This window comes from Xenopus tropicalis, chromosome 6, assembly GCF_000004195.4.
Source record: "Xenopus tropicalis strain Nigerian chromosome 6, UCB_Xtro_10.0, whole genome shotgun sequence".
Taxonomy (NCBI): domain Eukaryota; kingdom Metazoa; phylum Chordata; class Amphibia; order Anura; family Pipidae; genus Xenopus; species Xenopus tropicalis.
In genome coordinates, this window is record NC_030682.2 from 123,502,315 (window position 1) to 123,645,796 (window position 143,482).

The following is a 143,482-nucleotide window of genomic DNA, read 5'->3' on the forward strand; positions in this document are numbered from 1 at the left end:
AAAATATAGATTTTGCTAAATGCCAGAGAAACTGCTTTAAAATGCGATAGAAAAATTGTACTTATTGGGGCTGTTTAGGCCTCTGTAGGAAACCAGTTATCCAGAAAGTTCCGAATTACGGAAAGGCCATCTCCCATAGACTCCATTATAAGCAAACAATTCTAATTTCTAAAAATGGTTTCCTTTTTTCCAGTAATAATAAAACAGCATCTTGTATTTGATCCCAACTAAGATATAGTTAATCCTTATTGGAGGCAAAACAAGCCTATTGGGTTTTTTCAATATTTAAATGATTTTTAACAGACTTAAGTTATGGAGATCTAAATTACCAAAAAAGATCCCTTATCCGGAAAACCCCAGGTCCCGAGCATTCTGGATAATAGGTCCCATACCTGCACTTGAAATGCCAGGGCCTATTTTGACTTTCAGTCCAGAACTTAGTATCAAATTGAACAAAGGTTCTAATGAACACAGAGATAATCCAGGGTAGGTTGGACAGGAGGAAATTGTAGTTATACAGGTATGGGATCCCTTATCCGGAAACCCGATATCCAGAAAGCTCCGAATTACGGAAAGCCTGTCTCCCATAGACTCCATTATAACCAAATAATTCAGATTTTAAAAATTGATTTCCTTTTTCTCTGTAAAAATAAAACAGTGCTTTGTATTTGATCCCAACTAAGATATAATTAATCCTTACTGGATGCAAAATAATCTTATTGAGTTTAATTAATGTTTTATTGATTTTTTAATAGACTTAAGGTATGAAGATCCAAATTACGGAAAGACCCCTTATCCAGAATACCCTTGGTCCCGGGCATTCTGGATAATGGGTCCTATACCTGTATAACAAAAAGTCCTGTATATAAAGCTAGCTAGGGATGCTGGGAGTTGTGGTTCAGTAGCTAGATAGGCACTAGGGAGCTGACAAATGAGGTTAGTTGCTGGCCTGTGCAGTTGACCCTCCTCCCCAGCTCCCACCGCCGTTTCCCTGGGTGACAGTGCGTGTATGTTTAGGAGGTGCCGTTTCCCACAGCTCTGATCTAATTCAGCTGTAACTCAATCTCCGTGTGAGCAGCACAGCAGCCCGCACTCTCCCAGCCGCCGCCAGTCTCCTCTGTCCCCGGCTGTGTGCGATCCACATTCACACTGTCACTCTGACAGGCTCCCCTCACACAACCTCTCTGGATACATTTACAGCGTCAATCGCCCAGTCGTTGGGGGGCTGTCTGCAGGAATAACACTCATGTGACCTTGCCCACCCTCCCTTCCCTTCTCCCCCCCACTGCCTCCCCACTGCCTGCACACAGTATCCTGTACCTGCTGCTCAGCCCCTGCACAGGGACCCTTGGCTGATGGGATCTCTGAGGGGAAGGCAGCCAGGCTGTAAGAACAGATGCAGTTGCGATCAGACCCTGTTTTCTGAGATTTATTGCTCAAACATTTTCCATAAAAAGATTACAAAGATTTGAGCTTCCTAAGGCCTGCAGCCATTGTGCAGTGCATTGTTGTTGCCCTGATATTTAGGGGAAAGGATATTCTCATGATATTCCCTTTTAAGAAACCGTAACACCAAAAAATGAAATTGTATCAAATTATATATTGTGTACAAATGCCCTGCACTGGTAAAAGTTGTGTGTTTGCTTCAGAAACTCCTACTATAGTTTATATAGGCAAAGCCGCTGTGTAGCCATAGGGCAGCTATTCAAACTGAAAGAAGAAGAAAAGCTACAGGTTACAGAGCAGATGATATTGTATCATCCTTGAGTACTTCACCCTTAGGGATTGGTCCTCTCCATGCCCATGTGCCCAGAGACAGCATGTGCGGGCGGACCCACCTTCGCCGAAGCTAGGGCGGGGACCACCAAGTCAGGGCCTAGGGCCTAGCCACGAGGACTAGGACATCTATCCCGGGTGCTCAAATCCAACACAAAAAGAGTGTGGAAGTGTGCGGGTGCAATGCCATTAGTCGCCTTATTCAGGCCCCAGCCGGTGCAGTTTCAAAAATTAAAAATGTAGAGCATGATTAGGCATAATAAGCATGTGCAAAGCCCCCGACAAAAAGGTCGGCAGCCCTTCCCAAAAGGGAGCACAGCTTCTCCGCTTTCATCATGCCCCCCCCCGCTTCGTCACAAGTAGCAATTATCTGATCTGAAACTGATAAGAACAGATACTACACTTGATCTTAGCCAAAAGGCCGAGAAGCGATCAGGTTACAGAGCAGGTTACAGACAAACTGTAGATTCCCATTGTATTCTACCTGTTATCTGCTATGTACCCTGTGCCTTTTCTCCTTTTTCACCAGCTGTGGCACACGGGGAGATTAGTCGCCTGCAACAAATCTCCCTTGTTGCGGGTGACTAATCTCCCCGATATGCCTCTCGAGGCAACCTGGCGATTTCGGCAAATTGCTGCGTATGCCATCCCACCAGCATTTACATTCTCGACGGTGGGATGGCATTTCGGGGAGATTTGTCGTGCGCCGATTAATCTCCCTGTGTGCCACAGCCCTTAGGCTGAGGGCTTTGTGCAGAAATCTGTGAGTAGAATCATGAAAGTAAAAGGCTGGTAAATAACATGGCACAGACCAAGTACTAATAGTAGAAAAAAACTGGTGGCCAATTTGTGTCAAATAAGAGACTGAACATTTTGGGAATTGTAGTTTAGAAACAGGTTGGTAAATAAAATGTTACAGACTAAGGACTAATAACAGTAAAAAATACTATTGTCCAATTTGTGTAAGAGATTGAGCATCATGGGAATTGTTTAGAGACAGATGCAGTGTATTCAGGCATTCTCTGATTGATCTGTGCTAACCACTACAGGGGGGAAAGACTACAGGATGAGGGGTTGATCATATATCCACATATTGATAAATTCCACATTTTTCATTATGAATAATGGCATCACAATAACGAACTATATTCTGAAAGCATATTTTCTGAGGTTATTAGCAGCAGCACAGCGCTTCTTATTAAACTTAGCTAGCAATATTCAGGATGCTCAAACTGTATTGGTGTGGCACCTATAGGGTTAATGTCCCTAGAGACCCATTAGCAGTAATGCATTTTGTATTAGCCCTCAGACTGCTCCCATGGCAACAGCCCCATTGTGACAGTTCTTAGTGCTTTGCATCCTGCTGAACTCCAGATTTGTCTGTAATGGATAAAGTCCCAGTCACTCAGTCTTTTTTGATGTCTCACATTTAGCTGATGGCAAAAATAATTTTACAGACAATGCAAGATGGTTTGGAAGGGGGTTTCTTATGTAAAACACTGTTTCATTTAAATAAAGGGGTTTTTTTAGAAATATATATTTTTCAATTAAGGTGTGCCATTGGTTATGCCATAATGAAATATTGCCATTTTTTAAATACATCCCTCTGGCCACTGTGCTCAGACACAGACCATGAGCAGGCATACTGGCTAGGTTACAACAGCTAATAAATGGACAGAGCTGTATCATTTATTTCCACATTGCTTCCTGTTACACTAAGAACCTGCATTATTTCCTGTCAGGTGATCCTTGAGTGGCACAATGAGCATCAGAAGATGTAAAAGGCAATACTTAATGATATGTCACACAGAGGTGTGAGGTGTAAAGTTCTGGTGTGACTCAAAATGACACCGCTTTTAACTTTGTAACGGATTGTGCCTGCTAATTATAGAAAAGTGATTGATGGAGGTGTATGGAGAACAACACACAGTTCAGATCAGTACAGTACACAAAAATAATTATGGGTCCATTTAGTAAGGCCCAATATGGTCCCCCCAACATCTATCCTGTAATGCTGATAATCATACAGTTATATTTGCAAGAACTTATTAAAGGACAAGGAAAGGCTAAGTCACTTGGGGGTGCCAAAATGTTAAGCACCCCCAAGTGACTTTAATCGCTCACCAGCCCGGGGTACCTGTAGCGGAGCGCTTCCGGCTTCGTTTTGCAAGAACTACACGACAGGCGCATGCGCAGTAGAGTGAAAAGCCGGCTTCTCTGTTAAAGTTCGGCTTTTCACCCTACTGCGCATGCGCGCACAAGCGAAGACGGAAGGAGGAAGCGCTCGCTACAGATACCCCGGGCTGGTGCTGTTCTCTCCTAACAGGGGCACCAGCCCTTGGTAAAAGGTAGGTGATTTAAGTCACTTGGTGGTGCCTAACATTTTGGCACCCCCAAGTGACTTTGCCTTTCCCTTTCTCTTTTAAGCAGTGATTACAGCTGGAAAAGTGATAATCCAGTAGAGGTCCAAAATCATTTTGTCCTTTCCAATTTATAAAAACACAGAGAAATAAACTGATCTAGGCAGGCAAAACATTTTTTAAGTAATCAGAATTAAAGTCATTAGGTTTATCAAAAATAGGCCCCTCAATATCATGGCAGTCCTGTCATCTGTCTCAATCTGAGTAAAGCAAAAGTCTGCTAGATCTGATGGGCAAGGGTTAGTGCAGTGACAGCTCTATTAATTCCTGCTGGTGGCAGTGTATAATTGTGCTGCTTGCCTGAGGCAACAGCCTGGCCGGGATGTCTTTAGCAGGCACCCGGCCCTATGAGATAGCAAGCACAATGGCAATGTTGCAGGGTAAAGCTGTGATTATAGGGAACCTGCTGTTCACTCTTCAGCCTTCAGGCATTTCTGTGCTCCATTTCCATCCATAAATTCCCTAATTTCACATATTTGCAGGCGAACAACAGATCTCCAATGTCCTGCCCTAGACAACATGCTTTTTGGTGTTTTTTTTAGGTAAGATACCATTCTAAACTATAAGAAATGTAATATTAGGTACCTCTACACAGAAACAAATCTAGCCTTGTATTGCCATGCACAGAACAATAAAGCTGCTTACTTGGCCCCTCCATACCAAGTCTGCATCTTATTGGCCCCTGTATAGGGCCATCCCAATGGCCTGCCTGAAAATTGCCCAGTTACAATGACGCATATTAAGGCTCAGATTAAATGGGCAGATATGTTTCAGATACTTATCATTTTAATTTATGTAGAAAAAAGAATACTGGAGTATTGCAGAATAACAGAGCTTTCAGAGACTGCTAACAAAGGCAGATAACCTGGGCCCTGCACAAGCAGGGTGAGTCAAAGTAGCAGTTGCAGCTAGGATCAGTGGGGGCTAGTAGGGCAAGATGACAGCAGAGTCAATTTACACCATTGTTGCCCAACCTGCTGTCTACCTGCTGTCATAAGAGTAGACTTAGGATGGGTGCAATGGGTGCCACCAGCACAGGGCAGACAAGCAATAGCATGAGTATGGGATTATTAGCATGAGTATTGGAGTAACATAAGTATGGGATGATTACATAGTTACATAGTTACATAGTTACATAGGGTTGAAAAAAGACCATTGTCCATCAAGTTCAACCCATCCGAGTAAACCCAGCACACAACCTATACTAACCAATCTATACACTCACATACATAAACTATATATATACAACCAGTAATACTAACTGTAGATATTAGTATCACAATAGCCTTGGATATTCTGCTTGTTCAAAAACTCATCCAGGCCCCTCTTAAAGGCATTAACAGAGTCTGCCATTACCACATCACTAGGAAGGGCATTCCACAGCCTCACTGCCCTCACCGTGAAAAACCACCTACGCTGCTTCAAATGGAAGCTCTGTTCCTCTAATCTATAGGGGTGACCTCTGGTGCGCTGATTGTTTTTATGGGAAAAAAGAACATCCCCCAACTGCCTATAATCCCCTCTAATGTACTTGTACAGAGTAATCATGTCCCCTCGCAAGCGCCTCTTTTCCAGAGAAAACAACCCCAACCTCGACAGTCTAACCTCATAGCTTAAATCTTCCATCCCCTTTACCAGTTTAGTTGCACGTCTCTGCACTCTCTCCAGCTCATTAATATCCTTCTTAAGGACTGGAGCCCAAAACTGCACTGCATACTCAAGGTGAGGCCTTACCAGGGACCTATAAAGCGGCAAAAATATGTCCTCATCCCTTGAGTCAATGCCCTTTTTTATACAAGACAGCACTTTATTTGCTGTAGTAGCCACAGAATGACACTGCCTGGAATTAGACAACTTGTGATCTACAAAAACCCCTAGATCCTTCTCCATTAAGGATGCCCCCAACACACTACCATTCAGTAGATAGTTTGCGTTTATATTATTCCTACCAAAGTGCATAACTTTGCACTTGTCAACATTGAACCTCATTTTCCAGTTTGCTGCCCAGTTTTCCAATTTTGTCAAATCGCTCTGCAAAGCGGCAGCATCCTGCATGGAACCTATAGTTTTGCACAATTTAGTGTCATCAGCAAAAATAGAAACAGTACTCTCTATGCCCACCTCCAGGTCATTAATAAACAAGTTAAAAAGCAAAGGACCAAGGACTGACCCCTGCGGTACTCCACTAACCACACTGGCCCAATTAGAAAATGTTCCATTTACCACCACTCTTTGTACTCTATCCTTCAGCCAGTTTTCTATCCAATTACAAATATTATGTTCTAGGCCAATATTCCTCAATTTGATCATTAACCTTCTGTGAGGTACTGTATCAAACGCTTTAGCAAAATCTAAGTAGATGACATCAACTGCCATTCCAGCATCAAGGTTCCTGCTCACCTCCTCATAAAAGGCAACTAAATTAGTCTGGCAAGATCTGTTACGCATAAAACCATGCTGGCACAAACTAATTGAGTATTGGAGTAACATGAGTATGGGATGATTAGCATGAGTATGGGATGATTAGCATGAGTATGGGAGTAACATGAGTATGGGATGATTAGCATGAGTATTGAAGTAACATGAGTATGGGATGATTAGCATGAGTATTGGAGTAACATGAGTACGGGATGATTAGCATGAGTATTGGAGTAACATGAGTACGGGATGATTAGCATGAGTATTGGAATAACATGAGTACGGGATGATTAGCATGAGTATTGGAGTAACATGAGTACGGGATGATTAGCATGAGTATTGGAGTAACATGAGTACGGGATGATTAGCATGAGTATTGGAGTAACATGAGTACGGGATGATTAGCATGAGTATTGGAGTAACATGAGTACGGGATGATTAGCATGAGTATTGGAGTAACATGAGTACGGGATGATTAGCATGAGTATTGGAGTAACATGAGTATGGGATGATTAGCATGAGTATTGGAGTAACATGAGTATGGGATGATTAGCATGAGTATTAGAGTAACATGAGTATGGGATGATTAGCATGAGTATTGGAGTAACATGAGTATGGGATGATTAGCATGAGTATTGGAGTAACATGAGTACGGGATGATTAGCATGAGTATTAGAGTAACATGAGTATGGGAGCATACAGAGCATAGAGGCCCTGCAGTACTAGGTGTAGGGAACTGCTTAGTGCAGTAACATGTACATTTCTCTAGGTTCACTGAATATCAGTGCTCAGAAAACCATTACAGCCTGCTCATTTATTTATTACATTTTATTTTAAATGCTTGTCTTTATTATAATTCCTGTCATGGGATGCTGGCAGCTGTAATTAAACAACAGTGGGCGTTTCGGGCTGGACATCCCCGGTTTCAATTGATGAATATGCTCTACTTTAAATAAAACAAAGGTACAGTAATCCAGCAATCCCTTCCTGGAGAAAGCTTGGCCCACAGCAATTACGTGGTGCTCGTTATACCTGAGTCAGTGGCAGCACAAAGGGACTATGTTCAGGGCTGCCAAGAGCTCTGTTCAGTCTAAGGACTGTCAGTCTGGCAGCCTGTTCTGAGATTTCATCCTCCCTTCCCCAGTTAGCCAACAAAGTCTCAGTGACAGCAGAACAAAGGAGCTTATGCCCTAAAGTCCATTAGCGCTCGGTGGCACTCGCGAAAGGGAACTCCTCCTGACTTGAATGGAAGTTAATGTGCATTTATCTTTCTTAACACAAAACGATCTTTGCACATAAACCCACAAAGCCCATGAAAGCAGAGACCACAATACAGTGGGCAGAAGTCCTGCTGCCATAGAGATATTAAAGTAATGACACTCAATAGTGAAATTACATCCTTATAAAACAGTTACTGAATTTACCCAGGGAAATGTGCAAGGTGGGTAAGGACCCATACACATGCACCTATATCACCCACACCTTCATTTTAGTACCTGCTGGTCCCCCAAAACCCACATTTTCCAACCCATTGACGACATTACCACAGGTAACTGTTTCATCAGATATTAGGCAGGATATTTAATGGCTTCATAGTGAGTGTAAATGCCCACATATAAATAGTGTATATTTTCCCTGGAGTCTGTTGGGGTGCAGCTGAGCTCTATGCCACTTTCTTTACGCATTACATTGTATCCCTATCTGTTTCTCAAGGAATTAACATAAATATTTGTCTGCTAATCAAGCTTTTCTTCATTCCCAGGCAGAACAGTTATTTCTTAGCTGAGACTGCAAAATGAAACACAATTAACTTAGTGTGTTCTCAGCCTTGGTGCAGGGGTGGAGTTAGAAGTGAGGGGGGCAATAGTAGTACATGAAGTATGCAGCCGTAACCTGAAATATGGTTGCTACCCTGTATCATTCAATCCGCTGCCTTTGCCAACATGGACTGGAATGTGTCACCATCAATAATGTCATTTTTTAAAAATGAATATCCATATTACACTGTGTAATAATATTTACTAAGTGGATAGGGGGCCTCAGTGCTGTATCTTCCAGGAAGAATATAGTGTAAAAGCACTGCATGAAACATAAAGGGGTTAAAATGTCAGCTGACCCTGGAAATTCCCATACAGGGGCCACAATTCCCAGTGCAGTCTTTCTCAGCCAATGGAAAACGCCTGTTCTAGCTCTATAGAAATGTAACACTAAACTGGATGACCCAGTCTTAGATTTCTATTGAAAATGTCACTTGCTTCCTTTCTTCCCCACAAAGCTGGTGCGGCGCAGGAAGCAGGGAGACACAAAAACAACGGCACAAAACGTGCAACTTTCTGCCAATTCCTTTTTCAAAATTTATAGGCTGCCACTACTTTATCACTGTGAGCTGTCCCCTTGTTTTCTCCTTTTACAGGCGTTTTTCCCAGTGGACAGTCCATGCCAGCTGTCTAGGCAGCAGGAACGTCCTTTTTTTCCCAAGCCTCGACCTGTGGGAAAATCTTCATTGGCCAGTAATTGATTCCACCCTGCCAGCTCCATTACTTTAGGTTACAGTCAAACTGCCAGCGGCCTGGAGACAGACAGCCACAGCCCTCCCTTACTGAACACTATTAAAGGGCACAGTTACTGGCAGCGCTGTAATACACTGTCCCCCTGGTTGATGTGTCAGCCCACCCTGCAATTAGCACTAATCTGAAAATTGCTCTGTGCTTTCAGGCCTATGCACCTGACAATTAATTGTTTGTGCCCCACTGAAATGTCTTGAATATGGAAAGGTTACTTATGACATGTTATGCTTTTCATAGGGTGTGAGTGGGCAGAAATCAGGTCCAAAATACAGATATTGTTAAGCAAAATGCACCTTTATCCAAAGGCACAAAATGTATTGCTTTTTTATTGCAGTTTAGTCAGTATGATTTAATTCCTTGAACTAAATCTATATCAATATGTGACACAAATACTATAGACATTGCATCTGTAGGGTCCCAGTAATATAGAGGACCCAGTGGTGTCCTTGAGTGAGGCTTATTTATCAGAATTCAGAATTGAGGGGAAAAATGCAATCACAAAAAAATACTACTTATCTATTGCTGGGCTGTGACTGTTTCCCAAGAAACTACAAGCTCCATGGATTATTTTTGGACCACAACCCAGCCTGTCTTGCTATGCAGTGGGGCTAAAGCTGTCCATACACTAAGAGATCCACTCATTTGGGGAGGTCACCAAATAAGCGGATCTTTCCCCAATATGCTCACCATGAGGCAATATTGGATTGACCTGATTGTTTAGCTCTTGGGTCAAACCATTGGATCCACTGACTGGATACAGGCCACCGGAGCAAGATCTGTATCAACAAGCTGATGCACTCCTCGCCAGATGGGATTTTTATGGGTAGGCCCGTTGAAAGTCCATTTATACCGGCAAGTATTAGTGCCAATTAGACCTTGTGTTTGATAGTATTGCTAGGAAGAATATTATTTCCCAAATAGATGATAAAACAGAAATCCTTTTACAATAAAACAAAAAGATAATTTAGTGGTTTCAGAAATGGGAAGGGTATGAGGTATAGGAAACCTACACAAACAATTGCAACACATGATCACATTACCTGCAACATTGATCCCTATAAAAAATGTTGGTAGTTTGTGCAGCATTTTCTCCAGTACTATGAGCCACTGATGTATTAACAGATGTTATTGGAGAATAATTGTATATACAGTATTTACTTGTTGGCTTGTTCCCAAATTCTTGAAAATATGTGTACCACAAATGTTTCTCCAGGCTGCTCCTGTAAAATAAGCACAAGGCAGCTATTGGGAGCAAAATATAATTATTGTTGTGCCAATTTCATCCACTGCTTACATACCAGTGCAACGGCCTGTGGCAATCAATACACTTGTAACTCCTTGTACTTTTATGCATTTAAATACAAATTATACATAGCATTTATGCCTATAGTTTTCTGTGGAATATTTTCAATTAGTGCAGTCGCTGATGTGTTTTTAATGAAATCCCTCAAAAGCCTGAGCCCATCTCCCCCGCACTGACCCTTTTAAACTTTGTTACTGACGGGGCAGAGTAGCCCCTTCCTTTTTCACTAGGGACGAAGATAATAAGGGGATATTATTAACCATACTCTCGCCAAATGGGGGTTTTCTTTAACAGAAACACTTGAAAGGAAGTTAAAAGCAAATTAAAGGGCAAGTTGTCTGATCTCTGGCTACTTCATCTGAAAGTTGAGCTCCCTCTTGACCTGTCCCCTTGCTTGCAAATTGATTTAGGGTCAGTTAAAATGTCTAAAAAGGACAGGCTGGGATTTTATCAGGAAAAGAGAAAGGATGAATAGAAACATGCATTTGAATGTGTTTTTGGCAAACTACTTAACTGCCATGCCCAATTTAATCTTCAGTCTCTTTGCTAGAATACGGCTTGATTATTTAAAAAAAAAAAAAACAAACTGGACCAAAGCTTTCCATAATCTTTTATAGTATTCTGACACTTTTAAACAGCTTTAATACAATTTAACATACTTAGTGCTATCAGCCATGGCCTGAAACTCAAATTAGGCCCAATCTATTTGATATGCTGTATATGAATATTGTTGGCATCCATGCCATTCATACCAAGGGAGGTGTATACCCCCTGAACATTGTATTTATCTGGTATGGCACAATTAGGCTAGCATAACAGTGAATCTTGTTGCGAGCTGGGCACCCATGCCCAAGCTGGTGTCTTCTAGTTTTTCCTAAATGTAAAGGATGAGCTATAGCTTCATAGATGTATAAAATGTGTGGACTCGCTAGTAGAATCATTGGCTTTGGGTGCAAGTTTCGAACCTACAGCCAGAGTGAGTGGGTTAAACCACATCAACAAAAATGTAGCACGAAATGCATCAGGCTTTTTATGGACATGTAATACTTAATAAACTTATACTTTTTATTTAATTAAACAATTAAATGCTCAAATTTTTGAGTGGCTGCTCATTTTTGCTGATTTTTCCACCTGCCCTGAGCTTTTTGCCTTAGAGTTTAGTCGTGTCCTTGTTGAAACTTCACCAGTGTAGTCTTTTCCTCCATAGTTTTGTGGGTTCTCTGTTGGTACTGAACTGGGCCACAAAATGGAATAGGTGAAGACCAGTAGTAGGGTTTCACTAGGCTTAGTCAGTAGCCCAGTACTGGGTTCCAAGCAGTGCTGACGTTACATACACATGGATATTATTCAGCTAACAAACTTATAACCCCCATTAGTTTCTCATAACCTACAGCAGATCCCTGTGGTCTGGATATGCACAAACTTTGCATGTGCACTGACATTTCCAACTTCATCTTCGGGAACTTCCGATTTTGGGTTCAATATTTTGCCAAATCCATACCCAAGGATTCTGGGATTTGGCATCCCTAGCACAAACCTTCTTTTTAGCTCCATACTGTCCTTTGTATAAATTGGTGGCCGTAACTGTATATACCAATTGTAAAGAGATACTTTTGTCAGCAAATACATTTTTGCTATTCCCAAATGTGAAATATTGCATAAAATAGTGTCATTTGGGGGAAATGAAAGTTTCACATTACTGTTGAAATTGGAACTTTTAATGCTTATATAAAAAGTTTAGTTCCTGATACTCATGTGACTGTATATCCTTTCTGTCAAATAGCAGAAACCCTGTCTCCCTTTAAGGGTACGACCAGTCTCAGACTGGCAATTGGTAGATTCTGGAAAATTCCAAAGGGGCTCTGTAAAATGCCATAGACAGACACTATTTATTGGCCCTGTGTGGGTCTTTATGGTGCTCTGGGCACTTAAATTGTCAGGGCCTATGTCAACCTGGGCCAGCAGGCCACTTTGAGAAAACTCAGTGGGCCACAGCCCTCATGGGTCCACGACCAGTGACTTCCCAGGAGCTGCACCCCCACCAATGGTTTTGAAACAATAGTTATCAGGAGGAGGTAGATGGAACATGAAAGGGGGGGGGGGGGGAGTTTGCAAGGACGTGGGGGATGTACACAATAGTATAGGGATGGTGGGCCCTTGAGGTGAACACCCCAGTCTGACACTAGATATGACACACAGATTGGAATGGCACATGAGTTGTGTTGACCACCACAGTACTCTCAGGAAGCCCTGCAGCAATAAAAAGTCAGTGGGGGACAGGCAAGGGTCCTGCAGGGGCTAAAATCAGGGGGCACAGATTGCTGTGAAATGGGTGTGGTGTATCACAAAGGAAACAGCATTTGGGCAGATCAGAAGCAGGTTTTGGTTTGGTGGGTTGGTGTGTGTGTATAGTGTCAAACCACCTTTCACAGCAACCTTGATAAAGATTAATTAAACACCTTATCCACAACTATCTCCCTGAGAATTGTAGTGAGGCTAACCCAGAAATCATTTTCTTTATACAATGTATATTTGTCTCTTTATATGTCATTATAGCTCTAATGAGGAAAGGCAATGATAGCCACTGGTGAATGGTGAATACTAAATAAATACTAAATGAAAAGCTCTGCTTTGTAGATGAGTGAATCTTTCTCTAAACACAACACAGGGTGCAATTGATCTTGACAAGAGAGCTCCGCACAGTACAGGCCTGACTGCATCTTCCCAAAGGCTTTGTATTCACCTGCGCGTTTGATGCCATTTATGCGTTTCCTAAGAATCTCATCTTTCACATGACACCAAGTATGAAAAGTGCAAGTGCCCATCCAAGTTTCAGCAACTTGGTGATTCCGCCATGGTATGTGGCCATTCAACACAGAGCAGATCGAGTTCCCACAAGCTGACAAGATGTCCGAGTTTCCTGTAAATATGATCATCTGAGAAACTAGGCCCTGCATTCAGCCAGGCGCTATTGTTCCCCAAAGAGAACGTTTAAAGAAGAACTAAGCCATAAATATTTTTTTACATTGTTATTATTTATATACTACGGGTATATCAGCCTCAGTACTAATTCCCAAGCATGTTCCATACAGTGAGACGCAGTGGGAACTGTCAATAAAAGCACATTAGATACAGTGAGAAGCAGTAGGTACTGGCACCCCAAGCACTGCCTGACCCTCTGCCCCTGCAAAAAGCAAGGTAAGTGAGGCTGTAGGTCTAGAGCTCTGTGTAACCTGTAGGAGGGAAAGATATGCAGTGACTGCATTGGGAATGTTTAAACATTTAAATATCTCTCACTGCATGGATACCTTTTCTGTTGGTTAGACAGCAATAATATTTTATTATATGTTATAATATAAGCAATATGTTATAACGAGACAGTTGTACAGTCTCTCCAATCCCACTCCATCAGCGTTAAAGGTCCATAATTATATAGTAACATAGTAATTTAGGTTGATAAAAGACACATGACCAACCTTTTGGTCTAAATAAAACTGCCTAACTGCTAGTTGCTCCAGAGGAAGGAAAAAAAAACCATCTGAAGCCTCTCCAATTTGCCTCAGAGGGGAGAAAATCCCTCCTGACTGATAGAAATCGGACCAATCCCTGGATCAGCTTTGTGCTAAGAGCTTTAACCCTGTGTTTTCTCCCTTGCTGAAAAGCCATCCAGCCCTTATCTATCTAATATCTATCTAATAGCAAATATATATGTATGGCTTACCTTATTATCCAATGGCCTCTTCTCCACTCTGTTCTTCTTGTCTGTTTTTCTACTTTTGCTCTTTGCTTCTGTTTTGCACTTCAGTTTAAAGGCTGCTTTTCCTTTTGTTATGTTTTTGCCACCTTACCTCCTAGACTCCTTAACCACCAGGCTGTGTGTTATTGACTTCTCTTTTGTATTTCAAGCAGGTGAAATGTAAATCTTTAAATTCTTTAACTTGAATAAAAACCCTTATTGTAGAGCATGTACATGCACAGATCAGAGCCCCCGAGCCCTGTGTTTGCGCAAGGAACCCCCTGTTCTTCTGTGTTCAGTGCAGCAATCTCTCAGCCCCAGTACAGTTAGATTGGCACATGCACATTTTGTATCAAACATGAAGGGAAGTGACACAAAGATTAGAGAAAATGGCAGCCATCTTCCCCCCATATGAAAATACTCATGACATCAGCTATAAGCTATTGACACCATAGCACCATGGCCCCCCTGGGGGGTGCATCTGGGGGGCCCATGGCCCCCTGGACGCCCCTGGTTCCAACATGTATGACAGGAACAACATTTTCTGCAGGACTAGTAACTCATAGCAACCAATCAGATGTTTGCTATTAAACAGCAGAAGTAGAAATGCTACTACTGTTTGGTTTCTATGGGTTACTAGACCTGAAGGAAATCTTGCACCTATTATTACGCCTTCCTTTATAGTTTTCACATTCTGCTTTGTTGTCCTCTCACTATCTTTCCCTTCTTGAGCTATGGTGTCAATAGCTTATATGCATCAGTTCTTAAGGTGGCCAAACACCTGGCCTGGACAGGCCTGCTCATTGGGCTCATGGGCATATCGGGGAAAGAGCCACTTGTTTGTCAAACTCACCAAAGGGGGGATCTTTATGTGTATTTCCACCTTTAAAGGGGTCCTCCTAAATGAATAATGTAATTCTAAGCAACTTTCCATTATGTATGAATTAAAGATTTTCAATTGTTTTTAAAGCATTTTGTAAGAGTAGTTGCAGTATTTGTCTATTTTTTTTCTGTTCTCAGTTCTGTCTCTGCCCTCCTCCTGGTCTGTTAAGTTGGCCATACACTGGCCAACCAAGTACCCTCTATGTAGGGTACAGAACATATGAGGGGGGACACATGTTATGGTTGCCTTGCTATTGTTCTGATTCTTTGTACAGATTGCTCCTTTAATGATTTATCTGTTGATGCCCCTGCAAACCTACCAAACCATAGTACATGGATATTGGTTGGTCTTTAATCAGCTAGCTATATATAGTCCCAGGAGTCAGCACTGCAGCAAATGCAAACATCCTTACAAATAATAATAGCATTTGCTTTTACAACTAAGTCTTACTATGTTTAACAAATGTATAGTGGAAAGTTGCTTAGAATTACATTTTCATTTAGCAGAAAACAGTTTTTGGCCATTCTGAATTCATTTTGTACATGTCTTTACAGTGTTCAGGATTTACATTTTATGCCATAGAGGCCATTTGGTGATCACTGGCTTTAAAAGTTCTCCTTATTTATATAAAATGTATGGATATAAAGGTTTTGTAAGGTCTCAGTTATGAGGAAAGGCTCAATTTGAGAATGTTTACACTGAAGAAGAGGCATTTAAGAGGAGATACAGTCAACTCTGATGCTTTATTTACCAGTAGATCCTGCCAGCAGGCATGAGGGAATCCCTTCTGATTAGTAGAAAGGAGGTTTCATCTCAATATTAAAAAAAAAAGTTTTTACAGTGAGAGCTGTGGACTTGTTTCCTGAAGTGATTGTACTGGCAGATACACTGGAGAAGCTAAATCCACCCCATCCTAGAAAGGATCTTTTTATACAAAGTTGATGCAGGGACTGTTCCGCTGCCATTTTGGGAGTTAGGAAAAAAACAATTCCACCTCTGAGGCAAATTGGAAAGTCAGGCTGATTTCATTTAGACCAAGAAGGTTGAACACAAGGGATGTTTCTCTTTTTCAACCTAAATGACAATATTAAATAATTGAATATCACCAGCTATAACACGTGCCAGAACATTAGTACACAATTTAATTTTAAAGAATCAGATTTTTTTTTACAGTGCCATCCGCCTTCTGACTTTTTTCCCAGCCCTGACTTTATAATAAGTGTGGGAAGAGGCCTGAAGACGTAACCATTGCACTTCAGAGCTGTTGTGCTGCTCCGCACCATATGGAGGCTGCCCAGCCGATCAGCTGCCTATTCATCCCTAACATAGGAGGAGGGCCCTGGGAGCTGGAGCAGGGGAGGCCTGGGAAGGGAAGCACAACAGCCTCCTCACAGCCATGTAATTGCTCCTAGTCTGCCCGTCTGCACCAGCACTGTGAGCACAGACCAGCAATTACCAATAATGTGATGTGGCATCTGAATGTTGGTTCCTAAGGAGCCTTCCACTTCCACCATTTGCCCACAATAAATTATTGAAAGGCTGTCAGATGTTCAGATGAGAGCTGGTAATAACGTGGTTTAACGCTCGCCACATGTCTCATTTCATATGTGTTTACCAGGACCCGCTCTCCTGCCAGCCTATTCACATCTGTGCAGCAACAGTGCCGGACTAACAGCTAATAGGTTTGCAATGAGCACATTAGCTGGATTAAAGGCCATTGCAAGGTGATCATTAAACTGCATGCAAGGAAAGCAGAAAAAAGAACAAAGCCACACTGTGCTTCAGTGACATGTAATAGCAGGTTCCCTTCAATAATTGTACTGAATAAAGGGCAAGCAGCCTTTCCCTTGGAGCATAAATGCCAGGAAAGCACTCTACGGGGCTCCGGCTGTCACTCACAGGCTCCAGTGTTCCTCTGTTAACTAATATTCACAATATACAAATAATCAGTGATGGCAGAAAGTGGCATCTGTATGGCTGAGGATGCTGGGATTTGTAGTGTACAGATTATTTCCCTTATGTTTTTTTGTAGCTATTACACTTACATCTTTCCATCGTTACCTATAATTTTCCTAGTTAAGTGCTGCCATTCGAGCAGCCCTTGGATCTGATGTGCCTCCCCCATGGGATTATTATAACTCCCAACCTGCCTAAAGGATCGAGTGATCTCTTTGTCTGATATTATCATTTTGCTATAATCCTGCCTCCAATAAGGTATATCCAGGGCCACCCTTCGCGAATACCACTGGGAATGCAGGGACCTTTGGGCTCCCATCTTCAGAAACCATGAATGTCATGCAGAACAGAAGATTAAAGAATTCATAAGCAACATGAAATATTGTTACTATATAACATAATATATACTTTATCCCTATTCTCCTGACATGGTCACTGTGCGTAAGCACCATAGTGAGTATATGACTGATCAGAGGAATTCCCCATTCCACAAGTATAGGATCTCTTATCTGGAAACCTATCATCCAGAAAACTCTGAATTACTGGGAGGCCATGTCCCACAGAGCTAATTTTAAGCAAATAATTCTATAATAATAAAACAATACCTTGTACTTGATGGTAACTAAGCTTCATGAATCTGTATTGGTGTCAAACAATCCTATTGGGTTTATTTAATGTTTAATTGATATTTAGTAGACTTAAGGTATGGAGATCCAAATTAAGGAATGACCCCTTATCTGAAAATAAAACCCAGGTCCCAAGCATTCCAGATCCTATACCTGTATTGCCTCTTCCTTAAATCGGAGTAATAATAGCAGGGATCCCCAACCTTTACTTGTGAGCCACACTCAGATGTAAAAAGTGTTGGTGAGCCAAGAATGAATTAGATTATTTGGGGATGCCAAATAAGGACTGTGATTGGCTATTTGGTAAGCCCATGTGGCCTGCTGGCCTGCAGGAGGCTCTGCTTGGAGTAAAATGGTGTCTCTGTGCTTCCAAAACTTGTCTCAAGCCAGAAATTTAAAAATGGGCACCTACTTTGAGGCCACTGGGAGCAACATCAAAGGGGGTGGTGAGTGTAGATATTAGAATTATATCCCTGGAGGATTATAGGAGTATAACTACAACAGTGAGCAACAGGAATAACAGTATAATAATTGTTAAAAAAAAGGGCAGATTTATTCAAATTCAAGATAAAGATTTTGCTGTGATTCAGGAAAATTGAAGGGAAAAATATAATTACAATTTTACTTTTCAAGACTTTGCTTGAAAAGTTGTGTAAAAAAATGTGAATGAGGTTTTGGTCACAACTTTTTCAGATTCATCAACTAACAATCACTAAAAAAAGCCCAAGATGCAGCAGAAGTCAATGGGAGGTGTATTACCAGATTCATGCAAGTTGTTATACTAATACAAGGTGCAATGCAAGGCATCCAAATACTATTCACAATGGCACCTGGCCATTTGTATCACTGTAACATATAACAGATATTTATGACCCAAAATTTGATCTGCTTTTCACGCAAGTCCTAAAACTATGTAAGAACCCATAAAAACATAATGCTTGTTCATTTAATTATTATCAGAATTACATATTTGTGTGGGTGAACTGTTTACAGCAGGGCTGGAACTAGGGGCAGGCAGAAGAGGCCCCTGCCTAGGGCACAATGATGGGGGGCACTATTTGTCATTGCACGGCAGCCAGACATCACTGAGCATGTGTGAGCTTCTTCATGTGCGCAGTGGGATGGTACAGGGGCAAGGTGGCTGCCAGGTTGCCTACAGCGTCCGATTAGCTTGGCCTGCCTATGGTTTCAGTATCTAATAAACTGAAATAGCTGTAACTAGATGTTTCCAGTAACTGTTAATCAGTCCTACACGTCGGTTTGGAGAAATTGTAGCCCAGTCCTCCATACAGAACAGCTTCAACTCAGGGATGTTGGTGGGCTTCCTGGCATCACTATAGGTCAGGACTTTGACTCCGCCTTTAAAAACATTGACCTTCTTTTGCTTTAACCATTATTTCGTAGATCAACTTGTAACTTGTGTTTTTAGAGTTATTGTCTGCCTAATCAACTTTCTCTTGAGTTTCAGTTCACGGATGAATACCCTAAAATTTCTCTGCAGAATTTGCAGATACAATTTAAAATTTATAATGCCATCAATTTTGGCAAGCCATCCTGGTCCAGAGGTCCAGTATAGGTCAGGGCTGGTATAAAATCATACTATCTTGTCCTAAACAGATGTATATTATAGTGCAGAATAATGATAGGCTATTTTAAGCCCAGCTTATTACTTAATACTCAGTTGTAGGTTAGAGATAGGGTATCCACTAGATTGTAGAGTGCCCTGTATTATTTAAAGCTGTGTTTAAAAGTAACGCAGATAGTAGGGCTGTTGTGCTAGTTTCCATTTGTACAAAGAAAGGCTATTTAATAGCAGGTGTTCTCATAGTGTAATTTCCGTAGTGTATGAGATCTCACAGACTCTTTCTAAAGACCAGGTGTTCCTATTGTTCCTCAACCAAATGTGTCAGGTAGAGGCTAGCAAAACTGGCTTCCCTCCGACCTCACCCTGATTGAACCAAATTCAGCTGGGGACACTGACTCTCTAGCAACCCAACTCCCATTCCTTTAGCAAAGCTCAGCGTTAAGTCATTATACAGCACCTAAAGCTTCCCCACTGTTGTACTACACCGAAATGGGGCATGATGACCTAGCAAGCCAACACAGAGACAGCATGAAAACCACAAGAGGCCAATGTCAAGCTTTGGCCAATCATTTGTCAAGTCTTTGGCATCAAAAAAATATTTTGCAAATACAAAGCTTAACTAGCATTTCTAAAGTCCTAATTTGTACCAAAAACTGGTACAGGCTGGGATCAAGACATTGGCTTAATTATGTATACAGCAGCCCCCGCAGTCACAGGAGGCAGGCACCACAGGGGCCCAGACCATTGGGTTTGCTTACCATAGTCTAGCTTCCCTGGCCCCTCTCCTACTTTTAAATATAGTGGCGCGAGAGGGCCAGGGAGGGCAAAGGAGGAGGGACTTGTCACACCGGGCCCCTCAGAGGATTTTTCTGCAGGGGGGGCCAGAGCAACCAAGCCACTGAATCAAGAGGAAGAGAAATGGAAGTGAAGTGAGATTACTCTGCTTTTCTTTCACTACACTTAAGTACCTGGGGGATATGTTTCAGAGAGAAATAAGGAGCCTTAGCAAATAATACATATATTCCTGCTTCTGAGGAAATATTCCAATATGGGAAAAAAAGAACAAAACCTACAAGAACTCAAACTAAACTGTGGGGCTGGTCCTAAAAAAATAGGGCAATAATCCACTTTGAAGGTCATTTAGCGTGAGATAGTGAATCCTTGTTTAAAGGGGCCCTGACCAAAGTATGGACCTTTAGGGAAGCTTAAAATGAAAAAGTTTAACAACTACTAAGGTAACTGAATACTAAAGAGGCCATTTAACCACCAGCCCTTTAAAAAGAGATATGGTATCTGGAAAGTGCCAAATTATGGAAAAGCAAAGATCTGATTGGTTGCTATGGGCAACATCACCTATGCTGTTTGTCTCCAATGTTAATAAATACACCCAGTAATGTATGAAGATCCAAATTATGGAAAGACTCCCAGTCTGTCAAACCTCAGGTCCCGATAACAGGTCCCAGTCCTGTTCTTTGTTCATTTCAGTTTTTCCCTTGTGTTTGGAAGTTAATGGGTAAAGCAAGTGTTAAAAAGAAAGCAACGTCTATTCATTGGTTTTAGTGATGAAAAGAGGCTAAAGCAGCTAATAGACAACAGCAAACAAACAAAAAACATTTGTATTTTCCCATACCACAAAAAAAAGGCTTGGGTAAAATTGTCTCTGCTCTCAATGCATGGAAACCACAAGCAATCAAGTGAGGCCAAATGTAGACCTGCAAGAGGCAAAATTTGGCTAAACTGAACAAAGGGGGCGGGGCTAGTGGCATGAGGGGTGTGGCAGTTATGCTGGGGGTGGGCATGATGTCAGGGGCGGGCACTATCATGGAGTTCTTGTGTTACTTAGATGCAATTGCATGTATTTCTGTTCAGTTTTCTCAGTGTTTTAAACAGACAAAGAGTTGAACTGGACAGCCCTTTGAAAAACTGGGATGTCTGATTCAAAACCAGATGGGTGTTAACCCTAACTCTACCTATATCTGGCTAAGCAGAGTAAGTCCAATCCTGTAATGAAGTAAGTATGGAATCTATCATACAGAAAGCGCAGAACTACAGCAGTACTAATTTAGCACAATGCTACATTTGTGATAAATTTGTTTTTTCTTTCTGTAATAATAAGAAATTAAGGGGCATATTTATTATAGTGCGCAAGCCAACATCTCCGGTGATGTTGCCCAGAGCAACCAATCAGCAGTTAAATTTGAGGTCACCTACAAGTTAGAAAACAAAAGCAAAGATCTGATTGGTTGCCATGGACAACATTACCGGTGATGTTGGCTTACACACCATAACAAGTTGCCCATGAGACTCAAAAAAATGTAACAGCAGTCGACTGTCCTCAGCCTGTCACATTGCCCCTCCAAGGAGCATATTTATCAGCCAGTGAATGTAGAGCTCACCACAGGGAAATGTTCCAGCTCTATAGGAATTTACCAGCATATTTATCAAAGGATGAAAAAGACGTCAGACTCTGTATAACTGAAAAGAGAGCTGGGGAGATCCCCTCTGGTGAACCACAATGAGCCGTTTTCACTCTGATAAATCTACCCCTGAGTGTCCATTAAGGTCAGTAATTGATGGATCATGGGTGGCTTTAGTTTGGATTTGTACAAATGCCTTATGGGAGTTTACCTCAAGCTTACATATTACAAAAGTGTGACCAGTGGGCTAGTAATTGGGGCCTCCTAGTGTAAGGGCCCTGCTAAATTAATAGAATGGGTTTCAATGACTAGTGATGGTGGCCCTGAGTGTAACTGATCCAGCAGTACAAGTGTCCCATACAGAAGAGTTGGTCCATGAGTACATTTCCAGGACCATTCCCAGAATGCCAGTTTTATGGGATTTGTGGATATTGGGCAATTATAGAAAAGATTTTCCTTTCTCTCGCTCCCCCTTCGTGCACTATAACAATGCAAGGCAGCACAGAACGGTTATTCAGAACATGTTAACAGACCAGGGTTCAAGAGGAATCTTAGGGCAAAGAGAATAAAAAAGAGCACCTGCAATTTCAGGTATCCCAAGGTCAACCAACAAATCATTTGGGCTAGGGCCACACATGGTGCATTTCCCACAGTTCTGAAAGGAAGAGGGACATTGCCTGCAAGGAGTCCCGGCATTAAAGTGGCACCTGTCACTATTTCTCATGAACGGAACTTACTGGAGGAGCCTCGGAGGCGCTGCTGAGATATGTACATATATATATCTATATGAAATAGGAGTCTTCAGCTGTCATTGGGGACTGGGAGATGTAGTGTAACAGATGGAAGGCTACAGGTTGGACATCCCCAGTATAAGTCTATGCAAGGTTACAATTGTTCAGCATTTAAGTGTGTAGCTCCACAGATCTCCCAGTCCAGTGACCGTGGGCACCAACCAAAATCAGTCAAAACTAAAAATAACAAACGCTTTCTTTAGTTCCCTGTTGTTTTTTCTTCTTCATTCCATTGTTCCAGCAACCTAGAAAATTTGTGGTTTAAAAATATTTAAGTACATTTAGTGAAATAATTATATTTTGCTTATTTATAAAACTGCAGAATTTATTTCAAGCCATACTGGCACCAAACGCATATTCGGTGAGACCCCCTAGATGCAGCCCCTATTCCCTATTCAGTGGTTAGTGTACATGCAAAGATTGTACTTCACATTTGTAGGTATAGGATCTGTTATCCAGAGAGCTCCAAATTCCAGGATGGCCATCTCCCATATCCTCCATTTTAATCAAATAATTCACATTTTTAAAATTGATTCTCTTTTTCTCTCTAATAATTAAGTTATAACCAAGGTATACGGTAATTAATCCTTATTGCAGGCAAAACAATCCTTTTGTGATTATTTAATGTTTAAATCATTTTTAAATTTAAGACTTATGGTATGGAGATCCAAATTATGGAAATATCCCATATCTGGAAATTCCTAGGTCCCAAGCATTCTGAATAACAGGTCCCATAAGTGTACAATATTTGCAAATGCTCTGATCACGTAGGAGAAAGAATAACCCCCAGCTCTGATGCCATATTTAGTTGCACAAGTCTGGGAGGGGATTTAAAAAAGGTTTTGTTTTTTCTTTTTAATTTATTATATATAGGCACCCGAGGGCCTCCCCCCCCACTACACCTAATCCCGTCCTGCTTTCAATCCCCCCTAGAACAACCCGATCACTCATAAGTCCTGTTACAGGCCCCCAGCTCTCATTACCCATTAAACAAGTAGGAGCACAGCTTACTGCGCAAAAAATATATGGAAGCTGCCATATCGGTTTCAGAAAATGCTTTCCCATACAAACCGCAGCACCCTCAGTTATCTAAAAGACTGTCTGTATAAAACCTCAGCCAAAGCAAACAATATGGCTGCTCTGTCACAGATGTATTGATACCAAGATCCAGAGTACAAAATAAGAAGGTATATAATGGAAAACAGAATAAAAACTTTGCTTATTAATAATGTTTTCCTTTAGATGATCAGCCTTAGTAAAACCATAGAGATTTAGCAGCTTGTAGTTGTATTAGACCAGGGGCATGGTCGCTTTATTAGTAAAAGGCAAGTCTAATTTGCCCAATTAAGCCAGATGACAGGCCATATGACATGTGCCTAAAAGGGAACTCTCTGCTTCGCATTTTATCAACATTTCTCATGGCTAGCGCGGCCTTTCTATAACTAACAGCTGAGCAGTGCACTTTCCCATGCCGTCAGGGGTGAGGAGGTTAGAGCTTAAGTATTGTGCCAGTTGGTTTTCACACAAGATTCTTGCACACTGCAGCTCAGCCGAAAGAATTCAGCTTGTTCAAAAAGGGCCCCCCTCCTCTGCTCCCACCACCTCTTTAATAAATTCAACACCCACCACTTCAGTAGGCATCTCAGTTTAACCCGACACTGATCTGTACAAGTTGCAACACTAATTGGACTAGGGGGACATTTTTTTCCCCCCTCTATTTTCTAAAGCCACCAAGTCGGGGAATGGAACTTCAGCTTCTGTACCGATTACTCAAATCTCTGCTGCTGCCGCCGCCGCCGCCCAAGGTCTGGAGGGCAAGGAGGAGCAATGGCAAACACAACCTGCTTTTTGGCCCCCTTTTGTGCCAGAGGGAAGAGAAGCGGTTAAAGTGAAGCACCTATTTGTTTTGCCGGCACTCATGAGCAGAGACTATAGGCAGCAATCACTGTGGGTAACCAGAGCATGCCGTTATATACGAGATACTATTTAGGCAGCTAACTGCTTTCTAAGCACAGCCCTGATCACTGGGCTAGCAAAGGATCACACTAAACATATGGCATTTGAATGCATTGTTAATTGGTTTTAGCTTTTTAGGTCAAATAAGTGAATTAGGCTCATTTATTAATATACATTACTCAACAATTCACTATTCAACCAATGGCAGCACAGGATTTCTAAAAATGAAATTGTTCTTCAGTTGTGTTATCAGGTGCTTTGCTATTGGCGGATTGTTGGCAGGCAGTAAGTATTGCTGTGTCAGATGGCAATCCCTCCTGCCTGTCAAATATGAGCACATACACGCAATACAGCGACAATGCCCTTTACTCACAGTAAAACTATTTTTTGTTCTGGGTATGGGCCACAAACTATGCCTTTCTTGAATATCTGATCAGTGTTTATTTAGATAGACTAGATAGATAGATTCAGACTAGACAGACTGGGAAATCCCATCAGCTGATGCCCACTTTGGGCCATGGATGTGGTCCACCACTAGTGGGTCCACATAAGCCCCTAGGGTCGCTAGAGTTAGACTGAGAGTGACCATATCATTCAAAGATTCAATTGTTTGTGGACCCTCTTGTATATGACCAGCTTTATAAACTCTTAGGCCAGGGTCACATGAAGCTGATCATCCTCTTTCCTCCTAATGCGCTTTGTATTCAGGTTGCTCATCCGCTGTGTGCGTCCCTGGACTATAGCCTTCTTAGTAAGTGGACATGATACAGTATAATAAGTAATCTATCAATGGTAGAATTGGGTTAGCATTGCAACTTCATAGCACTGGGGTCCTAGATTTGATTACTGCCAAGGCACTACCTGAATGGAGTGTGCTTGTTTCCCGTGTGGGTTTCCTCCAGAAACAAACATACAATATACAAACATACAAGCAGGTTAACTGACCCAAGTGTGTGTTTATATAAAAGGGACCACAGTAAGCTCAGCTGGGGCACAGTCTCATGTAATTGATGTATAATCGCTGCAAACTGCTGAGGCCTATGTCTGTGCTATATAAAGATATTATTAATAATATGCAAAGGCAGATAACATCAGCCATTTCTTTTCCTCAAACCCCAATGCTGATAACTTACATTTGTTGTGTTTTCATTGCCCTGAACACACGAGGAGCCTGCAAATAATCAGTTGCCCAAGGCAGTTTGCCCTTCAATGGGTTGTAACATTTAACTGCACTTATTAAATATTGCCTTGAATGCAATCCACCTGGAAATCCCAAATTACCCTCTCTATTGATCTCTGTCTGGGTCATTCTCTAAACAGACAGTTCTTCCTCCAGTAGCAAAGTTCCAGATGTTACAGGCCCTGTGTCCTACATATTCTCCCTGCCAGGGTAATGTACAGGTATGTGCGGGCCATATCCTATGCTTAGAAACAGTGTAATAGCAGGCAAGTTTATACCCCGATCAGTAGCTCATGGACAGGATCGGACTGGTAATTGGGATATTCTGGCAAATGCTGAAGGGGCTACAGGAAGATGTCACAGACTGGAATTTTATATTGGGCCGGCAAGGGTCCTCAATGTTTTTAAAGTATCAATGCCTATCAATAAGCCATACAGGGTTGGGAACAGTTATCCAGAATTTAAACATTATTTAAACCCAATAGGATTGTTTTGCCTCCAATAAGGATTAATTATATCTTAGTTGGGATCAAGTACAGGTACTGTTTTATTATTACAGAGAAAAGGGAATCATTTAACCATTAAATAAACCCAATAGGGCTGTTCTGCCCCCAATAAGGGGTAATTATATCTTAGTTGGGATCAAGTACAGGTACTGTTTTATTATTACAGAGAAAAGGGAATCATTTAACCATTAAATAAACCCAATAGGGCTGTTCTGCCCCCAATAAGGGGTAATTATATCTTAGTTGGGATCAAGTACAGGTACTGTTTTATTATTACAGAGAAAAGGGAATCATTTAACCATTAAATAAACCCAACAGGGCTGTTCTGCCCCCAATAAGGGGTAATTATATCTTAGTTGGGATCAAGTACAAGGTACTGTTTTATTATTACAGAGAAAAAAGAAATTATTTTTAAAAATCAGAATTATTTTATTATAATGGAGTTTGTTGGAAATGTCCTTTCCATAATTCAGAACTTTCTGGATAACAGGTTTCCAGATAATGGATCATATACCTGTATATATAATATACTTATACATAATAAGTAGTACACATTTAAAATACAGTACATATAAAGCAGAACTCCACCAAAATAATAAAAATAATTCTGCATTAAAGAAAATGTAAATCTAAGGAATATCCATACATTATAAATGGTTTTAAAGTTACTGCAAATATTATTGCAGTAAAGGTCGGTTCTCCTGCAGTCAAGACACCACTTGCCCCATGTCTATTAATTACAAAACCTGCAAGATATTCTGGGAACTGGTGAAGAACTGACTACTGCTACCCTGTATCAAGAGTCAGGGGAAGCAGTGCAAGTAACAGAAAGGGACAGACAGATAATGCTTTTAATAGCCACTGGTTTGTTTTAATGAATATTATATATATATATATATATATATTAATGTGGAAACCTAATTAGAACTCAGTTGCATTGATTATGCTAAATGTCATTTGTGTCATTATTTGGGTTGAATTCCCTTTTAAAATAAATAATTGCAGGATCTTACATGAGCAAAGAGAACACGGAAGCAACATTTTTGTCTTTTTTTTAATGTGTCAGTCACTGAGATAAGAGAGGAACAAAGGAAAGTAAGAAAATAGGGAGTGCAGGTCTTAACCTTGCGGATAATGAATTCCAGATCATATTCTGCCCCTGCAAATTGGAGAAGCCCTGGAGCTGTTATAGCAGACAATGAGATTGTTCCATAAGCGTCCAATCAGCTGCATGTTTTGATGAACTCTTGTGCCACGAGAATAACCTTTCCTGAAATGCGTTATTAACCCATCAGTGGCTGCAGGAGTTTATAAGGGATTTGCCAACAGCACCCAAGTACCATCACTTGGTCTCCCGACTTTCCAGCAGACCCAGCAGGACTGCGTCGGCCTCCAGCAAGGTGGTGTCAGTCGTTGCTCCCAAAAACCTTGAAGTGAGCTCCAGATCAACCAGTCTCAGCCGAACTCTCATTCCCTTTTGATATTTCCTGAAAAAAAAAAAAAAAACAGACCAACACGGCAATTTATTGTCAGAGCCACAGACAATGGGAACATCTAGCACTTCTGTCATAACCAGTAACTGTCAGAAAGAAGCCCAGATCATTCCAGCCTGCTTATATACAACAGCACGCAGTGTATTTTAGTATAAACAGCAGCTACTGATATGGAGGTGTTGCTTGAAATGGTAGATTCCCAGTGTGGAACATTAGGTCGCCATTAGGTTGCACTCCCAAGCAGCTGCACTCCGCACTACATAGAACAATATGTGACTGTAATGGCCTAAAAAATTAGGGGGTTCTTTAAGGCGAGGGCAGTGAGGTTGGGGAATGCCCTGCTGGGTGATATGGTGATGGCAGATTCTATTCATGGCTTAGGACAGGCTTGGTTGACTTCTTGGACAAACATAATATCTAGGGCTACAGTAATCCCAAGATTTACAGTTTGTTTTGTCTGTGTATATATAAGTGATGGGCAGCCCAAAACCCACAGGACCTATTCCTCGGGCTGACCAACTGCCCCCTGAAGTCTGTCACGGGTGGATGGCGAGCCATATTCACAGCCTGCCCAGCTCCTTCCTCAAGTTCTGCACCTTTTTCAGCAGGATTCACATTCGGCTGAATTCAAGTTTCTGGCCAAACCGAATCCTTAAAATCAAATGACTTTTGGTTACATGCACACGCATGTAAAAAAAATATTTAAGTGTGTGCTTCTATTTAACCCTTCCATAGCCTAATTTTCATATTCATATTAGGATTTGGCTTTGGCTTGGTATTCAAACAAATCTTTCACAAAGGATTCAGGGTTTGACCGAACCAAAAAATACTGGATTCAGTGCATCCCTAGTATCCCAGCCTGGTGTAGATCATAATATGCACATTTGTGCTGAAGCAGGTTTTATCTGTTTGGTGACAAGTTGATAGGATACCGTACCTCCCTCCCTTCTGTTTAATCAGAATTTGGCTATATTAGTCACATAGTATTTTGTTAACAAATAAATACATGAGACCTTGAGTTAAACCTATCCTTCTTCCCCTATGCAGACAATGCGGCACTGTGTGTGCCAAATGCACAGATTCCATTTACTGTGACTGCTGTATATGATACATTTTCCATCATCTGAAAACCCATACATTCCCAGTATCCAGCTCCATAGGCACACTCTCAGCCCCTGTTCTCACCAATTTCTTTTCAGGCCTTCCTTTCCTCTCCTCCCCTCCTGAACAGCCTTATGCACCCCTTCCCTTCCCAGTTTCTACCCTTGAAACTTTCCCACAAATCCCCTTTTAGTACTGCAGCCTATTTACTGTTTTCCCAGCATCCCAAGGGGCTGCAGTCCTTGCATTCCACTTATACAGGGAGGGGATGGTACCAAAGTTAACTGTATAGTCAGCAGGAAATTTTTATATAAAGGTCCAATGGGAAGATTGGATATGGTTACATATCTAATGTGCTCAATGGCTTGCAGAATAATAGCAATGGTGATGGTTCTCTATGCTTCCCTAATGAATATGTTGCTGTTATTTAGAGAGAAGACTCTCTAAAAATACATAAGAAATGAAAAATTAGAAATGGATATTGCCATTCCCCCTGGTCGCCAAGCGAGTGGATCTTCTCCCGATATCCCCACCTATGGCCTAACGGCGGCAATGGCAGTCGGTTCGGGGACCACCTCAACGAGCCAATGCGGTCCCCAAACCAACTGAATCTTTTAACCTGCCCGATCGATATTTGCCCAATTTCAGGCCAGATATCGGTCGGGTATAGCTGTCGTTTCTGCCCCTACACAGGCCAATAAGATTCCAAATCAGTCCAAGGGACCAATACCGGCAGCTACAATCAGTGTATGGACACCTTAAGTCACAGTTTTTAGGCAAAGCTGTTGTGCAATGTAGTTCTGTAGCATTAAATAATGAACATATGGCTATTCTGCAGCCCAACACAACCCATGAGCACATGTGTTAATTTCCCCACATCTCTCCCCCCCCCCAAGAAGGTGCATTTTAACTGTGGCTGATCAAAGCCCTTTGATCCACAAGCAGGGAATCACACGCAATAGGGTGCGCATTAAAGGATTATTCAACACCCTGGAGTTCTACAGCACTTATATGGTTTATCTCAAGGAAAACATGCATTTAGATTAAATAAATATTTATATATTGTCACCTTTTAATCTTTTTTTTTCAGTGATACATAGGGTTCAGGTGTTTATGCACTAAAATTCAAGTTTATGGAGTTCTCCACTGGACAATGTCCCTTAATCTACATAGCAGGGAGAAACACGAGAGGAAAAACAACAGTGTTATGCTGAACTGTTGTACATTTAATAATGTTGATTTAGGAACTGTACAATGTATTTTTATTGCAGATGTAGCATAATGTAATAACTGTAATTGCATTTTTCCCCAATTATCTATTAGCCAAGAACAGGCTTTACTAACCCTTCCCCTGTATAGTGCCTTTATACTCTACAGCAGGGATCCCCAACCTCTCTTACTCGTGAGCCACAGTCAAATATAGAAAGACTTGGCAGCCTCTGTGCACACTAGCAGCTTACAGGAGGCTTTATTTGGTATTACATCTTTTTTTATTCAACCAAGTCAGGAACTCAAAAATAACTACCTGGTTTGGGGGCACTGAGAGCAACACCCAAGGGGTTGGTGAGCAACATGTTACCCCTGAGCCACTGGTTGGGGATCACTAATTGCCAGAACTTCTTCTGAGGCTTATTATTGGGTTTCAGATCCACTTGGCTGCCCTTACTGGAATAATGACTTTGGTTAAACAGCCAACATAGAAAGAACATATAACAATACTGGTGCCATCAAGTGTGAGATTTGTGTAGGTGAAAGAGTGGTGATTTAGTCAAGAACTGAGTATAGAGTGAAAGAGTTAGGACAGATCATCCCAAGGAATAAGGGATTTTAGAGACGTTTAACAAGGAAGCTGGGTGATCCAAGTGGAAATGCCAATAAGAAACTAAGAGGATTCACTTGAAGCAAGGTTAGGAAAGAAGAGCTACATTGGTGGGATCCATGGTGGGATCCAAAGCCAAGTGAAATAATCATACGCCTAATAGAAGAATAAATTAGGCAATCTTCCTTTCTTTTGTCCAATTACAGACTTTTCAACCGGCCATACACATCCTGATTTGTTTCATATGATTTTTGGTATGTGTATGGTGGCCCGATGAACCCAAATGATATCCATGTACTAGGCATATGAGTCAGTTTATTGACCAGGCAGCTCCTCTTTACTTTCTGTTGTTCTGATCACTCAGGCTGTCAGCCCCAATGGATGGAACAATAAAGACAGCCATCAGTTGTATGGTGTATGGCAAGATAAACCTTATATTGCATTTTTCCATCCCATCGGCGGGTAACATTTAATGTATGAGGCAGACAACACATGACTAAAACGGTGAATAGTTTCCAGTTATCTTTTCAGTGAGCAAAGCTGGGTACACAGAGCTCAGCCTATTATATAACATAAGAATATACACTTTGCAAACACTATAATAAGCACATAATCCACCTCACTGCTTTGCTCATTGACAAGACAGTAAGCCAACACCTCGAGAAGAAAAGTGGTTTAGATTTCTTTACTTATGGTGGAAAGAATTCACTCATTAGTGAGTCAGAGGGTAATTTCATTAAAGGCCCAGTCTGCCTTTTCTATCCCTATAACACGCATGTCATTTAATCGTACAAATACAAAGGACACCTTCTTTGATGGTCTTTGAAATAGTAATTTTAACAAATACCGTTTATGAACTAAACCCTAATGTACTTAACCATAAAGTTATCCTTTAGGCTAAGGTGCTGTCTGCCTGAAACGCTGAACCCACATTTGATCTCTAAGCTCAAAGCACATAAGGCCCAGCCCACTGATGTCCCCCGTTGATAACTGGGAACATCTAACCAAATTTCCTGTTTTTATAGATTATTTATCTGCCTGTAAATTACAAGAGATCAAACAGTGGCTACTGCCCTATTTATTCAGGGGCCCAAATTTTTACCAGTTGGCTGCTGTAGGATCCAACTATCCCTGGGGTGCTTTTCTGCCTCCTTGCCCCACTTGCTGCTAATGGCCCAAGGGAGTAGTTGCATTAGGACTGGTCACTCAGTCTAAAGCCACAAGGGAATCTACGGCCGGTGAGGGAGCTCAGGGGGGTTTAGCCAGGCTAATTAGTTCAGGCAGTTACAACCCTGACCTGTCTCTGCCCTGAGCAGAATTAGTAATGTATAACTTATGAAGGATTTTATCTCTGCAAACCAATTTGGATCTAAATTAGTAAGTTTTATTTGTAATAATTTTGAAATGAAAAGAAATATTACTTGATTTGCACTATAATACATTCACTTACGCAGACGCAGTGAGAAAATTGCATGGATTTTCCAAGAATTCTGGCATCAGAGAAGACACAAACGGGTGACTCTTTGCTTTTTTGCAAATCAGACACTATTGCAGCAAATAGTTTCTAAGTCTGTCTGGGATTTCTGGTGTTCACTGGTGTGCGGAGTGAGAGTAACGTGTGTACCCTACCCTTTCAGCGCAAGGGAGCTGTGGGAACCTTGGAGCTACCACCATGTCAGAAAGTGGCGATAGCTACAGAGTTCCCCTGCGTCAGTAGGCACAGCTGCATCCAATTCGGAACAGAAGGCAGGAAGGACCAAGTGCATCTATACAAGGGTGCAAGTAGCACATTCTGACTCAAGTACCTTTAATGAAAGTGGTTTTAAGTTCAACCGACTGTGGGGAAAAGTGCAAGTTGCTCACTGCGCTAGCAGATGTACTATTATATTCACAAGATAATATTAATGGCATTAATTGGACAATAATTTAGGGAACAATGTATCACAACTGGCTTGTTGCTAATACTGCTGATTACAGTTCTTATTGAGCATTTAGGTAACAATATCTCTATCCCTGAAGTGTATTAGTGTCACAAGAAGCGGGTTCAAACGAGCCACATGGTATCAGCTGCAGGTTTCAGGAGTCAGAAATGCAAGGTGATCGCTGTAGGTAGAATTCTCTCCACTATCCTATAGAAACATTAATAGAGTAAGCAGGTCCTGTCCCATCACTGTGTAGGCCCTGGTGATTATTATTTACCTGCGCCTGCCCCCAGGGAAACCTGCTCCTAATGAGAAGAACAGGCTGTGAAGCCATGATACCGGCATCACGAGATCTATCTGCCGCTTCAGGTATTTTAATCACATCTAATCTAGTGTATTAAAGGGATTGTTCGGCAGCCTCGGCTGCACCTGTGTATAAAGGGATCCTCCAAACCTTCAGCATAAAAGGGGACTGACATGCCTGTCAGGCAACGTGGGGCATAAGTGCTGCGCATTATGACTGATATCCCCCGGAGGGCAAGCATTTGTGGCTAGAAGATCAATTGGCAAAGGCCGTGCAGAGCGGAAACATGCACGCTGCTCTCACAGGCTCCCATCAGGCAGAGTTCAGAAGGGAGTGTAAATGATAGGTTGCTTTAGGCAGGGTAATCACACATAAATCCATGATTATACTCCGGCACCAGAGCAATAATCCCTAAAACAACTCAGCCTGGCCTATATTTAAAGGTGGAAACTTTAAAGATGGAGATGCTTTTCTTAATAACCCTATGGTGCCCGACAAGGGATAAATGTTGTTCCAATGGTAGAACACTGGGAGCACAAAACCCCCTATAATAAATATCAGAAAACACAAAAAAGGGTTTTAGTAAAACAGAACCACCATAAAATGCTGTCACTTTGGTTTTCTCAGATACATTCTACAAAGGTGAGATTTGGTTGTTTGGAACTAAAAGAGAATAAGTAAATGGAAGAACGTACAGCAGCTACGGTTCTATTATTTTTTGGGTAAGGGGAATTTTATAATGCAAAAACACTGTAAGTTCTGTGTTCCCACATACTTTACACCAAAATAAATAGGTTACAATGTCCCTTTCATGGGCGTCCGCAGAAAATTTTCCAAGGGGGGGCAAGTAAGCTAGCATCATCCTGCAACAGATAAATATATATATATATTTTTTTTTTTTGCAGGATGATACTAGGGGAGGCTAAATATGGCCCATACACAGACTGACCTACAGCTAATGTGACACTTAGTGGATTCGCTGCTGACGTAAAAAGTTAACCTCCCAACTACCTCTTGCCGTTCCCACTGACTTCCAGGGATACTGTACAAAAGTGCGGGTGGGGGTGCTTTTTTTTTTTACCCTAAAATGTTTAGTATTAGTAGTAAAAGTATTCATATGCGCACTTCTGTTAGGGGATCTGCAAACATTTGTGTTTGTGATCAGTTAGCTTAAAGGGGTAGTTCGCATTCGAATTCACTTTTATTTTTAATGGTTTTTCAGTTATTTAGCTTTTTGTTCAGCAGCTCTCCATTTGGTATTTCAGCAGCTATCTGGTTGCTAGGGTCTTATTTACCCTAGCAACCAGGTAGTGATTTAAACAAGAGATGGGAATATGAATAGTTAAGGGGCCTATGTGGAAAAATAAGTAATACAAAATTATAATAATAATAAAATTGTAGCCTCACAGAGCAATATTTTTTGGCCCCCATTTAAAATCTGTATAGAGGCAGAAGAGAAAGGCAAATTATTCAAAAAAATTAATTAGGAAGACCAATTGCAAAGTTGCTAGGAATAGGCCATTTTATAACATACTAAAGGTTAACTTAAAAGTGAACCACCCCTTTAGATGTGTTTATGTTAGTTTTATAGCAAGAAAGGCAGTGGGTACTGACTCCCCATTATATACAGTGAGACGCAGTCTGTATTTACAAACCCAGCACATTATATACAGTGAGAAGCAGTGGGTACAGATGGCAGATATTCAGGCCCTGGCACTATAACACTGGCACTGATACACAACATTGGCCCCACTGTAACTTACTATAAATGAACAAAACAATGACAAAAAAAAAAAAAAATAGTAAGTGCAAAAAACAACAACACATATATAAACACACAATGAGCTTTTTCAGAGGGAAAGAGTTAACTTACCCTCCATGTGTTAGGGTAGGGGATAGATTATATATTATTATAGATGTCAGGTCAGGCAAAAAACAATTTAATGTCAGCTAGTGATTCTTTAGAACTGTATAGTGCCTGGGTATAGTGCCTGGGTATAGTGCCTGGGTATAGTGCCTGGGTATAGTGCCTGGGTATAGTGCCTGGGTATAGTGCCTGGGTATAGTGCCTGGGTATAGTACCTGGGTATAGTGCCTGGGTATAGTACCTGGGTATAGTGCCTGGGTATAGTGCCTGTGTATAGTACCTGGGTATAGTGCCTGGGTATAGTGCCTGGGTATAGTGCCTGTGTATAGTACCTGGGTATAGTGCCTGGGTATAGTGCCTGGGTATAGTGCCTGGGTATAGTGCCTGGGTATAGTGCCTGTGTATAGTACCTGTGTATAGTGCCTGGGTATAGTGCCTGGGTATAGTGCCTGGGTATAGTGCCTGGGTATAGTGCCTGGGTATAGTGCCTGGGTATAGTGCCTGTGTATAGTACCTGGGTATAGTGCCTGGGTATAGTGCCTGGGTATAGTACCTGTGGGATGAAAACTGCAGCAAAAGTTGAGAGTTGGTTCTTAGGTAAAGTTACAGGGGCAGATTCTTCTTTTCAGTTTTTATTTCTGTTTCCAGTTTGCAAAATCTCCCGATCCCTGTGTGCATGTGTGCTCTGATTGGTCAATTTTACTGTCTGTCAAGGAAGCTGTGCTCTGATTGGAGAATCCACAAGAAGAAAGATCCAATCGGAGCACAGCAAAAACGGGCTTGAGGGGACTGCAGAAACGGAGTAAGGTTTTTGTTTTTTTTTGCTACTTTTCCAGGGGGGGGCAAGTGCCCCCTCTTGCCCCCTTCTGTGGACGCCCATGGTCCCTTTAAGGGAAATCATAGCACATTAAATAGGGAATGTGGACTAGAATATGAAATCAGCTACGGGGATTATGCGCTAAAATGACATACTGCGTCCACTTCATATTGTGCGTCTCATTCATAGAGATGGGTCAATTATTAATTATGGGGCAATAACATGGAGTCTGGCATGTACTGCTAGGCTTCCGTCTGACTCCATGTTATTGCCCCATAATTAATGTAGCACTATACACGGGATGCCTCTATATAGTGCTACAAGTCAGCAATAGGGGAGAGAAAGGAGCAGACATTCTAATAAGGTTATGGAGGGATGATATAGATACGCACTTAGAGAAAAGAAATACGTCACAAGACTATTTGTTTTACTGCAAAATCCATAGATTTATTTTACGATACAGATTGTCACTCATAAGGAGATGCAAATTTACATGTTAAGTGGCGCCACTATTTCCAAAGAAAGCATTTCTATTAGCAGAATGGCAGCCACAATACAAGATAAAATTACAGTTTCCAGTAAAAGTTCCTCTAAGCCTTGCCAGTAAATACACATAGATCATATGTACAGCGCTGCGGAATATGATGGAGCTTTATCAATTGTCATAAAAATAATAATAGATCTAAATGGAAATCTAAATCGCTGGCATGCTGGTACTCAAGAACAGTATGACACCATTAACCCTTTCTGTCCCAGTGGATTTCTGCAGAAAGGGGAAAATACAGGAATTGGGAAACGAAAAATCTATGGCGTGGGAACTTTTAAATAAGGTCATGCATGGACCTTGCAGGTGAAAATGTGCAATTTTCTTAAATGTGTGTGATATTTAGGGTTCGAATACGGTTTGGCCAGGCATTTGGATTCAGCTGAATCCTGCTGAAAAAAGCTTGCATTCAAAAAAGAATTGATTATATATAAATATGTATTTACTTGAAGGGTTGCTTATTGGAGGATAAGGAAAGACTGACAATACTAAGAGCTGCTGCCATGTATAAGTAGTAGCAGGCCTCTCACATCTCACTAGGCAGTCCCATGGAGCCTCAAAGCTTGAGAAGTCCAGTTTCAATTTCCCTAGTTTAGATAGCTGACTATAAAAACTTGCTGGGACTACGTTACTTGTCACTATGGTAATTGCTATCTGATAGCCACAAAAATATACAAACTGACACTTATTTAGGATTGGATATATTACGGTACTTGTTTCTTCACAAGTTATAAGGAAAGTATACTGCAGTAGTCTTGTTTGGTATATTGATAACACCAGCAAAGGTACAGACCGAGACTTAAAACAGGTCCTGTCCTTTCAAGTACACAGAGGCCCAAACAGCCTCTCTACAGGCCCAATAAATAGTGACTGCCTATGGCATCTTACAGCAGCCCCCATGTTCTGTAACCCCATAGAGCCTTTACAGTGCACCATGCCCTCCGATGTACCTACAGAAATTTGGGGCATAGTTTTTTGCTATTGCAAAAAAAGATAGATATTGCGAAAAAAGATAGATCCTAAAAAGGTTTCCCTGTTATAGGGAGTCCCATTCAGTGCCCCAATCAGTAAGTTGGCCTCAGTGGCAGCAGACCAAGCCCCTGGATTGGTTAGCCACATCTATTTTCTTGTTAGAGACTGTAAAGTAACGTCTTTACACATTAGAAGCAAAAAACAATCACATTGGACCTTAGCGCTTAGTGTCACTAATGCAATAATGGATTTTAATTTAGGTTTGTTAAGTTTTACTTATGTTGTATTTACAGTGAAGCTGTTGCCCATCAGCAGCGCAGTCACAGACTGAGCAATTTTACTTCTGTATAATGTGCAACAACAAATCATATAGACCTTGGCATGGCATGTATCTAAACGGCCACAATAAGGCTGGTTGAAGTAGCCACGGTGGCCAATTAAAAACCCACAGCAAAGAGCAGTCATTGTATGGCTGTATATGGATCTCTTATTCTCAGCATCTCCCAAGGTGGCTCCAGACTTTCCCACAGTATCGTATTGCGGCTACACACACACGCACGCAGCCAGCCAGCCTAGGTGATAATTCACTCCAACTTAAACCACTTTTGCTTTTTTTCAAACAAACTTCTCCAAACAAGGTATTATCTGCATTTGAAATAGTGGCTGAAATTCTACCGCCTCTCCTGAGAAAAAGACAGGGAGGTTTATTGTGTGGCACAAAGGCTTCTTGAGATGTATTGACAGTGCAAGCAATCTACGGTCCTCTTGAGGGTGGAAGGGAATTGTTTGCAGAGTTTTCTCACAGAAAAATAAAACGGGGGGAATGTGTCGCACAGGAACTTCAGCCTGGCGACACTCACAGGCCATCAAAACAGTCAGGCATCTCACAATAAACACCGGCTATAGATTTGAGCAGACGAGAACTCTATAGTGAAAAATAAGCTGGCGCTGAAGCCCAATAAAAAGTACCTTCTCGTATGGTAATTAATATCAGTGACCCATGGTGCAACGCTGAAGAAAATACCGTATGATGTCAACACGGTGTAAACAGATGGATAAGAACACTTGCAAAATATAAGAGGCATTTTATTAGGGGATACGTTACTATTCTGGCATGCTTTGTAACCACATCCCTTTAGCTTATAACAAACAGCACAAATGATGGCTTCTATAGCTAAATAACACATGGCCAAGAGTATAATGCGCCTCATATAAACTGGCAGGAAACAACATTCACATAATACAGCAGTATTCCCACAAACTAGGTATACATTGCTGTGAAGAGGTCTTTGACCAAAATGTCTACACATTCTGGCAACCAAATTGGCACATACGCGTCTTGATCCAGTTGCCAGGCAGTCCTAAAACCTTCACATCAAACAGAGAAGCCCATGTCTGACTGTCCAAAATACTGGCATACATCAGCCGAATGGATTTACCAACATGTTTGATTGGAATCAGCACAATTTAGCTCTGAACACATGGTCCGATTTTGGCCAGTTTGGACAGGAGTTTTATAACTAACATTTCTTAAAAGACATCATCACTACAAAACCAAATGATGGTGGCCAAATGATTAAAGGCCAGTAGGAACACTAATCTAAGGGATTCAGGCTTTATCTGCCCCAGCCCATGTGATGGGGCGCCGGTTCAGCAGCGTTATGGCACTGGGAGGGTTAATGCTGGATTAAAGGGGTAGTTCACCTTTAAACTAACTTTTAGTATGATGAGACAATCTGCAATTCGTCTTCATTTATTATTTTTAATGATTAATCAGTTATTTAGCTTTTTGTTCAGCAGCTCTAAAGTTTGGTATTTCAGCAGCTAACGTTGCTAGGGTCTTTCTTACCCTAGTAACCAGGCAGTGGTTAGAATGAGAGATAGGGATATGAATAGGAGAGGGCCTGCACAAAAAGGTAAATAAAAAAAGTAACAATAACAATTAAATTGTAGCCACATAGAGCAATAGATTTTTGGCTGTCGGGGCCAGTGACCCCCAGTTGAAACCTGGAAAAAGGCAGAAGAGGAAGGCAAATAATTCAAAAACTGCTAGGAACAGGGCATTCTATAGCACACTAAATGTTAACTTAAAGGTGAACCACCCTTTAAAGGAAGTGAATTCAGTATTCGGTTCTCCTGAATCTCAATCCTGCAAACATTCACACACAGGCAGCCTCTGGTTCAGGGCTCAGGAACACAAACTGTACACATACTGAGGGAAGCACACTGCATAACATAGAGCAGTGCTGTCCAACTGGCGGCCTGTGAACCCCCCTTGTGTGGCCCCCCATCTGTCTGGCTGCCGTGACTGCTTACCTTTGTGTAAACTTTAAATGGTGTCAGTACTGAGATTAACTGGCCCCTGTATTGTTTACACCGCAGATTCTGGCTGTAAACCCCCTGTATTGTTAACACCTGTAAATTCCTGCATTGTTCACACCTACAATCCCCTGTAAACTCCCCAATTGTTCCCCTGTTCACACCTCAGACTGTAGGAGCAGTGCTGGTATTATGTCACTGTATTTACTGCAGTACAAACTTTTTATCTTGGAGCAGTCATTATCACTTACTTACACAGACATGGTAAGTTTCCCTCTCTTCTTCCTTCTGCATATTCTGCCTGTCCTACCTTGCCTGCGTGTGCCATACTCTGCCTGCCCTATGCTGCCTGTGTGTGCATACTCTGCCTGCCCTATGCTGCCTGTGTGTGCCATACTCTGCCTGCCCTATGCTGCCTGCGTGTGCCATACTCTGCCTGCCCTATGCTGCCTGCGTGTGCCATACTCTGCCTGCCCTATGCTGCCTGCGTGTGCCATACTCTGCCTGCCCTATGCTGCCTGCGTGTGCCATACTCTGCCTGCCCTATGCTGCCTGCGTGTGCCATACTCTGCCTGCCCTATGCTGCCTGCATGTGCCATACTCTGCCTGCCCGACCCTGCCTGTGTGTGCCATACTCTGCCTGCCCTATGTTGCCTGTGGACAGTTAACCTGGCAGGGTTTTGTTCTGGGAACTTGTTAGCATTTGGAAATAGTTGTTAGGGGTCCCTAAGGTGTGTAATTATGTGCTGGGGGTTCCTCTGCTATCCACAGTGGAGGAGACAACATATGGATTTAAGGGTGTGGCTTAATTTGACATAATGAACTTTTTTCACATATGAAGGGTGATATGCCTGCAGTGAGTACCAATTATTTGGGTTTTTTTGGTGTGCTACCACCATTAATGTCGGTATGGTCCTAAAAGCTCCTGTGATAACATGGGAGTGGTTTGAAGTGGATGTGGTTTAAAAAGGGGGAGTGGTCAAAACAAGCTTGGCCATAAAACTTCCTGCCCTAGATGCAACAGAAGTTAGACACCACTTACATAGGGTGTTGTCTAATGCAGTGATCCCGAACCAGTGGCTCAGGGGCAACATGTTGCTCCCCAACCCCTTGGCTGTTGCTCCCAGTGCCCCCAAACCAGGTAGTTATTTTTGAATTCCTGATTTGGTGGTAAGTTTTGATTGAATAAAAACAAGATTTACTACCAAATAAAGCCCCCTGTAAGCTGATAGTGTGCATAGAGGCTGCCTAATAGCCAATCACAGCCCTTATTTGGCTCCTCCATGAACTTTTAAGATGCTTGTGTTGCTCTCCAAGTCTTTTTACATTTCACTCTGCTCCATTAGTAAGAAAGGTTGGGGACTCCTGGTCTAATGGGGTTTTAAGGTGAACCCCCCCCCCCCCCACAAAGTTGTACTAAGTGATTATTATTTAGTCAGATTGAATATCATGATTCAGAACTAAAAGTCTCATTAGCTGATGACTTATGACCTCCACTGAAGTGCCCAATGCTTGTTCGGCTGACCATGGCAGCGGCGCACCTCTCACACTGACCAGTCATAAGTGTCTACAGCCATGATCCCAAACAAGTGGTTCAGGAGCAACATGTTGCTTCCATTGGTCAGGTACTTTTTTTTTTTTTTTTTTTTTTTAATTCCTTCCTCTGAGGCAATTTTTAGAGGCATAAAACCAGGAGTACTGACAAACAGAACCTTCTATAGGCTGTTAGTCAACATAGGGGCTACCAATAGCCAATCATAGTCTTTATTTGGCACCCCAGGGACTTTTTTTAAGCTTGAGTCACCCCCCAACTCTTTACATTTAATTGTGGCTCACAAGTAAAAAAAGTTTGCGGACCCCTGGTCTACAGCCTGACCATTTGCATACCCGCAATAGCACAGGAATAACGCTGTGTATGACCAATTTAAGCCCATTTGATTGATGGCAGAACCAGTATTGCAAAATGTGCTTACTCTGAACCAACTGATATTTACTTGATCGTTCCACTATGTACAAGAGCTGGGTCAATATTACTGATGGGATAGTTTATGTATTATTTAAGAAAATAAAAGCTGCTGGCAACTCCTTTAGAAAAGCCAGGGCAAAGCTAATGAAGAGATTGAATTATCTGTAAAAGGTAAGGCAGATCCTGCTTTCCCAGGGAAGATCATTTGCAACATGACAAGCGAGAGCACTCAGGATGTTTAACAAGACAGCTCAAAGCAGTTAAGCCTCGGTGGATATGATACGTGCGCTCTCTCTTTGGGGGATGAATCCTAAGGATCACCACAGAGCAGAGCTGGACAGTAAGGCTTGGCGTGCACATAATAATACATATAATATCGCTCCTACACCACAAGCCAGGGCTGATACTTTAGCAGTCACGACAATTTGCACGTTACCATTAATAACTCCTGCCTTTAGCTTGCATGCATTTGCTTCTGCTCGGCAATTTACCCGTAAGTGTCTTACTAAAAATAAAGCTATTTTCCCCTCATTTAAGTGTGAGAAACTAGAAACCTTTTTTGATATGTAATCGCTTGTCTCAAAAATTATGACAGAAAAAAAAATGTTAAAGAGAAACACCACCTAAATACATCTTTCGCATGATGAAAGAAAGTGTAATTCTAAGTCACTTTCCTAGGCACATATTTATCAGATAGTATGGTTTTTACAGTATTTATAAACGCAAACGATACTGCAAGCCTTATCTGTCTGGTTTTTAAGCCGGCCGCTTAACAGACCTGGAGGAGAACTGACCTGCTACATTTTTTTTTTTATCAGAAACAGGATAAGCAAATACTGCTTTCAACTACAAATAGTTTTAAAATCACATAAAAGTTTTCATTATGTGTATTGTAAAATTGCTTAGAAAGACATTTCCTTTTATTGTGCAAAAAACTCTTAAAAAACACCTTTTAGAACCACCCCTCCCCCCAAATCTTGGAGAAGATGATCTGTTGCCCACACATACAGTATTAGTCAGCCCCCACTGGGCCCTCTTTAACGTTGGGAACCCTGAGCCTCTGGTGTCCCTGTTATTGTTCCACTGAGAAGAAATGTATGGCCAACTCATGCCTGACTTCAGACTTGCACCATGTGACCACATCCAAATCAAACACAGGTCTTTACTCTGAACAGATCTGCCCAATGATTAAAGAGTTCCCCATAGAGTACAAAGAACATCCACATGTGACATGTTTGCATTTGGCTATCCTGGGTGTCCATGGTGTACGTCAAGTTGCACCTACCTTAGCTGCATCCATAGGTTGTATTCATGAGTTATGCCTTCCACTTTACAGGTTTGACACAGATCTAACAAAGAACATTATCCCCTCATATTTCCAAGCATAGCCCAGTGTGAAATGCTTCTACCCCCACCCCAGTTATCTACAGCAATGTTACACCCTCAGTTTATGCTGAGAGCCACCCCATTTCCCTGCTAATCATGTGTATGTACTAAAGTACTGCTAGGTTATTTTCTGTTCAGTAATTATGTCCCCCACAAATATAATATATAACTATAAATAATATATATCTTTAATATGACAGTGACAGGTAATTTAGAAGTTTGTAGACATATGAATCCTTGCACTGAAGGGCTCACTGTTTCTTTTCCCTGGGAACGGAGAAATAACGTGATCTGCTGGATGAAACAAACAGGTGATGGGGATCAATGAGGCTTAACAGCCTGACTCATTAAAGTGGTTGTCGTTCCCCTCCCAACCATACAATTCTAATACTGATACTTGCCCCTCCTCTGGGGTTTCCCCACTCCTCAGCTACACGAGATTCCAAAACTATTTGATCCTTAATGGTAATCCTTAAATACCTGTAAAACATCACGCCAACCCTTATTTATTTTTGTATTATGAAACATCCCCAAGGGCCATGTCACACGGCAGTTATTTGCCTTTGTGTAAGGTCCGGTGTTTGTTGCTGCATCTTGCTTTTGTATAAATGGAGTTAAAATGCCTTTTCTATGCTTATGGTCACAGGCTTACTGCACAGAGATCCCCTACGTACAACTTACCTCTTTTTAATGATACATAGTAGTAGTTTTGGCTCAAAGACAAGAACCATTCATGCAGTCCTCATCCAGAGGGTCTCAGTAGGCCCCAAAGGATGATTAATTGCTGGCTCGTGGCCACATTGCCTATCTACTGGATCTAGCGGTTGAGTAACCTTCCTGCAGAAAATCCAGAATAACTGGAACAGTAGCTGATGCCTGAATTTAGACCAGATTCTCCGATATATGCGGTATCTGCAATAGAGTGTTAAAACAGTAGGAGATACTCCCAAAAGAGACATCCCGATTTCAGTTTTTGGGCATGTAGCTGGGTGGACCTTGAATTAGATCCTTCCACTGCGGCAATGGCCAGGGGGAGTCTTTCGAGACATGATCGGAGAACCATGACCTGCATGCCCATGCTGGAGTAATAAATATTAGGGTGCAATTGTGCTGTCTGAGTTTCCTTAAGATTACTCTTGCTATCATAAGAATAGGAGGAAACACATACACCAGTGAAAAGGGCCGGTAAAAACATTTTCCTAGCACTTGTGTTAAAATCTCTTTATATGGGTTGGATTTGGTTAATGTATAAGTCAGCCCATTCTTTCCTGAACAGCAACTCTTAATGGATAGGTAAGCCTTTTCTCATAAAAGCCCTATGCAGCCCCCAGAAAAAAAATATACCTTTCTCCCTTTATTGAGTCTCATACAAATTCTGTTTCATGAGCAGCTCAACTTCAGCTCTTTCAGCTATTTCCTAGTCTAGTATGACGCTCCATCCCCTTTTCTTTGCTGGACTCTTCTTCTCTCTCCGATTGTGCAGACGGACAAAAAAGTATCTACTGCCATGTTTGCTGCCTCTGCTCCAATAGGAATCAGACAACTCTTTGGCCATCTTCACAGTAAGGGAGAGAAGCAGAGCTCAGCAAAGACAAGGGGGCAGAGCTTCACGCTGGCTAGGAAGTAGCTGAGAGGGCTGAAATTGAGCTGCTTGTGATAAAGAATTTCCATCCTGAATATTTTCTTGCTGATTAAATATTTGAGGAATCTTAAATTTATAATATTCCTGAATTTCCCTCCTGGCTTTGAAACAAGGAAAACTGAAGAATAAACTCAGCGCGTTGGGGTGGTCATAAAAAGAACTTTATGATATACCAACTTTGACAGTCTGCAGTACCCACTGGCTTGTAGTAACTGCTTCCCCGGCAGAATATAAATGCTTAAGCCTGTCCCATACAAAGTTTCCATCATGCTGAAAATGAAGGACAACCTCTGCCTCTTGTCTGTTTACGGTTAGCTCTTTGATTTTTGTCTTGTATTGCCTTATATTGGGCGGAGCTCTGTATAAACAAAACAGTTATTTTTTAGGGTAATGAGGATTTGTCGCTACCGTGGGCAACAAAATGTGCCTAGTCTCCTTCCCACCGGCAGTAATGTGAATCACCGGTGGGAAAACATACTCGTCACAACCTCAAGTTTCTTTTTAGATAAACTAGAAAAGAGTTTGCTTTATGTTTTGATAGGTCCAGAATCCACTTTTCCCCAACCACAGATTTAAGCATGAGCCCCAGAACAGAATAAAATCGGTTCCTCTGTATAAGATTACCTTCTTCTAAGGAAATATATTCTCCAATAAGGCTTTTACACACAGATTCAGGAGTTTGGCTATATAAAGACAGATATAGCAGGGTAAGAAGGCCTGATCCAGTATGTATAGACAAATATAGCATGGTAAGAAGGCCTGATCCAGTATGTATAGACAAATATAGCAGGGTAAGGAGGCCTGATCCAGGAAGTATAAACAGATATATCAGGGTAAGAAGGCCTGATCCAGTATGTATAGACAGATATATCAGGGTAAGAAGGCCTGATCCAGTATGTATAGACAGATATATCAGGGTAAGAAGGCCTGATCCAGTATGTATAGACAGATATAGCAGGGTAAGAAGGCCTGATCCAGTATGTATAGACAGATATAGCAGGGCAAGAAGGCCTGATCCAGGAAGTATAGACAGATATAGCAGGGTAAGAAGGCCTGATCCAGTATGTATAGACAGATATAGCAGGGCAAGAAGGCCTGATCCAGTAATATAGACAAATAGGGTAAAGCCTGATCCAGTATGTATAGACAGATATAGCAGGGCAAGAAGGCCTGATCCGGTATGTATAGACAGATATAGCAGGGCAAGAAGGCCTGATCCAGTATGTATAGACAGATATAGCAGGGTAAGAAGGCCTGATCCAGGAAGTATAGACAAATATAGCAGGGTAAGAAGGCCTGATCCAGGAAGTATAGACAGATATATCAGGGTAAGTAGATTAAATTTTCTCTTTACGTGAGATACAGATCTTGTCAGAATGATCAGCAGGCCTATAAGTGAATCACATGCAGCATCTTTTTAATTTTTAGTATACTTGGCTAGAGCTTCCTTAATTTTAGGGTTTTCCTTGTACTTAACAAGCACAGGATCTGACATGGCTAGTAGTCATGTTTAGCATAACTATGCAGAGTAGCACAGTGGGGCTCAGCAGAAGGCAGGGGCTTAAGAAAAAGAACAATGCACGGCGAGTGTTCAGGAGGCAACATGAGAGGTAGCGTGCTGAGCTATCTACAATGCCTCACTAAAAGTATCAGGACCTGGAGGTTCCACCCCCACAGGTTGCGCTGAGTCCACGAGTACATGGCACATGTACGCACTTCTGCCTGCAAAAATGGGTGGTAGGAACAATCAGAAAATCAGGGAAAGGCAGGGGAACATTGCAGTTGGCAGTGCAAAGCTCCAGCAGCTCCTTACAGAAGTATACAACTCCAATTCAGGGACACGGTCACAAACCCTAAACAGCACAGGAAGGGTTAATACCTCCCCAGGAAGCAGAATCCAGAGAATAGCTCCTGTGGGCAAGTAACAATTGTAACTGAAGTAACTATTGACATAGTGTTACTGCAAGTAGGAAAGACTGATCTATAGAAGCAATAAGTGCGCAATATATGGGGGTGGGTTGATTTTTATTAGACAACAGGGTTTTCCTACCTAAAGGAATGGACCAATCTCATTCATAAGTGCTGCCTATAGGGACGTGAGGAAAATAAAGAATTTTTGAATCTGCACTTTAATTGTAAGGTTACAATACACTGTAATCAACAAAGTAAACTTTCCTTAAAGTGCTTTCATCCCAAGCAGAAATATGTTGAAGACTTCTCATTTTCTGTTCCTTACAGCAATGAACCAGTACAGGGAACACAGTCCTAGCAACACAAACGAGATGTGGGCCTGGAAGACATAGAGCGACAGCGGGGCAGTAACCAATTCTCTGCATTCTCACTCAAGCCTTCCAATCCACATCAAAGCAGTGCGAGCAAAGTTAGCCAGGGCTGTTTGTTAATGGCGCCAAAAAAAGCTTAGGGAAGTCAGGACCAAACAAAACACTTACAATTGCTGCCTTTGATCCTATTCTGCTGCCCTGTTTACGCCATACTTACTTTCTTATCCCACTAGAGATTCACTTAAGGATTGCATGTGACTTGGAGGCGGTGGACAGATTTTATTCTAAAAATGGCAGTGTCAGGAATGATCGACACGCACAGTTTTTAGGGTGTAATAGGGGTGCGAAAAAAATGTGCGTTGCTATATAAATAACAGGAAATAAATCAAATGATACATAAATAAGTGCTGTTGGAGGCATTGTTCTAACCTTACCTTGTAGCAAACCTTCCCAGATATCAGTGGTATCTCCCCAAACAAACAGTTTCCCTGCTCTATCCGTAGCACTGCTGGGTGCAGCCATTGCTAGTGAGCCTTCCCAGAATGTTAGCAAGAGTTACCAAAACGAATACTGTATATACTCGAGTATAAGCCTAGTTTTTCAGCACCCAAAATTTGCTGAAAAGTCACCGTCGGCTTATACTCGAGTCAGGTGCCATGGGTCCCTCTAGACTAGCACCCTCTGTCCTTTGTTTGCAAATTAGGCCACCCGCAACCAGACCCTCCAGTGTCCTGGCCCACTCCCAGTCGCAATACTTATTCCCCCTTACGTGTCCTCCAGGACTGGGTCTGCAGCCAGTTTGCCAATGTGCAATGAGCATGGGGTAGTACTCATATTGTTTTTGTTGACCCTCTTTCTTCTCCACTTACAGAGCTAGTTTACGTTTTTTCTTTTAAATAAATATTTAAAAACATATACCCCACTGATGCCTTAATTTATGTAATTTACTGGTTTTTATTTTGAATATTAAAACTTAGCAGTAGCTGCTGCATTTCCCACCCTAGGTTTATACTCGAGTTAATAAGTTTTTCCAGTTTTCTTAGGTAAAATTAGGTACCTCGGCTTATATTCGGATCGGCTTATACTCAAGTATATACAGTAGTTCCCGGGTTCTTTTTCTGGATCTTGGTGATATTTCTTTGTGCAGCTATACCATTTGGATCCCTCCAAGGATGGCAGCCCTCAGATCACTATATTTCATGGGCCCTACCATGTGGCTTTGGCCTAATGAAAGCTACAGTGGGTTTTCAATCTCCTTATTATCTATGATGTTTAAAGTGATTATACAAAGTTATTTCTTTGTCTAATTGCACAAAGGGAACATCCATAACCCTTATACTTATTGTTCCACCCCTTGCATGAATTCATCCTGTGTAACAGGCAATGAATGGAATAAAAAGTGCATTCTACAATAAGAACTTCCTCTCGTTTTTCCTATTTCTATTGTATTTTCCAAGTGCCCACAGTAGCCAGAAGTCATAAGCAGCAAGAGAATAATGTTAGGAAAGCAGGCAAGATAAATATATCCTTCAAGAGCAACATGCCATATAATTAATGATGCAGAAGTTGTTTGTACTCCCAGCTAGACCAATATAAACATATGTGAGAACACAGGATAGCCTACACCAGGGATGCCTAACCCTCTGTCCCCTTCGGCTGTTGGCAGGATGCTGAAAGAGATTGTTTAACAACAACTGAAGGCTGCAGCTAGTCTTTGGCCTACACGCTTCTTATTTAGTTATTTATTGAGGCACCAACCCACAGATGAAGCAGGCATAACTGAAACATCTGCCACATGGTGTTGACCACATGGATCATTTAAAGGGGAACTCCGGGTTCCGAACCAAAATTTGTTAAAGAGCTTCACACAACACAGAAACCACTAATATACCTATCACTGTAATCTGTTCCCTCAAAAAGTATGAATAAATACCATTTTTATATGCTGAAATCCAGCTGCAAAACAGTTCTCTTTCTGCATCATTTGAAGTCCTGGCAGGGGAGGAGGGACTAAAACATTACATAGTTACATAGTTTTTTACATAGTTACATAGGGTTGAAAAAAGACCATTGTCCATCAAGTTCAACCCATCCGAGTAAACCCAGCACACAACCTATACTAACCAATCTATACACTCACATACATAAACTATATATATATACAACCAGTAATACTAACTGTAGATATTAGTATCACAATAGCCTTGGATATTATCCTTGTTCAAGAACTCATCCAGGCCCCTCTTATAGGCATTAACAGAGTCTGCCATTACCACATCACTAGGAAGGGCATTCCCCAACCTCACTGCCCTCACCGTGAAAAACCACCTACGCTGCTTCAAATGGAAGCTCTGTTCCTCTAATCTATAGGGGTGACCTCTGGTGCGCTGATTGTTTTTATGGGAAAAAAGAACATCCCCCAACTGCCTATAATCCCCTCTAATGTACTTGTACAGAGTAATCATGTCCCCTCGCAAGCGCCTCTTTTCCAGAGAAAACAACCCCAACCTCGACAGTCTAACCTAATGTTACAAATTGTAACAACTTCTCCACAGCTTACAGACAGCATGCAGGAACTATATAACCCGCATTGCATTGCACTGCAATGTAGCTTTCCTTATTGACATCATGTGCAGGGGATTGTGGGACTTGGAGGATGCAGACTGAAGGCAGGCTGATGACAGTCAGCTACAGTTACATTTTTTTTCTCAAAGTTGTCAGCCATATCAGCAGGAGAACAGGGGCCCAGGCTTATTTAACTGTTCCAAACCATATTATTACATTAAAAATGAATGAAAACCCTGCATATTTTTAAATTGACATATTTTGCAAAGTTGCTTGAGATTATGTTTATATTTCAAAAAGCTTATTACATTGTGTTTGGGTTAAGTTCCCCTTTAATCCTGCTCTGTTTGCTGCAATGGGGTTCAGTGTGCAGCAATATATGAGCTCAGATATATATTATATGAGAAGATTGGATAATCCTACCCTATTAGATGTGAGTCTGATAGATACAGAAAAGATTGTGGGAAAGGCGGAAGCTGTTCCATAGGATTACTGCATACTGATATTCGTCAATAGGTCATGTAGAGGGACCCAGCTCCAGGGAATTCAGCTGACTCCATTTAATCTACTGGTGGGAAAATGCTCCTGGCACAGTAACAGAGTCTCGGGAAGCCTGGCACACCAAGATCACAGGCAGATATAATATCCCTAGTGGTACCAGGAAAGTTATTACTGCTGTGTGCACCTAAATGCTGGAAAAGCCTCAGTCTTTTAGACACAATGTAACAGTAACTACACCAGGCTCCACCATATAAAAAACAAAGTAATTTTTTTAGAGCGACTTCTCCTGGAACTTATTTCAGTTGGTGTAAAATAAAACACAACTCGATAAATTTGGCATTTACTTTACACAGCTGTTTACATCTTTTTTACAGGGAATTTTGTTTTATACAGCATAACACCAGCCTATTACCATAATAAATGCTATAACATGCTTTCCTTGAACACAATGGTTTCTAATCTGCCCAAACAGTCATCCTAGGCTGAGCTTAGAGCTGGATAGAAAAAAACAGGACAAACCCAAGCCAGACCTAACCCACAGTTAGCTTCCATTTGCCTGGAACCTGACACATACCTCTCAATGGCATGACAAAGGGCAGGTCTAGTGCACAAATGTTGAAGGCTAAGGGTTAAGATCAGTGGCATATACTCTCTGGGCCTAGGCCCACTCTAAAGTTGGCCATACACATTCAGATTTTAGTCATCTTACAGCAAATGCTTGAATATGAATTGTACGTTTTAATGCAACAATCTAAAACTAACATTTAGATTTAAATTGTACGTTTAAACAATGTTCTGGCCATTAATTGACAGAGAACAATCCTACGAAAATGATGTCTTGGAAATGGTAGTGATGTATGGAAACTTCATCCCGGTAATGATGATGTTGCTTAAATGTATAGGTATTTTCTAACCTGTCCAATCAACTAAACAACTAATGGCCACGGTCCAAAAATTGTAGGGATGATAATTTGGAGCCCACACACTTTCTCTGATATGATTATATCAGCGTGTCATAGTCAACATTCACTCGCAACCAGACCTCCAAAGTTGCAGACACTGTGGGCTGTAGGTCATTTAAATCACATTAAATCACAAAGAGCAGGGCATTAGGAGACAAGGGAGAACACATACTGTCAGCCAGGGATTTACTAGAAGAACCAGAAGTTTAAAGGACAAGGAAACCCTTTTTTTGACTGCTGTCTAAATAGTGCTTCCTTAATGTACTTTTCACTTACATCAGTGCTAACCACCTCCTTGTTTTTTCTCCTTCAACATTATTTCCTCATCGGGACATGCTGCATTGATATGGCAACCAGGCACAGTCTTTGCAATTATCTGAATTGCATTCGGAGGTTGATACGAACATATAAAAACTCCCTCTAGCCGCTGAGTTCTGCCTTGGTCTCGCTTCAGAGCTTTATGGGCAATTGCAGTTGAACTAGTTGGCTTTGTTTTTTAAAACAAGCTTCTTCTGTACAAAAATGGATGGACTTTTCATGTGAGACAAAATGATATTTGGCCTTTACTTGTCCTTTAAGGTGAATTCTGGTATAAACAGTGTGTACAGAGTGATGCACAGAGTTATATAATTAGTTTTCAACAAATTTACAAAAAGTTACCACCGGTCCCACAAGGTGTTTGAAGCAATGTAAATAGGTATAAAAGTACAATAGCTATGCTTTCCCAGAATTATTGGTACCACAAGAATACAAGGAATGTTTCTCTGGAGACCCCCCCAATTGTTCTGGGAATCATTTTTGCGACCCAACAGTTGGTTTAGCATTAGTTATGTACATGTGTTATTGCAGTTACCTATTGTAGGAATACATGTCGCTGTATAAATGGAGATCAGCATAGAGGAGCATTTCTGGGTTGCAGAGGTTAAGAATCCGTGGCCCAAGCAATAACATTCCACGTGCCTGAAATACAATGTAAGTAGCAGCCTCCAGCGTTTCCTTCATGGACAATGCAAATCAGTGAGACAGGCTATCAATTTCTTCTAGAGAACGTTTTATTTTCTCCAGAGCCTTCTTATATTACCAATAACAATGGCCTAACTGTTCATTCAGCCCCACGCTAGCCAGGTGCAAACCCTTCTTGATCCAGAAAAAAGTGTAATGCCTCTTTAAGAAGGTGCAGTAAGAATGTAAATGTCCCACCAGCTATAGAACCTAATCAATCCATCCACTGGATGAGTAAGTAGCGACTACAAGAGCACAATGATGCATTAATGGTCTCTCCAAGGGACAGGCAAACACTGTGGCTTGTTTACTACTATGCCAAGTGCACAAACTGGCATGAAACCCAGCCTTTGGTACCAACACCCATGGTTTCCCACAGATCCATGCCTTTTTGCACATAATATGATGTAGTTTTCCATATTCCAACCAAGTGCATTGACATGAACCAGGTTTCCCTGGGCAGTTGAGCAAAGCCACCAGGTTTTGGCTGCGTGCCATGCTGGTGTTATAAACAGGATATAAACCCAAATATACAATTTTGATAAATGAAAATGAAACATACTTGCACAAGTGAATTTTTTTAAGCTTCAGGACAAGGAAAGTGAAAATCTCTTGGGGGGGGCTGGATATTTGTCAGGCACCACCCAGTGATAATAATGCGGACCTTGTCCCCCAGGCCCATACTCCATATTGAAGAAATATTCTGCCTGGGGAATTCTCCTAACAGCTCTGTACAGCCATCCTTGGGCACTTCCCAATGGCCCGTTTAGCTGTCCAGGACTGTGCTCAGACGCAGTAAAGCGGTCAAAAGCTGCTTCCAAAGGTTACTCCACTGACCACCAATAAATTAAAAAATCTTCCACTGCCCCCCAATGAGCTGACTGACTTATTAGCATTTTGATTCTTCATTGTAACTATTTATATGAACTGCTTATTATCGAGTAACATCAGCTGTTTATATTGGAAGCTATTTTACTAAAATATATCTCCAACATCAACATGAAGCAGTGGAATAATTGGTTATTGGGCTCTACAGTAACATTATTGGGCCCCTACGCAATCTATGTAACTTATGCAAAGTTATTTTAAAGAAATTTATGTTACTAACATATAAACTTCACTGACCCCCCAATTAAAATACTGACTTATTAGTATAATAATGAATTATACTTTATGTGGTACCAGTGACTATTTTTAGGCCCTGCAGCAAGATCACTGGGCCCCTAAACTTACACAGTTTACATAATTTATGCAAAAGCTTACATATCTTCTATATCAAGCAATGACTGAGCAGGAGTAGGAAGGCGTGTAGGGGTAAAACCTAGGGCAAATTCCACTAACCCCCCAAAAAATGACCGTTACTTAGCACGAGTTTAACTGCTCATTATGTACTAAAATCAACTGTTTATATTTCACACACAAGGCCAAAATTTTGGTACTACATGCATTTTTGTTCATGGGGGACCCAATGGCGGCCTAATAAGAGTAAATGCATTTGCAACTGAAAAGCAGTATTTCAGAGCTGGAAGTTCTACCAAGATGAAAGCTGGTTGCACTAATACCAATATACATCCTAGTGTGCCCAGCAGTTGGCTTTAGCCAACCTTAAATGAGGAATTTGTAAAACATGCAAATGCAACGGCATAGAGATTGCCCCCTGGTCCCAACACGCTGGCTCTGTTAGCATTGCTCACAAGTGCTGAGGCTGAAGTCACCGGGTGCAGCTGTCAGTATGGAGAAAGCAGGCTCCCCGTACTAATCCTGGCCTGACCTTACACCCGAGCCTGAGAACTTGATGGGAAGGTGCTCTCACAATTTTAGACAGCACATGGCAGCTGCTTCAGCTTAACAGGCCGCTGTCACATTGTTTAGGGCTTCTCTTTATTGATATTGCGGTTATTTCATTCATGCCAACTGCATACTGCATGCAAACTGCTACATGCTGACAACACGAGCAACAAGTTGATGGACCTGTAAGCAGAGCAGCCCCAAAGCCGTTCTGTATGGAACTTCTCAGCTCTCTTGGATACTGCAGGGACCACATGCTGTTTAAATTAGAGAAACATCCACATAATATATTTGGGATATTTCTAAGAGTTTGCATTGAAAAAAAAGCTAGTTATGTTGTGCAGCAGTGGGATATGTCATCTGGCATGCTTGGGACCTGGAGTTTAATGGATACTGGGACAAAGGTAACAGGGGTTGGAACCAGGTTGCTCAAACATTGCCATTACTAACCACACTTCTTTCAGAATGAGGTGCAATCTCCTTTACTGGGCATTTGATTTGTACCACTTGCAGCCCAAAGCCCCTCATACAAATGAATAATGGGCAACAGGCCAGCTTAACTAACATATTACTGCCATGGAAGAAGGGAAGGCTATACCAAACAACCCAACATCACAAAGAGGTGATGCAGGAACTCCTTAAGGGGTATTTTTCCTCTGTGTCCTTGTGAGTGTACCTGGCCAAATACCAGAGACCTTGTCTGCTAAGGTTAAAGAACAGGGAAACCCTGAATCACTGGCAAAGGCTAGCACCAGTATGGTTGTCACCCCCAGTCAGTCCCCAAGCCAGTGCTTCTTTAGGGGAAAAAATTCACTAGTTTGGAGAAAAAACAACTTGGCGCGACTAATCTCCCAGTGTGTCACGGCCCTAAAGCTGCACAGAGCCACCAATTTATTTACTTTTCCCATGTGTCTTTCTTTAGACTTTAACTTGAGCAACTGTGCTAGTCTGTGCTAGCAACACAGAGAAAGGTAAGTAAAGGAAGGGGGGTCAACAAAGACACTAAACTCAAAACAGTGAATGTTGGGATTTCAAGATCATAACTTCAAAGAATAGAATGGGATTATTGCCCTATAAATGAATATGAAATCATTACTGTCCACTGTCATTGCTGTCGCTATATTCATCTATTCTTCCTTCTATTTGATAAATATTTCCATTCCCAGCTCCAAAGTATGATTCCAACTAATCTGAACACCCTGGGGCAAATCCCTCCCAAACCCCTCTACTTACCCCAAAAGACTCAAAGCTGTCATTTCTGCCAAAGCGTCCCTATAATATATTACCCTGTAGGCCACCTTCTTTCTCTCTTATAACAGAAAACCATGTCAAATTAAACTAAATTATGAGTTTTAGAGCTTAGTAACACAAATATTATAGAGCAAAATGTCAGTGTAGGATATTTTAAGTTAGGAAAATGAAAAAATTGGTCAAGGGTCTGAATACTGTGTACCCTCAATTATTTGTTATTTATGGATTTAATAGTTTTATTTATATAGCCTGACCTTATACATGGAGCTTTACAGCAAATGCAAACTCGTGTATTAACACTTTACCGCCTGTTGTAAAATATGAGGATATTTGGCCTTGTGCTAAATATAAAAAAGTACTAATTTCCCCCTGGTCTAAAACATGCTGTTATTCTTCCAGTAAAGCTATCAAGCAATGTACCGTTTTTCATGAAAATTTGGGCCCCTTTACTTGCTGGTAGGGCGCCACCTCAGGAGAGCCCTGCTAACTTAGTAGCATGTGGCCCCAATAAGGTTACTGCTGTAAAGCAACTATGGCAGCAGCCATACTTATTAATAAACACAACGATGCAAAACAAAAGCACACATATTTCCCGTTGTCCATGCAATCTACCAATGTGGAATTTAAAATGGAAGTTGCATGTACATTAAAGGGTTTGGCCACGCGTGCATTCCCCTTTCAGATGAAAGTAACACTGGACACGTCATGTTTGCTTTTCATGCTGTGAGGTCTATGTGCCACACACAGGCGAAGCGTGCGAGGAGACACACAACTCAGCATAAAGACTGATAGATATAACAGGGTTTGGGCTTGAGAGTGATCAGGCCCAGGTGTGAGGCTTGGGGAGGGAGGCAGTTTGCATGCACATTATTGATCTGTCATTCCTGTTGCTGACAAGCACCTATTTAAGGCCCAGCCAGAACCAAAGTGTGTCTATCAGCGCTAATCTCTCACTTACAAATCCCTTACAGCTGCAGGCAGGTTACACACAGTCACAACTCAACACATGCAGGCACAACACTACTCCAAGCACTTTATGGATTCCAATGGGCGAGAGAGGCATTCTGGCAGTTACCTCTGTACAGGTAACACACAACACACACACGTCTTGGGTCCCTACCAGCAGTCGCAGGGCACGCTTTTATCTTATTAATATATTTATTGGTTGCTGTTGCCATATAATCTTCATTATATCCCTCAGAGCAGTTTCTAAAATTGAAAGTAACCAATTAATCTGTATTACTACAATTAAAATATTGAGTTTTGAGTACACTGACCTCTACTGCCACATACGGTGTACTGCATGAATCAGAAGCATTTCAAATAATAATGCCATTTCCCTGGGATTATTTTTATTATGGGGTGTTTACTAATTACATGGTCTTATACTATTTTCGATACACGGTCATATGGGGTATTTTAGCTATATTGTGCTGTTTAAATGAGATAAGCAATGTACAGGAGAAAGAAGGCTGAGCCACAGAAAGCTGGAAGGTCTTTATCTGGTCTAGGATTACAACAAATCTATACCATAAAATGTATTCATTTAGTACCTTAGTTACCCTTTACAACCCCCTAAACATGAAAAAAAAAAAAAACCAACTTGGGGCTTTATAAATTCTCCTGAATCTTCTGGGTTTTGCAGGCTATCAATATTTGGCATATATTCACCACATTATATTAAAATGATTTTGTCATACAGGAAGGTCACCCAATCTGTACAACGGCAGCACCCAGACACCAGAAGACGTTTAAGTAACATCCAAAATCCAAAAGTCCCATCAGTTCTGCTTTATATTATAATGGGCCCAACAATTCCTTCTTGCCATAGGTTTAGGGTTAAACAGGCAGAGAATATTAATCTGCTGCTGGATAAGGAAAGGAAAAATCTATCTGTAAGGTTTTTATTCATATCAGCCTTTTATATATGGAGCATGGGCACAGTGACAGCTTGTAAAGGGTCTGGAAAGACAGAAAGAGGCAAGTGGATTCTTAAAACTGTAGTAAAATAACCCACTGTCACAATAATCAGTCGATAATAATTTGTACAGAACTTTCATTTGAAGCAGCGTAGGGGGTTTATCACAGTGAGGGCAGTGAGGTTGTGGAATGTTCTTCCTAGTGATGTGGTAATGGCAGATTCTATTGATGCCTTTAAGAGGGGCCTGGATTGTTATACTAATATCTACAGTTAGTATTGATGTTGGTATATATAGTTTATGTATGTGAGTGTATAGATAGGTCAGTATGGGTCTGTATGTGAGTGTATAGATAGGTCAGTATGGGTCTGTATGTGATTGGATAGATAGGTCAGTATGGGTCTGTATGTGAGTGTATAGATAGGTCAGTATGGGTCTGTATGTGATTGGATAGATAGGTCAGTGTGGGTCTGTATGTGAGTGGATAGATAGGTCAGTATGGGTCTGTATGTGAGTGTATAGATAGGTCAGTATTGGTCTGTATGTGAGAGTGTATAGATAGGTCAGTATGGGTCTGTATGTGAGTGTATAGATAGGTCAGTGTGGGTCTGTATGTGAGTGGATAGATAGGTCAGTATGGGTCTGTATGTGAGTGTATAGATAGGTCAGTATGGGTCTGTATGTGAGTGGATAGATAGGTCAGTATGGGTTTGTGTGTGGAGATTTGTGACAATGACGACTTGATCCTTGATAAATATGGTAGTTCAGGTAACTAGAGTGAGATTTAGTATGGGAATTTGCTGCTTACATATTTTAGGAATGAACGATAAAATTTTATTTTTATAGACTTGTGACCTTTTTATGAGATAAAAGGACTTTATGCTTTATTGTTAAGTATGGTGCTTGCCAGTCTGGGGAAATAGAGCCACAGACTCAGAAGGAAAGAGCGCGAGACTGGTATGCGATTGTCATGTGATATAAAGCGTAGATAAGTCCGTGCCCTGATTGTTTGAGGCCCCTCACTATAGTACACATGCCTGAATAATAAGCAGGAGGTGCCGCTAATTTCCCATTTGCCTCAACCAACATCTGCTTCTGTCCTAAACCACCAATTTCTTTAAGTAGCCTTGAATTAGAGATGCAAAGGAAAAGCATTCTGTACAGATGCACCCAGATTCCTAAATACAGGGGTTAGGTATCCATAGAGCTGAAGTGTCCAGCCTAATGAACAAATAGGCAGTTAGAGATTTTTTCAGGAAAGAAGTCTGGTTGGTTTTTACAGGCATAATTATATGTACGCTTAGCTTACAATCGAGACTAATGATTAGCCTTGTGTTTATATGGTTGTTCAAATACCCAGATGTCCCATAGACACTACAGATCAGTACTAAGGCGGACCAGTAAATTAAATTACAGAACAAGCTGTAATGGGTTCCAGGTGGGATAACAATACAGTAGCAAGTTTCTTTCTATCAGTGGCTAAACATGCCACAGCCTGAAGGGTGATTCTTGGGCAGTGCCAATCATTCCATGCAGCCCAACCTGACGCCCAATTACACGGCAGAAGATTTTAACCTGGATGGTTGGCAGCCAACTTTCGTTGTGCCATTGTTATGGCTTCATCACTATGTGTCTAGTCAACAGTCTCTAGTAATGAAATTGATCTAAATAGTAACCCAGGCTCCTCTGCCCCTCTTTTTTTTGTCTTCTACGACAGACAACCACAGCAGCACTACTAACCCTTATACAGAAGAAGCAACACTGGTATTGTTCTGCTCTACCTAACCTAACCCATACTGAGACAAAGCAGAAGAGCATAAAAATGAATTCAAACCTGTGAAACATTTAATATATGATCTGAGTCCAATACTGAATCCTTCACCAGTAATATGGCTAAATACCAAGGTAAGTCATGAAAAGAGTGCAACACCACCAGTTGTCCACTGCTTTATGGCTCCATGATGTAATGGCTTTCAATTAATTAAGATGAAGACTATGAACTTGGCCAGTCTAGTCTCTTGTGAAACAAATCCCAAACTTTTTTGCACACCTGATCCAATCTCACCATCCCAAAGCATTCCAAAATGGCCATTTTGACCTCAAGCATTTCCTTTTAGGAGCTGGTGCAGTTCTACTGACATAGAATAAAAAATTAAAATTATTGTCCCAGGCCAGAGCTCCTTTTTGGAAAAATATTCTGTTGTCTTACATTTCTCTTCCACGTGCCCCTTTCTGAATTTGACTTGCACAAAGGCAACAGAGCTTTCTTACCCTAATGAATTGGGCTTTCCTTGTCTTCTAATAAAGACTTACACCACCTTTGGATTCTCCTAGGTTGTACTGACAAATCAGTACAATTCATAAATGGTACTCCAAATTCATATAAATAGCACGTGGCAATAAAATGTAACGTCACATTCATTTATCTAAAGCGAGGCTTATATGAATATAACTGCACAATGTTCTTTTAACATTTGGAATGCTGTGCAACATGTATGGAGTTGTGCAGAGATTGCCATGACTATTGAATATGATTTGAGTGTTGGAATTAACAAGCATTTCTTTATAAGGAGAAATTTAAACCAAGTACAAAGAAAGGGCAGAGTCCTCACACAACTGCAGGCCATGCCAGCAAGAGTTAAGCAGCAGAAGCAGTGGAAATCAATAAGAAACTCTTGCTCTTTAGCCTTCTTGTGAGCCACTGCTGAATGGGAGCATGCACCCCACTTATTATTAGGTCTAGACAGCTTTCTAAACAGGTAGATACAAGCATGGAGCACTGAATGCCACAGACAAGGGTGAGTCTGGAATTCTCCCCTTCTTCTGCCTTTGCTGACCTTGGTAATTTGCCAGGGCTCAATTAAGCTGCTGAAATAGGCTTCCAATTAACCTTGCGTCATTCACAGCCGATTGGCTTTTATTCATACACTGCAGAGACGCTGCTTACAGACCGACAAATGTATATATACCTTTTGGGCAAGCCCTATTACAGTCCTCACTAAGAACATGTGGGAAAGCATAGAAAGACTCACGCTAAATAAGATGGTTCATGATCGTACCTTCTGACCAACCAGATCCAGTACTTGTACTACTAGTAATTTATTAAAAAGTATGCTTATTAATCTTTTTTAAAATATGGTAGTTCTAAAGGCAAAAAAGATAACCTCTCTATGCATTCCTTATGCAAGTTTTTTTTATTTTTATGTACCTTAAAACAACAGAAAAAAATGTACAAGTACAAGCCCTATCCATTACACTCATGTTAAACAAGGGGATATACTGCAAACCCTGCTGATGTTGTTAAACTCCAGCTTCAGATGCAACAGATTGCCCACTCCTCATTAACAGCCAAGTATGAACATCTGATATATAGATTCAATCAGAATGAAAATCAGGAAAGTACCAAATCCGTAAATCTTGAATAATTCCAAATACCAAACTCTGCACAGAAGATTTGGCCAAATCAGACCCTAATTTGCATATACAAATGTAAAAGAAAAGTCAAAACTTTGTATAATCAAATATTTGCTTTCAATTACCTAGGAATTTAAAGCCATAAGGGTTTGGATTCAAACAGGTTGAACACTAAGGTTTCAGCTGAACCCTAGAAAAAGTGCTTAAATTGTGCCAAATCCCAAACCAAATGGTCAACTTGGTGCAGCCATAAAGCAAACATAGCCATCCTCTTTGCTTTTATTCCCATTATGGCATAAATGAAATTACATTTTTTAATATGCCCCAAGGCTTGTAGTACTTTTGTTTACAGGCAGTTACAAGCACAATGCTTAGGATTCTGTTTTGCCCACGATAAATGGCAAAGTAATAGGAATGTGGCATTTCTTGAGGTAGCTTAGAATTTGATTTGTTTCCTGTTAATAACAGGCATTACCCTAACTACCAGCCTGTTAGCAACCCACACTAGAGCTCTGGTGTAGGCTCAGTCTGATGGTGTTTGCCTACATATAAAAAAGGTTAGCACTGATTTACTCACGTTTTAATTGGCTGTTCAGGATTTATTTTCTTATTTACCGTTTTTTGAGTTTAAAGGAACAGTAACACCAAAAAATGAAAGAGCTTTAAAGTAATAAAAATATAATGCACTGTTGCCCTGCACTGGTAAAACTGGTGTGTTTGCTACAGTAACACTACTATAATTTAATATAATAAGCTGCTGTGTAGCCATGGGGGCAGCCATTCAAGCTGGAAAAAAGGAGAAAAGGCACAGGTTACATAGCAGGTAACAGATAAGCCCTGTGGAATACAATAGTGTTTTATCTGTTATCTGCTATGTGTCTGTGCCTTTTCTCCTTTGAATTGCTGCCTCCATGGCTACATAGCAGCTTATTTATATAAACTATAGTAGACTTTCTGAAGTGAACACACAACTTTTACCAGTGCAGGGCAGCAGCACATTATATTTTAGTTACTTTTATACACTTTCATTTTTTGGTGTTACTGTTCCTTTAAGATGCACCACCTCCAACCCGTTCTTGTACCAAAAGCAGTTGTTACACTGTGGGAACAAGCTGACTTTCAGTGTTCAATGAACAGTTGGGGCTAAATAACCAGTTTGCAATAGCTCTGAAAAACACATTGATTTCAATGAAACCAAATGCCAGAACATCACAGGCCGGCGTGTTCCTTTTTCGGGCCAATGATTTGCATACATTTTAGGGGTTACAGGACAACATAGCTACACTGCTAACCTGCAATGGTCCCTAACTCTGCTCAGATCACTGCTTATATGGATGCGCCTGGGAAAGCGAAACACCTTTCTAGTTATCCCTGATGTGATCTCTCTAAATGCCAACACCAATAAAAGGAACTGTCGGCAGCAGCTCACATGGCAGCTTCTACTGCGCATGAAATAAACCATTTAGCCCATGGCTGCTTCCCTCGCCCTCTCCTCACTAACATTCTCTTGCTCCCAACTTCAACCCTGGGAACATAGCAGGGACAGGCTTAGGTCAATAAGAAACACTGGCCGGCACAATGAGCCTGGCCCCAAACAGCGCTGTTGACAGACACCAGCACAAAGGGAGTGAATAGAGTCCCCCTCAGTTCTCACACAGAGGGAAGAATGAGTCAGTGTACTGGCGCTTTGGTGCTCTGTTTGCACAGTGTATACAGCTTTTGTACTCCGTCACTGTTTCATGCTCACAGGGGGCACGGGAGCCCTGGAAGTGAGGGCGGAAGAATGCCTCCCTCTCTCCCCTGTTCCCGGTGTGACACCCCGCGCCAAAGAGCAGCTTGGCCCCAAAGCTTAAAGTCAGTGTAAAGAGCTTATTGGCAGTCGCCTACACAAACAAAAGCAAAGCCAAATGCAGATCAGCCCCATTGTCATCGTCACCTACACGTCGGCCCTGGCCATCGGAATGTTGTGCTTGCAAGTGAAGAATTAAAGGGTTCCCAGCTCATTACAGACAATGAGGTCCATTTAGAAGAGATGGGAAGTCTATGAAAAGTCATATGCTTAATCCCATGACTCCGACAGATCTGCAGGTGAGAGAGAGGACTGGTGCTGTAGTTCCTGCCCTCAGACATTAGCTAGAGCCCAGCAGGACTCTGATCTAACAAATAAGCAAATGAAATACAATAGCACTTTAACATAAACATGGCCAAACAGCAGGATTGTTTGCAGGGATAACGCCCTTTGGTTTCAGTACAAGACAGTGTGGTAAAGGTTTTACTGCAAAAGTGGCAAGTGGGCCAACATTCGGAATATCCCATTGTGTGTATCCTCACTGACCACTCAGCTTCTGTCATCTGCATAAGCTTATTAATTACTACGATAAAGATGGCAAGAAATAAAGGAATTCTGGTTCACCATCTTTATGCCCTTGAACACAGATATCCCTCAGTTTGCTAACTCGGATATTTCTATTGCCTCCTACATGTGCTAGCATTGCCTTTCTTTAGATTTTGGCAATAGAGCCACTACAGAAGCATGGGGTCAGAAACTGATCTCTGCAGCTGCTATTTGGAACAGGCACCTAGAAAGCAGACAGGCCTTTTGAGTTCCGTGGGAGGGAGACACAGCTGAGCAGTTTGGTATAAGAAAGTAGAAGTGAGGGTTCTATATACAGGTATGGCATCCCTTTTCTGGAAATCAGTTATCTAGAAAGTTCCTAATTACAGAAAGGCCATCTCCCATAAACTCCATTATAGGCAAATAATTCTAATTTTTAAACATGATTTCCTTTTTCTCTGTAGTAATAAAACAGTACCTTGTACTTGATCCCAACTAAGATATAATTACCCCTTATTGGGGGCAGAACAGCCCTATTGGGTTTATTTAATGGTTAAATGATTCCCTTTTCTCTGTAATAATAAAACAGTACCTGTACTTGATCCCAACTAAAGTATAATGAATCCTTATTGGAGGCAAAACAATCCTATTGGGTTTATTCAATATTTAAATTATTTTTATCAGAATTAAGTTATGGAGATCCAAATTACAGAAAGATCCCTTATCTGGAAAACCCCATGTCCCAAGCATTCTGGTAACAGCTACCATACCTGTACGAGTATGGGAAAAAGTACATTAGTAAACACAAGCTTTTAGCAGGTATTTGGCATGAAAACTAAATAGACTGTGTAACATACTCATCCTGTGTCTCAATAACGGTTCTCAACAAAATCCTCTTATCTTACCTGCAGGAGGGCAGCAGGTTGGTTAAAATAGTGCAAATAATACAATTAAAAGTTGTCAGGGGTTTTAGAAGCCCAGCACCAAATTCAGGTTGCAGTGCTATGTGGGGGACAAAATACTTTGACTCTGCAAAAGTATAGAAACTTCTATATAGATACAAACATATGTATAATATATCCCTCTTTAACGCTCATACAATACAAAAGGACCATTGGCCAGGCATGCTTACCCACCTAGACCCTGAGCATGGTCACACAGAATATTACGCAGTTACCAGTATGGTATATGTATTGCCTGTACACCGGTCTGTAAGAGCTTTTAGAACAAGAATAGGTGGTGCTTTTTAATGCAAAATATTTCAGTACAGTAATAATAATACAGCAGAAAGTAACAGGTTCTAGGAATAGGTTTGTGATCACCCCAGAGACCAGACAGCTGCTCTGGGTATGTGCATGATATTATAATTGCGATTATAGGATAAAGAAGGATCAATAGATATCCAGCAGTCTGATAAGTGGGCATGGATAGAGGTGCAGTGCCAGCAGAGGGGCGCACAGCTCAATGCCATAGATACTGTACTTCCTTTAGAACAATTGATTTCCATGTACATTCTAAAGGACCATAACAGATAGATAGTATAGGACTATGGCTACCTACTCAAAATATAATATTAATTCTTCACATGCTTAGTGGGTTAATTCTGCAGCTATACATTGCAATAAGCCTATTCCTGGTAAAATTTAATTGTCCCTGGGGACAGAGAGTTGCCAGCCTTCTCTGTTGTAGTATAGAGAAACCCAAAGGAACATAGATTCTTCCCTTAGCTGATCCATACAGATTATAATTTGCTTTATTCCTTTAAAATGAAGAACCCTGAGTGTTAGGAGGTTGAATCTCAGCAGGAGATCCATCCTTTACAGCTCTGATCAAAGCAGCCCCCCTGCTAACAAGTGAGGCAACTCTGACACGTAGGTAGGTATCCACTCCCACGAACATCCCTTCCAACATCAGCAGTCAGCTGGGAATATGGGATTCTGAGTAGCTGGTTGTCTGAAGTGCTTTTCTCTCCAGGCAAATATCAAGTTAATTGTTAAGTGAGAAACTACTTTTAGAGTGTTGTGCCCTCTGGAGGCTGCACAGAGAATAGCAAGGATAAAAAAAAGTGTCCAGATCCTTTTAAAATCCAAGCATATGCATTTCAGTGGGTGGAATATTAATACTCTTGCAGGGCTCCTTCTCATTGGCAACATTCAGGGACAGTTGATGACAATAACACTGCTGAGCAATCAAGATTTGCCCAGAAGCCACCAAGGAGAGCATTACAGACCAGAGGCATTACAAAAGGTCTGCACTTGCACGAGAATACTCATATTGCATAAAAGGGAATATAAAATTACCTAAAAGGAGAAGTTCATATTCAAATTTACTAACTGTATGATGTACACAGTGGTATTTAAAGGGTCATTGTTTTATGTATGTGGTTTTTGGATGTCTCACAAAGCTAGTGTTGTGGTTGGTTGTAAGCAAAGATAATAAGAATGAGATACAGTGGAATAAACATGTGCCATGGGCAAAAGGGTTAAATGCCAGCTCCAGCGCCACAGGCAACTCCATCAGTGGAAAGTAAAACTCATATTATATATATCTACCCTGTTTTCCCCAAAATAGGACATCCTCCAAAAGTAAGGCACCCCCCCGATTTTTCACCCCCCTCAGAAAATAAGGCACCCCCCGAAAATAAGACACCCACTCAAAAGATGGAATAAATGTGTACTGTATTCTTCTTCATGGAAAAATAAGACATCCCCTGAAAATAAGACCTAGTGCATATTTTGGAGCTTAAAAAAATATAAGACAGTGTCTTATTTTCGGGGAAACACGGTATGAGGCCCTGAACAAGATGCAGTGGGAGAGCTGAGGCAGGGTGACAGACACCGTGGCACCATTGCCATTGTTTGTGTTGGATGGGAGGAGATGGAATTATACAGCACAAGAGACAGTGAAAGACAACTCGTGCCACTTTCTCTGACCTGTAGTCTTTACACAAAGGTGCAGTGAAACTCAGCAGCTAATACCAGATACACAGAGAGACATAGAGCTTGACGACAGAATAGGCCAATCCAGCAAGTCTATTTTCCTATACCACAATAAAGCATCAGAGCTCAGTCTGTGCCCGATTTCATGCCAGACTTGTGATGTGTCTATGCTGCCTTACATCTGAAACCCCTTCTTTGTACAGTGCCTGGGGAGGCGCCATGGCCAAGTCCCTCCACCATTCGCTGATAAATGAAACAAAGAAACCCTTAATAGGTAGGAAGTAGGGCCGCCAAGTGTTTTATGGCACCAAATGGGACCTGGCACATACAAAAGCACCCCTGGGAGACTACCTGTAGTACTTTTGCTCAGGGTTGATAAATTGCTTGAGTACATCTGACTCATAAAGCAAATGATATATACAGTCATATACATGTTTCACTAACTTCTTCATTGGCAGGTCCTCCCAACAAGTGGCTTCTGAATGGCAGGACACTGAATAGGAAGTCTACATTTAAATAATTTAACAATATTCTAGAAAATAGTGACCCTATTAGATAAAAATCCTTACTTTTTTACTTTTTAAATAGCAGGAATATCACCTAACCCAGCGATATCCAAAAACGGAGCACCTAGCTGCAGTATCAAGCTGGACCATGTGATGTTGGACATCCAGGACATAAGCCACAAATGATCACTAACAGATAAAAGAGCATTGGTATGTCGAAGGGGGCACTATTTGGGATCCAAGTGAATGGCTAAAATAAAAAAACAATGTAAAACATGGAACTGGAAAATGCCTATACAGTACTGACGCCTGGGCTTGCAATTAAACTAATGCATTTTACTGCAATAAGGCTACAAGATTATGGTTCCAATACTTTGTATTCCTATCTGAAAGTACCCTAACAAGGCATGGATTCCATAATGCACCAAATACCCAGTGCCCCTACTGATACTGCTGTCTTGGAAATGGATATACCTTTATAAATACATCTGTACTGTCAGGAATAAAAGCTTTTCATACTGCATGTCATGCAATTTACTGGCACACAATTTATTTATACATACTCCCATTGTACAAGTATGTCTTTCCTGGGAGGAATTATTTTCTTTGAAAACACTTTTTTTCTCCTATATACAGTAGGTAACCGGTTCCTAAAGCTGCCACCCTAGGCATGGGTGTTTATATGGTAAATACAGCGCTCACAGGTTTGTCATGCGTGTTAAAACGGTGAAAATAATCTGGCATTTGCAAACACTGAAAATGCTGAATCATTCAACGTGTTGGCAACTAAGGAATACATCAGACGTTAGAGTGCAGGCAACTAAACAGAGTGTCACTGAGTTCTTTCCTCGAGTGTCACTGTGAGCACACGAGATACACAAACAAAGTACACAACTGCCTGACTGCTTGTGTGAGTGAGAAACCTGACAGGGGAGCATGTGAGAGACTGCCGTGGTGCCAGTGAGTTTATATACATCTCTCAGCACCGAGTAGGAAGCCAAGTGATTGTGCAAACAGCACAATGGCTCCAAGCCGGACCCCTATGCCAAAATTCTCTTCTTTTTTTCCAACAGAGCAGTTAACTGTTAAATGTTTTTGCAAAGGAGAGCCTAAAATAAGCTACCCACGCAATAAAGAGAGTCATGTATTAAAGGGGTTGCTCATCTTTAAATTAACCTTTAGCATGACATGGGCATTGCTATTCTATAACAATTTTCATATGTTTTTTTATTTTTTTGTGGTTTTTTTAGTTATTTGTCTTTTTGTTCAGCAGTTCTACAGTTTGGAATTTCAGCAGCTATTTGGTCTTGCTCACCTTAACAACCAGGCAGTGGTTTGAATAAGAGACAGGAATATGAATACGAGAGAGACTTATTAGAAAGATAATAAAAATGTAAGCTCACTGGGCAATAGTTTTTGGCTGCTGGGGTCAGTGACCGCCATTTGAATGCTGGAAAGAGGCAGAAGAGGAAATAATTCAAAACCTAAAAAAATAAATATTGAAGACTATGTGTAAATTTGATAGCAATATGACATTCCATAACATACTACAAGTTAACTAAAGTGTCCATGTGATTAACGTGAACTGATGCCTAGTATATGACACCAGCAGGAGACACTGTACGCCCGTAGCCATTTCTCACCACAGAAACATCTAGATTGGGGTTATTAACTCATTTCAGGAAGACCCTGGTTTAATTCTTTCTTTTTTTTCTAAATTATAATGAAAGGAACAGACCACTATTACAAAACATTCTTTTCAAACAAGCACATGACAATGATTTTTCATTGTTTTCTATTTTTTACAGTTTTTCTAAAGTTTTAGACAGTTTACTTACCCCCAGCGAGCCAGATTATTGGCTTTACAAACTGAGCATGCTTCCCTGGGACAGAGCAACAGTTACATCTGATCTATTAGCCACTGGGACTTTTCTGGTGCTGCTGAGGCATATATTAACAAATGTAACAAATGTTAAGGGCCATGGTCCATGGGTAGATTAGTCACCCCCAGTTAAATCTCAGCTACTGCAGGTGACTAATAAAGTGAATTGTTGGTGGGAAGGCATACGCGTCGCTTGGTTTCCTGAATTTGTGTGAAGTTACCTCCCACAGGAGCTGAGATTACGTGTGGGTGACTTATCCTCTGTGGGCCATTGGAGGGACAACAAAAATGCGACCCAACCTTTAGGCACCTTCTTCCAAACAGTACCCGGCCCAACCTGGGGAGCCATCTTTCCTTAAATACTTATATACGACCCATCCTATCTCTGATGTCACTGGAGGGGGCAGGGCCTATTACATGTAGTGGGCCAATTTTATTGCATCTCTCATGCTGGAGGGCCATATTCAATTAAAATTATTATGTCATACAGTAAAGTCTTTGGCGCATCTAAACAGACCGGGGGCCATAAAAATCCCTTAGAGGGCCACATCCAGCCCGTGGACCTCCAGTTGGACAGCCCTGTACTATACTATTCCCAAAATAAAATGTAAAAAAACAGCAAATAAGGCTGCAAAACAGGCTTTCGGCTTTTCCTCTAATGGCAAGTGTTATGGATGTCTCACTCACTCTCCATCTTGTTCTGGTCTTTTGCAAACGCAGTGAAACTTTCCGCCAAAGTCGACATAAAGATCATCTCCAACGATGTGGAAAATTTTACCAATGGCTATTTTATCCTTGGAAGGACCCATCTGTACCAGCGGGGAGCGGCGCAGCAACGAGGCGAATGATTCTGTGCCTTTAAAGAGCTCCTAGAAGAAGAAATAAAAGTACAGTGTAAGAACCTGATCAGATCATGAAAAGATTCTAAAAGAGAAAAATGTAAGAATCAAGAAAAAGGTAATTATCTGTACTGGGTGAGTTTTGCCCATATTATATTTATATAGTAAATTTGAAACAAAGGAGCCTGCATCTCTCAAGAGCCAGCACTGCATGTAGAAATGAACAGGCAAGTCAGGGGCATGTTTATTGGCAGTGTGATGGCGTGGAACAGCCTGCAATGGTATACTGGGATTGAAGGGTATAAAATGACAGCAAAAAAGAAAAAGCTCACAAGAATTGCTTCCTACATATTATACAATAAAGAATGATTCTTGCTGAAGGCCCCAAGTAACAATTTATTAATTTCGAACGTCGATCTGGGGCATCCCAGCTATATCTCAAATCCGGTAGAAGCAGAAGAACAGGACGGCAGCCACATTAATCCATATTATATCCTCGGTGACACTTATCAGGGCTAGAGATCCCTAAGTGGGGACCTGCTACTTGTCTTATCATAGCAACGTCTCCAGCGGAACGCAGAGCAGCCAGGACAATGAGGACACCATTGCCATGGAGACTGGAGAAGAAGCTCCTCATGCCCTGATATCAGATCGGCTGTCACCGTAGTCCATAAAGCTACCTGCTCCAAAGGGCTCATTAATAACATGAAATGCAGCTCCTATCTAAAGAGCAACCCAGAGCACAGCAACGGAGGGAAAATGTAGCTTTTTAACTCATTCATTGCCACCAGGGTCGAAAAAAGTACTGATGAACCAAACTTTCTTGCATCAGCGTGTATCAGACAGTAGCCAAAGCTTTAGGGGCTAGATGAACTGATTAGAGCAGGTTGCTATGCTAAATAATAAGTGCCTAAAAATGCCTTCCCAAAACTTAAACAGCTTCATGTAAAACACTTTACATACGGTGAAATGGTTTAAGCACATGAGGACAATGGCATTTTCACATGATTATGTGGGTACATTGCATGTGGAGTATGTGAATGGAAATGTATTTCTGGGCACTTTGTCATGGAGACAAATCATTTTATCACTGGATAAGGAGATAAGGAGAAACCATTGCTTATCTGCTTCAAAGTAAACCAGCTACAAGCTACACGCTGATGCAGAGCAGTGATTTTCCTTTCAGGTGTAATGTCTATGGCACCTTCTATTTGTGAGCACCACACTGCACTATACAGGCAAAAGCCCAAAACTGGCTGTCACTGCTTTCCATAGCAAAGCATAGGAAACACAGAAAAAGAAAAGGGCGCAGAAAAAATAGCAGCCATATGTTTATCTCATACTAATAATGCATAATCTCAATCAATACAATATTAAGTGTCTTAAGTCTGGGCAAGGGAAATGGTTACGAGCTCATGTCATTATTACCAACACATAAGAAATGGAATTTGTTGGGTAGTGTAGCACCCTACATAGGTACATCTTTTACAAATATTTGTAATTACAGGGCTGTAATACAGCAAATCCGCTGGCCTCAGTTCCCTCCTGTGTCTGCACGCAGTGTTGGCCTTGGTGAAAACAAGGAGCAGATTTTAGCTAAGATTTGCCTGAGTATACATATTCACATTAAAATCCACTCGATGTCTGCATATAAACACAGGCCGAGAATCAGCCTAAATGGATACACACTGCACAGCTACATAGATACCTGGGCATCAATGCTTTTCATGTACTCCTTCACCGTGCAGCTGAAAATTTTCATAATAGCCTGAAAAAGTCTCTTCTTTGTTTTATAAACACATGAGTAAATCTGATGTTTCTAGTTCTTACATCCTCTTCTATTCTGACAGGCCGATCCTTTGTTCTTGATAGTTGAACCGAGGCAGCCTGCCATTTTTATGTCGTCACCATCAACTCTTACTCTATTCGACTATAGTCTCATCTTCCCTTTAAAAGGGTTTCCATATCTTCCTAATTGTGTATTAGTGTATTGTCATCAATATATTGAATAATGTTAATGTTTCGTTCAACAACCTTGAATACTTGATTATCACCCTCCAGTCTTACATCTCATTATATATTGAACTGAAGAAGCTGCTCGGATGAGTAGTGAAACATCTTAAATGATTACTTAGCAAGTCCAGTTGATTTAGATTTATTTATACTAGATATCTCTAAATATATGTTCAATGTACAGGTTAAATAAGTATGGTGACAGCATGCAGTCTTGTTTAACTCCTCTGCTAATCTGGAGCCAGTCTGTTTCTCCATCTTCTATTCTGGCTGTGTCATCTTGTCTAGTGTAAAGGCTCCTCTCGAAAGTAATGAGATGCTCACATTTACCCATTTTATGAGTTTTGCATGACTGACACAATCAAAGGCATTGCTGCAGCCAATGAACCATATACTGACACTCGTCTTGTATTCAAGTTCGTCTAATGCAATTCGTTTCAACATGTCAACAGGTTGGAGTTGTCGGTGAAAGGGTGAAAGTTCTAAAAAGCTTTAAAGGGGTAATTTACCTTTAAGTAAACTTTTAGTATGTTTAGTATTCTAAGCAACTTTTCAGCTGGTCTTTATTATTTATAGTTTTTGAATGATTAGCCTTCCGCTTTTGGCACTACAATTTTCACATGGCAGTCGCTTACCCCAACAGTCTAAAAAACTATTGCACTGTGAGGCTACAATTTTATTCTTACTTTTTATTACTTGCTTTTCTGTTCAGGTCCTCTCTTATTCATACCCCAGTCTCTCATTCTAACCACTGGCTGGTTGCTAAGGTTATTTGAGCCCTAGCAACCAGATAACTGCTGAAACTGAAGAGTTCCTGAACAAAAAGTGAAAATTCAAAAAACACAAATACAAAAATTAAGACCAATTGCAAACTGTCTTAGAATATTACTCTCTACATCATACTAAAGGAGGAGAATCTTACAGCCGTGGCTTCATATGTTGCATAGTGTTATCAGACCCTTACAATTAACAGTTTTCCAAGAGTAAATCGAATCCCCTGAGACCAGCCAGACACTCCTAGCTAAACACAAGTATGAAGCCAATTTATAGGGACCCTCTTATGTGACTTGCAATAATATAACCCCATCTACAAAAAGGTTTTTTTTCTTTTTCAGGTCTAATTTCACAGTAATAGTTTTTAGCTGCTGGCACTAATTCCTAATACAACGGCCAAAAGTGTCTTCTTCATGAAGCATGACAGCAAATAATAGAGCTGGCTCCAGAGAGCTGAACATAAAGGCACTTTCCAGACACTTTTCCTGAAACATGTCACAATGTTTATATTGCTAATTTCCCTTTTCTGCTCTGCAGAATAATATTTATGCTTTATGGATATAATACCAAAATAATATTACTTGCAAAGCAATAGGGATTAGAAAAGTACACAGCTTTATTGGAGACACGTTAGCATGTGCAATTCATGGTGTCACAGATCATGGATAAAAGGGAAACATAATTGTGAGCTTAAAGGGGAAGATTTCCCCCTGGTGGTTGAAGCCTCAACAAAATAAACATGATCCAAAGTCACCAATTATACTTAAGGGGACCATACACAGGCATAATAAAGCTCTCTTCAGATTGATTTGGTAGCTTATCTGACCATGTGCGGTTCCCTCCAATGGGCCAACTTGACCGATTTCTGGCTAAAAATGAGCTCATTGATGCAGCCCTCAGCCTGGCCTGTATGTCTCTTGTTGTGATCTAATCCTTTTACCCTTGGGCCGATCGATCAGATCAGCCCATAACTGCCCACTTTAGGCAGACATATGAGGGAAAGATCTGCTTGCTTGATAGCGCATGTTATTCAGAATTACAGATCTATTTAACATTACACATACTGTGATCAGAACTTAAACTCCTAGTGCTTATGGTGAAATTGGCATCAGAGCCCTATGAGATGTCTGCATTTACACTGAACTGATAGCTGAACCAAGGGACTGCTCAGCAAGGGGCCACAGGGGAAGGATCATCAGGAAATCTCTATCATGTTCCCCTATTTATAAAATGTACTGTCTTGCCTTGAATAATACCCTACAATAGCTTCCCTTCTTTCTCCTTCCAGCGTAAATCCTGCTGGCACTGTCTTTTCACACCTCTATCACTGATAATGTGGAGCTCTTAACTTTGCTGTACTTCCATGTTGCCAGTACCCTAGCTGGCTCCTGCTTGGCCGGACCTGCTGGAACCATTTAGTGACCCAATGGCTTTATTTTTCCTCTAAATGCAATGTGGATTCTTGCCACCTTCTCCAACATTTGACATGAATAACAGACTCAAACTCTGCCGTCTGCCCTGACCTCTGCTTTCTGAACCCTGCAGTTGCCCTATGCTGTTTTAGTGTCACCACATAAAGCCAAAAGGGCCTTGGCTCCAATAATTGAAAACTTTTTAAGAGCATGCACACAGGGAACCAGGACACGACAGGCAAGCCGGCACACCAAAAGCAACATGGCCAGCATGACAGCTGCCAGCCCTATTGCGCTGGGATGGAGTTCATAAATGGTGATTTAGAAAGGCCCCTTGAGGAGAAAAGCACTTTATAAATAAATTTCTCTTCTTACCATTAGGGTTGGCAATCTGACTTGGCCAGAAAACTAAGTTATAGCAAGCAATTTCTAGGAAACACCATTGACATAAAGAGGAGGGGGATTGCTTTAATTACTGGTTACATTGGACTGAACTTCTATATGCAACAACTGCTTCCGGCATTTACAGACTGATTGCATGGTATGAGCGAACACATGCAAATACAAATGAGTAAGGAGGCAAAAAACTAAAAAGCAAATACCTCCCCTATTTGTTTAGAAGCATTATGTACTAAGAGCTCAGGGTGCACATTTAATAATAATAAGAAAAAGACTATTTCTACAATTGACATGTTTTGCGGTATGATTTAGCAACTCAAAATTATGTGCAGCCTTAGCTACATCATAATATTTAACTATACACAAAGAATCTCAATTGTTTCCATGTGGCTCCCCCGTGTGGTTCAAATAGAGAATCATCTAATAATGTGACATAAGGGTACATGTATGTATGTATGTATGTATGTATAGCTTTATTTAGAAAGTGCTACTAATGTACGCACCGCGGTACAGTAGAACAATAAGTTAATACAGCACCTACGGGTGGGCAATAAGTTAATACAGCACCACGGGGGAGCGATAACGGGAGAATCCAGACTAAACTGGGGCCAAACGATCGAATTATAACGACGGGTATAGGAAAAGTCGGTCCAGAGACCGCATCAATGAGCCAATGCGGTCCCCGATCCAACTAGATTTTTTAACCTGCCGGATCGAGATTTGCCTGATTTCAGGCCAGATATTGGTCGGGCAGGCCCGTCGGTAGTGCCCATACTCGGGCCGATTAGCTGCTGAATCAGTCTAAGGGGGACCTTAAGTTGTGTTGTTCTGATTTATTACAGGGGTGCTGCTGGAGAGATTGGCGCAGATCTTTTGTAGGAATATCAGGGGTGATCTGCTACAGTAACATGTTGCTCACCAACCCCTTGGATGTTGCTCTCAGTGCCACCAAACCAGGTAGTTATTTTTGAATTCCTGACTTGGTGGTAGTGCTGGGCGGTATGACCAAAAATTTATATCACGGAATTTTTCAAAATTATATCGGTATCACGGTATTTGACGGTATTTTTTTTTCCCCATGCATGATTAGGTGACCCCCCCAAACACCCCCCCATCCGCACGCACCCCCCCACCCCACCCACCCCAAACACCCCCCCATCCGCACGCACCCCCCACCCCACCCCACCCCAAACACCCCCCCATCCGCACGCACCCCCCCACCCCCCCATCCGCACGCACCCCCCCACCCCAAACACCCCCCCATCCGCACGCACCCCCCCACCCCAAACACCCCCCCATCCGCACACACCCCCCCCCACCCCAAACACCCCCCCATCCGCACACACACCCCCCACCCCACCCCAAACACCCCCCCATCCGCACACACACCCCCCACCCCACCCCAAACACCCCCCCATCCGCACACACACCCCCCACCCCACCCCAAACACCCCCCCATCCGCACACACACCCCCACCCCACCCCACCCCAAACACCCCCCCATCGGCACACACCCCAAACACCCCACCCCCACACCCCCCCATCCCCTTCACATAAATATAACCCCCCACCCCATCCCACCCCCCCCCAAACACAACCCCATCCCCTTCACATAAGTATAACCCACCCACCCCCACCCCCACCCCAAACACCCCCCCCATCCCCTTCACATAAAATATAATTACTTGCCAGGCACCCCCCGACAGCTCACATTGGTATCCAACTCTGAATGCGTCCTAGCGATGGCGCTTTTGTAGAGTGTGCGCGCTGACGTCACGCGCGCACCCGGAAGTATTCACGCACACCGGTATGGGGGTATGTAGAAAATTCATATCGGTTTCAAAAAAAAAACCGGTGATCGGTTTTTACCGGTATACCGCCCAGCACTACTTGGTGGCAAATTTTGGTAGAATACAAACAAGATTTACTACCAAATAAAGCCCCCTGTAAGCTGATAGTGTGCATAGAGGCTGCCTAATAGCCAATCACAGCCCTTATTTGGCTCCTCCATGAACTTTTATGGTGCTTGTGTTGCTCTTCAAGTCTTTTTATATTTGGCTGTGGCTCATGAGTAAGAAAGGTTGGGGACCCCTGCTCTATGTTGTACACTAGTATACAGATTCTGAGGCTAGCACACAGAACAAATTGTGGTAGGCACAGTGATCCATTGTTTGTTTGTTGTTTACTTTTAGTTCAAACCCCCGTTGGAGGGCCAACATTTTGTCAATTCAACCCATTTAACCTTAGTTACAAAAATATCTAGGACAAAAAAATAATTGTTCACCCAAGGTATAAGTCTAATTCACGTTCCATCCAAGTCTTAACAATTGGATAGAAGAAAAAAGAAAAAAGTAATTCTTCCAAAATATTTCCTATCTGGCTGCTCTGGGAACCCCCTAGTGGGTCTGATATCTACTAAATTAGAGAGTTTCCTCAGAGCTCCTTTGTTCTATCACAGGGGTCCTGTGAAAATAGGCAGTGCTGACCTAAGTAAGGAAGTTACTGGTTAAAAGTAATGGTGGCCATACCCGTGACAGTAGCGATCTCTCCTGCGCCCACTGGTTGTAGTAAAGATCGTTCATCCACTCCATTAACAAAGAGCTGAATCATTAGATATGCAAAAGAAAAAATAGAATTCTACCTCTATCAATTCAGCATTAACATACAGCTGATGTTCAGGCCCATCAAAATTTTCAGAACGATATCGGTTGCCTCATCAACCCACCATACACGCACTGAATATAATATAAAAAGCTTGTTTTGTAAGATAATATCAGTGCGTGTATGGCCACCCTAAAGCATGCTGGAAGAGAATCTGTATAACATTAAGTGGATAACATAATACATGGTCTAGTAACCCACAGTTACCAACAAGCAGATATTATTTACCAGAGAGCTGTTTGAAAACAAGGATCTAATGGATACCTCTGTTTGTGCTGTACTCACCTATTGGTAGGGTTCTGAGAAAAATTACCGGCCTTCCTATATTTTTAGCTTTTCTCCCTATTAATAACATTGGCATAAGGCATCATTTTTTACCGGCCAGGCCACTAAAATAAGAGCCAGGTGGCAACTCTAACTATTGGGAATGTCAGTTTTGCTATGGAATAGTATAACAGTGTTATGTCTGACAGATCAAAAAATTTGATTTTATTCATGTAGTAGTGTAAGTGATCCCTGCAAAAAAAAAAGCCAAATCATTCCAAACCAGTGGCTTAACTATTGGGGGGGGGGGGGGGGTCAGTGGGTGCAACTGTACTCTGGGCCTGATAGTGGCAGCTAATTATTAGGGGCCAGGGGGCTGCTAATTTCTCCCCTATGCCTGTGGGTGTCTAGTTCAGATTCTGTTCCAACCTTACCCTTTATCTTAAAGGAAACATATCCTATAAAAATTAAGAATGTACCAGTAAATTATTTTCCTGTAGCTACAGAAGGATTGTGTTATTAAAAGTTGTGTTTCGGTCTGATTTATTGAGAAATTCCCCCAAAACCCTACTAGTCCCGCCCATCCATTCCTCTTCCTGCTGGCTGAATTCTCTGGATGTGCAGGGGAGCCGGTGGCTTTTCAGCAGCTAGGCTGACCTGATAGGGAACTGAAACCTGTATTTGCTTGTGTGAGTGCAGGGCTGTGATTGGCTATCCCCCTCCTACTGTGCTTCTGGCTGGGACCATTAGGACACGCCCACCCTTCATTTCAAACAGGGACAGAGAACTGAGAGAATCTATAGGGAGCTCCAATAAAGGGGCCATTTTTACAGATTAATTTTTTAGCACAAAGTAAAATCAGCACCTTATATTATTCATAATTGCCTACAAAATTAGGGGTTTTTCCTATTTATCCAATATGTTTCCTTTAAGGAAATGCACCAATATAATCATGCAAAACCTAGTTTTGTACAATTTTCAGGCCATGTGTGGGGTCCAAATTATCAGTCAATAGTTTTTGTACCATGGTGATCAGTTGTTTAGTCAATTGGACAGGTTAGAAAATTTTGGTTGGATAACGATAAAATCTGCTCATGTATTGTGCATTGTACAATATCCTTGGGGGACCTACAATGGAAGTCATTTTTATACGATTGGTGCCTGCCAATTATTTCATGTTCAGAACATCCTCTGATTTGTTATTTTTAGGGCTTTATCCTACAATTTCAGTCTGAATGTTAGTTTTAGATTGTTGCATTTAAATGTAAGACCGCTATCCAAAGGTTTGTGGGAACGTGTATGGTCAGCTTTACAGTCTGTCATGCAAACTGCTGTCCAGTTGCTATGAATGGTTTCCCTGGAAACCAGACAGTAGTTCAGTTGGCAAACATTGGAGCCGAGGACACACACCTGCATGCATTCAGAAGTTCAGAAAATCAACCTTATACTTATCCAGCCCTCTTGTCAAATATTCCTCCGCCTCCTACCCTAGTCCATCACCTCCACTCACCTTGCCCCCGGTCTCTGCTGTTTGCACATTGGCTGGTTTCCCTTCCGCCCTATTATCGGCAGCAGTTAAGCCGTGGCCATGCTCCTCGGACACCACTGTTGTAATAGCCCGAGGAAAACCCCGAAACGACGCCCGCAACATACATATCCACTTGTAAGCATGTCTCCTACAGGGCGCCGCCATGTCTTCTGCGTTCCACTACAGACCACCTGACTGCGTATCATAGAGACCGCCTGACCTCTGCGTACCATAGAGACGTGATAGCGCTGTCGGCGAGTGTGTATAGAGCGCCCTCTGCTGCTGTAGCTATTCAGCTGCGTTACATTTTTTTTGTTTATTGATGTGTACATGCTGTATGAGTAACCCATTCCTTTTGGTATTACTACAGACGCGAAATAAACTATCAGTGTAAAAAATGTATATGGAAAAAATATGTATATGTCTTCAGAGTTACACGGTAATGAGTAATTTGAAAGTTTTTTTAACCCAAAAACATCAGTTATGTGTTTGCAAGCCTACACCCCTATTATTGTACCTACTTAATAACTATTTTTACTTTGGTTTGGAAAATAAGACTGATGCTATCGCCTCAGCATTTGAGGACACAGTGACCCCAGAAATAGATCATACAATGGCCCCAGCATTTCATGACAAGTTGGGCCACTCAGAGTTTGTACACTATACTAGGCAGTACGTATGCTTTAATACTGTATCTCTTCTTTTTGTGAACAGCGTATATAAATTGGCTATGAGTTTCAAGATGGTTTACTTATGGCCATAGAATTGTTTTGGTGACAGGGAATCCAAATGTTTAATAGGTCACATGACTTTCAGATTTGGCTTAGCTGAGCACTTCAAAACGTTGCAGAGAATCTGCGCTAATGTCAGACGAGGCGTCTGGTGTATATGCCCTACGCCTCCTACCTGTGCCTGCACCCGAATGAATGAGATAGGCTCGGGTGCAGGCACATGTGGCCGATATACGCATAAAAACACGAGAGAATGCAAAGTCTTGACTTTTTATGCGTATTTCGGCCACATATGCCTGCACCCGAGCGTATTCATTTAGGTGCAGGCAGAGGTAGGAGGCAAAACGCTATTTTCAGCAAGCTCTTTTCCGCTTGCCGTAAATATACACCAGACGCCATGTCTGACATTAGCCTAATACGCTGCTGGCTGAAAATCAGCCCTGTGTGGCATTACATTAAGGCTTGTACAGAGGTACGTTTAGACCTGCAGTGCAGTTCTCCTGCATTCCACCACAGGGGAGCGAAGGACAAAATGCAATCCATTCTTTCTTACAGGGCTGTACTGACACATGTAAGTGCTAAATGCACCACATTATGTTGCGTTCCACCTGCATTCGGTGCTTACATGCATCTGTGTCAGTATAGCCCTGTACGAAAGAATGAATTGCATTTTGTCCTTCGCTCCCCTGTGGTGAAACGCAGGAGAACTGCACCGTAGGGGAGCGCAGGTCCAAACACCCGTTTGATGAGCGCTAAGAGATATTGTAGGATGGTGTTGAATCAACAGAACCCATTATTTTTTAGCTGTTCCCCCATTCTCTCTGACAAAATGAATATGTATATCTGTAATGTAATAATATAAAAGTGCATATGTAATAAAATAAAGTACAGTAGAACCCTATTTTACGTTTTCCAGGGATGCAGAAAAATGGTGTAAAATCTGTGAAAATATAAATTTCAGTAAATGCATAATGCATTTTATATGGGTGGGACCTCAAAAAACTGTAAAATAAGGGAAAACTTAAAATCAGGGTATGTAATAAAAATAGCCTGATTGTTAATTATGATTTTAGCCTGTAGGTGGCACTGTTTGCAAAGCTTTAGAAAAAGTGAGTGAGTTTTGTCTTAATACGAAGGTATGGCTTTAAATGTTGCACATTGTCCTTCTGCATAATAAAGGCACTTGTATATTAACTAAAAAGGGAGAGCTGACCAGTTTTGTGGATGTAACTGTATGGGTCAGTGAGAATATGGGCTCTAAGATTAGCACACCAGAGTAAGAAACTGGTGAAACCAGTCTGCTCCTGTGCATCTTATGTATGTATTGTGTGAGCAAACTATAATTAGCCCTCATCTCCCCAGTGTGTGTGTGGAACATATGTATTCCCCACCAGGTCTTTCTCCAGAGCTGTGCATATGGATCTGTCTCCTTATTCATTTTGTGCATTAATGTTCAGCAGGGCATACTTATCATGCTATACATCGGAATCGGTGGTTTAAGTATAGATGGAGCAGACTCAGGGGGGTAGGACCTTGTAAGGTCTTGCAATCTTCATCAAAGGTAATTATTCAAGCTGCATCAAGAGAAGAATTGCAGAGAAATCTTATTTTATTGCCACTGCAAATAAGGCTGAGAAAGGGAGCAAATGCCACACTCCCTATTCATGGTGGAATCTGCCACATCTCACCCCCAACAGCCTATATAAAGGATCAGCATGGTTTTGTATGCCAAGAATTCCCCTGTTATGAATCAGCACATGACTCAGGATATTCACCCATGTAGGAGATGTTCTGGGCCACTAAGGCAATAAATACTGTCTTTCCTATATTTTTTATTTACCTTCCCTATTAATAACATTGGCTTGGAGTATTACTTCTACTGGCCAGGCCATTAAAATACCAGCCAGATGGCAACCCTAATCCAAATGCATTCAGAAACACAACCACAGACTAGATGTATGGGAAAGAGCCATGTATGTACAAACTCGTCATGGTAAAGCGTTGTTACAGTGATGTACTTATTGTGCGTAATAGAATGGATTCTTTTCTGCTTTCAAAGACAGAGAACAGCCTTTGAACTACAGGATTTTATTCAGAGATCACATGCAAAATGGCACAATAAGAAAAATACCCTCAAAAGGAAGCAGTTTAACATAGAGCGAGAAACCAAGCTCAGTGAAATAAAGGCAAAACAAGTATATTTTCTTACAAACCCTTTCCTTAAGACCCGGCTCCAATACAAAATCATAGTCAAACATGGTGTATACTGTACAAATGCAGAGACAGAGAGTGATACGACATATCCAGCTGCAAAGCACAAAATACTTTGTCATTAGAATTATTAGCAACAGGCAAAAGACCAGGCAGGAACCAAAAAATGGCTGCTGTGCAGGAGCCTGATTTTTATACTTAATTTGATGTTTTAGTTGTAATAATCATTTGCCCAGTGGGTAATACTTAAAGACAAAATTTGAAGCACTTGGTGAAACAATTTGCCCCCCAGGTTCTGATTCTGGAGAAAGGAATCACAAAGCTACAGAGTGTGAGAAAGTCTTTGCTTCTCCAGATGAAACATGTCCATTCATGCGCATGGCCATCCTGCATTCATAATGGACACATACCCAGCATATAACCATGTCCGACTGTACAGTGCTATTCTGAGCATTACATTATTAGATACCATAACAGTAGCAGTTATTTAGAACTGAGCAGAGAAGCATCCTGAGACTCTTCCTGCATCAGTACAATTATTTGGAATTAAAGCCACATTCTACATCCTGACCCTAAGGGGTGGACCCTCTGGACTTCTTCCGGGCTACATAACTGAGTAGCACTGCTTACACAGTGGGCCAAGGAAATGAATATTAAAAGGGACATGCCCCCATTCACTTAACTGTAGAATTGCTCAGAAAACTAATCTGCCCACTCTGGCAGTTTCTATTATATTTTTCTTTTCAGTTTTGGAATATTAGCATTTCCTAACAGGAGTTCCAACTGCTTTTCTTTCCCAGTATATGGAAAATATAAATGGACAGGAAATGAAAATCCACATTTTACTTCCTGTTCCCAAAAAAGCAAAGTCAAACAAACCAGCAGCCACCGAGAATCCTTTGTATAAATAAACCCCATATCTTCCCCCAGCTACAGCCTATTATCTCTTTAGATAATGAGCAGCTCATTGTATAGAGGCTTCTTGGTGGCTGCTGATTTGTTCACTTTGCTCTTTGGAACCAGGAAGTAGAATTTGGCTTTGGTTTTTATTTACAAATATTGCTCTGCTTGTTTTTATTCAAAGAATAGGCAAACAAAAATGTTCATCTCAAGCCCTATTCATTGCCCACTGTTGAAAAGGGGGGGTATACTGTCCTTTTAAATTCTCTATATACTCAGAGAGAATAGCAGCAGGCACTCCTGTTAGAACTGCTAATATGAAACTGAAAAGAAGTGGCTAGATGAGTATTTTAAGCAGTTTGACATTAGATTAAGTGAATGGGTGCATGTCCCTTTTAATATCCATTTCCTTGGCCCACTATGTGGGCAGTGCTACTGAGCTATGTTGCGCCACAGAAACTCTAAAATGAATTGAGATGCCAACATGTGGCCATAGTACTGGCTACACTGGATTAAAGCTAGTTCCATGAACTCCAGTTATAATCCACCAACGCCCCCATTGCTGATTTTACAATGAGACTTCGGCTCAATACACATCCAGCCCGTATGTTTCCCTGCAGAACAGGCTGAGACTAGGAACATTTCATTTTTGACACCAAACAATGAAAAGCCATTAAATTAATCTCTTGGCATTGACCTATTTTCTTCTTTTCCCATATTGCCATTCACCAGGAGCATAAGCAGATTAGACTGGGAGATAAGCCTTTTTACATCTGCTTATTCACTTAGAAAACGATGTTTGTGGATAGTCAGTAAATATACAGATTTATTTATAGGATATAGGAAATGCATATACTTCGGAACTGCCATCATTTTTATTTTCAGCAGTGAGCTGGCTGACCAATAGACAACATAGTTGGGGGCTGGGATCTCTTAAAGGGGTTGTTTACCTTTGAATTAACTATTAGTATGATATAGACTAATTCTAAGACAAACTGCGATTGGTTTAATTTTTTTATTTTTTTTTGTGGTTTTTCAGTTATTTGACTTTTTGATTAGAAGCAACCCAGTAAGGAATTTCAGCAGCTATCTGGTTTTTAGAATCTTGTTTACCTCAGCAACCAGGCAGTGGTTTAAATGAGAGACTGTAATATGAATAAAAGAGGGACCGAATAGAAAGAGAAGTATTAAAAAGAATTGTAAGCTCACAGAGCAATAGTTTTCTGGCTGCCGGGGTCAGTGACCCCCATTTAAAAGCTGAAAAGATATAGAAGTGGAAGACAAATAATGTAAAACTATAAAAAAAAAAAAAAATAATGAAGGATAATTGCAAAATTGCTAGAAATAATTGTTCTATAACACACTAAAAGTTAACAAAGATAAACAACCCCTTTAAAATGATGTGTGAATACAAAAATGTCTATAGAGTCAGTGGGCAGTAGGGACCTGTGACCAGCTCCTTATGGACAGCCGTCCTCTGTATGAGAATTAAACGTATACTGTTTGTTTAAAATAGACACCAGGGTAATGTTCAACAGGGATCATGGGACAAGGTGAAAAGAAGGAGAAAAAAAATGGATAGTGGGACATGTAACTTGCTTTAATGCAGCCATGGACAAGCTGACATGTCAGTTACCCTACTTGACAGCCTATAGGCAACACAAATGGATATTGTTTAATCTGTCCATATATGCAGATGGAAAATGGCACCGTTCCATTATACTGGGCCACATCAGAGTGGAAGTGACATAAAACATTGGCTCTTCTCAGTACTACACCTCTCTATGTGCCATTGACATGCCTAGAAGTTGCTTCATAAGGGGAAAATTTTTAGTTTAACCCAAAAAAGCTATCCAATAGGAATGCAGGATTGTCTGCTGACAATGCAAGGTGCAACAGATGCTCAGATGGTCCAACAGTAAGGTCAAAAATATGCACCGTCACACTGTGTTTTCACTACTGTGGGAAAATGCACAATAATGGCACCCTGCCATTGAATATAATTGCAACCAGCAGTTACTGTACACACAAGACTGATATTGGCACAAACATGGATACTTAGTGTCAGACGGAGCATTTTGCTGCCCTTGTGGTCTTTAGCTCGTGGGTAGACAGCAAAATGTCTGAAAATACCCTTGCAAAGTTAGTTAAATATGCACCCAAGGGTCAGAGCAACTTTGCTGAAACATTTTGCCACATTCCCATGAGCTATAAATCACATGGAAGGCAAATGCTCCACCTATTACCCTTGGGGTGAAAACGTGTTCTCAAGAGCAGCGCACGTGTCTGTTCAAGCTAACAGCAACCAGCTGAAGAACTGTAAGCTATGAAAAATGTGAGATGAGATTTAGCGCACAAATTTATTTGCTTTCATTAGTGTCCACAGAGTAAATTGCGTCTCCAGTGTAAGAAAACTCTTGGCAGTTACAAGAAATAACGTAGAGGAAGCATAAAAGTCCCTTTTCGAACAATAAAAAGTATGACAACATATGACCTTTAACTCTTTTAGCGCTGAGCGGGTTAACCACTAAAAGAAATGAAGAGTCGTTAAACCAACAACCCTCCAGCTGTTAACGAACTACCACTCCCAGCATGCTCAGATGTTGAGCATCCTGGACGTTGTACTGAAACCAAATGGGGGGGGGGAAAGGCTGAACATCCACATAGAAGATGAAACAGGTAATTGGGAAAGATCTGTTGGAAAACTCAGATGCCAGAAATGTGTTTTATGGTTTTCTTGCAGCATTTTGGCTTCAGCTTTTATTGGGTCTCCAGATCCTTCTCTGTCAGGGGCTCTGTGGCACTGGCATTGGCTGCGGAGTTTAAGACTTCTTCAAAATCTCCCGTGGATTGTCTGTTTCCACCAACTTTTGACTGAGAAATAAAAAAACATAAGACAATGAGCAAAACGGAGGATAAAGTACTGACATTCATTAGCACTAGCACTGACGTCTCATTAAAGGGGCACTAAAGTTCAAATCCAAAAGGCATTTAAAGCATATAGCACAGTGCTTGTCAAGCTTTCTCAGTTTTTTCAGCCCCTCTATATTGATATCAGTCATTCAGCCAGAATTTCAAGAATATCTGGGACGGCAAAACATATTTATCTTGAAACTCTCTTTAACTGACCTTCAAGCTGGGCTTTTAGGTGCATCTTGGAAAGCAATTAGCTATTCTCCCCAGTTCTCACCATGACTAGGTTGAGCCCCTCCTGAAACTGCCTCCAAGCACCCCCAGAAGGCCAACTCCAAAGTTTGGAAACTACTGATTTAACACTTGGGATTCCATCTGATGTGGCCTTAATACTGACTTGGCAGTAAAGCTGGGCACCATTGGCAACCAGATCATTCAATACACAAAGAACTGGCACCTAATCAGTCCAATTAGACTGACTGATGACCCAGAAACCAGCTTGGTTTGCAAGTTTGCACAAAATATCAATTTGTGGCTATTATGGAGCAGGTCTGTGTCCCATAAATCTCTAGTATGCATTACTGATGTCTAACCTGTTGAACCCTTGCAATATTTAACTCAAATATTTACCCATAATAGAAATTATTTGATTTACCTTTAGATTCTCAACTCTCTCTTCAAAAGATTTGTAGGTGGGCGAGTTCCTAAAAAAACAACAGTAAGTTATGTCAGGTGTTTGTCTATGAAGTGCCTTGATATTAGGCGCTGGCATTTCTCAGCACCAGCGTCAGTCCCTACAGAGCATGCTCAGAGGGCGCCTGTTCCATTCAACAATTTAGAGAGGTGGCGAACAGACTTACTGAGCTTCTACTGAGAGACATAGGAGTGGAAAATAAAAATAATTCAGCAATAAATGTACATTTATTAAGGCAAACCACCCCTATTATCCATACTATAACACTATAATGGGCCTAAAGCATCCATGTTTTAGTCCCAGGGAGCTTGTAAACATGGCCTTGCATTGCAGTGCTAAGGGCAATAGGAAATCATGCAGACTGCCAGCAGGAGACTCTGGTTACAGGCAGACTTATGGCTGAAACTATACAGAAGAACAAACCTGGAGCTGGGGTGCTGAAACCTCCCTGCTGAAACCCTTAGCGCTACATCTGACAGGCGGCTAATGATAAATCTGCATGTTGTCCTTATGGACCAAAATATTTATACAGTCACAGCGCAGGCAGTATCAGGCCAGGAATAGTTCTACAGCTGGTGCTCTGGGCAGATCTGCTTGGAATTAAGCAATGGTGCCAACTCAATGCAATATGTACCAGATTAGGATTTCAAGGTAACATACTATTTCCAGTATATTGGCTGCTTTCAATAATCCATATTTATCTTATTGAGAAAGACTGACTACTGAACCTATCTATGAGCACAGGGCAGTTAGGTTAACCTATTCCATATCCACTGTGAGCCTATGTCTGGTTGATGGAGAACGGGTGCTGTAGTTCAGCTGGAGAGCAAGGGCTCATTTGTTACTGATATATAAGAAAGTCAGCCTCTATTTTCTTAGAGGGACATGCTTTTAGTCACAAAAACTAAACATGCACGCTTGTAGCTAGCCATGCAAAGAACATACATTACCTCATGGCAGGCATGCTAATTGAATGCTGTATAGAACGTATACTAACGGGCAGCATTAAGAGAAAAAAGACAGTGTTAGTAAAAGAAAATATGTACAGTTGATATAGTTACTGATGACTTCCAGAAAGTAAGTTTAGATGCAAATGACAACGAAGAAGAAACCTAAAGCAAGGGGTTAAATAGGACATTTACATTTTAATTTCCTCTCACATATATCACATATACAATGTAAGGAGCCATTACAGTTTGGGGTACATGTAATTGCTACATGAAATTTCAGCACTGAGATGCTTCATGGCCGGGAGACATTTGGGGTGAGCATGTTACTAAACAAAGTGACAACGCACCCATGCAATACAGATAACTGTGCAAATTTCAGCCAGATATTGGTAGGGCTGGCCATTAAAGAGGCCTTATACCAGTGGTTTAACTATAGAGGAAGCTGGGGGGGTGGTGCACCACAGGGTCGGCTTGCTCTGTATTTGTTTAGAAATCCCCCCTCCCTAGCCATTATCCTACCTGAGAGAGGGTGGGAGGGGGGACGCAAGCAGGCAGGTGAAGGGGATATAGGGTGGCTGTGTGCACTGGTCCCCTCTGAAGAGTTTTTTTGCAGGGGGCTGGCACCATGTTCTTATGCTACATTCTTAATACACAGCAATAAGCTGCCAACTCAGTCTGAAGGGGCTAAATATTCTCCTGTGCACTGCCCCAACCGTATCCACTGCCATTTACATGGAGGGACTTGCAGCCCATATAAACTAAATGTGAAGCCAAGGAGATTTATACAAATAAAACAGTTTTAAGAGAGAAATATTATCTAAAATATCCACAAACATTTTTTCCACCTCATAAAACAGGAAAGAGCAAGTGATGGTTCTGGTGCACAGATAAATCCCTCTGAGTGCCAATAGAACTGTGTATAGTCTGCCTTTTATCACATACCGGTTGCATCAATGTGATCATAAAGCTCAGATCTGTGCTTATAAAGTATAACAAACACCAGGCCGTGTGGAACACGCAGACACACACAGCTAATAAAATATGTCAGACTGTCTTAGCCATTGGAAGGGTGCCTGGATCATCTCCTGTCCAGCAGCAGCCATGTCTGCTCAGCGTTATTGCACTCAAGCTAAACTGAGGCACGGCAAATGGCGTTACATACTGCATTCTGCCCTGGCTTTTCGATTACACTTTTCTTTATTAAAGGCAACGCATTATGTAAAAAAACAAGAATGTGCCAGTGCATTATACTCTTTTAAATATAGAAGAAGTGGGCTTTAGAAAGTTGTGTTTTGGGCCGATTTATTCAAAATTCCTCTAAAAACCCTACTAGTCCCACCCATTTGTTTCACTTCCTGCTGCCTCCTTTCCCATGTTGTGCAGGGGAGCCAGCAGCACTCAGCACACTGCACTGTAGGATAGGAACCAATCAGCAGATAGGCTGACCTGATAGGGGACTGAAGCATGCCTTTGCTTGTGTGACTGCAGGACTGTGATTGGCTCTCCCATGTCCTACTGAGGGCTATTTAGTTATTTAGTTTTAGCCCAGAAACAGTACCATATACTATTCATTATTGCCTAGAAGATCAGGCAATATATGTCTCCTTTAAAGGAAAAATAAACATGGTTTCTAATTTACACATCTGCATTTCAGCACACAGTAACATATCTCCTTTGCATATGTGCATTTATTCAGGGGCAGCTCTATCTGATTTAAACACAAGCTGGTGTTCTGTTTAAGCTTACAATAGATGGCAAGCAAAATGGCAGCTCTCATTCTTTTGTATAAATGAAAATATGCTCATTAAAAATGCAAGCAAAGCTCCCTCACAGATGCTGGGGTTTCCCCTAAACAGTTTGCAAGAGAAGTGCAAGTCCTTGGGAGGGCTTGATCGCATACAGAGGCACTGGCACCTTAACAGAAAAACCTTGGAGGCCCCCAGCTCTAACTGGCAAATATATAAACCAAAATACTTACTTTACATCCTCTAGCTTTTTTGTTATGACAGAGCCAACTGATGAAAAGGCAGCAGAGGCCTTCTGCCCAGCGTGGGACAGGGTTTCTGATGTCCTCTTGTATCTGTAAGGAGGCAGAATTCACATGAAGGAAGAGAAATGGAGGCAAAACTAGGGATGCACTGAATCCACTATTTTGGGATTTGGCCAAACCCCGAATTCTTTGTGAAAGACTTAGCCAAATACCGAATCCTAATGTGCACGTCCATGTTTATGTGCCAAAAAGTAACATGATTTTAAGGATTCGGATTCAATTTGGCCAAATCCGAATTCTGCTAAAAAAAATGCCAAATTGTGGCTGAATCCTGAACCAAATCCTGGATTCTGTGCATCCCTAGGAAAAACCTTAAAGAAAACTGAGATACAAATATTAAATATGACAATTGACAATAAGCCCAAATGTCTACAAATTAAAAAAAATGCAACCCTGCATTGATAGACTAGAGACTTTCATGAGCCATTGATGCTCAAAAATAATGTTCAATGGCTGGAGATCAGTGAGCCATGGGGTGCTGTCTCTATATTACATGGGAGGCAAGGCAACATACACAGTAGTGGAGGCAACATCGTGCAGCCCTTTAGAAATGTTCTGTTTCAGTTCAGACAGGGCTGTGACTCCCAGTTTCCGTTTGATATCTGCATGGTGCTTCTCCTTTGCCGCCAGCACTTGGCTTAGGGTCTGTATTTCCTCTTCTACCTGAGAAGAAAGAAACAGATGGAAGAATATGTTACAGAGGAGGTAATGCTTTTACTATCCCTCTTAGGGTTTCAACAGCAAAGCACATAGAATCACCATAGGTCCTTCCAACAAAGATACCCAGAGTTTTTTTTACTCCAAACCCTCATGTTCCATAACCCAAGTGAGTAAACCAGACAAGGTAAATATTGGCGATGCAGGCCTCATCCAACAAGTGTCCATAGGCCCCAGTGCATGATCTGATCATAAGCCCTAGGGTCCAAATTTGGCACAGCATTTGGGTAGCCAAATCAGGCCCAAACCCACAGCAAACAATACCAAACACATGAATCTAGATGTTTTCTTAATACCCACTAATCAGTACCTTTTCAAGCTCTTTTTTAAGTTTCTCTTGTTCCTCCTCTGATAATGTTTCTAGTTCTGGTGCCGCTACATCTTCTCCTTCCGGAATGGACTCTGGTTTCAGCAAATCTAACAGTGGGGAAAAAATTTAAAATAAAGCATGGTTCCTTACACACACTGGTATGTATGTATAACTTTATTTATAAAGTGCTACAAGGGTATGCTGCGCTGTACAATCTTACAATATACACAATTGCACACAGGGAGGACAAGTGTTATAATAAATACAATAAACAAAAAATATGTGTAAATACACCGGGAGTAAGTGCCATGTGGTATGAGACAGTAGGAAGGAGGTCCCTGCCCCATAGAGCTTACAATCTAAGAATGTGAGAACCTGTTCACTTTCTTGTACACCTATGTTTGTAAATCAGTGCCAGTAACCTTAAATTATCTGTGACCAGTAAAGCTGGCCATTCATGGGCAGATGTAAGTTGCCAATTAGAGTCCTGGCAACTGGGCCATTTAGACACTCACAGGACTTAAAATAATGGTGAAAAAAAAATGAAGTTAATTTGTTATTCCATAGTTTCGGTCTTCCTTGAGACCGTTGTCTATTTTTTGGGCTTTTCATATATCAATAGGGAAAGCAGAATTCCCTGATCTGACAGCATTTGACTGGCCCCTGTGGTGATTATAGGGCCCGAGGGTGACTTGGCCAATGCATGACAGAAATACACAAGCTTTTATTCAGATGTACCTTTGTGTAAGCTCTGTTTAGACAAGCAAAGGGTTAGGGCTTTGCCGGTTACATTGAATTTGATTGCAAATGAATAGATGTGAGCAATAGTTGAGGCCAAGGACTGAGTCTGCTGAACCATAAATAAAGAGCAAAAAGGAAACAATAAATTAGGCCACTGCTCTCAGTATTATAATGCAAATATAAATTACCCTGAGCAGTGATCTTATAATGAATTCACTGAACAGGGTAAAATCTGCTGTGTTCACATTCAGTAGGCTTTCACCAAGGAATATAAATGGCATGACATGCAGGGCTTGAACCGGGCCTAATAACTCTCACCTCAAAGATGGTGACAAGTTATTATTGGATTATATATTTACATCCAAGACCTATTACACTGCTGTGTCCAATCTAAATGCTCAGGGTGATGGGTCAGAAGTACAAGATGCTGTGATATAATTAGTTCAGAATAATATTCCTCTGCCTGCATTTCCCCTGCTACAGGAAGTGGATCCATAGGATTAGTCCGAATACAAATGCACTGACCCATCTTACTTGCACAGACACACAAAACCCCATAATATAATATTAATGCACATTAACCTCCCTTTACACTGTAAATAACTCAAGCTATGCAACAATGTCAGTGATGGGCATGTATTTCCTACAGGTGTGGGATTCACCATCAGGTAACCCAGTACATATATGGAATCCTTTATTAGGAAACCTGTTATCCAGAAAGCTCCAAATTAAGGCCATCTCTCACAAAGTGCATTTTAAATAATTCTAATTTTTAAAAATGATTTCCTTTTTTTTTTTTTTTTGTAATAATAAAACAGTACCTTGTATTTGATGGTAACTAAGCTGCATGAATCCATTTTAGTAACAAAATGATCCTATTGGGTTTATTTCATATTTAAATGATTTTTAGGTATGGAGATGCAAATTACACAAAGATCCAGAAAACCCCAGGTCCCAAGCATTCCAAATAATAGAACCTATACCTGTGTCTGAAAGCTCAGAAATATAGCTATGGCATTCCCAATTTAAACAGAATCCTTCCTCTTTGACTCATTAGTTTTTTTCTCTGCCATAAAACAGAATAACCCATGCTGTGGGTTTTACTCATTAATTTCAGCTCATAAAACTATTATTTGACTTTTCTATTATATACAAATATATATAAGAAAACCGAAATTGGTGTTTTTGGCAGCATGCAAATGCAGAGACTAATTGTTGCACTTGTAATGCATAAATAAGATGTAGCCTTTGACTGGATATCTATGCAAGGCCAAAATAAACTATTCTAAGAAAGTCTAAGGTCTAATGATCATGCAGTGGTGCTATTTATTAACTGTTATGGTGAAACATTATCGAGAAGTGAACCATAACTGACAATTTGCATCAACAGCTTTTCCAATCAGGGAACACTTTGCTGGGAATAATAGCCTCTGGGAAGGGACTGTGGCTATGGGATAGCAGGTATAGTAGGGAGAGATGGTGCCTATAGTAGCAGTGGGATAATAGCCTCTGGGAAGGGACTGTGGCTGTGGGATAGCAGGTATAGTAGGGAGAGATGGTGCCTATAGTAGCAGTGGGATAATAGCCTCTGGGAAGGGACTGTGGCTGTGGGATAGCAGGTATAGTAGGGAGAGATGGTGCCTATAGTAGCAGTGGGATAATAGCCTCTGGGAAGGGACTGGGGCTGTGGGATAGCAGGTATAGTAAGGAGAGATGGTGCCTATAGTAGCAGTGGGATAAAAGCCTCTGGGAAGGGACTGTGGCTGTGGCATAACAGGTATAGTTGGGAGAGATGGTGCCTATAGTAGCAGTGGGATAATAGCCTCTGGGAAGGGACTGGGGCTGTGGGATAGCAGGTATAGTAGGGAGAGATGATGCCTATAGTAGCAGTGGGGGGATAATAGCCTCTGGGAAGGGACTGTGGCATAACAGGTATAGTAGGGAGAGATGGTGCCTATAGTAGCAGTGGGATAATAGCCTCTGGGAAGGGACTGTGGCTGTGGGATAGCAGGTATAGTAGGGAGAGATGGTGCCTATAGTAGCAGTGGGATAATAGCCTCTGGGAAGGAACTGTGGCTGTGGGATAGCAGGTATAGTAGGGAGAGATGGTGCCTATAGTAGAAGTGGGGGGATAATAGCCTCTGGGAAGGGACTGTGGCTGTGGCATAACAGGTATAGTAGGGAGAGATGGTGCCTATAGTAGCAGTGGGATAATAGCCTCTGGGAAGGGACTGTGGCTGTGGGATAACAGGTATAGTAGGGAGAGATGGTGCCTATAGTAGCAGTGGGATAATAGCCTCTGGGAAGGAACTGTGGCTGTGGGATAGCAGGTATAGAAGGGAGAGATGGTGCCTATAGTAGCAGTGGGATAATAGCCTCTGGGAAGGGACTGTGGCTGTGGCATAACAGGTATAGTAGGGAGAGATGGTGCCTATAGTAGCAGTGGGATAATAGCCTCTGGGAAGGGACTGTGGCTGTGGGATAACAGGTATAGTAGGGAGAGATGGTGCCTATAGTAGCAGTGGGATAATAGCCTCTGGGAAGGAACTGTGGCTGTGGGATAGCAGGTATAGTAGGGTGAGATGGTGCCTATAGTAGAAGTGGGGGGATAATAGCCTCTGGGAAGGGACTGTGGCTGTGGGATAGCAGGTATAGTAGGGAGAGATGGTGCCTATAGTAGCAGTGGGATAATAGCCTCTGGGAAGGGACTGTGGCTGTGGGATAGCAGGTATAGTAGGGAGAGATGGTGCCTATAGTAGCAGTGGGATAATAGCCTCTGGGAAGGGACTGGGGCTGTGGGATAGCAGGTATAGTAGGGAGAGATGGTGCCTATAGTAGCAGTGGGATAATAGCCTCTGGGAAGGGACTGGGGCTGTGGGATAGCAGGTATAGAAGGGAGAGATGGTGCCTATAGTAGCAGTGGGGGGATAATAGCCTCTGGGAAGGGACTGTGGCTGTGGGATAGTAGGTATAGTAGGGAGAGATGGTGCCTATAGTAGCAGTGGGATAATAGCCTCTGGGAAGGGACTGTGGCTGTGGGATAGAAGGTATAGTAGGGAGAGATGGTGCCTATAGTAGCAGTGGGGGGATAATATCCTCTGGGAAGGGACTGTGGCTGTGGGATAGCAGGTATAGTAGGGAGAGATGGTGCCTATAGTAGCAGTGGGGGGATAATAGCCTCTGGGAAGGGACTGTGGCTGTGGGATAGCAGGTATAGTAGGGAGAGATGGTGCCTATAGTAGCAGTGGGATAATAGCCTCTGGGAAGGGACTGGGGCTGTGGGATAGCAGGTATAGTAGGGAGAGATGGTGCCTATAGTAGCAGTGGGATAATAGCCTCTGGGAAGGGACTGTGGCTGTGGGATAACAGGTATAGTAGGGAGAGATGGTGCCTATAGTAGCAGTGGGATAATAGCCTCTGGGAAGGAACTGTGGCTGTGGGATAGCAGGTATAGTAGGGTGAGATGGTGCCTATAGTAGAAGTGGGGGGATAATAGCCTCTGGGAAGGGACTGTGGCTGTGGGATAGCAGGTATAGTAGGGAGAGATGGTGCCTATAGTAGCAGTGGGATAATAGCCTCTGGGAAGGGACTGTGGCTGTGGGATAGCAGGTATAGTAGGGAGAGATGGTGCCTATAGTAGCAGTGGGATAATAGCCTCTGGGAAGGGACTGGGGCTGTGGGATAGCAGGTATAGTAGGGAGAGATGGTGCCTATAGTAGCAGTGGGATAATAGCCTCTGGGAAGGGACTGGGGCTGTGGGATAGCAGGTATAGAAGGGAGAGATGGTGCCTATAGTAGCAGTGGGGGGATAATAGCCTCTGGGAAGGGACTGTGGCTGTGGGATAGTAGGTATAGTAGGGAGAGATGGTGCCTATAGTAGCAGTGGGATAATAGCCTCTGGGAAGGGACTGTGGCTGTGGGATAGAAGGTATAGTAGGGAGAGATGGTGCCTATAGTAGCAGTGGGGGGATAATATCCTCTGGGAAGGGACTGTGGCTGTGGGATAGCAGGTATAGTAGGGAGAGATGGTGCCTATAGTAGCAGTGGGGGGATAATAGCCTCTGGGAAGGGACTGTGGCTGTGGGATAGCAGGTATAGTAGGGAGAGATGGTGCCTATAGTAGCAGTGGGATAATAGCCTCTGGGAAGGGACTGTGGCTGTGGGATAGAAGGTATAGTAGGGAGAGATGGTGCCTATAGTAGCAGTGGGGGGATAATATCCTCTGGGAAGGGACTGTGGCTGTGGGATAGCAGGTATAGTAGGGAGAGATGGTGCCTATAGTAGCAGTGGGGGGATAATATCCTCTGGGAAGGGACTGTGGCTGTGGGATAGCAGGTATAGTAGGGAGAGATGGTGCCTATAGTAGCAGTGGGGGGGATAATAGCCTCTGGGAAGGGACTGTGGCTGTGGGATAGCAGGTATAGTAGGGAGAGATGGTGCCTATAGTAGCAGTGGGATAATAGCCTCTGAGAAGGGACTGTTGGCTGTGGGATTGCAGGTATAGTAGGGAGAGATGGTGCCTATAGTAGCAGTGGGATAAAAGCCTCTGGGAAGGGACTGTGGCTGTGGCATAACAGGTATAGTTGGGAGAGATGGTGCCTATAGTAGCAGTGGGATAATAGCCTCTGGGAAGGGACTGGGGCTGTGGGATAGCAGGTATAGTAGGGAGAGATGGTGCCTATAGTAGCAGTGGGGGGATAATAGCCTCTGGGAAGGGACTGTGGCTGTGGGATAGCAGGTATAGTAGGGAGAAATGGTGCCTATAGTAGCAGCGGGATAATAGCCTCTGGGAAGGGACTGTGGCTGTGGGATAGCAGGTATAGTAGGGAGAGATGGTGCCTATAGTAGCAGTGGGGGGATAATAGCCTCTGGGAAGGGACTGTGGCTGTGGGATAGCAGGTATAGTAGGGAGAAATGGTGCCTATAGTAGCAGTGGGGGCCCTGTGGCTGTGGGATAGCAGGTATAGTAGGGAGAGATGGTGCCTATAGTAGTAGTGGGATAATAGCCTCTGGGAAGGGACTGTGGCTGTGGGATAGCAGGTATAGTAGGGAGAGATGGTGCCTATAGTAGCAGTGGGGGGATAATAGCCTCTGGGAAGGGACTGGGGCTGTGGGATAGCAGGTATAGTAGGGAGAGATGGTGCCTATGGTAGCAGTGGGGGGATAATAGCCTCTGCTCACAACACCACATCTAAAAGGTGCCTGAAGACACAAAAGCCATAGGGCTGAGTCACACACAGAGATTACTTGTCACACACACGTATGCACCTTACCTGCTCTCAGTAGCGTAGGGGAATCTGGAGGAGTGGCATTTGGCCGGGGAGACAAATACAGATAATTTGTGTTAACTCCAGAGTCAAAATTAAAAGGTGACTTGTAATCCTCCTGCAGGTCGAAGTCTCCAGAATCCATGCTTAATGGTTCATTTTATATAAGTACATGAAAGACTAACATGGCCCGTAGCTGACCTCTTGATTTACAGGTGACAGTCCTGGTTCCACTCGGCCCATACAACTGTTTATCCGACCCAGCAGCGCAACATTGTCCTGCTTCCCTGCGGATCCCCGGGAGTTCACATGTGTGCCGCAGCCATTTGTTTAATGAGTGACTTTGCTGCGGGGGAGAGCCTACCTAGGCAGGGCTGGCTTCCTTCTCTCCAAGTGACAAAGAGTGGCCTCACCTTCCATGGCTTTCTGCTTCACTAACCTCCTGAGTACAGGCTATTGTCTCCAACGGACGTGGAAAGACATATAGCGTCCTGTGCACCTGAAGCTGCTGGTGTGCTGGTCCAGTTCACAAAGGATTTCTATTTAATTGCAAAACCCCATCATCTGATATCACATGCACAACCAGCAGCTTAATCTTCTAGGGCATAAACAGATTACCAGGCAGTGCTACACGGCACACACCATCTGTCCCAGCCATGGGTCCTGCTTAATGGAGAAATATCTGGACACTATGATACCAGGCTGCCTCCCCTTTATGCGAGACAATTGCGGCTAAGTAGCCGAGCTTTGTGCCTCTGTGCCATTTATAGCAGGGACAGGCACCGGATGCCCCGCAGCAGAGTGCTTTTCAATCAATCCATTACTTAATGCATCCTGGCCTTCAGACCTAAGAGTCTTGGGAATAATCTTCCAGGACTGCAGATAATACATGGCAGGGTTAGGTTGCGGCCACTGTTTTATGACCTGCTTTTCTAAGCCACTTGGGGGCACTGCTGAACAAGGTATAACCATAAATGCAGGTTTTATAATATAAAATGGCTTTTATAACATTAAGAACAAAAAGGCATAGTAGGTGTCAGTGTAATGCCATAGGCACCCCAATGGAGACTCAGAAAGCCACTAATGTGCTTTATATGGCTTTGGCCAAGCACAGACATCAATGGGATGTCACCTGTCTGGCAGCAGGTGGAGGCAGCGATACCTCAGTTAAGTGGCAGGACTACAGGCTGGTATACCATACGGATTCTGAACGCTTTTACACTGCATCATATCAGCAAAACAACCCTTGTGTAGCCAGCTAACTATGCCTGCACCACCATCCGGTCACTGAGGAGTCAACCACATGTAATGCCCAGAAAGTTTCAGCAGGGGGAGTCTTTTGGCTTTAAATGATCAGCATGAAGGGAATATTGAGTCTGCAATTCCATTGGAGTAAAGCAAACCCAAACATCATTAGAGAAGATCATTTTACAGGAGGGCTTTGGGAAAGTCATTAGGAGGGGTGTGACAGCCTGAGCAGAGTGGAGGCTAAGGTAAAGTAGAAACAACAAAAAGCAGCAACAGAGATGCCAAGTGGAAGTAAAAGGTAATTATTCGATACCTCTTGACATCGCTACTATACAAAAGTAAAGAGGAAATAAAAAAGGAATTAAATATCTGTGATGATTTTGTGTAATTTAATAAACATGCTGGTGCTAGGAACACATACTGTGTGCTCTTTTCTGCACTGGGCCCAGTATTTGACTTGCTAATAAGCCCTTAAGCCCTTAGCGGAGGGTCATAAAAATTCCTTGTAGAGTCAAATCTAGTCCCTGTGTCTCCAACAGTCCTGAGCTTTAAAAAGGTTGCAAAAAAAAAAAAAAAAAAAAAAATCATAGCCTAAGGTTTGTTATTTTACTGCCTTTTACAGTCTAACAGATTGGCAGGTTTAAAAGAAATCAGCCCACCAGTGGGGCATTAATGCTTTTGACTGGATGAGATTTCCTCTATATAGCACTGGTCAGGTCAACCAGTATGGCTGCACCCACACATATATGCAGACAAACAAGAATCTCTGTGCAGTATATATATTTTTAGTGACCTTTTATAAGTGAATGCAAATTGTAATCAATGTATTTTATATTTGGGGAAGCAGCCACACACCAGTAACACTGGGCAATGGGGTATTACATGGGGTAATGCCATGTTACAGTAGATAAGGAAACTTGTACAGAGCTGAAGGCAGTAGTGGCACTGGGTACATGCGTGATTAGGCAGCAGGATCTGGGCAGCCTCAGCTCCAGGATCTAGCCTGAATAACACGTTTCCTTGGGAGCTACCTTTGTTTATTTAGCCTGCGGGCCCTTCCATGCCGCACCCTATGCATGATGTCACCTTGCCCCACATGGGAGCACTGAGCAATCACATGACAGCCAGAGACGTAAAGGCCAAGTACAGCTATCCAAACACAGTCCTTGGCATGAGCTGGCTATCGGGCATGAGGTTTCATTGTGTAACCTTCTGAATTTGTGCTAATATTCTATCTACTTTGTCTTACACCACAGTTTTATACATGATGCTTTTCTCTAACGTGACACAGCTCTCCCTGCCCCCACGGCAGGGGACATTTATGAAAATGGCAGTCACATTAATGTCAGCATCCCGAGACCAGCAGAAAATGGTAATTTCACAGTTATGCTGGGCCAACTGCCCGACTACATAATCCTTCCATTGTGTTACACAGAGATGCCCAGCTCATCTCTGTGCTCCATTGTGCCAGTGCTCTCCATATACAGCTCCGGCTGTTCTGCTCTCCATTGTCACACTATAGTATTTATACACAGGGCACTTACTAGAATTTACTGGCACCAAAATAACATTTATATAGGGACTTCTAAATAATCAGAGAGATGACAGACTGAAGGTGGGCATTATGTCTACAATTGGATTTTGGTGTGACTGTTACATCATGTAGGCAGCCTGCATTCTGTAGCTACAGGTGAGCTACTGGGAATAGTTTACCAACATCTGGAAGGCTATTGGTTGCCAGACTGACATAGACTCAGTGTGATGATGCGACATGCCTGATTCTCTAACTTGGGCCCCAGATGTTGCAGGACTGCAACCTTGGTGCTATAAAAATTTTTAAAGGATGAAAGCATGCTGGGAGTTGTATTCCAGCAGCACCTACATACCCCAAAGTAAAGAAAAAGGGCCTTACATACAGCACCAGCACACCTAAATAAGTAATGCTGGTAATAACGTTTAGTAATGGATATTTCCTATTAGAAAAATCAAACCTGCTGATTGAGATCTGGCCAATTTCAGGCCAGATACCGGTGGGGTAGGCACGTCGTTTGTGCCCATATATGGGCAGATAAGCTGCCGAATCAGTCTAAAGGACCAATATTGGCAGCTAGAATCAGCCCAAGTATGGCCACCTTAGGGACGAGGGCAGACAAAGCGTTCATTTGCTTCTCTCAGCCCTGTGCTATTCTGCCTGGCTGAGATCCGCTTCTGTATGCCGCTCTGTGTGCGTGCACTAAAACCTATGGCAACAGCCAGAGTGTGTGCACACAGAGTGGTGAGGATCGGTGGTCGGCCTGGAAAACATTCGCTTTCACATTTTCCAAGCTGACTGTGTACAGAGACCAGCGGTTCCGCTTCTCTCAGCCAGGCAGAAAAGAGCAGGGCTGAGAGAAGCGGATTAACGATTCGTCTGCCCTCGCCCTTAAGGTGGCCAAACACGGACTAATTCTAACTGCCAATATTGGTCCTTTAGACCGATTCGACAGCTTATCTGCCCGTATATGGGCACAAACAGGCCTACCTGACCAGCATCTGCCCTGAAATTGGCCAGATCTCAAACCTGCACAGTCTACTTCATATGTATCTGCCTCCCAGTGGGAATAAGAGTACTTGGAGTGCTATACTTGTCTGTGACAAAAATATTACCTTGGGGCTCCCTGTGATGGATGGAGCACAAGCCTCAATGTCACTGGTGCCGCAAAGGGCATCACGCACCCCAATCTCCTGCTTACTGGGCTGGCTTGCTCAGCCATTCACATCGGGGTCTTTGATGGGCAAGTTTAATGGGTACATCCATACACCAGGGGACCACAGTAAAAGCTGAATAACACAGGGTGCATACACGTGCCATTGTATTCTGCGTACACTGAAATCTATACATACCTGGGGCTGTCAGTAAATGCTTTTTCATAAGAGGACCTGCATTACACGAAGCAGCCTCTATTTATAGCTTGGATATAAATTCCTGCAATTTCATGATATGACTTGTCCGGCATATTTTGTTCCATTTCACATATAAAATGTGTGTGCCCAATCATGTCTGGAATATTTTCTTTTATAGCATGTGGGGTGAAAACACTTGCAACCCTTTCTATAATGATCTGCTGTGGCTTTATCAAAGGCACAGGAATGGAAGTTACCATGTTGCTTGCGTCTGCATTCCCTTACTCAGGCTCCATGTAGTCATAAATTAATGTTTCTGTCTACAGGCAATTCCTAAGCCAAGGTTAGGGATATGGCAGCCACCTCATATAAATAAAGCCAAATATGCAGATAAGGAATGCTCTGGGCACTGCAATATCAGCTGCACATACAATATGATCCTAAAAGACAAGCTATCATCCTGTGCAAATGTAAAGTCTTTCTGTACAGTTTAGATTAATGTATAGATGTAGATGTGCAAAGAAAATATACTTCATAAGTTGGATATATATTTCATTTATTTCCCCCAAAACAAGCTGAAGGGGTATAGCTTATTGCAAGTACTAAACATGTCTAAGTATATGTGTAATAATACTATCCAGAACACCTTTGCATGTGCAAAGCAAGCAATATGGCAGCTTCTATTCAACAGCAGAAACGGAATGTTCTATGTACACAATAGCTATCCGTCACACTTTAGTGTCTAATAAAAAGGAAATGAGCACATGCTAAGCTATTACTGTAAATAAAATATTCTCTTTTCATGGTTACAGCGTGCTGGCATTTATGGCACCCTGTGCAATGCATTAAAGCTTAAGCATTAGGATGTTAGCAAAATGCAGTGGCAGGACTCAACGCGTTTCTCCTCGCTGACAGTTAAGTACAGCGTAGGGGCCACACATGTGGGCATATAAAAATGAGGAAACTGCTGAATTGTCTCCCGCAGAGGAAAGAGAAGGTCCCTAATTAATAATTGAAGGGAGAGAGGCAGTTTAGGATACAATGCATTAAGGGCAAGGAGTGGAAATGAGAGGATGATTTTATTAGGCTCCCTGTCTCATGAATAATACATGCGCCACATAAGATGTTATTTCCCCAGTGAAGTCAGTTACACAGCAGTCTGAAGCATGGCCATAATACTCAGAGATTTTCTCAGTATGTTTGAGTGCATTTGTTCTTTTATTATGGGCGCCAGACCCAAGCCACGGAAGATGCAGACTGGTTGGCATTACTCTTTGGACTGAGACGGAATGCCTGATGCCTGGGGCACAGGGAAACACTGACATGCCCTGTATTTGGGATCTCACAGGTACCCACACCGACACTGTTAGGCTGAAAACTCATAGCTATTTCTACCAAAGAGGCCATTGGCATGGAAATATTATTCGAGGCTGGGGGCACCGAGATTTACATGCCAAAGTGGCATACAGGACCCTCTTATTCTAATTATATGCATATCACTATGTAGGGTGCAAGAGAAACTGATGGTCACTCTGGCAACCAAAGTACATCAAAGAAGTGGAGACAAGATAGATTAAAGGGGTAGTTCACCTTTAATATTGTAGACAATTTGCAACTGGTCTTCATTGTGTATTGTATGGTTTTTCCACTTCTTCCCAGTCTGGCATTGTAGCAGCAATCTGGTTGCTAGGGTCTTATTTACCCTGGCAACCAGACAGAGGGTCAAACAAAAGACAAGAATATGAATAGGAGAGAATCTGCATAGAAAGGTATGTAATAAAAAGTAGCAATAAAAATAAAATTGTAGCCCCACAGAGCAATAGTTTTTGACTGCAGGGCCAGTGGAAAGAGGCAGAAGATGAAGGCGAAGAATTTAAAAAACTATAAAAAAAATAAATAAATAATGGAAACCAATTGCAAAGTTGCTAGGAATTGGGCATTCTATAACATATAGGTGAGCCACCCCTTTAAGGCTACCTGAGCAGAATCAAATAGATGGGCCTTTAATCCACATAACGAAAGGGTTGATATGAATGGCCCAATGTCCAGTCCCAGATATACAATATAATTGGGGCAGACAGTCTATTGAATTTACATAAAGTGATGTGGCTGGCTGTAATGTCTCTTACACAAGCTACCGAGGGTTATCCATTCTGCGCTTCTGCCTTATTCATACTTTAATCAATGGCAGTCTGGCTGCTCTGCAGACCCAGCACAGCTGCTGCCTTCTATATCCATCAGGCTCTGAGAGGCAACCAAGTTAAAGCTCAAGCAAACAGAGAAAGTTTAGGAAAGCAACAACTGAGCCTTAAAGGGCACCTATCACCCCTATATAGTTTCCCCCACCAGAGGTGTGGGCTAATACAGTATGTACTCCGATTGGGGGAAACAATAGTTTGTTTTATTTTAAAAACTGCTCCTGCCAGCACTGGGCTACCTGTACAGTGAGGGAGCTCCTGGTGTGGGCGGCCATGTTGGTTGGCGCACATGCGCTTAATAAGTGGATCTGCCCCGCTCGCTTACTATGCGTATGCCTGACGTAGGAGCGGTGAATGTAAGTCACCCTTCTACGTCACACACATGCCCATAATGAGCGAGTTGGGGTGATAGGTGACCTTTAAACACCAGCACCAGTACAGCTTAGGGCTGTGGCTTACAATGTGCTTAATAGATATCTTTGTAAGAAATTATTTTAATATACAGTACTTTGGCCCAAACCCAGTCTGGGATTCAAAAATAGGCCCTGGCATTTTATGCGCACTGAGGCTCAAACACCCCCCACCAGCCCAATAAATAGTGACTGTCTGTGGCACCCTACTGCAGCCCCTCTGGCATTTGCCAGAATCCACAGATTGCCAGTCTGGTCCTGCTTTGGCTTGTGCATAAATGAAATGACACAAGGCATAGTTGGCTAAGTACAGGTATGGGACCTGTTAGCTGGGGCCTGAGGTTTTCTGGAAAAGGGATCTTTCTGTAATTTGAATAACCATACCTTAGGTCTACTAAAAATAATACATAATTACATAAACCCAACAGGATTGTTTTTAACCAAAAATGTGATTGGTTACAATGGATTTCCCACTTAGACTCAAGAGGCCGAACTGAACATCAGCCCAGGTGGCTTTTTCCACCAGTGGAGAAATGCCCAAAATCCTACACTTGTCCCACCTCTTAGGGGCTGATTTACTAATCCACGAATCCGAATGAGAAAAATTCGGATTGGAAAACGAACATTTTGCGATTTTTTCGTATTTTTTGCGATTTTTTCGTCGCCGTTACGACTTTCCCGTAAATTGTTGCAACTTTTTCGTAACCGGTATGACTTGCGAATTGTGGCGACTTTTTCATTGCCGTTATGCCTTTGGAGAATTTTTGCGACTTTATCATTGCCATTATGCCTTTGGAGAATTGTCGCAACTTTTTCATTGCCATTATGCCTTTGGAGAATTGTCGCGACTTTTTCTTTGCCATTATGCCTTTGGAGAATTGTCGCGACTTTTTCATTGCCATTGTCGCAACTTTCGTATTGAGAGCTCGAAAAAGTCGCAAAGTACCGATCATTACGAAAAAAACGCATTCGGACGCTTTTCGGACGTTCGTGGATTAGTAAATGTGCCCCTTAGTGTGATCACTGCTACACTGGCTTCCATTACAGTCAATGACAGCTAGCCCAGAAAGGTTCAGGTTTTTCTCTATAGGCATATCATTGGCTGTAAATGCTCTTTCTGGTTTATCCCACACTCTCCCTCTCCATGGATCTGCTTTTAAGCCTGATGAGCTACATAATCCTTCATGTGACTACCATGTGCATCGCTATTGCTTCACACCCTAGAGAGATGAAGTGCAATATGTACATGGATGCCCCTGGCATTCCCAAGCAATTCCTTTGCAAGGTCTAAGGGTCAAACATTTGACAGCTCCATGCCCTTATTTTGTATATAATAGTAACAAACAAATATGTTGTATTCCCGTAGAAGAGTCCTTTCATCAATCCCATCAAAAAGAATGAATTGCCACTGGATATGCATTTTCTAGCATTGCGTGTTTTACTGCTCCCATTTCCTGTGCCCTATCTCTGCCCATTAAGCTTACTCCAGCCTCTGTTACCAAAATAAACAAAAGGAAGAAGATATTGGATGCCCATTGCTATAGTGGCAGAAGGCTAAAATAGGCATTTCTGGCACAAGGCCAGATAAAAAGACGCGGGCACCAAAAAAATGCACGACAAATGCGTTTCACGAATTTTTCACCGTTTCGCAGGGACAGATTCGCTCATCACTAATTAGCATGTGTCTATGGTTAATGGCCACCCACTCCCCCTGAAGGCTCATATGATCCTGTAATATTACATAGACACATGCTAATTAGTGATGAGTGAATCTGTCCCTGCGAAGCACTGAAAAATTAGCGAAACACATTTGTTGTGTGTTTTTTTTGTCGCCTGCATCTTTTTTTTTTTGTCGCCTGCGCTTTTTGATGTGACCGTGCCCAATTTTGATGCACAAAAATTTTTCAGCTGCAAATTTTCACAGAAGTTTTGCAAATTCATCAATGGCGAAATGTGGAAATTCGCTGCAAATCCTTGCCTGCTGAAAAAATTCACTCATCACTAATGCTAATGTCTGACTGATATACAGATCTCATCTGGTAAATATATCATTTTAGGGCAACATTTCAGTCCAGTTCGGATGATGCCAGAGTGAACAAATAGAATGTGTAGTTATACCTGTGCACCACAGGTGGTAAGGAACTATATCATAGTTAAGTATAATATAGTTCCACTTACTAAAGAGAAGCGATTCTTCTAATTTTCTTCAACAACCCCTCACTTTGTTTGCATGCCAACATGTGCATGTAAGCCTAAAGCGGTGGTTTTAACACTATTTTGGATCAAGCTCCTCTTTGTGGTCTAAAATATGGCCAAGACCCCCTCAGTTCATTGCAAAATTAAAGATTTATGAAAATACTGTACAAATATTCCTTCCATATACCATCCTAATTGGTCTTCAAGTTTAATTTCCAATAAAATCTAGGACAGCAAATCAGCTCTCAAATCTCCCCCTAACTAGCCTTCAGGATGTTCCCCTGAGCTCTGTACCCCGCTAGGAGGAAAGCCCCATGGTTTGCCACCACTGCCCTACAGTATGTACCTGGCAAGGATAAACCCACTGCAAGGAGGGCCACACCATTTGTAAAGATATAATAATGATGATAAAAAAATAAGAATAAAACCACCACCTTTATGGGATACTCCACATGCCTTACGCTTCAAAGGGTTAAATCCAAATGCTGGTGCAAGACATCAGATCTGTATTTCAAACATGTATTCAATAAAGCCATCAATCCAGCGCAAGGCACATTTATCAACACCTAAATGCAAAACTGAAAACTGGCTAACCTATTTTTCCCCCTAAATTCAATTACACTCATTTCCTCCCTGGATACTTGCAGCCACATCCCATGGAACAGCTGACCCTGGGTCTCGTGCTTCTTATTTATCTGCTATGCCCCGGAGCCCCTAGCATTGCATACACAATAGCCAGAGTTTGCCTAATTTGGCCTATTACCCTAGCAAATTAACTAACAGCCTGGAGTGGGGAAATGAAAAGGCCCAAATATAATATAGAGTAGAAAGAAACTGAGGGGATCATTCAGTCAAAAGTTGAAAAATAATTGAAAACTGCAGTTGCAGCTATAAAGCACAATTTTCTGGTTTTATAAAATCCAATTTACAATTTCCCACAGACAAATAGATTGGCATGTTTTTCTATTTTACAAATGTTCTAGTAGGGGGGAAGGCAGTTGGCCAAATGGGTCATTTGCAAGAAAACTGAACGACCATAACTTCACGCCTGAAATTCCCCAGATCAAATCACTGCAATTCGGCCACCCAAATGGACTATCAATAAAATAGCTCAGCCTGTGCCCCAACTGATGGCCAACCTTAATAACATGGACATAGGGAACAGAGCAAGTTATAAAGGGGAACTCCACCCAAACACAACTTTTTGTAAAGTGAACATAATTTCAAGGAACGTTGCAATATACATCAATAAAGAATGATTTTTTTCATTATTTTTAATGTAATATGCTTTGGAACAGTTACCCAAGCCTGGCCCCCTGTTCTCCTGCTGATCTGGCTACTATGAGATTTGAAAAAAAATTTAACAGTAGTCGACTGACCCCAGCCTGCATCCTCCAAATCCCACAATTCCCTGTACACGTGATGTCAATAAGGAAAGGAACATCACAGTTCAATGCATTGTGGGTTATGTAGTTCCTACATACTGTCTGGAAGCTGTGAAGAATTTATAACATCAATTAGCCCCTCCTTCCCTGCCAGGATTTCAAATGATGCAAAAACAGAAGAACTGTTTTGCATCTGAATTTCAACATATAAAATGGTTTTTATTCATACATTCAGATTACAGTGATTTAACAAATCTTGGTTTGGAAGCTAGAGATCCCCTTTAAGGATACCTAAGGAAAGCTCAGACACACTGTCCTTTTTCCTGACAGATCTGACTGAATAATATGTGTCCACACAAAGCCTACATTGTCAGTAATGCAGTTGCACTTCAACAAGCACCTGTTCTACTTAACACCCTGCACCGCCCAATACCCACAATGCATCAGCCCTAAATCCCAAATCCTTCTGGCAGCTGAGCAGGCCCTGACAGCCAGCGCTAGGAGTGGGAGCTGTATGGGAGTGCCTGGTATGTGCCGAGCATTCCTCTGCAAGAGAGACGTAGAAAAACAAAGGCACCAGCTTCTGCTAAAAGCTCACACTATTTGCCCCTATCTTACTGTACTTTCATTTATTATTTCTCTGCCAAAACTCACACATGGCTTATTTGGAGGCTTTATGGTAAAAATGAATGGAGACACAAATATAGTATTTCTCGTAAGACTTCCTGCCCCCCTAGGTGGGCAAAGGCCCAAGTGCTAAACAATACAGAGTGCTTTCTCTAGCTATAGGAAAATGCTTTTTTTAAAGGGGCAAGTGGCCATGTGGCATTGGGCAGCCTCCTGGACAACTATTTCCAGAAGAGCGATCACTGGGCAATATTAGAAAATAATTTACTGGATCCTTTCAGAACTTCATTTCCTTTCAATCAGAATAAAGAGGAAATCACTCACATTCCTGCTGCTTGGCAAATGATAAACACATATCCTTTTGTACTGTCCTTACCACACGGCAAATGATTAACAAAAAACAGAAGGAATTAAAGGAACTTTGTTTGGATTTTGTTTTTAATTGCCTGCCTGGATTTTGGTGACAAGCATGCAACTCAGGTCATACAAGGACCATATTAGTGCATTAAAGTGGTCCTCTCTCAAAGCATCTCCATAGGCTAGTACAGGTATAGGACCCGTTATCCAGAATGCTCGGGACCAAGGGTATTCCAGATAAGGGGTCTTTCTGTAATTTGGATCTTAATACCTTAAGTCTATAAAAAAATCAACAAATGATTAATTAAACTCAATAAGATTATTTTGCATCCAGTAAGGATTGATTATATCTTAGTTTGGATCAAATACAAAGCACTGTTTTATTTTTACAGAGAAAAAGGAAATCAATTTTAAAAATCTGAATTATTTGATTAAAATGGAGTCTATGGGAGACAAGCTTTCCGTAATTCGCAGCTTTCTGGATATCGGGTTTCCAGATAAGGGATCCAAAACCTGTAGTATGATTGAGTTGTTGGCCTAGCGACTAAATTAACGGACCAGCCCTATTTATGCTAGCACATGTGGCCAGAATTTCAGTAACATCCCTTGCCGTGTATGCCCAGCAATAATAGTTGCAACTTCATGACCTAAACTGTAACTGTTGACCAATGACTTATCAACAGGCAAAGCCCAGTCCCCATCACCGATAACAACCAAACACGTAGATACCTCAAGGAAAGTTAAATACAGAAGGGGTATAATTTTTTTAGAAACCTAACCTTTCAGCCAAACAGCCCCGGGCAGTTTGCTGGGGAGTGTGGTGGCGCCAAGTTTTCACTTCTCCCTCTGTTAGGTGGCTTGGGGTGGGCACATATAGGCTAAGTTTATACTAGTTCACATATAGATGCAAATATGATACTGATATGTATCAAGGGGAGCAGCCCTACTGCTTACTCTTATAAGTACATTTGAAATGTATACCAGCCCTTAAAAGAATGATAAGACTGGCCAATAACTTTCCCTTCTTTTTGTCTGACCACTGCTTGGTATGATAGATATTCTGTCAGTACTGTATATCTAATAGAACTTGAACAAAACTAGCTTGATCAGCTGAGGATACGCATGGCTTGTGTGAGCTACTCGGCTAACCTGAAAGTAGTAGGTACCTACCAACATTCTCTGCCATCTAAAGTCAAAGTAAGAATAACCAAGCCAATTGCATCTGGCCCTCTATGTATGAAGGGGGGTGAGTTTGTATGTTACTATCTGCACAAAAACTGAATCAGTGTAGTTGCCCATTGCAACCAACCAGATCTTTGCTTTCATCTTCTGAACTGCAGTAGGCCCTTCAAAGCTAACTTATGATTGGCTGCTCCTGGCAACAGCGCTTGAGCAATTCAGCACCTATGTTAGTAAATTAGACCTACGCTTTCCAATTTGGTTCAATGTATTTAAAACACACAATTCTAAAATAAATAGCGTCACTGATGTCTGCACCTGGCAGGTCCAGCCAGCAACTCCAGGGCTAGTATCTGGGTTACAGTGGGAGGGCGATATGTTTAACAATACAGAATGAAAGCTCATAATGCAGTTTACCTTGCGTTCTGGATTCCCTACATATGGGCGACTGTGTCCAAAGCTTAGCCAAGCACCATGATTAAACCCAAGTGGAAATGTCTGGCTACACTGCAATATTTAAGCCCTACTGTATATACAAATGTCACAGGGCAGTGGGGAGCCAACAATCCTCAAATGGATTATAAAGTTACACAGTGTACAGTAGGCCAGAGAATTCTCACTATGCACAGAAGAAAAGTGGCACTGTGCCAGATAAGCATCTCCAGCCCTGTGCCATCCTCCCTCTTTCTCAACAATGAGATTTGTCACTGCAGCTTCATCCAGTTAATGTGCCCTCGAGGCAGCTGAGATCTGAAACTAGATTAATACTCACCGTTCAGGGGTATGCAACCAGAAAAATAACCTGTAAACAACAGTCGAGATCAGAGGGAACAGACATCATGCCTGCAGCACTGCACTGTGAATACATACATACATACATTTTGGCTTTAACAAGGAAAAAGTGAACAATGAAGATGGATTTGACATGAACAGTATTGCGCAGTTTGTTTAGAATACTGATTTTTGGCAGCTGTTGATCCTTTATATTTTTTTTATTCAAGCAGATTAAGCACAAGGCACAGCAATGGGAGGGAGATTTTTGAAAGAGAACTAAACCCTAAAATCGAGTATACTTCCTGCACCAGCCTAAAAGTTCAGTATTTCTATAGTAGTAATGATCCAGGCCTTTAAATTTGATACAGGAGGTCCCTATCTTAGATTCTGTTATGAGTGTCAGTGACACTACACATGCTCAGTGGGCTCTGAGCAGCTGCTGGGAAGCTAAGCTTACGGGTTATTGCAAATCATCAAGCAGAAAATAACGTTTGCCTGTAACATAAACAGATGCTACAGGGCTTATTATTACATTTTCATGCTAATTGCACTGGTTTCAAAGGTGCCATGTATTGGTAATCTGAATTATTTACTAATCAGCCTTATATTGTGACTTTAATATACTATACATGCAGTAGATTGTGAATCATTAGAAAATAAGATGTGAAGTTACAGGGGACATCTTTATAGGCAACGGGCTGTGCTTTGGGCTGGTACAGAACCCCAAAACATAATTAAAGGGACAGTAACACCAAAAAATGAAAGTGTATAAACGTAATTACTATATAATGTAATGCTGCCCTGCACTGGTACAACTGGTGTGTTTTCCTTAAAAACACTACTATAGTTTATATAATAAAGCTTCTGTGTAGCCACGGGGGCAGCCATTTACAGGAGAAAAGGCACAGGTTACTTAGCAGATAACAGATAAACCCCATTATATTCTACAAAGCTTATCTGTTATCTGCTATGTGCCTGTGCCTTTTCTCCTTTTTCCCCAGCTTCAATGGCTGCCCCCGTGTTGACATAGCAGCTCATTTATATAAACTATAGTAGCGTTTCTGTTGCAAACTTACCAGTTTTACCAGCGCAGGGCAACTGTACATTATATTTTAATTACTTTAAAACACTTTCATTTTTTCGTGTTACTGTTCCTTTAAGGGCTTGTATACAAAGGCTTGGAACTAAAATGGATGCAGTCTTGTCATACACAATGTGCTTACCAGTGACTAGCCCTTTTTTTTTTGGTGCAAGACCCAGCCTATGCTAGCACAAGAAATACCTGTACCTAATAATTGCCTTAATCAGGCAGTCCAAACTGAACTAAAGTTGTACCTACAGGTGCCTGACGTCGTGCCTCTGGAATAAAATGTGATTGCATGATGTGTTAGTTTATACATGCTGCCCCTTCCCTTGCAAGTGCTAAGTGCACCATTTGCCTACAATTTTGGAACCTCTGAACCACTCACTGCACCGCTGATATCAGGCACAAAATAGAGAAAAAAGAAAAGGATTCTGAACTGCAAAAAAAATACATGGTGAATTGCAACAATATTCAGCACTCTGCATTTCTTTATTAAATTATGCCTTTACACTGCTAACACATAAGCATATCAGAGCCATTTGCTCCAGACAGCACTGAAGGAGAAAAACTCATGTGAACTGCCTGCTCCAGACAGCATTGCAAGCGACATACTACAGTACTAAGGTACATAACCTGCCCCACTGTACACTTGCTGAACTGCTGGACTACATACACAGAGATCAGCTAGGGATCTACTCTCTTATTATATTTGTCAAACACACGTTTAATAAATCCTGCTTTGGAAGACAGGTAGATACATGAATACAGCTCCTTGTCTGTCTGTCCTGGGGCAAGCTGCTGATGGCAGCACACTGAACCACTGAACAATTGCAACCCAGCACCATTCTCTCTTCATGCTGCACAAAGGAATTCTAATCTCTGTACTCCAGTTTTGGGGCAGTTCACCTTAAAATTAACTTTGAGTATAATGCAGGCATCACAATGAGGGGATAACCCTTTTACTGTACTTTCAGCAGAGTAACTGTGGCTCCAAGCCCCCCCTGCAGAAAACTCCTCTGAGGGGGCCCGGCACGACCACACATGGCATTTTCTCCACCAGTAGAAAACCACCCAGACTTGATCATGAATCCTGTCATTGACTACAATGGAAATCTTTAAGGTGACTGCACAGAGGTGGAAAAATTGCAATCGACATGTATGGCAAGTGGCATGGTATCTGTCCTATCAGTCAGATCCCATTTAGTGATTGGCCAACCTAACAGAACAGGACTATGTATCTAGGTACAAATCCTTACGCTGGTACAACAGAATGCCCATTCCTATTCTAAGAAAAAATGTATATAATTCCTACTTTTCTAACATTCTCCAGTTATCAAGAAATTACTTATCATTACCTTCATACCATTACTCAATGTTTGCAGCCATGGCTTACACAGAGATTCATACAACTTAGTTTTACTATGCACCAGTGGCTTCTTTCTTGGTTTTTATCAGTGGATAGCACCAGACATTGGGAGAAAGAACGCCAGCTCCCATGTAATAAGCAATAAACCAAAGAAACAATCTCCAACCCACACATGCTTATCTATGAACCGGGGAGGCAGTGTTAGATGACAATAACAATAAAAAAAGGGTTTAAAATTTCTTTTGCAATTATTACATCATATTTTACTGTGTGCATAGCGATTATGCCATTTACTATTGCCCAAGGGCATTTCTTCATTAGTTTTGTCACAGACCATCCCCAGGTTCCCTTTTATAAGACATGCATCAAGAAGAAGAAAGAAATACACATTCTGTAATTAGAACAATGCCTCACTAGCCTTTCATTCCTACAAGTGTATATTTATTACATTAATAAAGTATCCAGCACAATGTGGTGTTACATGTGCAGCACTCACTTTCCCTGTTCTACTTGCACACCAGGGTCAGACAGGTCACATAACTCCGTCTCAAGCTTTACTTGTGCCCAAACTTGCCTAACAGGTTGGTCAGATGTAAAGGTGACACGTATATGAATGACTCAATAGGGGCAACCATCGCTGACAAAGCAAATGCCATTAAGCTAACAGATAGTACAAGCATGAGACCTGTTATTCAGAATAATCAGGACCTGGGATTTTCCTGATAAGGGATCTTTCTGTAGTTTGAATCTCCATACCTTAAGTCTACTAAAAAATGAGTTAAACATGAAATAAACTCAACAGGATTGTTTTGCCACCAGTAAGAATTCACTATATCTCAGCTGGAATCAAGTACAAGGCACTGTTTTATTACTACAGAAAAAAAGAAAACATTTTTAAAAATTCGTCTATGGAAGATGGCTTTTCCGTAATGCTGAGCTTTCTGCATAACAGGTTTCCAGATAATGAATCCCATACCTGTACAGGTACAGAAACAATCATCCCAAATTCCTGGGAGCTGGGGTTTCCCAGTTGGTGTTTATCCCATAATTCCCATAGCTTAATTCTGCTAAAAATAATTTAAACATTAAATTAACCCAATAGGATTGTTTTGCCTCCAACATGGATTTATAAAGCTCAGTTACCATCAAATACAGGGTACTGTTTTATTAGTACAGAGAAAAAGGGAATCATTCTTGAAAAAAAATCTTATTCGCTTAAAATGGAGTCTATAGAAGATGACCTTACTGTAATTTTAAGCTTCCTGGAATTTCTGTATTTTGGAGCTCTGGATAACTGGTGGCGCTATTGTGGCATGTCATCCATAGAAAGCCATAGAAATACAGGTTTAGTCATAGAAGCATGTATGATATATGCAATTTGGGACCACACATACAAGCAGACACGTACCTGAAAGTACAGGTATAGGACTGTTATCCAGAGCTCCAAAATATAGGATTGCTATTTCCCATAGTGTCTCATTCAAGCTCATTCTCATTCAAGATGTGCCTGGCTCACATATACAGTACAGGTCATTTTTGAGGAACTGACCTTATTGTCTATATATGAAAGACTGTACCCATTGCCGAACGTCTAAAAACTTTGAGATCATACAGGTTCTGTTCATCAATAAGTGGTATATGCCCAAAATCAAGCTTTTTTAATTTGGTGAACCATGTCCTTCCACTACAGTCTCTCTGTTATCTACCTGCTTGTGTATATGATTATGGCAGGAAACTGCTATATTAGCCTGTGACAAGAAATGCGACTTAATTTTAGAAGATGGAAGCATGTAAGAGACCAGGACAGTAAGGATGGGGGCTACAAGGGGCAGTAAGCATTTGGCAATGACAATTATAACACATTTAAGAATAAGATACTACATTTGTGCCCTTCCACTTGTCCTGAACTACATCTCCCAAATCCACAGCCAAAAGTACCATTCTTTTAGAAGAGCGAAACATAACCTTTGGGTCTATATCAAACAGAACCTTACCCTAACTCTTCCAACAGAGAGAATTATTTCAATAAGATGTTTGTTATGGCACTGCTATTTAACATTTAGAATCCTCTCACCTTGATGTGAAGTTTATCCCATTTAAGGGCTTGTGCTTCTTAGTACAAACTGGCAACTTGTGCATAACACTGTAGTATAGGCAGTTAATGTGCTTTTGCCATTTATTTCTTAGTGCCAATACAAGCAGAATCTTGGCAACACTAGCCCTAGTACAAGAATGGCTCATTGCTAGAGCAAATGTCCTGTCCTGGGAATACAAGGAGAGATGCAAAGCAGAACATGCATGCGAATAAACATCTTCATAAGAGCAAGGTAAAGGCCTGAATTGGTAGCTTTTTGGATACATTGTTTATTTTGTTGTTGTAGAAACCCAGTTGAGTCCCCAAAGTCTGCAAACCCACAGATTGCGAGCCACAATAAAGATCTTTATAAGGATTATGAGGACACAGCGGTCAAAAAATTAAGTGCTTACTAATAGCTAAAAACAATGTGTAATATTATGTCAAATAGTGTAGTTTTGGGGACAAAATGTTATCACTTTTTGCATGTGTGAGGAAGTCTACTTCCTGGTTCTGATGTGACCGACTTTACATCCTTTCTGGCAAAAAAAACACAACTTCTTCTGTTCCATAGCACAGAGTCTCCATACAGCCTCCAGTAGACTGGAGCAAGTCGTACAAGACCCTTGGCAGGATGAAGAAAATCTCATTTACTACACTTCTGCCTGGGAAGGCCTTTCTTTAATTTAGTTTTGACAGCTAACATAAGAGCAATGGCACATGGTTCGGTTCCAGGTTTCCTGCTACACTTATACTCTGATATAAACAGAAAAGCGCAACAGGTTCCTCTGGGTCCAGAATACCAGTAACAGTGTATGCAATTTTCCCCTTGAAGCATCTGCATAAACTAAATAGTACTATATAATAAGTGGGTAACTATGTGGGACAGCATCCCTTTATTATTATTACCTGTACAGTATAAACATATAATAATAACCTTTTGATTACTTTACTGATATACAGACAGGGGGCCTGCCTGTCTCCTATTACTATCTACTATTATTATATCTACTAATATATATCTCTACTAATATATATTTAATCTACTAATATTGAGGCAAAACAGACTTTCTTAGCCTTGATATGAAGGAGGGCTGATATTAAGCAGTCTATTTCTTGCTAGCTTGAGATTTCCAGAAAGAAAGTGCCCAAAGTCACCCATCTGTGTCCAGAGCAGGGCCTGTATTTACATAACCTGTTTGGCTAGGCTGGCACTAGCAGGCCCCTGAGCTGCACTTATAGTCTCGTGTTATGTCCCATACAGGCAGTGGGTTATCCTGTGTAGTCTTGTACTACAAAGTAGTCTTGTACTCTCAAAGGCTGCTTTTATTTTACATAGTAAGAAAGAAACTTTGTTGTATATGGGGAATAGAGACAGAAGCACCTGCAGACTAAAACTCTAAACTGCAAACAAGCCAAAAAGTGCTCACATACTTTCCAGTTGGCAGAAGGTAAACTCCCTTCTGGTTTCCACACCCAGTCAGCCTTATCAGCTCTCCTTAGGACACGTCTACTGACTACAGAATGCTCACATGACTAGCACTGCAGGCACTCTGCATATGGTTATTCATGCAGGCACTTCAACCTACACAAAACAGCCACAGACACAAATACAAGCTGTGCCCTCCTACATAAGTGGCCCTTGCATATTATTGCCCCGACATTGCATTCACCCATGCTAAACTCTAGTGGTAGCCTGCCAAACAGCAACTGCTCTACTACACGTATTTGCTCATCCAAAGAGTAAGACACCCCAACTGACTAAGCAGCCCCTGGCAGGAAAACTTCCCATATCAGTCCCTGGAACAGAGCATACCAGCCCCAACAACACACACATTATTTTTTGCCTGAGCAACACATCCACCACTCAGCGCAATCTCCACACCACTCCTCACTCAACTAACCTAGGCAATAAATGCACCCAACCATCAAATGGTCACATTCACAACTATCTTGAGTCCCCAGTACATTATCCTCACCAACCAATTTGGCCAAGCTATCTCCCCTTACATACAAATTTGGTCAAGCTTTCTCCTCTTCCTTTGGGCAAATTCTACTATACACCAGTTACCTACTAGAGAATTCTCATTTCCTACCAACCCAGGTGAGACCACCAGTTTCTCTCTCAAAATAAGGGTTTTTATTGGCAATTTAATAGTTCCTAAATGGATTGGCAGCCATCGGAAGACTCTGTTTGGCAGTACACCTGGTTTTCACGCAACCAACACTTGCCTACAAGCCAGGAATTCAAAAATAAGCACCTGCTTTGAGGCCACTGGGAGCAACATCCAAGGGGTTGTTGGGCAACATGTTGCTTATGAGCCACAGGTTGGGGATCACTGCTCTAGCCCTAGAAATTGACCAAGACTACACTTTCCATACCCTTTGGTCACTCTCCTGGGCAATCCCTTTACCTACCCAATAATTTGGGCAAGCTCTCCCATCAACCACTATCCTAGGCAAGCACTCTCCTCCCACACTAACCCAGTGGGCCCCCTTACTAAGCCAGTTAAGCACCCACCTCACCCATTTATTTGCCTAAACCAGCAGCCAAGGAGCTTTCTCTCATCAGAATTTTTAAGCAGATGTCTCTCCAGTATTTTGGCATGACATCCTGCATGGTATCAGAATATATGCTCCACAGAATTTTTTGATTGTGAAATCAAAATATCATAAAGGAAGCCAAATTACTATCAGGCATTATCCGTTCTCTGCATGATGCACCATGTAAGAAACATGTTTTATCTATAACTTGAAGGAAAAAACTATAAACTAATAACTGATTTGGCACAATGACTGGCACTTGCTTCATTAAGTTGAGTTATTTCACTGGGAAAGAGTTTGTCCTCTATTTGCCAAGATCCACAATAAAATGGAAAATCTGTTATAATTGTAAGGGGAGAAAACAGTGGCAAGGTTATCATTTATTTACTGGAACAGAATAATGAACTAGCAAAGTTCGGCTCTCTAGATTTTCAATTACTACTCCTCCCATTATGGCAGGGAGTTGTAGTTTAACAGCATGTGAAGTCTGCAGGTTGCTCATCAGTGGGATATTACAGTAACTGATTTTACAGCATATAGAGTTCTAATATATTCCCAGGGCTTACCCAATCTTATAAATGTCTAAGACTAAAAATTAAGTACTAATGGTTTGGTAGGTAACATGCACATAGATAAAAAATGTAATTTTTTTCCCAGCACTGGCTATAGATGGCCCTATAAATGCAAACAATACATTTGGGCCTAGCAGAATGGAGCAATGTGTCCTGAGTGGAAGCCATAGCGATTTCATCATTATATCATTTTTTTATAAAGCACCAGCAAATTACGCAGCACTTTTTATTCATTTGCTTTAATATTTCAAAATTCAGCCCATGTTACAATTTGTTCTAACTCATTCCAACTCTACAGTTTATTTTTGATATTTTGCACTTAAGATGGCCAAATTGTACCAGTGACCTAATGCGGCCAGTGGGGCAAATGGGTGGATCCTAATGGACAGGCTGCCTTTGGAGAAAACAATCACTAATTATCTCTGAAAGGCAGCTACTGATTGGGAAATGCTCATGATAAGATCTGTTCATAAAAGTAAAGCAAACCACATGACACTCTCTCTGTAAATCCAGTCATTACCCAGAAAGTTTTCAGGCCAACCAAGTTTCTCTACTTTGGTGACATTACACTGAACAATTATGGGCTTCAAAACAGTTTTTCAAAACTTCTCTTTTTTCTGTGGTGCCTTGTGCTGGGGAAATACTATGCTCAAACTCTGTTCCTCTGAGAACCGCAAGCGCCCAGGGCTGCTATACCCTTATATTCTCCTGCTAAACTAGTGTATGGTCTCCCTAGTGCACGGCCACTGGTTTTTAATCCTCCCCTTGCCTTTGGGGCTAAGACGGGGTAATTAGTTGCAGTGATTTTAATTCCAGTTGAGGCGACTAATCGCCCCCACTGAAAATTGTGCCGAATTGTACCACACGGTTGCACCGATTTGTAATTTTGCAGCTAGTTGCCTTCTTTCTTCTTTGCCCTTAAAGTTTAAGCAAAAATGGAGGAGGCACTTTCATTCTGAACTGAAAATAACAAAATGCTACCTTGCAAACAGCTTTTCTGTTGTGGTCTCTGTCATAATTAATATTGATGTGTAAAAACTATCCACCAAGTTAAACATTTAGCTCATACAATTCCCATTTAGCTTTTAGCCACAATTCCAGGGATGCCAGCAGGTCTCTGAGCAAAGGGGAGTATTTTTAGAACATTTTCTTCCAGTATTTAGTTCATGAACACATCTATAACCTGGCAGATTATAGTGCAGACCACGTAATTCCAGGGACAGCAAATAAGAAGCCTTTTAGGTACCATGGACTACAACTACCAGCGTTATCAGGCGGCCAACGTAAGCTTTCGGTCACAAAGGCTCAAAATTGGACATCTAGGCATTGGGACAGTGATCTCCTAACTATTCCAGCTGCTGCATTAGCTACATTTTCCAGTACTCAGTCCTGCAGATCTGCGTATATGCCTGATGCCGAACTAACCTGTCAGTTGAAGCTTACACTGCACACACAATGGAAACATAAAACATGGATCATTTAATGAATAAGGCCATAAAACAGCAGCAGAACAATGTGCTGAGAGATGGAACAACAAAGGGCTGGCATTCACTGTGTGATGCAAAAGCAGGCTGGCACAAGCGCCCCCACACACTAAGCATATATCCTGATAGAGCACAGGCAGATCTAGGCAGGAGCACCCCGATACTCTGCAAAACTGACATTTCCAAACCCAACAAAGAGGAAGCAATAATCCCATTACATAAAAGTGTCATCCTACCTTATCTCAGCACACAAATGAAGATGTAAGCCCCCTGCTGCCCCCCGGCATGCCCGTGACTTAGGTAACAGTGTGAATTACAAGCACACAATCAGTTAAAAAGCAAATTAACTAAAATTATCTTAAAATCCTGTTTGAACTGTTTAAACCCCAAGCTGACAGAAATGTATAACCATGTCTCACAAAGAACACAGTTTGGTGTGTCTATGTGTCTCATAAGAAAAGGCTTGATGTCATCTTTTATTTGTAGAGCGCTGACACCTCGCGCAACACTGCATTGTGACTGTACAATCACTGTCCGGTGGAGCTTACACTCTTTCAGGACCAGCTATGTACAGTACGCTTTCTGGAGAGGGGCAAAAAATCACAGAATTGGGTCAGATAAGTGGCAAAGGGCAAACTGAACTGAGTTATTCTGGCAGAGAGAGATGATATGGCCATTCCCTTAGCAGCACTGTGGCTGCAGACATGGGGGTGTATAAGGCACTGTCCCAGGCTGATGGTCCTACAGAGTATCGCCTGCTTTTGGGTTCAGGGTTGAAATTAGAAGAAAATGGGCCATGACAATGCGGGGAGACTGGGACCCCCAATGGGCAGGGTATACTGGAGGGCTGCAAGTTGGACATGGGGGTGTCTCTCCTTTGCCTAAATGCCCCCACCCTATACCCACTCAGACTAACACACAGACCACTAATTACTGGGGGGAGACAGGGCAGAGCAGACATAGCCATTTCCCTAAATGACTATTATTATGTAAGGCTTAACTTACGCGAATTTATTATGACAGCAAGTGTAATTGCCAGAACAAGCTGAAAGAGAAATATAGAAGCCTGAGCAGAGGAGGTGCTGCTGTTTGTCAGGCGTACCCAAAAGGTTTGTACCCCAGGGGCAGCCAGCCACCCCCGGCAGAGAATGGTAGATTCGCAATTGCCACAGAAGTGCTACGTTAACCTTGGCAGATACGTCCTGTTCGCAAGTAAGTCATACACCTATGGAGTTGTACTGACAGGCAGCGAGCTGTGAAAGCGCAGCTGTTCAAGTTCTCACCTTGATCACCGCTGTCCATGATCGCTGCCTACGACTTCTCTCGGTGCGCACAGCTCTCTCTCGCAGCACAGCGATCACACACTAACATCCACGCCCACCACTTGCCACGCCCAGATTCACATCCCCGCCCACGGCGTGCCACGCCCATACTCGCCTCTTTCCGCCCAGAGTATGCTGCTCTTAGACTTACATGTCCCGCCCACTAAGCGGCCTCCCAGATTCAGCCCCACCCATAAGTCCAAAAAACTATGTATCCGCCCACTTCTGCTAGGCCCGGAATCACCGCTTAACTCACAATTCTGTCCTTTTTTAAGTTCAGTACAACCAAGGAATCCCAAATGTCCATGTTTACCCACCCTGTTATATGGTAAAACTCTGCAGCCCTCCTGTCGCAGCCCAGACTTATACCCCCTGTCCCTCCTCATCTTATTCACAGTAACTTTATAGGGTCAGTAGGAAGTGACAAATCGTGCGTCCGTGTCTGTACTGCACTGACAGGGCAAGTCCCTTAGAGCCCCAGCGCCAAATACAGCACATGTTTGGGTGCAGTTATCGGGGGAATGGAATTTATGTTCTGTTCATGTGGGGGGAAAAGGTAGAAGTGACATTTTAGATATGACTGGGGGATTCTGGGATTTGTAGTTCGGAACAGCTGGCGGGTTGCAGGTCGGACATCCTTAGTTCGTAACCTTTCTCCCTTCTGATTAGGATTCTGGCATGTAGAGATGATGTAAGAGCTGGGTTTATGCCATGAGGCAAGTGACACTTTACCAGGGGTGTCCCTAGGATCCCATAACATCGTATAACAAGGGGTATGGGGCCCTACAGCAAAATAGATTTTGTCATATTTTAAACTAACACATTATTCATTGACAGACAATGAAACTTATTTTCAGTCAGTGATCGCCTATATCTCATGGCCCCCTGCTTCCTACTGTGAGTATTAAACACAGAAGTGTGAGGGCAGAGAGCTATGGGGTAGGCCTACAACCCTAATCACTCACCCTAATAATAACTTATAGGGCAGGCACAGGTGGTGCCCTGGGAACTTCCCAAAGTACCTATGTTACAATCCATCATTGGCAGCCTCCCTGCATCCCTGAAGCTCTTTCTTTTCAGCTCTGCCCTGTGTGCAGGTACCATGTTAGGCAGAGGTCTCTAACATGACAATATAGCATCAGGAAGCCTCAGTATTGCCTCTTTGTGGGAAGATGCACCAGGCAGGGTGGCCAGGTCTAATATTCCAAACAATCTTAAAGGAGACATATCCTATAAAAATTAAGAATGTACTAGTGAATTATACTCCTCTAGATATAGAAGGAATGTGCTTAAAAAAGTTGTATTTCAGACTGATTTATTGAGAAATTCCCCCAAAACCCCACTAGTCCCGCCCATCTGTTCCTCTTCCTGCTGGCTGAATTCTCTGGATGAGCTGGGGAGCCAGCGGCCCTCCATACGCTGCACTGTAAGATAGGAACCAATCAGCAGCTAGGCTGACCTGATAGGGAACTAAAACATGTCTTTGCTTGTGGGAGTGCAGGGCTGTGATTGGCTATCCCCCTCCTACTGTGCTTCTGGCAGGGGCCGTTAGGACACACCCACTCTCCATTTCAAACTTGGGCAGAGAAGTGAAAGGATCTATAGGGAGCTCCAATAAACGGGCCATTTTTACAGATAGGATTAATTTTTAGCACAAAGTGAAACCAGCACCTTATATTATTCATAATTGCCTACAAAAATTAGTGTAGTCTGACACACCTACTTTTTGGCTACACCCCCATAGGTTGGACTGGGCTGCTGGGGCACCAGGAAAAACCCAAAGGGACCCAGACTTGATCCCTGTCTGCGCTCCCCCGCCCGCCGGTGTCCCTCCCCTAATGTGTTGAAAGTAAGTTTCACTTACGTGCGCTTAGGGGGGACATTGGGCAGGTGGTGAGGGCCCCTGTGGGGGGGGTTAGGAGGGAGCAGCAGGGGCCCCTGTGGGGGGTGTGAGGGATGTGCCAGGGGCACCTTGGGGCCTGCACCCCCCAATCCAAGGTACTGGGTGCACATTGAGCCCTGTACCTCTCAGTCTGACCCTGTACACCCCAGAATACCACACTAAGCACTTCGTGACACACTGTGGCCCCCAGGTTTCATTTAAACACAGCTGCAACACCAACTGTGCTTCCCATCCTCTGAGTTTTTAGGCAGCAGTGTTTTATATAATGTGGGAGAATTACATCAGTCTCATCAAAGGGGCAATCCAAAACCATGGGCTGGCTGAAAAAAATTAGGGCTGCCGCCCATAAAGCTGGATATTGTTGAGGCAGCAGCTCTGATTCTGCCTTCCCCTAGCCCACCCCCACCAACCTGCTCAGAACATTAGTGGCAGAGCAGGTCAGGGGGGGCACATTGCTAGCACTAGCAGAGCAGAATTTCTGTTTTAAAAATGTAAATTTGGCTCTTAAGCTGCTCCTTGTCACCTGAGGCAAGGTTCTAGACCTGTGGCAACCCTAGTTTAGCTGCAACTCTCAGCAACCCCAAGAAATCCTGAGAGTTATAGTTTCAGGATCAACTGCAGAAGCAAGTGCCAGCCCCCCGCATCACATTACAAAGTAGTAGTACAATCACATACACAATGCAGCAGGAAGAAGGTTGTAGTGCAGATAGCTTGGAACTGAGAGGTAATTGCTGCATAGAGTAGAGTAGTAATAGAAAAGGGACTCTCTTGCAATGCCATTCATTCCCATTGCATGCTGGGTATTGTAGTCTTGCATTGACCTTGAAAGGAAGCAAAATGTTAAACAAAAACTAAAATACCCAACATGGACTGGGAAAGATGGGTCAGATACAAAAGGTTTGGGGAAAAAACAACATGTTTCCAAAGTACAAACCTGCTTAGGCTCCAAAAACTAGCCCAAAACCTTACCTTGTCCGGTTTGTACTTTGGAAACCACTGACAGCTTTAAATTAGTAGCCCTATTTGGTGGAAAAAACTCCAACCTAGAAAATGGCATTACATTTCTACTGCAACGGTGTTGTGGCAGGTATTTTATATAAAATTAACACAGCACTTTTCCTGTCAGGTATTCTGGAATATTAAACGCCTGTAAATATACCCTTGAAGGGCAAGGGCACACTAAGCAAATTGACTGCTTTCCTCTACAGGCATTTTTATCGACGAAGATGGAGGCAGATCCACTCTTATGCACACACCCCAGTAGCTCCGCTGACAGGCCCAATGTCAACCTATGTGGAGCTACACAGAGCAGATATTGGCATGAAAATGCATACATTTGTGTTTTTGTGCCAATCTAGGGCTGATGCTACAGGGGTGTGTGCATAAGAGTGGATCTGCTTTCTTCCATGTCTATAAAAAATGCACAGGAGGCATGCATTATATGATATCATAATATCATGAATGTGCATCACAAGTGCCCTCTGCTGTTCTGTCCAGGTGTGGGCCAGATGTAGGAAGCATTTTCTGACACTTTTCTGCTCAGCTCTATCACAGACGTCGCATTGAGCAATAGAATGGAGCAGAGAATTGTCAGGAGACCCTTTTTTACATCAGTGATACTGACACAAAAATTTTTCTTCAAAGTATTACTGTACAATAAAAGTTACCTATAGGGCATATTGATTGTTTTTCGCTGATAGGGCTTCTTTTGTGAGTAATTGTTACTTGAGGTTCCTTTTGCCGACCTGACAGTCCCTTCTCAGCCTGTCAGCCTAATGCTAACGGCCTACTGCTGCACAAATATGGCAGCCCCCTCGTAGAGTAACATGGGGGAGCAGATAGGTAATGCAAAAGCATTGGGCAAATACTTTTAAGGCAAAATTATAAATAGCGTGCAAAGACAGTGTTATGATGTAAAACAAATTTTTGTTTCAGGTGTCAGTATCCCTGTAAGGTTCTGCCTAGGCATACAGCAAGGGGCACTTGTGATACACATCATGGAAACAAATGGACAAAAATAATGTCATTTGTAAAAATGCAAAGAAGAGTTTTCTTTGTATTTGTAATTCATTTTACATAGTTACATAGGGTTGAAAAAAGACCAGAGTCCATCAAGTTCAACCCATCCAAGTAAACCCAGCACACACAACCCACACCTACCAACCATACATAAACTATATATACAACCACTAATACTAACTGTAGATATTAGTATCACAATAGCTTGGATATTCTGATTGTTCAAGAACTCATCCAGACCCCTCTTAAAGGCATTAACAGAATCTGCCATTACCACATCTCTAGGAAGGGCATTCCCCAACCTCACTGCCCTCACCGTGAAAAACCACCTACACTGCTTCTGGTGCGTTGATCGTTTTTATGGGAAAAAAGAATACCCCCCCCCATCTGCCTATAATCCCCTCTAATGTACTTGTACAGAGTAATTATGTCCCCTCGCAAGCACCTCTTTTCCAGAGAAAACAACCCCAACCTCGACAGTCTAACCTCATGACTTAAATCTTCCATCCCCTTAACCAGTTTAGTCGCACTCTCTCCAGTTTATTAATATCCTTCTTAAGGACTGGAGCCCAAAACTGCACAAGGTGAGGCCTTACAAAGGACCTATAAATGGGCAAAATTATGTTTTCATCCCTTGAGTCAATTCACTTTTTTATACAAGACAGCACTTTATTTGCTTTAGTAGCCACAGAATGACACTGCCTGGAATTAGACAACTTGTTATCTACAAAAACCCCTAGATCCTTCTCCATTAAGGATACCCCCAACACACTACCATTCAGTAGATAGTTCGCGTTTATATTATTTCTACCAAAGGGCATAACTTTGCACTTATCAACCTTGAACCTCATTTTCCAGTTTGCTGCCCAGTTTTCCAATTTTTTCAAATCGCTCTGCAAAGCGGCAGCATCCTGCATGGAACTTATAGTTTTGCACAATTGTGTGTCATCAGCAAAAATAGAAACAGTACTGTCTATGCCCACCTCCAGGTCATTAATAAACAAATTAAAAAGGACCAAGTACTGACCACTGCGGTACTCCACTAACCACACTGGTCCAGTTAGAAAATGTTCCATTTACCACCACTCTTTGTAATCTATCCTTCAGGCAGTTCTCTATCCAATTACAGATATTATGTTTTAGGCCAATATTCCTCAATTTGATCATTAACCTTCTGTGAGGTACTGTATCAAACGCTTTAGCAACGTCCAAGTAGATGACATCAACTGCCATTCCAGCATCGAGGTTCCTGCTCACCTCCTCATAAAAGGCGACTAAATTAGTCTGGCAAGATCTGTTACACATAAAACCATGCTGGCACAAACTAATAGTATTGTGAACTGCAATGTATTCAAGTACCCTATCCCTTATTACCCCTTCCAAAAGTTTTCCTACTACTGATGTCAGACTAACAGGCCTATAGTTTTCAGGTTGAGAACGGGATCCCTTTTTAAATAACGGCACCACATTAGCAATTCGCCAGTTTCTCGGCACCATGTCAGACCTCAACGAATCCTGAAAAATTATGTGAAGAGGCTTGGCAATCACAGCGCTCAGCTCATTTAATACCCTGGGATGAATCCCATCCGGTCCTGGACCTTTGTTTACCTTTACATGTTCAAGTCTCTTTTGAATTTCCACCCGAGTGACCCACGCGTCAGTAGCTAAATTACTAGAACTGGGCATATTACAAGGGAAGCTTTCATTAGCTGGCTCCTCAGATGAATAGACAGATGAAAAATAAGAGTTCAAAATTTCTGCTTTTTGCCCGTTCTCATCAACCAACTAACCCCCCCCCCCCCCCCCGTGATAACAAGGTTCCCATCCCTTCTTGCTTCATTTTTTTACTATTCACATAATTAAAAAATAATTTTGGATTCTTTTTACTCCTAGCTGCAATATCCCTTTCCATTTCTATTTTAGCTTGCCTTATAGCTTTTTTGCATGCTTTATTTGCTTCCTTGTACCTGATGAAAGTTTCTGCTGTCCCAGCTAACTTAAATGCTTTAAAAGCACGTTTTTTCTTACCAACCTCGACACTATTTATTCAGCCATAAAGGTTTTGCTTTGCGATGCCTCTCCTTGCTTACAAGGGGAATATACTGTTGTGTATACCTGCAAAGCAATGTTTTAAAGATGTTCCATTTTCCTTCTGTGTTTAACCCTATGAAAAGCCTTTCCCAGTTGACACATTGCAGAGATGCCCTTATACTGGCAAAGTCTGCACGTCTAAAATCGAGCATTTTAGTTACTCCCTTATAGAGCTGTCTCTGCAGCATTAACTCAAAGGAGACCATGTTGTGATCACCGTTCCCCAAATGCTCACCCACACAAATGTTAGAGATTAGTTCAGTATTTGTGCCAGAGAGCATAAGTTTCCATTAAGTTTTTTATTACTTGAAGGCAAAGTGTCTTTCATCAGAGCTGCCAGTGACAATGAACCGTTATTTACACAGAAGTTTCCAAACCTTGACATTTTTCTGCTGTGGTGAAGGACAGCTTGTTAGTTCCCATCTCACTATCACAACTTACAATGAAATATATGTTATAGTTCAGGAGTTACAGTGCGTTGGTAGTGTGATTATAAACACATACTGAGTCAGTTCTTAGTGTAAAATGTGAATTTATTGTTTGTTGCAGTGAAAGTTAAACTGAAGGCGGTAGATCAGGAGTAACAAGAAACACACATTTCACACACATTGTTGTACACATCTGAACCTAATCTAATGAAAACGGGAATTGTAAAATTCAAATTAACGTTTCAAATTATGGGCTGGCGTTAATGCAATTAATGCAGGATGAGTGGACAAGTCAGAAACCAATCATACCTGACATGTATAATGACCCAGGTGTATAAACCCTGGGTCTATCACTCGTGTCTCAATCACCAGTCCATAGTGAAATATTTCAGGGAAGACTCACCCCCATCGATGAGTGGTCCAGGTGCTCACAGCCTTGAACCCGTAGCCTAAAGTAGCAATCTTAAATCAACGAAAGGCGGCGTGAATTGCACACCAGAATGCCATAGGAAGTCTAAAAAGCTCAACCTTTATTCATTCTCTTAAAACCTGTACGTTTGACGCATTTCATGTACATGCAGGGCCACCATCAGGGGGGCACAGGGGGGACAGTCATCCCGGGCCCGGATGTTTCTAACTTTAAAGAGTCCGGGCCCTGTCACTACTGGCGTCCGCCGCTATGTCCCGCTGCTTTCCACTCCATCTGCGCTTAAATAAGGTTGCGCCCCGTGCGTAGTGACGTCACACGCACGGGGCGCAACCTTTATAAAAGCGCAGATGCTGCAGACAGCAGCAGGACATAGCGGTGGACGTCAAGGAAGCCGGGGGGAAGCAGCAGGGGGACCGGAGGAAGCAGCAGGGGGACTGGTGAGGAACTGAAGGATGCTTGGGGGAGCTGAAGGATCTTTGGGGGGGGGGGGCCTGGAGGAAGCAGGAGGACACTGGGGGGGGGGGAACTGGAGGATGATGGGGGAGCTGAAGGATCTTTGGGGGGGGCTGGAGGAAGCAGGAGGACACTGGGGGGGACTGGAGGATGATGGGGGAGCTGAAGGATCTTTGGGGGGGCTGGAGGAAGCAGGAGGACACTGGGGGGGGGGAACTGGAGGATGATGGGGGAGCTGAAGGATCTTTGGGGGGGGCTGGAGGAAGCAGGAGGACACTGGATGGGGGAACTGGAGGATGCTTGGGGGGGCCCTGGAGAAAGCAGCAGTATGCTTGGGGGGGCCTGGAGGAAGCAGAAGGACACGGGGGGGGGGAACTGGAGGATGCTTGGGGGGCCTGGAGGAAGCAGGAGGACACTGGGGGGGAACTGGAGATGCTTGAGGGGGCCCTGGAAAAAGCAGCCGTATGCTTGGGGGGCCCTGGAGGATGCTGGGGGGGAGCCGAAGGACACGGGAGGAAGCAGTAAGCAGCGGGGAGCGGGCCATAGTATGAGTAATTTGGGCGGGGGGCCCTGGCTACCAATGTTTTAGGGGGGCCCTGGCTACCAATGTCTGTGTGTACCTTGTATTGATGGGAGGGGTTACTGGGGGAGGGGCCATTGGGGGCGTGGGAGGGCCTAGAAAATTTAGTTGTGAGGGGCCCCGTGATTTCTGATGGCGGCCCTGTGCACATGCGCACTTATCATAGGCACACATACAGAAAAAAGCACGATTTAAATAGTCAATCAATTAATGACATCACACAGTTAAAAACAATCAAAAGAAAAAGGGGAAAGAAGAAAATAAACATGGGTATAGAGCAAATTGACAGCTACGGGAAACTCACTTGGAGGAAACATAACAACTGATGTCAAAAATAGAATTGAAGCCATTCGGATGGCGTGTGCCTAGCGTAAGAATCCATTTAACCTCCATGTGCAATAATTTAGTTCACATGTCACTACACCTTTCATCTGGGAACACTCTATTAATTACTGTACTTGAATCTGTAAAAAAGACACACCGCTATTGCAACAATCTACAAAATGTCTTGAAATCGGACAGTTACTATTCCTTGCAACAATGTGTCCTATGTGTTCTGGCATTCTACACTCAAGTGAACGAATCGTACAACCCACGTACTGAATGAGACAATGCGAACAGGTTAGCAAATAAACTACATACCATGTATTGCAGTTTGCACAGAAGCGCATCTCAAAGGATTTGTTGGTTAATGTATTCCTAAACGTGGTGGAACACTTAGGGGCTGATTTACTAACCCACGAATCCGACCCGAATTGGAAAAGTTCCGACTTGAAAACGAATATTTTGCGACTTTTTCGTATGTTTTGCGATTTTTCGGATTCTGTACGAATTTTTCGGATCCAATACGATTTTTGCGTAAAAACGCGAGTTTTTCGTATCCATTACGAAAGTTGCGTAAAAAGTTGCGCATTTTGCGTAGCGTTAAAACTTACGCGAAAAGTTGCGCATTTTTCGTAGCGTTAAAACTTAACGCTACGAAAAATGCGCAACTTTTCGCGTAAGTTTTAACGCTACGCAAAATGCGCAACTTTTTACGCAACTTTCGTAATGGATAGGAAAACTCGCGTTTTTACGCAAAAATCGTATTGGATCTGAAAAATTCGTAAAGAATCCGAAAAAATCGCAAAACATACGAAAAAATCGCAAAGTACCGATCATTACGAAAAAAACGCAATCGGACTCCATTCGACCCGTTCGTGGGTAAGTAAATCAGCCCCTTAATGTTAGCACATGTGATGCACCTCCCTGCACCACAAGGGTAAGTACATTTAGTAGTAAGCCAAATAGGCTTAACTGATTCAGACCTCAGCAACATAGGAGATAGGGAGACAAACCTACAGCCATTTTCCAAAATTTGAGAAAGTTGGGGGTCATAATATAAACCCGATAGGAGTCCCTAAATAATTTTTAAACTTTGTAAAATTGCTTACTATATGTGGTAACAAACATGGGGACCTTCACTTTCTTTGTGGTCATCTCACCAGCAGGGTTTTAAAAGAATAAATAAAGGTTGAGCTTTTTAGACTTCCTATGGTGTTCCGGTGTGCCAGTGTGCAATTCAAGCTGCTTTTCATTGATTTAAAGGAGAATGCAAGTCAAAATTTAAAAAGCATACTGCCCAATAGTCCTCCTATTGTTTAGTAAAAACGCCACACTTTTGGCTCACCTAATCAAATATTTACTCAGTCAAACTTACTTCACATTTTCTAGAACAGGCAGCCATCTCTAAAAAGGTATTCTCCCTTCCTTTCCCTCCTTGCTTCATACTGCACATGTGTTTCATTCTCTCCCCCCCCTCCAGACTTGAATTTCATCATTAAGACTTTACTTTTTAGCATTCGATGTATTTTTGCAGCCACAAAGGGATTCCCAGTAACATAGTAACATAGTAAGTTGGGTTGAAAAAAGACATACGTCCATCAAGTTCAACCATAATGCCTATATATAACCTGCCTAACTACTAGTTGATCCAGAGGAAGGCAAAAAACCCCATCTGAAGCCTCTCTAGTATGGGATAGCATCACATTTGACAAGTATTACTTTTATATTGCTAGTAAAAAGCTGCACTGTACTGAAGGAACAATTTCTGCTGCTTTAAAATATGGTGATTAACTTGCTTCACATTTGGCAGCTGCCAGGGAGTGGGATGTGACATAACCTCATATACTGCACCACGGAAATACAGGCATTCCAGGCATTTTTATTGGGCTAGTACATTAGTAACATTTAGGGGCTGATTTACTAATCCATGAACGTCCGAAAAGCGTCCGAATGCGTTTTTTTCGTAATGATTGGTATTTTGCGATTTTTTTCGTCACCGTTGCAACTTTTTCGTAGCCATTACGACTTGCGCGAATTGTCGCGACTTTTTCGTAGCCGTCGTGAAAAAATCGGAAAGGTTTGCCTGCCGTTTACTAGCGCTCAATATGAAGAAGTCGCGACAATTCGCGCAAGTCGTAACGGCTACGAAAAAATCACAAAAATACGAAAAAGTCGCAAAATGTTCGTTTCCAATCCAATTTTTTCCCATTCGGGATTCGTGGATTAGTAAATCAGCCCCATAGAATTATAAGTGAATGGGCTTGTTTATACTGTGCAGCATCTTGTTCCCTGGCATGCCGTGCAAGTCGTTCAGCTGAGCACACCAGTGCAGTAAAGCAACCTAACAGTCCCTTGGGCGGGCCAGTCTGTTCACCTGAGCAAAAGTCAAGGCACCAACAGCCCCATTTACTCCTACCTATGAGACAGTGGCAGCCATGAGGAGAACCCGCTCTTTATACATTTAGTATAATATAAGATCGTTATTTCTATCTGATTATTCAGTACAAAGGGAAAGCATAAGGAACAAAATAAAGCAAATTGTTTGTACATAATTACAGAAGGAAACATAATAAATGCAGCACAGTTCCACTCACAATTATTGTGTATAATTTGGTTATTACATTGTGCTAATGTGGACATAGAAAATAGATTTCACGTTGGATTTCACTGCTGGAAAGAATTCTTTGTGCAAGAGTATCATCCAGTGGACAGGCTGATCATTACATACGATGGGACGGCTGCGTATTGTGCTCTTTATAGGAATACTAGCAGCACATGCTCTCTGGCCCCCCATTCAGCCTCACATCATGGGCACAGTTCTGCTCCTTTTGTATAAAGGGGCAGGCACGGCCTCATTTGCTCAAAGGGAAGCTGGAAAGCAATTGCCTAGGTAAAAGCACAAATCGTATACGGGTAACCATTGTAAGGTATTTCCATTTCTATGCCCAGCTTGCTGCTTCTTGCTGTTTTGAAACTAAAACTCACAGAAACTGGCTGTCAGTGGTTGTAGGGAGTTATAGTTTACAAATGGAGGGTTCCACGTTAGAAATCCCTTTTTTATTTTGTACACTGCCTTGGATGAGTGAATATATTATGGCATTAAAATGCAGGAGAGAGCGTTGCATGCATGTTACAACAAGCCCATTAAAGCTCAGAGAGACATCAAGCATTATTAAGAGTATAGAGTATTTAAGAATGTCTGCAATAGGAAAAGGACTGTCGTCAGTAAGACATAAAATTAAGGGGGCCATGCTTTAAAGAGGGGGGTGTAAAAAAAGATCCCAGAAGATGTGTATGTTTGCGCATTGCATCATGTTTATTAATATATAACTGCATATTGAACTGGGTTGTAGTCTTGTGTGTGTACTTTTCCTCTTATAGTTAGAAAATGTACAGAATTCTACTGAAGTTAGGATTCCTTATTGTATCCACCCATGGCAATTGCCCCTTAACCAACAGCCTCATCTTCAGTGGCAGAAGTAGAACTAGTTGTCTCACAATTTACTATTACCATGAGTGCCATGAACCTGTGCCATGTATTTGATTGTTTTGTAAGAGGAAAACACATCAGAAATGGTATTGTTTGTAAATCTAGATACATTTCTTATATCAGCCCCACCATTGTCTTCCTCACACTGACTTCTGAACCTGCATAACTTCAAAAACAAGACACTGGTGATTTGCTTCTTTGCACACCATCCATGGCCATCTTTAACTGGCATTTAATTCCCCTAAGCCAGACCTGGGGTGTAATGCAACACACACTCTAGGAGATTCTCTATTAAGATTCTTAAGATGCCAGTTAACATGCATGAATGTGTTTAGACTGTGGGGAAAAAATCAGAGGATCTGGAATATGGTGACCAGATTCACTTGAACATTCAGGGACACGTCTAAAATACATGTTGCAGGGGAGCAGTGATTGCAGTTTATCTTAAATGCAATCACTGCTGCTCTGCAACATGTATGAAGGCTGAGCAACAATCCCAAGTACAAGAGCTGCACAGAACAGTTATTCCATGTGCAAGAATAGGATGATCAAATGGTAAATAGGACTTTTGTGTGTTGGAAAGGTCATAGCGGTACCTCACTATTGGCCATGTTATCACTAGGCTGAAAGAAGAGATTGTGCCTCTATGTTCTGCTTATGTTTATGGCTGAAACAGAACGGTTGGGTAAACTAACCAACCAAAATCTGATGGACCTTTGATCTGTGGGGCCTGCTGTGCCCCAGAACTTCACTCTCTGGGCTATAGTATTCTTTCTTACAGGCTGGTGGTAAAGTAATGAATTGATAGTGACATTAACACTACTAACAGTGTGGGAAGCTATTGACCATATACAGGATCTGGATATAGATCTTAATGGAAAACTATAGCCCCTGAACAATGTAGGTTATTATAAAAATACATATCATAAAACAGCTCCCAGTTTCCTCTAAATAAATTATTTTCTTAAAAAAAGACTTTTTTAGCACTATGTGCCACTGTTAAAATGGAAATTTTCTATTTAGGGTTAAAGTACTAAGGGCCACCCCCTGGGATCATATGATTGATGGTGCACACAAACAAACCAAGGGCACACATGCATATTAGGTCACCTCAGCCAATTAATACTAATGTATAACGGAGAGATTAGTTGCATGCAAATCTCTGCTACCACAGGTGACTAAACAAAGGGAATCGCCAGCGGAAAGCCCTATGCATCACTTCAGCTTTCTGAAGTCACCTGCAGGGGGAAACTTTGAGTGACAGAAAGCCAAAGTGATGTGTATGCCTTTCCTGCTGTAATATAACCACCCAGCCATAGCACACACTGAGCAGCACTTTGCATAATCCCTATGTAGAGAGTAAGATGACCTGTTTCGTAGACTCAGACCAAGTTAAAACTTAACTTTTAATTAACCATTAAAATATATCAAAAAGTTAAATGTAAGGGGTACGGCTCGGTGACACACTGAGCCATACTCCTCCAGATCCTTCTGCATTAAGGATACCCCCAACAAACTACCATTTAGTAGATAGCTTGCGTTTATATTATTTCTACCAAAGTGCATAACTTTGCACTTGTCCACATTGAACCACATTTTCCGGTTTGCTGCCCAGTTTTCCAGTTTTGTCAAATCGCTCAAGTGGTTAATTAAAGATTAAGTTTTAACTTGGTCTGAGTCTACAAAATCAATACAGCTTTGGGTGGTGCAGTGTTTTGATTTTCTTTCTTTCTTCCTTAATAGCACTGCAAATGTACTACAGCACAGTGCACAGATAATGGTATCTCAAAACCTTTGTTGTGACTGCTTTGTTAGAAGGTGTATTAAGGTGCCCATACACTAAGATCCACTCGCTTGGCGATGTCGCCAAGCGAGCGGATCTTCACCCGATATCCCCACCTACGGGTGGGCGATATCGGGTAGCAAGGGACTTAAAAAAAAAATAATCCGATCCAGATTATGGGGCAGTCGGTTCGGGGACCGCATCAACGAGCCAATTTCAGGCCAGATATCGGTCGGCCAGGCAGCTCTGTTCTGCCGATACACGGGACCGATATTGGCAGCTATAGTCGGGCCCGTGTATGGGGACCTTTAGGGCTGTGGCAGATGTGGAGATTAGTGGCCAAATGCCATCCCACCGGCTAGAATGTAAATCGCCAGTGGGATGGCATGCGCCGCCATTTCCCCAAAATCACAGAAGTTTCCTCTCAAGGCAACTTCCGCGATTTCGGGGAAATCGCAGTGCTGCGTATGCCATCCCACCGGCGATTTACATACTCACCGGTGGGATGGCATTTCGGGGATATAAATCGCGGGCGACTAATCTCCCTGTGTGCCACAGCCCTTATATGTGCAGAGGAAATCTTATTCTCCATTCCTTTACAGCTCAATAAAGATCAAAAACCATAGATTTTTTTTTTTTTTTATTAAAACCAAGCCCTATTCTTTAAACGCATGTTGAACAAGGGGGACACTATATACCTAATAACATAATACACATAATAAACTTAAAAAAAAAAATTGAGCACTATAAATAGGACTGTGTTGAAATTATTTTCTGCAAATTGTTTTTATATAAATATACAATCTTTTTGCCATTATAAAGCACTAATTTGAAAGTTGGACTATTTTCACAGAACTTCTCCCATTTCTACATAAACAGGATAATTGGACGCTCATTATCAGGGTCTTCTGAATAGATTGGTAATTCATTTTATTAGCTTCTTGGGTTCAGGAAGTGACAGACGTGCCTAAATGAAATTGGCTTTATATTCTTGTTTAGTCTCTTCAAAGAGAGCTTGGAACATGTCCTTTAAAAAGTGAAACAAAGGAATAGGACACTATCTATTGTGCAAGAGACAGGTTCAAAATAAGGGCTCTGGCACACGGGGAGATTAGTCGCCCGCGACTAATCTCCCTTGTCACGGGCGACTAATCTCCCGGAACTACCATCCCACCAGCGAAAATGTAAGTCACCAGTGGGATGGCACACGCTGAGCAGGGATTTCACCAAATCGGCGAAGTTGCCTTGCGAGGCATTTTTGCCGAAATCGCCTGCCCAACGTGTGCCATCCCACCGGCAACTTACATTTTCGCTGGTGGGATGGTAGTTCGGGGAGATTAGTCACCCGTGACAAAGGAAGATTTGTTGCGGGCGACTAATCTCCCCGTGTGCCAGAGCCCTAAGTCTTAAGGTCGAATTAAGTCTTGACGATCAAATTAGCCTACACGCTCCCCCCATATTGCCCACCTGTAGGTGGGGATATCGGGTGAAGATCCGCTCGCTTGGCGATCTCGCCAAGCGAGCAAATCTTTACGTGTATGGGGACCTTTAAGTGCTCAGACATTTTTGCCCAGATACTAAGGGAAAGCCCACAAGTATAGGAGAGATAAGAAGGTGTATGATCAGCATCAGGCTTCAAACCGACAAATTGCTGTGAAGCACTCGCCATGCACAGCTGCAGCCGTTTGATGTCTTTATTGCGTAAATCTGAATTCTCTCAGAGGTTCACCACACACAGAGGTGGTTACGCTTCAGGGAAACCAACTGAAAGTGTCAGTGCACAAACATGCTATGTGCGCTCAAGCTCTCCTATCTCTACAGACTTACACACCACACACTCCAACAGTCAGGCACAGTCCCAAGCCCAGAGAGAAAGCCCTAATATACCTGTCACTGCGATCCGTTCCCTCAAAGAATATGAATACATACCATTTTTATATGCTGAAATCCAGCTGCAAAACAGTTCTATCTGCCTTAAACACTGATGTTACAAATGGTAACAACTTCTCCACAGCTTACAGAGAGCATGTAGGAACTATATAACCCACAATGCATTGCACTGTTACATTTCCTATTGATAGGAAGGTGCAGGGATTTGGAGGATGCAGGCTGAGGATAGTCAACTACTGTTATATTTATATATATATTTTTTTTTCTCAAAGTGGTCAGTCAGATCAGCAGGAGAACAGACCAAATTATTACATTAAAATCATGAATAGACTGCATATATTTTTTGAACAATGTATAATGCAAAGTTGCTTGAAATTATGTTGTTTTCTTTTCAAAATGCTTAAGTTGTGTTTGGGTGGCATTCCTCTTTATATGCTAAATTATATAATGGTAGAAAAACCAGCTTTCCCATAACAATTCAACTTAAAAAAAGGTCAGTGAACCCCCCTTTCAGGAAATCATTAACAGCTGTGATACGGTGCACTGGTTCTCTGGCAGAATCATTTATTCACTGCTGTGCAGGAAATTGTTGGGAAAAAGTTTAATTTAGCTAGACTGCCATCAGTATATTAGTGGTTTCTGGGCTACTGTCTCTCTAGGAGGGAGCCCAAAGAAGTGGATGAGGGCTCAGCTTGACTGGTAATTGTGGTAACAATAGGGGTAAAAGGCTATTTGCTGCTCCAGAGACCCTTTAAAGGCATACCATCATGATTTCTATGGTATGTTTATTTCTAAATTACACAGCAAATAATTCACTCTACCATTTATCATTTTATACTTGAACCAACAAATCTCAGTGCATTGTACCTGAGTCTGAGCTTTCAGAAGGAGCCAGCACTACACATTAGAACTGCTTTCAGACAGGCTATGGTTTCTCCTTCTCCCATGCACAGTAACTGGTGGAGTCCCAAGCCTCACTTGGATTGGCTACTATTAAGTGCTATTCTGATACCTACTGGGAGCTGCTATCTTGCTGTTCTGCTGATCGCCTGCTGGGGGGAAAAAAGGGAGGGAGGTGATATCACTTCAACTTGCAACGGCAGCAGTAAAGTTTGACTGAAGTTTATCAGAGCACAAGTTACATGGCTGTGGCACCCTAGGGCAAACACTGACTGCTTTATGAGCAGCTTAAGTATTGGGCAAAACAAGGCCCTCCCTGCCATGTGACTGTCAGGTAAACAGAAAAGCAAACCGTACAAATTCAAGACAAATACAAAGAACAATCTGGGGCAAAGACACACAGCCCAATCTATACAAGCTGAAAGGGGAGTAGAACCCAAAGCCATTCCTGATATCATGAGCTTATGGTCATGCAATTACAGGAATCATTTGGGTTGAAAAAATAGTTCTCATTCAACATAAAAAAAAAATCCACACATACATATAGACACCTGCCCATCTGAAAAACAATTTTGCAATAAATGCGCTTCTTAAAGAGTAGCAGTCTGCATTTGATTAACTATATATAGTGAATAATTTAGCCCTATTGTAAAATATTAGAATATTGTAAGTCCCCAAGGAGTCTGTTAACACAGGTCACAGAACTCCAAGGTGATCATCATATGTTACAACAGGCCTTTGAAAAAGACTGTGGAGACACCCGAAACGTTAGTTTGACGTTTGTACTAATAAATTAACTTTTTATTTACCCACTAAGTCCTGTAAGTGCGTATATACTGTATACTCTGTATATTATATATCTCCACACACTTATACTAAACTAACCACAACATCAACCTCACCATCACAATAGCCTTGTATATTATGCTCGTCACAGAAGTCATCCAAGCCAAAAAATTTTTTGTTAATTCTTGAGTTAAAGGGATAGTGACACTTCTCAGATCTTATTCAGCAAATTTTGCCTATATGTTCCTTAAAGCATTTACCTTAACTTGCCTCTTTGAAGTTGCTTATGCTTTAAAGGAAAAGTAACACAAAAAATGTATTAATCAATAATTGCCCTATCCTGCAAACCACTTAGTATTTTGAATGCTTTATTACAAAATACCTGTTAAAACTTGGCTTCCGGTCATTTGAAAAAAGCCGATGCGGCGTTCGATTGATCAATCATATACAGAATGAAGGGTAGGATCGATCAACCGACCGTCGCATAGTGGATTCTGCCCTGCATCGCCATATCGCCTTTTTTTCAAATGACCGGAAGCCAAGTTTTAACAGATATTTTCTTATAAAGCATTCAAAATACTAAATGGTTTGCAGGATAGGGCAATTATTGGGGCAGGGTAGAATAGATTTTTTTACTTAAAAAATGTTAGTGTTACTTTTCCTTTAAGAGTGTAACTCAACGTGCTCTTTTGGTCCCTTGGGGCTTGTCAATCTGAGCTTGCAAGGCGGAACTTGCTTCACTGACAAAGAATATGGGTCATATTTTACAGCTTTCTTATCAGAGCTTATCTGTGTCCGGATTAACCTTTCAAACCCCAGTTGGAGTAAATCATTTGTGCAGAAAAGGCTAGAAGGCAGGCAAGGGACACACAATCAAATAAAGAAACAAATGCAAATAAAAGCAGTTAGTACAGGAGAGGATTTCTCCAGAAGAGTTATGAGGAAGCGGAATAGTTTTTTTCCAGCAATATATACAGTTGCAAGAAAAAGTATGTGAACCCTTTGGAATTATATGGATTTCTGCACAAATTGGTGATAAAATGTGATCTGATCTTCATCTAAGTCACAACAATAGACAATCAGTCTGTTTAAACTAATACCACACAAATAATTAAATGTTTCCATGTTTTTATTGAACACACCATGTAAAACATTCACAGTGCAGGTGGAAAAAGTATGTGAACCCCTAGACTAATGACATCTCCAACAGCTAATTGGAGTGAAGGGTCAGCCAACTGGAGTCCAATCAATGAGATGAGATTGGAAGTGTTGGTTACAGCTGCCCTGCCCTATAAAACACACACCAGTTTTGAGTTTGCTTTTCACAAGAAGCATTGCCTGATGTGAATGATGCCTCGCACAAAAGAGCTCTCAGAAGACCTACGATTAAGAATTGTTGACTTGCATAAAGCTGGAAAGGGGTTATCTCCAAAAGCCCTGCTGTTCATCAGTCCACGGTAAGACAAATTGTCTAGAAATGGAGAAAGTTCAGCACTGCTGCTACTCTCCCTAGGAGTGGCCGTCCTGTAAAGATGACTGCAAGAGCACAGCGCAGAATGCTCGATGAGGTGAAGAAGAATCCTAGAGTGTCAGCTAAACACTTACAAAAGTGTCTGGCATCTGCTAACATCCCTGTTAGCGAACCTACAATACGTAAAACACTAAATAAGAATGGATTTCATGGGAGGATACCACAGAGGAAGCCACTGCTGTCCAAAAAACACATTGCTGGCAAAATATTCTGTGGACAGATGAAATCAAAGCAGAGTTGTTTGGAAGAAACACACAACACTATGGGGCAGATTTATCAAAACACAAGTTTGAATCCTGAATGGGAAAAATTCGGATTGGAAACGAAAATTTCTGAAGATCGCAAATATCACGAAAATGCTTACGAAAAAATTGTATTAGTCACAATATTGTATTGGCGATCCGAAAGTCACAAAATTTTCATACCGAACGATTGTTAACAGCGGCAAAACCGATGCGATTTTTTTGCGTTAAAAATACAAAAAAGTTGCGCAAGCATCGAAAAAGTCGCAGAAAATACGATTGGACCGATCGAACGAACCAATTGAGATGCCGTGGCATGACCCCAAGAAACCACACCAGACATACCAAGAATATTGCTGAACTGAAACAGTTCTGTAAAGAGGAATGGTCAAGAATTACTCCTGACCGTTGTGCACGTCTGATCTGCAACTACAGGAAACGTTTGGTTGAAGTTATTGCTGCCAAAGGAGGTTCAACCAGTTATTAAATACAAGAGTTCACATACTTTTTCCACCTGCACTGTGAATGTTTACATGGTGTGTTCAATAAAAACATGGAAACATTTGTGTGGTATCAGTTTAAGCAGACTGTGATTGTCTATTGTTGACTTAGATGAAGATCAGATCACATTTAATGACCAATTTGTGCAGAAATCCATATAATTCCAAAGGGTTCACACTTTTTCTTGCAACTGTACTACTAATCTGGTGGGTTTATAGCAGTGATTTTGTGATAAATAGTTATCATTGCTATCTAAGAAAAGAATCACAAAACATTTTAAACAGGAAAACTCAAGATACTCCATGTTTGGTCCTGGCGAGAAAGATATTTAGATTACCAGTGCTCATATGATCTCCCTCCCCCCATTTCAGTTACGCTCTGTTCAAGACGTGTTTTGAACATTTTGTGCTCGCTCATTTTAGGAGGGGGGGCAGGGTGGGGTTAGTTTTGCTAAGGATTTATACCAGAAAAAAATTTTATGGACAAAAATTCAACTGATTCAGAAAGCCTCATGTCTCCCAAACGTGCCAATACCCGATATGTATAGTTTTATGGAGATTTCTGACTTCTATAGATCAAAAACTCCCAGCAGTAATTTACCAAAATTTAAAAGCATTATAGCAGAATATCGTATACTTTAGATTCCAAAGCCAAAAATCCTGGAACATTAGCTTTACCCCAGGAAACAGCAATGCTTTTCTAAAAATTAAAAATGAAAGCCAAGGGGCCTCTGAACAGTTTTGGTGCCCATTGTGCATAGGATCACCAATGTATCCGGCATTTAGAGACCCCAAAATAAAGTTAATGCATACAAATTGCCTCAAAGATCAGTTTAACTATTGAAAATTCAACACATTTACTGCATTTTTGTGGGGTAGAAAAAAAAATACGTTGACCCCCCAAAACCATATATTTTTGGAAAGTACACATTCGGGCAAAAAAAAAATGGGTACCCATGACTTTCTACTCCAAACTACAGAGTTGCAATACTTTCCCAAATTTGGCAGTTTTGAAGAAACACCTAAAAATTGCCTCAAAGCTTCTCCTTTTAATTTTTTTCACATAGCATTAGGTACCAAAACATCTTAAAGCCAAGGCTTCACTGAACAGTTTGATGCCCATTGTGCATAGGATCACCCAAAAGAACGTTAGTGCATATATTTTTCATGGCATATAAATCAGGTGGTATATTTTATGGTAGTAGAAATATATGTGGGTAAAGTAAGTGGGAAATACGTAAATTAACCCCAGAAAACCTCATTTTCAGAAAATACACATCCTGCCAAATGTAAAATGGGTAAATATGTCTTTGGCAAAGCACCAAACAGCAAAGCAAATCAATTTTTATGGAACTTCTGAAAATTGCCTCAAAGCTTGCATTTTACCTCATTCTATATTCCACATTTCGTAAAACATATCAACATAAACCAAACCATTCTAAATCTGAACGCCAGGGGCCTACTGAACAGTTTGATGCCCAATATGCATAGATTTACCAAATGTGGCTAATAGAGGCACCCATGATGATGATTTCCATGTGCAAAAACAAGAAAAATGAGGAATGCAATAAAATCGCTAAAATCCAATCAATCAAACCACTGCAGTCAGAATCACAGTTTGAATATTTTGTGGCCAAATTAATTTTATGGGAAAAATCAAGCAATGCAGATAAAAAATGCAACAAAATAACTACAAATGCACCAAAAATATAATTTGATCACCAAAATAACATATAAAATGCATTGCGCAGTGCAGTTAGTGAAAACGTTATCCGCAATGGCAATAAAAAATCCACAAAATTGTGTAAGTGTGTAAGTTGGCAAAAGGCATGTTGTTCGAGTATGTGTGCAGGTATTAGTGTAATAAGTGTGTGTTTGTGTTTTGACACTAACCTGGGGTTGGCAGGCAAGGAGATCCTGAAGGAGATACAGGAACCCAAGGAACCTTTTTGGGTGGGCAACAATGGGGGGGGGGTAGAAGACCAGAAAATGACAGGCACATACTATCCACTTGCCTGCCATTTCCTATGGGTCCCTGGGCAATCACACCCCTCGCCTCGTTGCCTAGGGTATAAGTGGGAAGCGGCTTTATAAGCCTCCACTCCCAAACTCGGAATGTACAATCTATGATCTGTGGCACTTCTGTCTTTTTATCCACAGAATGAAGAATTTAAAGGGTTAAGGTTAATGGAATCTGCCATCACAACATCTCCACAGTATTACATAGCATTATGTTAGTTATGTTCAAGAGACTTTTCTCTGGAAAAACAACCCTACCTTTAGAAGAGAAAGGCTGCACATTACATATTGTCCACATTTCCGGGTTAAAGATTACGTTATAGGAAAAGCAAGTAGCCTAGTCAGTGTGCTGTTCCCCAAGCATAACACATGTCAGGGAAAACAATTGTTCCATTACTTTTGCCAGTTTAGTTATACTCTCCAGCTCATTAATATCTTTCATGCATCTTTAAAAAGCCAAAATTATGTTTTTATGCCTTGTAGTTCTTCTTTAAATTAACTTTTAGTATAATATAAACATTCATATTCTGAGATAATTTGCTATTGCTTTTCATTTTTTCAGGTTTTTTCCTTTATGTGGCTTTTTGTTCAGCAAAACAATAATACAACAGTAAGCTCACAGAGAACTATAGTTTTTGGCCTGTCAGGGTCAGTCACCCCCATTTGAAAGCTGGAAAAACGTAGAAGAGAAAGACAATGTGACAATAAAAAATGAAAACCAATTGCAAAATTGCTAGAAATAGAACATATAACTTACTAAAAGTTAACAAAGGTGAACCACACCTTTTATGTGCAATGCATCACTATTTGCTTTAGTAGCCACAGAATGACACTACTTCGTATTCTACAGCTTGTTACCTACAAAAATCCCCAGATCCTTCTCCATTAAGGATCCTCCCAACACATTACTATTTAGTGTGTAACTCGCATTTATGTTATTTCTACCAAAGTACATTAATTACCATTAAACCTCATGTGCCAGTTTGCTGCCCAGCTCTCCAATAGTCAAATTGCTCTGCAAAGTGACAGCATCCTGCATGGAACCAAGTTTGCACATCTAAAATTTAGTTTTAATTACTCACTTATACAGTTGTCTCTGCAAAATAATCTTACTATAGACAATGTTATGATAACTGTTTTCTTTCACTTCACATAAAGAAACTTTTTTTTAATCCCTCTGGTCCTCCTAAAAAGGGTGATTGGCTGCACTGACAAGTACTGGGACGCAGTCAAGTAGTTACGTGATTGACGTACTTAGGTTACCATAGGCTCAAGCAGTACCTTATAGCACAGCATTCCCAGTGCAACAATCACAGGCTCCAGCAGCAAGTCTATCTTGTGCACTAAACCACAATGAGAAACTTCTGGTGAGTTGAAAAAGAATCTCTTTTCTGATTCTGCCCTTAAAGTGACCACTCATTACATTCTATTACCAAAAAATGACTCATTTTAAGTAGAGCCAGCACCATGTGCTTCAACTCTCTGACCCGTACAAACTTTCTCAGGGGGAAGAAATTGTCTTATGCAATGAAAATAGAATATCAAATAAATGCCACAACAATTCTGTAGTGTACCAAGTGTATATTTAAATTTACTGTATGCAATCTAACATCACATTTGGTCATAATTTATCGAATATACATAAATGATTGAAGTAGTAAAAGAATTCAGTTTCAAGAGAAATAAGTTTATATCTTGTGAAAAAAGTAATGCACAATAGAATTTAAAGCCAGGTCCAGTTCCTAAGCATTTAGTGAGTCTGTTCCTAATAAAAGCAAATCTTTGTGAAATGTATATATTAGAATATATATGTATATATTGAAAGTCTACAGGGGGCTATTCTTAGAGGAAATAGATGAGATGGGGGAGTTGGAACAGAAGACATATACTCTAATTACATATTAACAAAGCAAAAACATAAATTTTTTACGTTTAAAATACTCTGTTTCTTTCACCTTTTAATAAACTAAACCTACATTGGACCCCACCAGAAAAAAAAAAACACATTACTTAAAGAATTTTTGAAATTTCAGGAGGTATTAAGCGTTCAAAAAAAAAAAGATAAAAGATAAAATGCAGTTAGCAAAAATTCCTGATATTCCAATGATTAAATTAAACTTAATTTAGAGGGGCTGCTTGCACCATACACAGATAAATTATAAATTGCCTCGTTTCTTTACCTAGCAGCAAAACGCTGAGCTATAAAAGCAGCAGTGACATTTAGGAAAGCGCAGGACACGCAAATGAATGCAATTTCTGTCCCATGGTGACTTTTCCCTCAGGTGCCTATGGGAGCATTGACACACTGGTAGACTTTGCTGCACTCAAGTTTCAGTGTGAAAAAGCTAATTTTTGGGAAGGGAATTCAAATAGTACCATGGCTACATTTACCCCCCCCCCCCCCCCGCAAGCTAAAAAAATAATAATAAATCATAATTCTGAAGGCAACATTTTTCATACAACCCACAATGAAGAATTCTGTTTTCCCTTTTGCCATTGCAAAGGGAAATAAATAAATAAAAGCTGCTGATTCTCTCCATGTATATATTACAATCCTATAGAGAAAAAGGGACAGTGACAAAGCATTTATTTAACATTAGAAGTGTGAGCACTTAGAATCGCCTGGTAGTCGACATAAAAATTTCAAAATCGCTAGCACAATTTAATTCAATTCTTTTATAAAAACAGGGAAAAAAATGATACAAAGCTGGAAATACGGTTACCAACATTAAACAGTACTCATAGGTTTGCCAGAAATCTGCGCAAACCTAACTGGCAGCCGGTGACTACCAGGTTGAGCATGAATTTTGAAGAGCGCCTGGGAAATGAAATGGGTTCAATTAGCAACAGAAAGTGAAACTGTAGAACTGTATAGATTTGAAGAAAGTGCCTGAATCCTCGCAGAGAAGAGAAATAGCTTGTGAAAACTTCCCAGGATTTAAATGAAATTCATATAACCTTCATGAAAACAGAAATACTCAGGACGTTCATAGAGAAAAAGAAAAACCCCTTGGTCTGCACTGATCCTAACCCATTCACATTGTTTGCTGTCCTGATGACTGAAATGTACATTGTATGCATTTGTATGAAGGAATGGTACCCGAGAAATGTTAACTAACCATATATGCTGAAGAATGGCAGTATATAAATCACTAGGCTGTAGGGAAGCGAGAAATGCATGGAATCTAGCACGCTTATCACAACTTATTAACTGTAAGAGCCTCCATCACAGGATCATTCAGAGCTATAGTCTGGCATTGGCCGCACAGAATGTAAATGGAGAATTAAAGCAGCAAAACTTTGGGGGATATCACTGAAACAGAAACAAATGCTGTAGCCTCAATGGACTTGGGACTACTGGTATTCAGCAACCCCCAAATGATGGCTAACACATTTATAAAACTGCCCTATTGATTAA

General features: G+C 41.7%; 3 protein-coding genes and 1 pseudogene across 6 annotated transcripts in view; all 4 read right to left on the reverse strand.

Annotated features, from left to right (window-relative positions):
* Positions 1-2,082: 2,082 nt before the first annotated feature.
* Positions 2,083-2,209, reverse strand: LOC116411806 (annotated as a pseudogene).
* A 24,951-nt stretch (positions 2,210-27,160) lies between these two features.
* On the reverse strand, positions 27,161-77,699 carry mrps28 (mitochondrial ribosomal protein S28). The gene is given in 3 exon segments (NM_001102816.1): positions 27,161-27,607; positions 68,306-68,487; positions 77,491-77,699. Coding segments are annotated over 3 exon segments (510 nt in total). The 5' UTR covers positions 77,674-77,699; the 3' UTR covers positions 27,161-27,462.
* Positions 77,700-80,311: 2,612 nt separating this feature from the next.
* Positions 80,312-118,780, reverse strand: tpd52 (tumor protein D52). 4 transcript variants are annotated; one of them, XM_031903204.1, is made up of 7 exons: positions 118,657-118,780; positions 88,985-89,091; positions 88,472-88,620; positions 87,886-87,987; positions 85,908-85,949; positions 84,919-84,967; positions 80,312-84,224 (listed from the first exon to the last, which is right to left on the reverse strand). In XM_031903204.1, exons 1-7 carry the CDS (start codon positions 118,673-118,675, stop codon positions 84,111-84,113), a joined length of 582 nt encoding a protein of 193 aa, XP_031759064.1. In that variant the 5' UTR covers positions 118,676-118,780; the 3' UTR covers positions 80,312-84,110.
* A 22,850-nt stretch (positions 118,781-141,630) lies between these two features.
* The window catches only part of zbtb10 (zinc finger and BTB domain containing 10), a 15,381-nt gene continuing 13,529 nt past the window's right edge, over positions 141,631-143,482 (reverse strand). The window contains exon 5 of the mRNA XM_002936617.4: positions 141,631-143,482. This exon is cut by the window's right edge and continues 1,639 nt beyond it. The gene's annotated coding sequence lies outside the window, so the exon portion shown is untranslated.

Bases quoted from the DNA above. Each gene is read 5' to 3' on its own strand.
- tpd52 (XM_031903203.1), bottom strand. From the start codon at position 95,137: ATGGATTCTGGAGACTTCGACCTGCAGGAGGATTACAAGTCACCTTTT. The intron at 89,092-94,998 runs GTAAGGTGCATA...CCCCACTGTTAG, and splicing joins CCCTACGCTACTGAGAGCAG to ATTTGCTGAAACCAGAGTCC. The intron at 88,621-88,984 runs GTACTGATTAGT...CTTTCTTCTCAG, and splicing joins TTAAAAAAGAGCTTGAAAAG to GTAGAAGAGGAAATACAGAC.